At 35.9% G+C, this 112,559-nt stretch overlaps 5 protein-coding genes across 13 annotated transcripts in view; all 5 read left to right on the top strand.

The window, feature by feature from the left end:
- The first annotated feature begins 9,579 nt into the window (after positions 1-9,579).
- Positions 9,580-27,517, top strand: tulp1a (TUB like protein 1a). 6 transcript variants are annotated; one of them, XM_051095840.1, is made up of 13 exons: positions 9,580-9,700; positions 11,630-11,756; positions 12,173-12,277; positions 15,909-16,028; positions 17,194-17,304; positions 19,578-19,751; positions 21,270-21,352; positions 21,443-21,613; positions 21,720-21,832; positions 21,923-22,031; positions 22,117-22,215; positions 24,612-24,783; positions 26,545-27,517. In XM_051095840.1, the coding sequence occupies exons 1-13, from the start codon at positions 9,686-9,688 to the stop codon at positions 26,676-26,678; spliced, it is 1,533 nt and encodes a 510-aa protein (XP_050951797.1). In that variant the 5' UTR covers positions 9,580-9,685; the 3' UTR covers positions 26,679-27,517. The 6 variants fall into 6 exon arrangements, with proteins under 6 accessions (XP_050951797.1, XP_050951799.1, XP_050951801.1 ...); XM_051095842.1 differs by having other exon boundaries at positions 9,590-9,700; positions 11,633-11,756; XM_051095844.1 differs by having other exon boundaries at positions 9,601-9,700; positions 12,176-12,277; positions 19,590-19,751.
- Positions 27,518-30,624: 3,107 nt separating this feature from the next.
- Positions 30,625-72,181, top strand: tead3a (TEA domain family member 3 a). Of its 4 annotated transcripts, none has more exons than XM_051096945.1 (13): positions 30,625-30,809; positions 44,256-44,506; positions 57,684-57,748; positions 60,115-60,177; positions 62,931-62,942; positions 64,896-65,024; positions 65,113-65,156; positions 65,244-65,308; positions 65,390-65,526; positions 65,988-66,161; positions 66,347-66,490; positions 66,604-66,756; positions 68,655-72,181. In XM_051096945.1, exons 2-13 carry the CDS (start codon positions 44,368-44,370, stop codon positions 68,766-68,768), a joined length of 1,239 nt encoding a protein of 412 aa, XP_050952902.1. In that variant the 5' UTR covers positions 30,625-30,809; positions 44,256-44,367; the 3' UTR covers positions 68,769-72,181. The 4 variants fall into 4 exon arrangements, with proteins under 4 accessions (XP_050952902.1, XP_050952903.1, XP_050952904.1 ...); XM_051096948.1 differs by lacking the exon at positions 30,625-30,809 and adding an exon at positions 59,950-60,012 and having other exon boundaries at positions 44,260-44,506; XM_051096946.1 differs by lacking the exon at positions 62,931-62,942.
- A 3,878-nt stretch (positions 72,182-76,059) lies between these two features.
- smpd2a (sphingomyelin phosphodiesterase 2a) lies at positions 76,060-96,198 on the top strand. The gene is made up of 11 exons (XM_051097325.1): positions 76,060-76,250; positions 76,415-76,566; positions 78,270-78,366; positions 79,461-79,537; positions 82,752-82,845; positions 85,610-85,699; positions 85,830-85,912; positions 85,998-86,130; positions 91,449-91,553; positions 91,725-91,878; positions 95,373-96,198. The coding sequence occupies exons 2-11, from the start codon at positions 76,517-76,519 to the stop codon at positions 95,780-95,782; spliced, it is 1,293 nt and encodes a 430-aa protein (XP_050953282.1). The 5' UTR covers positions 76,060-76,250; positions 76,415-76,516; the 3' UTR covers positions 95,783-96,198.
- Positions 90,022-91,439, top strand: LOC127155232 (E3 SUMO-protein ligase ZBED1-like). The gene is made up of 2 exons (XM_051097326.1): positions 90,022-90,860; positions 91,261-91,439. Exons 1-2 carry the CDS (start codon positions 90,058-90,060, stop codon positions 91,271-91,273), a joined length of 816 nt encoding a protein of 271 aa, XP_050953283.1. The 5' UTR covers positions 90,022-90,057; the 3' UTR covers positions 91,274-91,439.
- A 3,159-nt stretch (positions 96,199-99,357) lies between the features above and the next one.
- LOC127155133 (plakophilin-1) overlaps positions 99,358-112,559 on the top strand; it is a 48,177-nt gene continuing 34,975 nt past the window's right edge. The window contains exons 1-2 of the mRNA XM_051097151.1: positions 99,358-99,624; positions 102,647-102,762. Coding sequence (XP_050953108.1) covers positions 99,447-99,624; positions 102,647-102,762 — 294 coding nt within the window. The 5' untranslated portion in view covers positions 99,358-99,446. The remainder of the gene's footprint in view (positions 99,625-102,646; positions 102,763-112,559) is intronic.

Below are 112,559 nucleotides of genomic sequence, written 5' to 3'. Positions count from 1 at the left end.
ATCAGACTGCGTCACTAATCGTCATGTATCAACAAGACCTGACTAAACTCCAGATTTCTCAGTTTGAATTTGATTAAAACAGAAACTTTACAGAAACCCCCTACTCTAACAAAAATGCTAATGTGCCCAGACTTTGAAGCTACATCAGTTATTCCATCAGCCACTGTCCAAAACTTAGGTATCATTTTTGACTCTTCACCGACCCTAGGTGCTTTTATTGATATACTCTCTAAAGCTGCATTTTTTTCAGTTTTGCTGTATTGCCTCTGTACCTACCTTAGCTAAAAAGATGCTGAATCATTAATACGCCTCAATTACTGTAACACTCTTTTTTGGCTTCAGTCATTGTGAAGCATCCTTGAGCTTGGGAAAGGTGCTATATAAATAAACCATATTATTATTGGGGCGTTTAATTGTATCGTTTTTTTACAGTCCCAATTGCGTGATTAAAATACAAGGTACTATTGTCTGCATTGATGCACACATGAAGTCAAAGAAATCAGAACGATTCGAAAACATTGCAGCGAACATGTGCGGACACGTTCAACTTTCTTAGCGCTCTAGTACAGTAGGTGACATTGCCACAAGCCTGGCAGGTTCAGCTAAGGACACTGGCTGTTCGGTCAAAGTAAAGGATAATAAAATGCCCTGTCGTTCAAGAGCAGGATAAATACATAGCTGAGTATGTGTTTGAGACAGGCTCAATAGTGTCTCTGTACAAACAACAGAGCAGCCGATTGTCCTGGTTATTGCCAGTTACTCATCAACAATGGCCCCGCCTGTAAAACCCCGGTCAAGTCAGGACACATGTCTCTCTAACCCAGATTCTCAAAGGGAGAGACAGGGCTTGGAGAAGTAGCTACATCACAACACGCCACCCCGATCCCTGAGGGTTTCATGTTGTTGCAACACAGTGTCATGAAATTGCTTCAAAACCTGCCAAACACACCCTAAAAACATGGAAAGGGTACAGGTTAAGATCTATAAAAGTAAAATATAGTGACATTTAGTGTTTTAATATGGCATCTTTATATGCTCTCTAGTGCTGGGCCAGTATAGACTGTCTGTGTTTACTGAAATGAGTAACTGTAGTTTGTTTGTGCATTCAGTGCAACTCGGGAAACTCACAAGCTGACGTTTTCCAAAATGCTTCAGCCACAGCACATGTAAATATGTAGAATATTCCATAAGATTTTGTTGGTTACATGAAATAAAAAGGTACTCACCCTCATTCCATCTAAGCCGTAGATGAGTTTGTTTCTTCATCAGAATAGATTTGGAGAAATGAAGCATTACATCACTTGCTCACCAATGGATGCTCTGCAGTGAATGGATGCCTTTAGAATGAGAGTCCAAACAGCTGATAAAAACATCACAGTAACACTTCCTCCAGTGATAAAAGTCAAAAGAAATATGCATAGATCAAGCCAACACGTTCTCACTCCCAACTCGTCACATATTGACACTTGGTCAGGACCCTTTGGCCTTTTTCGACGTTCAAGGTTCTTCATTGCTTTAAATAAGAAACCCTTGGCATCATAATGCTGATGCAAAAGCCACTGGGAATTTTATCGTCATGATTAAATTATATATTGGGTATTAATATTGCCATTATTGCATATATTTTAGGGTTTTATTTTTCAATGTAAACAGTCACAAGTTTTATTTACATTTCATTATTTACACATTTACGAGCATGTAAGCCAACCCCTACCCCTAAACCTACCATTTGTCAATAAAACACAGGATATAACTGGCAGATACAGCTACAGTCATAATTTATTCAAAAAGGCAAAACGATTGATTTGTGAGAGGAATAGATACGATCGCCGTCTCCGTCCACCATAAAGCTCAGTCTGTTTGTGCGTAAATACATTTTTTAAATGTTGGCCGGCAGAAGAAGCACTACATCAGCCTTGGTTGTGAAATGCCACTGGCTCTTGTGTGTCTCGTGATCGATTGCGTCATGCTAATGTTACCATTAAATTAAGGCAAACAACTGAAATCAATGGAGGCCCTGCACGTCCAAAAGTGACACTAAAGGGGTACCTTGAGCGTCAAAAAGCGACGCCAAAGGGTCCTGACCAAGCGTCAACATGTGATGAGTTGGGAGTGAGAACGTGTTGATCAAGCACATTTACAAGCAAAAACAGTCCTAGACAAATCTAGACAAATAAGAGATGGACGTTTTCACTGAAGGAAGTGTTATTATGGATTACAGACTTGTATTTTAGCTGAAGGCAATGGTTTAAAATGTTAAAAACATCTTAATGATGAATTTGTTTCATACAAACACACAGTTTTTCACTTTACAAGATGTAAATTGTTGGACTGGAGTGGTGTGAATTACTTGTGGATTATTGTGATGTTTTTTTAGCTGTTTGGACTCTCATACTGACGGCACCCATTCACTGCAGAGGATCCATTGGTGAGCAAGTGACGTAATGCTGATAATCCTAATGCATCTTCATTGTACCTTGTGAAGCTAATGCTTCATTTGAATAAAAAACAAAGAGTACAAGTACAAATATAAAGCTATATAGTTCATGTTGTCAAAGGAAGAAAACAATCAAGATATTGTCTAGCACTGTCTATATTGTCTTGTCCCAATATTTAGTGAGAATCATTTTCTTGTTCTACTAAACCTGCAGTTTCTTGATATCTCTCTGTTTACGATAGGCTTTGAATGAGCTAATAAAATTGTTTCCCAGCATGCCCCTACTCTTAAATAGTACCATCATGTTTGGTTAACAGACTGACATCATACACTCAGCATATGAACTGATAAGAGCAACATAAGGGCCTATTGTTATATTGTTTAACTAGGGAAACATTACAGAAATTACTTGCATATGCAGTTTATTTTTTACGTGGACATTTGCATTAGATAAACAGGTGTGTTTATTCAGTTAGGTTCAGAGCTGTACAGTGCAACCCAACTATAAATATCTTTAGTTAATAAGTAACCCGTGCTACATTACTGAACCGCAAAGGGCATCACAAATCTATCTACTCACAGACCTGCACTGTAAGATTGTTTCATAGAGACAGCTGACAAATGAAAAATAAATTTACACAACATGATCGCAAACACACCAATGGATCTCATTCATGAAACATGAATAGAAAAATGGTTACCGGTTTGAAATTAAATGTACAATGAACATAAGAATGGTTTTACTAAATGGGTTTACATACAAATGGGAAATGTCTTTGTCAGTTCCCCAGTCATAATTCTGTTTAGCAAATATCCATGAATCATGAGCAGAACAAATGTGTGTGTACATGTGTCAAATGAAACTGTTGAATAAAACCATAAAATTAGTAATTTAATTAAATAATTTACATTTAATTAAGAATTGCATTTTGTATTCAAACCAATCAACCCAAAATAGCCTTATGAATAATTTACAGAAATACTATTTTTCATAAATGAAGCCCAATAAATTTTAGCTGTATCTCACAATTGTAAGTGATAAATATGTTCTGCAAGTTTTTGAACAAGTTTTGGCCACAAGAAACGGAAATGTTTAAAGACCTATGTGATAAAAGTGTGCTTTAATGTGTACTTTTAGTGTAGATAAAAAAGTACTTGCAGATAATATAATATTGTTGAAATTAAAGGCCACTTAGGTTTACTCAAAGTTACTTAAAACTTTCAATTTCATAACTATGTTTCTTAACACACTAATATCATGAAATACATTGAAATGTTTTAGTATTTTTCATGCTTTAAAGAAATATATTTAGTTTTATGTGTTAACTAACATACTAAAACACAAGTACTTTGATTTTAATTTGAATTGTAGTGCTATTTCATATTATTTAAGGCTAATATATTAAAGGGATAGTTCACACAAAAATTACCCCATGATTTACTCATCCTCAAGCCATAGATGTATATGACTTTTTTTTCTTTCTTTTCTCTTTTTTCTTTTTTTTTTCTTTCAGACGAATACAATCGCAGTTACATTAAAAAATATCATGGCTCTTCTAAGCTTTATAATAGCAGTGAATGGGTGTTGAGATTTTGAAGCCCAATAAAGTGCAGCCATCCATCATAAAAAGTACTCCACATGACTCTGGGGGTTAATAAAGGCCTTCTGAAGCAAATCAATGCATTTGTGTAAGAAAAAAATGTCCTTATTTATAAACCATAATGTGTAGCTTCCATTAACTCACACAAGTCAAGGATTTGTAATTAAAAATGTCGGAGGATTTTGATATAAGCAAAAAGGAGACTGGTTTTCCTTTACTGTAAACAAAACTTGGTTCTCACGAGACTAGAATATTCGCACCAGAGTTTACACAATCCCTACATTCTACACAAAAACATCAATTTGCTTCAGAAGGCCTTTATTTACCCCACGGAGCCGTGTGGAGCAATTTTTATGATGGATGGATGCACTTTATTAGACTTCAAAATATCAACACCCATTCACTGCCATTAAAAAGCCTGGAAGAGCCAGGACATTTTGTAATATAACTCTGTTCATGTCTTCCTTTCTTCAGTTGTAAAGAAATTATGCTTTTTGAGGAAAACATTTCCAGATTTCTCTAATATAATGGACTTCTATGGTGCCCCCGAGTTTGAAACTTCCAAAATGCGGTTTTAATGCAGCTTCAAAGGGCTCTAAAGGAAGAAGGGTCTTATCTAGCAAAACAATCGATTATTTAAAAAAAAAGTACAATTTATATACTTTTAAGCTCAAACGCTCGTCTTGTCTAGCTCTGTGTGAACTCTGTGTATTCTGGGTTAATATAGTTAGGGTACGTCTAAAAACTCCCATCTCATTTTCCCCTCCAACTTCAAAATCATTCTACATCGCTGTAGAATCCGAAAATGTTTTCCTCAAAAACATCATTTCTTTACGACTGAAGAAAGAAAGATATGAACATCTTGGATGACAAGGGGGTGAGTCATCTGTAACTTTTTGTTCTGGAAGTGAACTACTCCTTTAAGTCCTACTTAAGTAGGTCAAAAATTAACTTAAAGTTCAACTAGTTGCATTTAATATACATTTAAACTATAATACTATCATTTACATTTATTTGTAAACAACATGCAATTCATGGAAGTCATTCAGTTTGCACTTAAGTATACTTAAGTACTCTTTTTAAAAGTATCCTAAAGTGTCTTTCTTTATCACAAGGGGAAATAAAAAGTGACTGAGTTCAGATGTTAGAAACAATAGCACCACAAAGTGACTGTATTTGTGGACACACAACACACGTGTGTGTGGATACAGTGAGAGGGCAGGAGCATTTGAGAACGCCCCGAGGGAGAAATGTGCACTTGTTCACACTGCCCTCCATCTGCTCTCTGTGAGGACGTCAGCGTGACAGAATATGCCATCTTTCAAGCACGAAGAGCCTGTTGTACTGTAGCTCATGACAAATCATCTGACAGCCTTTTATTAGAAAGGAGAACACCTCCCGTGTGCCTTTTGTTCCTTTTCATTATATTGCCTGCTCTCCTCTTTGTTTAACACCCTCCCTTTTGTGTATTTGTGTGTGTGTGTGTGTACAAAATAAAGCATATTCTGCCCTGTACTTCAGTCCCCTAAAGACGGTATCATGTTATCTGTAGTTTCTCATTTACTTTTGTTTGAGTTTCTTCAATGCAGAGCGTCCTGTACCCTGAAAATCTGGCAGGGTGTGCATTACCCTGGACACGACGTTCATGCCAACACTTTACACAGAGAAAGACATCAGTCTCGGGCTCTGCTCCAAAAGCCAACTACCTCATTTTGCTGTTAGCATGTTCCTAAGCAAAAAATGACACTTGTATGAGACAGCTCTATTAAATTCTCCAAAACAAAAACTATTGTGAATTTGTTTTCCTCTGGCCAGTTAAAATCTAAATCTAAACAGCAGGGGTGAATTCAGATAAACTGGGACATGACTGGGGAAAAAAAGTCCTGATTAACCTGAATTCACCCTATATTTTTTCCCTTCAAGAACACAAAAAGCACACAGGAACTTGGCCTCGTTCTGCAGCAGGTTGCGGCGTGACACTGTCCCTTTAAGGCCCGAGGAGCTTCGCCACAGTGGGTCAATTCACTAGCTTCTTTTGGGCGTCATGCCAGTTGTTGGGAAGGCTGTCAGAGAGAGCAGGCCAGCCAGGAGATCCATTAGTCTAGACTGCCATAATCAGGCAGGGGAGAGGGGTATAGAGGACAGAGCTGGACCCCTCGGGTCAGGAGATGTATGCCAGGCCACTGAACTCTAACACCCTACTTCAGGCGAATAATTAAAGCTACAGGTTAAAGATGCAGTCGCTGTTTTCAACACTTGGCAGCCAGCCCACATACTTGTGAGTATAGGGACAGGAAATAGAGAGGTTCAATTAGTCCACGCTTTAGATGGAGCTGTTGATGCACGAGAGGCCCTCAAAGGGCATGCATATATTTAAACATTACGTGTTATTCTAAAGTTGTGTTCATTTATTGTGTGGTCAATATAAAGTGAGAAAAAAGTTTTGCAGGGTAAATGGACTGTGTTAATTAACATACATAATTTCATAATGCATAAATTATGCTGGTCAGAGATAGAAAAGTGCTTCAGTTTGTGCTATAATCTTGTGTCATTTATGGTATAAATCAGAACTAGCTTGAATGAACTGACTTACTACAACAAATGCTGCAATACTTCTCCCTCTTGTGGCAAATGTTGGTAACTACAAACAGAAAAATAAATAAAATAAAATAAAATAAAATAAAATAAAATAAAATAAAATAAAATAAAATAAAATAAAATAAAATAAAATAAAATAAAATAAAATAATCATATGAAACCTATATTTAAAATCCTTACACTGTACACCATTTAAAAGTACATTTGTGTTTAATCCAGCAGAATTACAAGGAAGTTTAATCAAAGAAAAGTTAAATGAAAGAATAAAGTTAAATGAATAAAACTAAGATATATGATAAACTCCAAACTACAACTCACTCCCGATAAACTAATATAATTATTTTTTTTTTGTATTTATACATACTGTTTAAAATGACTTATATTTAATTATTTGTGATTCTATAGGCCTGCACAAAGGTGTAAAAACAATTTCACTCAGAAATTGATAGCAATATATCAAATTAAATGTAAAATATTGAAGTAGAAAAAAAAAAAAGAAATAATATTTTCTTGTACAACACACTCCAGTAATCTTTTTTAACAGTTTATAAGCAGCATTTCTTGATACTATTTCAATTATTTGGGATTTCTTATTTTACTATTACAAAGCTATTTTTTTTTCAATGCGCACACTGCTCTATTAATTTCATATCTGTACAACATATTGACTCCTAAAATATTATAAACAATAATAAATAATAAAATGATTAATAATTATTATTTAATAATTTAATTAATAATTATGAAATGATAAAAATAAATAACTGTCATGCTATAATGTGACAAAAATCACTGGCTTTTATGGCGTTAATATGTATTTTGCCACTGTATGTACCTGTTTATTTATTTATATATTTATTTTATTAATACACCATTATTTTAATGATTAGTACCTATGTGTGAACTTAATGTAGCAAATCCCCCAAAGAGACATGTGGCTCCCCTCTAATTCTGCTGGCAATCCTATTAAATCTTCCAGTGGGGCTTTGCAGGTGGATGGGTTAGCCCTTCAGTGACTGGTTTTGTAATGGTTTGTCTCCCATTGACAGATGGCGCACTAAAGCTAAATGCATGCTGGGAAAAAGCACTCTCATCTTATTGGCCTTTTAAGACGACCAGTAAAACCCAACCTGTATGTTTTCAAGTGCAAAAGACATTGGCAACGCATGGCCACATAAATGAGAGAAAGCAAGATCGGATGGAGAAAAAGAAATAGTTAGGCCCTAATGACTATCAGTTGTAATATTTTTGGTGCATGCTTTGATGAATACTGAGATTATTTTTTGGAGTCAACTTTGGAGATTTTATTTGAGACAAATTTTACAATCTTCACTGATCTTCACTTGATGCCTCTGCAAAAAGACATCTTGAAGGAGGTTTGGACAGAAGACAGGTGACTATGCTTCCTTTCTGCTTTACTATAAATACTGTCATAAATAGTCTGCTTTCTAATAATGCTGATTTATCTATTAGCCTTCCTAACAATGACTCCAAAAGGTCAGTACAGGTGAGTTATATCAATGTTATTGTGTGGTTGTGCAGGTTTGTGCATGTCTTGATCTGTCTCCATTCAAGTGCAAGTCTGTTTTAATATGGGTTTCAGTAACACACTGATTTTTTTTTTTTTTTCATTCAAACAATAACGTTTTTGTATACATAAAAGGTTATTAGAAATAAATATCTCAGACATAAACATTTCAGTTATCCCACTGAAGCTCAAGATGCTCTTTTTGCGTTTTGTTGTCACAACTTTTGATTAAATGTTGTATCAGTTTATTCAAGCAAGAGGATTATATAAACTTTCAAATTTAAGTTCACTACATATAGTTTGTTACAATAATTACCTAAAAAGTTGACTTGCCTTAAAATTCTAAGTTTAAAAACGTCTACACAAGTTAACCTAATCTACTGTAACCTACTGTAATATTTGAGATTTCAGAATGCTGCGAAACACTGGAAAACACGGGATTTAAACCATTTGTGCTCTTCTTAGACAATATACGTAATTTTACACGTATTCAAAGTAATGAATACAAATATTTACTTACCAAATCTGTTGGAGAAGGTTCATAGAGATAACTTCTGTCTGCAACGGTCTTCACGAGTTCTCGCGATAAGCGATGCTGAAAACTCGATAACTAGTGCTGTGCAACGATTAATCGCATCCAACATAAAAGTTTTTGTTTACATAAAATATGTTTGTGTACTGTGTATATTTATTATGTTTATAAAAATACACACACATACATGAATATATTTAACAAAATATGCTATTTTTATATATTAAATATATTTTATATAATATTAATTATATCAATAAAAATATATACATGTAAATATTTTCAAAATATACGGTATGTGTGTGTATCTATCTGTCTATCTATATATACCTGTATATATATATAATATACACAGTACACACAAATATATTATGTAAACAAAAACTTTTATTTTGGATACGATTAATCACGATTAATCATTGCACAGCACTAGATTCAACACATTTTTTAAGTTGAGGGGGCAAATACTCTAGTTCAGTCAAGCTTACAAACTAGTTCAGATGCTGAAAATGTAAAATTTTAAGTTGAATAAACAAATTCAGAAACCGCAAGTTGTGTCAACTTAAAAATCATTGAAACAGACTGTGAAATAACTTTTTAAAATGTATTGATATGTGCACTTTAGGTATATGTAAATACAGTATGAGGTACTAATATGCACCCTTTTTTGGTAAATAAGGTACAAAGGTGTACCTTTACCGCACCAGAAAAGCTTTTGTACCTTTAATCTTGGAGTGTAATGAAGGAAACTCATTCTGCAGTCATGTTTGTTGTGTTGGTGGATGGTACATTCCTCTTGTGTTGTTTTGGTTGCTCCTGAGGCAGATGGGCTTTACACTGAATCCTATTATCAAGTTCTCTGAACTAAACTAGCTTTCATAATCAGCCACACTGATGCCCTCAGCACACTCTCATATAAACACACATGACAGCTTCATCTGCTCTCTTGCCTGGACTTTTACTGTTGAACCGATGTCATCGCAATAACCATGTCTTCAGAGAAGGTACATCTTATAGCTGACAAGAACTTCTAGCTTCTAAATGCAGTTATAAATGTCTTAAATTCATATGATACTGGATGTTTTAGGCAGTAATGAAGCAAATATTGAGAAAATGTTTGAGGATTTTATACCAGATATAAAAAACTGTAGCTCTGTGAACTAGAAGGTCAAGATTTGTCATATGAACATATGAACAAGTGATTGATTAGAGTTTTGTGTCAACATACTTGCGTCAGTTTGTTCTTTTACAGGACATAACATGCACTAGGCTGTGATTTACGTAGTTTTCAAGCATTTGTACATTTTAAGATGTCAGGGAATAATCCACCTCAAAAACTGCTCTTGCCTTGATTCTGTTTAGATGTCAAGAATCTCATTCTTTAATCTATATTTTCTTAAAGGAAAGCCATTTTATCTGAATTCGTCAATATTTTATGCCAACTTTAGTGTATATATTACTGGATTCAACCTGTTTTGAAATATCCAAGGGAACATTTAGACTTTAAGATAGGTATAGTTCATAGACTGGGCATTGTGTAATATCTTGATTGACTGTGACTCTTTGATCATCAAATTGATTGTGTTTTCCTGTCAGCAGGATTTAGAAAGGCTTTAGGAAAGGAAAGCACTGCTTTCATAATATTGGCAGCAAATGGATTCAGTTGGCTCTTGTCGTTGTTCTAGATGGTTCCTGGTACCTGCTTGGTTAAAACGAAAGTAATAAATTGAATAAAAAAAAAAAAATGTAATATTTAATTGATAAAATAATGAATGCAATTATTTTTCAGTAATAAACATTTATTAAAATAATAAAATGATCAAAAATAAAAATTACAACTTTTTTCTAGAATATTTTTGTCATTAAAAATAACTAAGAACAGCCTTTCGAACAGGTCACCATGTTTAACATTTATATATGTTTGTTTTTCAAAACAGGAAATATTTTTTTTTTGCATCTGTTTCCTTTTCCCTGTATATCCTGTTGCCTTTTTAACCACAAAGGGAGGAGAAAAGGAGAAAGAAAATGTCATAGAGGGGTTGATCAAGGCCACTGGAGCATGGCACTGAAACTCATTGACCCAGAAGAGGAGACATGGCCGAAATTATATAAAAAAGTGCTTAAACATTAACTCTAATTAAAAACTAGCCAGTCAATATTTCTTAACCAACCAAGCAGATGCTTTTGGATGCTTCTGTCATACAGAATCTCACTTAAACTGAATCTAATGTGTCTAACAGTCTATGAAGGGGTTTTCCATTACACTAAGTAAGTAAAACCCCCATGGCGGCAGTAATCAAGGATCCCACTGTCTTTGCTCTTTGTTTAAGTGAGGTCTATAAATACTCATTTAAGATGTGAACTAATCAGATTATATGCTCCCCACTCCGTGCAGTACGGAAGCAGGCTGTGACGTCCGGCCTACATTGTGTAAGAATTAGACTTTCTCCATAGCCTTAAGCTAGTCTGGCTTCCCTCTGCGTTCTGTACATAAAAGGTCACGTCTTAAACCAATATGCCACAACCAGTCAAACAGATTTAACCTACTTTGTTTGAGCAATGTTTGAATGTAGAGAAAATTTTGACTGATTATTTGTCATTAAGAAAGGTGGACACATGATTGTTACATTGCAAGGATGCATTGTAAAATGCATATATATATATATATATATATATATATATATATATTTTTTTTTTTTTTTTAAAGTTGCTTAATTAACAGCTTAAATATTGTTCAGTAATAGACTCATGTATTAAGTCATGCACTTCTCTAACGTATTCTGTACATTATTTTGCTTGCTTTCATTTATGTGTGGCAATGGGTAAGTTTAAAACTTCTGCTTAAATTTATACAGCCATTCATAAAAATCTATAAGTATGCAAAGAAAACCTTGAAATGTAAATGCCACTCATTGTATTTATTTACAGTGTAGAAGACAAAAAAGAAGAAGCCGGAGGCAGATTCTGGAAAGGCCAACAAAGCTGAAGCCAAACCGAAAAAGAGCAAAGCTAAAAAGAGTGAAGAGTTGTCAGGCGAGGAGGACAGTACACCCTCAAAGAGTCAGTCTGACACAATACACGTCACACAATTACCAACTGTTGTGACTTCATCTTACAGGATTTGGGTTGTTTGGATGTTACTTAGCAAATGAAATGAACAATGGTTACATGAACACAATTTTCACATGTTCAAATTTGTGCTTTGAGAGACATACAACACATAAATGTATGAACATCATTGCAGTAGATCTAACCATTAAAAAAATCAGTTTTGAAATGACAGACTTTTTTGATATTGATTCACAGCAATGTGATAAACTAGATCTAGACCTAAGTGCATTGACACTAGGCCTAAGTGCACTGACATTCAGACATGTCTAAGTGAATAGAGTCAAAACACTTCTTAGGACCACTGTCATTTTGTACTGGAATGCTCAGTGGTTGCTAAAACAAATTTTTATTTTGTTACCTCTCAGCAGAGAGCAAAGCGGTAAAGAAGAAGAAAACTGAGAAGGACAAAGAACAGGCAGTGGAGAAGAACACAAAAAAGAAGCCAAAAAGTACTCCTATGAAGAAGAAAGGTAGGTAAACATGAAGTTCCATCCATCCATTTTCCAAACCACTGGTCCTATAGGGTTTGGGTATGTTGGAGCATATACCAGTGTCTCAGTTCATAAGCAGGGAATGAAGTGACATTTTTTTCCTTAATACTATATAAAATATTTTAAACCAGATATTTTATAGAAAATGTAGTGTCCCACACACCCAAATCATTTGTAGGTGTGTCAGATAAAAGTTTAATATAAACTCAAAAAACATAGAAATGCAGAATGCTGCTGTAACTCTAAATTGTATTAATTGAAGCACAATCAATCTTCTTAAGAAGCAGTGATTTGTTGGGAGCCCAAGTCTGCGAAGTAGTGATTAGTTCGGAGCCTGAGTCTGCAGAATATTTGGTAAGTTAGAGCCTAAGTCTGTGCAGTAGTGGTTCGTTTGGAGCCAGAGTCTTTGGGGTAGTGATTCGTTTGGAGCCTGAATCTGTGGAGAGGTTGTTCATTTGGAGCCTGAGTCTGCGGAGAAGTTGTTAACTTCGTGCCTTAGACTGCACATTAGTGATTCGTTTGAAGCCCGAGTCTGTGGAGTAGTGATTCATTTGGTGTCCGAGCATAAGCAGCAGTGATTCATTTTGGAGTCTGAGTCTGCACGGTAGTAATTAGTTTGGAGCCCAAGCCTTTGAAGTAGTGATTCGTTCGGAGCCTGAATCTGCAGAGTAGTTGTTCATTTGGAGCCTAAGTCTGCGGAGTAGTTGTTCATTTGGAGCCTAAGTCTGTGTAGTAGTTATTTGTTTGGAGCTCAAGTCTTCGGAGTAGTGGTTCATTTGGAGCCCAGATCTGTTGAGTATTTGTTCATTTGGTACCTTAGGCTGCGCAGTAGTGATTCGTTTGGAGTTCGAGTCTTTGGGGTAGTGGTTAATTTGGAGCCCGAGTCTGTGAAGTAGTGATTAATTTGGAGTCCGAGCATTAGCAGCAGTGATTCATTTGGAGTCTGTGTCTATAGAGTAGTGATTAGTTTGGAACCCGAGTCTTTGGGGTAGTGATTCGTTTGGAGCCTGAGTCTGCAGAGTAGTTGTTTATTTGGAGCCTGAGTCTGCACAGCAGTGATTCATTTGGAGCCTGAGACTTCGAGGTAGTGATTCGTTTGGAGCCTAAGTTTGTGGAGAAGTTGATCGTTTGGAGTCTGAGTCTGCGCAGCAGTGGAGCCTGAGTCTGCAGAATATTTGGTAAGTTAGAGCCTAAGTCTGTGCAGTAGTGGTTCGTTTGGAGCCAGAGTCTTTGGGGTAGTGATTCGTTTGGAGCCTGAATCTGTGGAGGGGTTGTTCGTTTGGAGCCTGAGTCTGCGGAGAAGTTGTTAACTTCGTGCCTTAGACTGCACATTAGTGATTCGTTTGAAGCCCGAGTCTGTGGAGTAGTGATTCATTTGGTGTCTGAGCATAAGCAGCAGTGATTCATTTTGGAGTCTGAGTCTGCACGGTAGTAATTAGTTTGGAGCCCAAGCCTTTGAAGTAGTGATTCGTTAGGAGCCTGAGTCTGCAGAGTAGTTGTTCATTTGGAGCCTAAGTCTGTGTAGTAGTTATTTGTTTGGAGCTCAAGTCTTCGGAGTAGTGGTTCATTTGGAGCCCAGATCTGCTGAGTATTTGTTCATTTGGTACCTTAGGCTGCGCAGTAGTGATTGGTTTGGAGTTCGAGTCTTTGGGGTAGTGGTTCATTTGGAGCCCGAGTCTGTGAAGTAGTGATTAATTTGGAGTCCGAGCATTAGCAGCAGTGATTCATTTGGAGTCTGTGTCTACAGAGTAGTGATTAGTTTGGAACCCGAGTCTTTGGGGTAGTGATTCGTTTGGAGCTTGAGTCTGCAGAGTAGTTGTTTATTTGGAGCCTGAGTCTGCACAGCAATGATTCATTTGGAGCCTGAGTCTTCGGGGTAGTGATTCGTTTGGAGCCTGAGTTTGTGGAGAAGTTGATCGTTTGGAGCCTGAGTCTGCGCAGCAGTGATTCATTTGGAGCCTGAGTCTTTGGGGTAGTGATTTGTTTGGAGCCTGGGTCTGTGGAGTAGTTGTTCATTTGGAGCCAGAGTCTGCGCAGCAGTGATTCATTTGAAGCCAGAGTCTTCGGGTAGTGATTCATTTGGAGCCTGAGCCTGTGGAGTAGCTGTTCGTTTGGAGCCCGAGTCTGAGCAGCAGTGATTCGTTTGGAAGCCAAGTCTGCACAGTAGTGATTCCTTTGGAGCCTGAGTCTGCGGAATAGTTGCCCATTTGGAGCCTGAGCCTGCGCAGCAGTGATGCATTTGGAGCCTGAGTTTGTGGAGAAGTTGATCGTTTGGAGCCTGAGTCTGCGCAGCAGTAATTCATTTGGAGCCTGAGTCTGTGGAATAGTTGTTTGTTTGGAGCCTGAGTCTGCGGAATAGTTGCCCATTTGGAGCCTGAGCCTGCACAGCAGTGATGCATTTGGAGCCAGAGTCTTCAGGGTAGTGATTCATTTGGAGCCAGAGTCTTCAGAGTAGTGATTCATTTGGAACCTGAGTGTGCAGAGTATTTGTTTATGTGGAGCCTGTGTCTGCGTAGCAGTGATTCATTCGGAGCCAGAGTCTTCAGGGTAGTGATTCGTTTGGAGCCTGAGTCTGCGGAGTAGTGATTCATGTGGAGCCAGAGTCTGTGGAGTAGATGTTTATTTGGAGCCTGTGTCTGCGTAGCAGTAATTCATTTGGAGCCAGAGTCTTCAGGGTAGTGATTCATTTGGAGCTTGAGTCTGTGGAGTAGTTGTTCATTTAGAGCCTGAGTCTGCTGAGTAGTTGTTTATTTGGAGCCTGAGTCTGTGCAGCAGTTATTCATTTGGTGCCAGAGTCTTCGGGCTAGTGATTCGTTTGGAGCCTGAGTTTGTGAAATAGTTGATAGTTTTGAGCCTGAGTCTGTGGAGTAGTTGTTCATTTGGAGCCTGAGTCTGTGAAGTAGTTGCTCATTTAGAGCCTGAGTCTGCTGAGTAGTTGTTTATTTGGAGCCTGAGTCTGCGCAGCAGTGATTCATTTGGTGCCAGAGTCTTCGGGGTAGTGATTCGTTTGGAGCCTGAGTCTGCGGAGTAGTTGTTTGTTTGGAGCCTGAGTATGCGTAGCAGTGATTCATTTGGAGCCAGAGTCTGCAGGGTAGTGATTCGTTTGGAGCCTGAGTCTGCGGAGTAGTTGTTCATTTGGAGCCTGAGTCTTCGGGGTATGACTTTTACTGCAGCCAGACACCAGATGGCACACTTGTCACAAACCTTTCAAGCCAACTAACATAGGCATATAGTACAAGGGAACATGATCAATTTCATGCTTTGAAGAGCGCTTCAGACAGAAAACATTTAACTTCTACAATCTACATCTACTATACTATAATGGCATATTACTAAAATATGTTTCTTGCAAAAAAAAACAAAACAAAAAAAACGTTATGACATCGACTAGCAGAGGCTATAACAACCGGCCAATGACTTCTGGTGACTTCAGCAAAAAAAGAAAAGTAATTTCAGAGAAAGAGCAATTTTTTAATGAAAGATTACAATTAGAAAATAATAGTAATAAATAACATGCACAGTCCAAGAACGTGTATTAAGTTTTAGGATGTATTTCATTGCCTTATCATTTAAATGATTTGTCCTTCAATACTGATGTCTTTTTGAACAGACTCTGATGATGACGATGATGACGATGATGAAGAGGAGACCTCACAGAAGAAAACCAAGAAGAAAATCACCAAAGAGAGCTCCCCTGCTGGCACCAAAGAAAAGAAATCAAAGGCTAAAGGTCAGCTAAGCGTATTCACAGTTGAATGCATGCTAATGAGTTTGGCCAAGGTTCATTTTGAGCTCTGCTCCATTAGTTTCAACAGTCAAGTAGCATTTATGTTATTATAAGAGTCACTTTGAACTGTGCTGGGGGGTTGGAAGTGTTTTCCAAAAGTATATATCGAGAGTATTTTTGGTCTCTGAAACCAGAAATCCTGAAGTTTTGGTTTTTCGTTTGTTTTCCCCCCTCAGAGCGAAAACACTTTAGGTATCGAGTCAGAGGAAACTGTTAGACAATGGCTTCAGTGTGTGTAACTCTTAATGTCGTTATGAACACATGCATGGGGGTTTGCTGCTCAGGAAGAGGATTAGCACTAGATCTCGTGAGCTAAGAAGATTAGCCAGAACAATACGAGAGAGCTGTCTTAAAGATCACCACTCTGGTTTATCTATGAGCTGAAGTGGGGGACTTTCAAGTGAATGTGACTTTTGTTTTTAGTTATACGCTTTTAGGGATTTATTTGCTCGTCTTGTAAAGGCTTGGCCTTGTTTTTCCTGTTGTTAAAAGACAGATGGTGAGCTCCTCAGGGGGTGTCTGATCAAGCCACTCCGATAAATGGAGAAACGACTTCAACAAATGGAAAACAAAGTCCAGCTGTTAACTAATACGTTTTACCAGACATTCGGCAATGACCTAGATGAATGAAAACCATCACAGACGACCTCCTCTGGGACTTGCATTCAGGTTTTATTAAACATTTGAGCAAGCTTAATGCATGATGAGCATGTTTCAAAAGTTTAACAATGATTGTGGGTGGAGGAAAGACACAGACATTAGTACTAATGGCTCTGTGAGACTGAGCTATCGCTGTTTTGACATTCAAACTGGAAACTCTTTGGTTGTCATCCATGTACTGAGCCATTAGCAGCATAATTTCCATATTGAAAGACAACGCTCTTCAGCTGGAAGCTGTGCTGATTATCTGGAACTGGCACACCTGAATAACCCCAGGGAGTTCTGGGAACCGGTCCTAACTTGACTATCACATAAGGACTCTCAGCTTAATACCCTGTGAACGAACTCTACATTAGCTTCAGTGACTCATAGGTTTTGTTGCAGGCCGCCCACCGTAGTGGAAAACACTGAGTTATCTCATTTTTAATCCAATATGTTATCTTTGCAGAGAGTAAAGGTGAATCAGAAAGCAAAGGAAAGACAGCCAAGACTAAAAAGGAGCCAGCTTCTATGTTTCAAATAAACAAAGATAAACCAGATTTTATCGCAAAAAAGAAAGGTAACTTCAAATTTCACAACACACATAAATTATATTGCTAAAAACAACTGGATGTCAAGAACATGCCTGGGTTATAGCCTATTTACTTCAAGATCAAAATACATTTTTTTTTTTTTAAATTGGATAAAATATTAAACATATTGTCATTTCTGTAAAGTGAAACAAATTTTATTTTTATTTTTATTATTTTATTATTATTATTATTTAAATTTCAAAGTATTTATACATCAAACCTGTATTTTAAATGGTCATTTAATAAACAAATTTTCTGTCTGGAAAAAAAAAAAAGTATTGAGAAGAAAATGAAAATGATTTGAAATTTTTTTTTAAAAATCATAAAAAAGTATTAATACTGTATATGTATATTTGAAAATGTATAGGTGCTAAATTTTACTTAATTTTCTATATGTCATATATAATTTAAATATAAATTAAAATTATAGGGTACAACGGGGCTAAATGCACACCCTAAGAAAAAATTTGCTTTCCACTGCACCCACAGTGTATGATTGCAGAAAAATATATACGTTGGTATTGAACATTTATGGAGCAACAGATTTTGTGTGAAAATAAAATAAGTCGTATAATTGTATGAGGTGGCAAGGGGGGCCTTTACCCCACACACGGGGTAAAAGGCTCACCAGCATGGGGTAAAAGGCACATAGTATTGATACTTTATCTAAAATAATGTTGGTGATAATGTTGTTGTCGTTGTTTTTAATAATGTCTAAGTTAATACTTGTTCAAAACAAGCACTTTAGCAAAGTTCGTACTATTTTCTGCTTATTTTGATAAAATAATTAATTTTTGTTCAATAAATATACTGTTATTAAAATATGTTAATATAAAAATATATATTTTAAAATACAGAAACAAAATCATTTTAAAAAGTAAAGATTCTGAAGAGATCCCATAGTAATTTAATATAGATTTACAGTACTAACAACAAATGATATTTTATTATATGATATGATTAATAGCATGTTTTTGAATATGACGGTTTCATTCTAAACATGGTGATTATCTCTAAGATGGACACCCAACATAATATATGATATTTACCATCTGAATCTAACAATGTCATGTCAGCAAATGGAAAAGTCAGCCTTCTATTAATTATCATGTTAATTATTGTGCCTTTTAGCCCCAACAGCAGGGGCGCTTTTTACCCCAAATACAATACTTTTACATATTCTTTCAATATTTAAAAACTGTTGCTTTAATTATCTTAAACAAAACTGAAAATCATTAAGATGACCCTTGTCTCAAGATATATTCAAGAATTTTAGCATTTCTCATTTGCTACTGAAATCTACATTTTTAAAAACATCAACTATTCGATCAAGGATCAGCCAAATTTGCATGTGTATATTGAAAAGCGGATGTTTTTGGAAAGTGCTACGCCACATTTTTCTGTCATCTAGTGGTTTAGAGGAATATAATATCAAACGCGCCTTTTACCCCAGGGCACCTTTAGCCCCGTTGTACCCTATATTTAAGGGAACCTTGGGTATTAAGACATGCATGGCTTAATTTAATGTAAATGATGTCTTTTACTGAAATATGCAGTAGAAAACCTGTGAAAGATTTCCGTTATTTAAAAAATATCCACATTGCTTTATACATATTTTGGACTATGAGTGCGCCATTATGACGTGAAATGGTTGCACTGTGAACTACTGGTGCCATCTGTTGACATATGTTGACATTTTTACCACAACACAACTCACAACCCAAATGTCGTACCATCGATTTTCCCCACAAGGAGTCTAAACAGCCTTGGATATCAAGTGAAATCCACACTGAGAAAGCACTTCAGTGGTTGCGGCGTCATGGCAAGCGTTGAAAGTTTTATTGGAAGCAGTGAAGACTTACGTCGCTTCTCTTGTTCCCCTTGAACTGAAAACTACAACCAACGTCGAGTTGTGTTGCAGAAAAAATAGCAGCAGGCAGCACCAGTAGCTCACAGAGTGCAGCTGTTTCACATCAACGAAATAATGGCACCTCCCATAAAATATGTATAAAACAATGTGGATTTTTTAAATAGCACAAGTCTTTCATGGGTTTTCTACTACATATTTCAATTATAAGAGACATCATTTAGTACCCTGGATTTCTCTTTAAAATTTAACCTGGACATTTTTGGAGCATGTCATTAAATAATTAGTAAAATAATAAGTAAAATAGTGTAATATGCATGCTTGTATATAATGTTTTGAAGGTTATTTATTACTAAATTGTAGTTGTGAAATTTGTTGACTGAATCTTGTAAGCGTCTACTCCAGCCACCAAGTCGGACAGCGATGAGAGTGAGCCAGAGACTAAACCCAACAAGAGCAAAAAGAAATCTACTGCCAACTCCACCTCCATGTTTCAGGCTGGAGGAGACAAAGACAAGAAAAAAGACAAGAGTAATAAGGACAAAGAGAAAAACAACAAGAAAAAGAGTAAGTGAACAACTTCTATGTAAACACCCTCTTCGCACGGAAAACTTCAACTGTTTGTTTATAACACTTGGATAAAAGCTCAAGAATTGTAAGCACATGTGCTTCCTCACAGCCAGAAACAGCAAACTCTTGCAGCACTTACTTCATATTTTATGCTTATTGTTATATATTGTTTCTTTGTAATTATGAAATTTACTAGCAATTTCTGAGTGAAAATTGCTTCTACAGCATTTTTCAGCTCTAGTACATAATACATCAAGCACTTTTATTTAAAAGTCTAAAAGAAACCTCATGATCCCTATTATCACATTGTACTACAAACAAAAGACAAAAACTTTCATTTGGTCAAGCTGCTCAAATACGGTTGAGGTCAAAAGTTTACACCTTGCAGAATCTGCACAACGTTAATTATTTTACCAAAATAAGAGGGATCATACAAAATACATGTTATTTTTTATTTAGTACTGACCTGATATGTATATTTTACATAAAAGATGTTTAGTCCACAAGAGAAAATAATAGTTGAATTTATAAAAATGATCCCGTTCAAAAGTTTACATACACTTGATTTTGAACAGTTAAACTGTCTGCTGTTCTTCAGAAAAAATCTTTAAGTTCCACAAGTTTATCAATTTGAACCCTTTCCGACAATGACTGTATGATATTGAGATCCATCTTTTCATGCTGAGGACAACTGAGGGACTCATATGAAACTATTAGAGAAGGTTCAAACGCTCACTGATGCTCCAGAAGGAAAAACAATGCATTAAGATCCCGGGGGAAAACTTTTGAACAGAATGAAGATGTGTACATTTTTCTTATTTTGCCTAAATATCTTTTTTTTTTTTCATTTAGTACTGCCCTTCAAAAGCTACAGAAGATACTTACATGTTTCCCAGAAGACAAAATAAGTTACATTTATCGATATTCAATTTCCAAAAGTTTGAATGAGCCCCCTCCACGTCTCTTTATATAGCGTGTTTCCTTCTGAAGCATCAGTGAGTGTTTGAACCTTCTGTAATATTTGCATATGAGTCCCTCATTTTTCCTTAGTGTGAAAAGATGGATCTTAAAATCATAGAATCATTGTTGGAAAGGGTTCAAATACACAAAAAAAGCTGAAAAACCAAATAATTTGTGGGACCTGAAGAATTTTTCTTGAGAACAATGGGCAGTTTAACTGTTCAGGACAAACAAGTGACTCATGAACAACTAACAAACAGAACTAAACAAAAAGCACAGCTGTGGATCATTCAGGTAACAACACAGTATTAAGAATCGAGTGTATGTAAACTTTTGACCGGGGTCATTTTTATAAATTCAACTATTATTTTCTCTTGTGGACTATATGTAAATGTCTTTTATGTGAAATATCTGATTCAGGTCAGCATTAAATAAAAAAATATGCATTTTGTGCATATTTTTGTATGATCCCTCTTATTTTTGGTCAAATAATTAACATAAGTAAACTTTTGACCTCAGCTGTAACAATATAATGTCTTCTCGTTTAACATGTAGATGCTGCTAAATCTGACGACAGTGATGATGAGGAGACAGAAGTGCCCAGGAAGAAGAAAGGCAAAGGAAGGAAAAGTAAAAAGGTAAACCTCCTGTAAACCAAGGCAATGTCATCCTAAAGGAAAGAATGTATAATCTGTAAAATCTGAACACTATTATCTCTCATGTGACAGGAGGAGGAGCGGCCTCCATCACCAGAGATTGAGTTCGACGACCTTGAGGAGTTCGTTCTTCAGCCTGCACCTCAGGGAATCACCATCAAGTGTAAAGTGACGCGAGACAAGCGCGGCATGGACAGAGGCTTCTACCCCACCTATTACCTCCATTTAGACAATGACAAGAAGGTGACTTGCTCTTACTTTTGAGTCAAATTCATGCAGAACTTCTGACAATTTTGCAACGGCACAAATTAATGACTAACCTGAGATCCTCTCCCACCCCATCCTGCAGGTTTTCTTATTGGCTGGTCGAAAAAGAAAAAAGAGTGCAACGTCAAATTATTTGATATCCATAGATGCCACTGACCTGTCACGGGGTGGAGAAAATTTTATAGGAAAATTGAGGTAACTTGCATGATATAAAATGTCTCAAAATAAGTATGCATAATTGCTGAGCTGTTACATTTTCTTCTTTGTTTTGTGGTTTCTGTTTAGGTCCAATCTTATGGGTACCAAGTTCACAGTGTTTGACAATGGTCTCAACCCTGACCGTGCCCTCAGAGACATGTCTAACGCCCGACAAGAGCTAGCAGCTATCATTTACGTATGTGCTTACTTCATTTTCACAACATATGGAGGTTGGAAAATCTGTCAGAAGTTTTAAAATAGATATTGGTGTTTCTGTCCAGGAGACAAATGTGTTGGGGTTTAAAGGGCCCAGAAAAATGTCTGTCATCATTCCAGGCATGGATGACGACAACGAGCGAGTGCCGATACGTCCGCGAACAGTGAGTTCAGTTACTAACGCACTGCTATATCTGTATATATATAGCAAGTAAATTCTCAACATATGCTTACGGGGAAAATGTGCTCCAAAATCCCCAAAAATACTTACAATTCACTGTAGTTCCTTGCATAATGAAGACTTATGTTTGCACAGTTCTTAACATAATGCTGCTATGACCTCCCATTACTTTGCGAATAATTTGTAAATCAGGGCTGCTCAACCCTGTTCATGGAGATCTACCTTCCTGCAGAGTTCAGCTCCAACCCCGATCAAACACACCTGAATCAGCTAATTAGGATCTGAAGGAGCACTTGATAATTAAAGACAGGTATGTTTGATCAGAATTGGAACTAAACTCTGCAGGAAGGTAGATCTCCAGGAACAGGGTTGGACAGCCCTGTTGTAAATGAATACATTTTGACATTTTCATCACATAATTCGCTCCATACATATGGCTTTCCTGACATAGTAAACTTGCTTGGTAGCGCACTTGGTACAGGCACTACCAAGCATTGCACTTGCAAGTCATATGAAACGAGTCACAGTAAAAGAGCTCAAAAACTTAGTGGCAGTAAAACACCAACAACTTTTGCATATGAAGACTTATTTTCACATTCCTCCTAGCAAAATACTCTTATGACCTCAAATCACTTTGCATTTGTAAACAAATACATTTAGACGTTTTCATCACATAATCCGCTCCATGTGTATGGCCTTTCTGACATAGTAAACTTGCTCATTAGCACATCTGGTACAGCATTGCACTTGCAAGTCCCATGAAATAAGTCACAATAAAAAAACTCAAAAACTTAGAGGCAGTACAACGCCAACAACTTTTATTCATTTTCAGACATTATGAATACAAGAGCAGATTATTGATTAATAAAGACTCATTTTTTACACACTTCCTAGCACAATGCTGTTATGACCTCAAATTTGCAAATAAACTAATAATGTAAACTAATACATTTTGACATTTTCATCATATAATCCACTCCATGTGTATGGCTTTCTGACATAGTAAACTTGCTTGGCAGCACACCTGCAACAGCATTGCACTTGCAAATCCCATGAAACACCAACAACTTTTACTCCTTTTCACACATTATGATTTCAGGGGCAAATTATTGATTAATAAATACTCATTTTCATGTGGTTCCTTGCATAATTAAGACTTATTTTCACACAGTTCCTAGCACAATGCTGTTATGACCTCATATTACTTTGTGAATAATTTGTAAATGAATATATTTTGACATTTTCATCACATATCCACTACATGTGTATGGCCTTTCTGACATCGTAAACTTGCTCGGTAGCACACCTGGTACAGTATTTCACTTGCAAGTCCCATGAAACGAGAGCTCAAAAACTTAAAAATGTAAGTTAAAATGGCATGGTGGCTTCAGCAAATGCATTTTTACTTCACATTTGCTTTTGTTAATGCTATCAGTTAGGCTTATGGTAGTTGGTACACAATTTTCAATCTAAAACATTAACATTTTATCAACACTGGGCATTTTAAATGTGTCGTGAAACATGCTAGAAGCAGTGTAATTGTATTTTGCAGAAATGTGCCACAGGCACTTTTATTCCAATTAGCCTTGACTGTAAGTTTACAGTGGTAAATATGATTTTATTTAGCATATTTTAGTTTGGATAGGATTTGATGTTTATTTGATTGTGATTAATTTATTTTCAACAGGAATACAGTTGTGTCTCAAAACCTAGCACACTAATTTGATGTTAGCAACCTACATAGACAAAAATAGCATTTTAACTGAAATGGAATTTCATGAAAAACATTCTTAAAACATAGTATGAACCAAACATCTGACTTCTGACACTAACACCCGTGCAGTCAAAACTGTAATAATGAATTAGTAAATTTTAATAATTAAAACGTTATAATTCAGAAAAGTATATTTATTTATATATAAGTTATTTACTATTTTTTTCGTACCATTTCTGCCCTGAATAAAACTAAAATTCACAAAGCTAGTCAAACATTCTGGGATTGTTTTATGCATGAAGCATACTAGCTGGTTTAATTTTTCTTACGCATTTTAGAATGTAGCATAATTTTGCTGCCTACAGTTTTTGACAGCCTTAGGAGCCATTTACACACATTTTTGCATTTGAAAAATGTGACACACAGGACAGTGGAATGAAAAAAAAAAATGCAAGGTCTAAAGACACATTTTTTAAAATTTAACTTCTTTTAACCTTAGCGCTACATTTTTAGAGCGACATGTCATTTGCAATGTGTCATTCACGTGTGAATTTGCAGCTCCTTACCATCACCTCTGATGAATTCAAGTAACAGAATCTCAGTTACAGCACTCACTACCATGACCAGTTCATTCATTCACAACAATTCTTTTATCTTACCTTTAGGACAATGAAAGTATACTTATGCGCTGCCAAAACAGGCAGATGGACAACCTGATTGAACTCCACAACAAAACTCCAGTTTGGAATGATGACACCGCTTCCTATGTCCTCAACTTCTCTGGTCGGGTCACACAGGCCTCTGTCAAGAACTTCCAGATCGTCCACAGCAAAGACAGTGAGTGATACTGGTGATATTGACAATTTTTACCTCTTCAAGTGGGATTGCAAAAAAAGATTACAACTTTATAATCTGACAAAATGTTACAAGTATGAAATTGGAACTTTGTAGCAAATGTTGTCTTGATAATTGTGCTCAGTTGTTACTATAACCTGAATATACAGGTGCATCTCAGTAAATTACAATGTCGTGGAAAAGTTCATTTATTTCAGTAATTCAACTCAAACTGTGAAACTCATGTATTAAATAAATTCAATGCACACAGACTGAAGTAGTTTAAGTCTTTGGTCCTTTTAATTGTGATGATTTTGGCTCACATTTAACAAAAACCCACCAATTCACTATCTCAACAAATTAGAATATGGTGACATGCAAATCAGCTAATCAACTCAAAACGTCTACAAAAGTTTCCTGAGCCTTCAAAATGGTCTATCAGTTTGGTTCACTAAGCTACACAATCATGGGGAAGATCTGACAGTTGTCCAGAAGACAATCATTGACACCCTTCACAAGGAGGGTAAGCCGCGAACATTCATTGCCAAAGAAGCTGGCTGTTCACAGAGTGCTGTATCCAAGCATGTTAACAGAAAGCTGAGTGGAAGAAAAAGATGCACGACCAACAGAGAGAACCGCAGCCTTGAGAGGCTTGTCAAGCAAAATCGATTCAAGAATATGGGTGAACCTCACAAGGAATGGACTGAGGCTGGGGTCAAGGCATCAAGAGCCACCACCCACAGACAGAAGGAATTTGGCTCAAGTTGTCGTATTCCTCTTGTTAAGCCACTCCTGAACCACAGACAACGTCAGAGGCGTCTTACCTGGGCTAAAGAGAAGAAGACATGGTCTGTTGCCCAGTGGTCCAAAGTCCTCTTTTCAGATAAGAGCAAGTTTTGTATTTCATTTGGAAACCAAGGTCCTAGAGTCTGGAGGAAGGGTGGAGAAGCTCATAGCCCAATTTGCTTGAAGTTCGATGTTAAGTTTCCACAGTCTGTGATGATTTGGGGTGCAATGTCATCTGCTGGTGTTGGTCCGCTGTGTTTTTTGAAAACCAAAGTCACTGCACCCGTTTACCAAGAAATTTTAGAGCACTTGATGCTTCCTTCTGCTGACCAGCTTTTTTAAAGATGCTGATTTCATTTCCCAGCAGGATTTGACACCTGCCCACACTGCCAGAAGCATCAAAAGTTGGTTAAATGACCATGGTGTTGGTGTGCTTGACTGGCCAGCAAACTCACCAGACCTGAACCCCATAGAGAATCTATGGCGTATTGTCAAGAGGAAAATGAGAAACAAGAGACCAAAATATGCAGATGAGCTGAAGACCACTGTCAAAGAAACCTGGGCTTCCATACCACCTTAGCAGTGCCACAGACTGATCACCTCCATGCCACGCCGAATTGAGGCACTAATTAAAGCAAAAGGAGACCCTACCAAGTATTGAGTACATATACAGTAAATGAACATACTTTCCAAAAGGCCAACAATTCACTAAAAATGTTTTTTTGATTGGTCTTATGATGTATTCTAATTTGCTGAGATAGTGAATTGGTGGGTTTTTGTTAAATGTGAGCCAAAGTCATCACAATTAAAAGCACCAAAGACTTAAACTACTTCAGTCTGTGTGCACTGAATTTATTTAATACACGAGTTTCACAATATGAGTTGAATTACTGAAATAAATGAACTTTTACACAACATTCTAATTTATTGAGATGCACCTATAAAAGCTAGCCCGACTGTAAACACACTCTTTTCCAGGTAGCTACATTGTGATGCAGTTTGGAAGGGTTGCAGACGACATTTTCACTCTGGACTATAATTACCCCATGTGTGCAGTGCAAGCTTTTGCTATCGCTCTGTCCAGCTTTGATGGCAAACTGGCCTGCGAATGAACTGCGAAGGCACAAAATTCTTCAAGAGTCAAATATTTGCAATCAACACACGATTGCTTCATCATCAGGAAGGAAGATGAAGGAAGATGTGTTATTTGATAATGTGGGACATTTTTATGATTTCCACAGTGCCTGAATGTGATTGAGACACACTTATCCTGGATACAGAACAGAAACTGACATCAGAGCTAACGTTGTGCATACAGTAAGTGTCTTTACGTGATGAATGCAGGCTACATAAAATGACTGAAAGTGACCAATGCAATGTATGTTTTTCTCTCAAATATCTAAGATGCAAAACATATAAAAATATACATGTGTGTGCATTTAAAATGATGTGTCTGAAATTATGATACCATATTGTGTTTTATTTATTTATTTAGTTTTGTTGTTGTTTTACTATTTCTGTCAAAATGTGCATGCCTTTATATATCCTTCTACTGAAACAGTGTTTTGTTTTGTTCATTCGTGTTTTTTTTTTCCTGTCCATGCATTAAGGAAATCAAGGATATGTGCTTCTCTATAAACTCTGAAAAAAAAAGTGTTTATTTAATTTTTTCCTGCACATGCATTAAGGAAATCACGGATATATGCTTCTCTATAAACTCTGTTTTTTGTTTTGTCTTTATTTTGCATGTTCCATTTTTATGCATGAAATATGCTTTTAAAAATGCATGAAAGATTCTATAACAGTTCATGACGCATCTGTCCAACATATATTTTGCCCACTTTTGGAGAATTATAAGAGATCTCTGAAATAATTAATCAAAATTAAATACTGAATGTACTATTGTTTCATTTTATTTTATTTTTTTGTTTATTTATTGAGACTGAGACAAGCTGGAGGGGAAATATGGAGTCATAAACTACAACAAAAATTTCCAGACAAACATGACTTTTGATTTATTACTACGAGTGCTTTATGACCAACTACATAAGTTGTCCTTAGGGTGGTGCTGTTTCAACAAGGCTTCATGGATTCAATACAAAGGACTGCTGCGTGAATTCACAAACTTATATTTGCCTTCTCACCTGTCTGAATGTGTTCAGTCCCCAACATGTCCTCTCCAGTATTCATTTAGTAATTTAAAGAGAAAATGCACACTTTTCTACACGTGTATTCTTCAACTGTGGCCACAATAAGCGAATCTGACACTCTAAATTCCTTCTTTTTGAGCATTATGAACTTCAAAACTGCTCTATTAAAAAAACCTGTCAGATATCATTACATGTCTTGAGATTTGACACTCCTCACTGTGGCAGTCGTCGGCAGTGTTGGGGGTAACGCATTACAAGTAACGCGAGTTACGTAATAATATTACTTTTTTCAAGTAACTAGTAAAGTAATGCATTATTTTTGAAATATTTCTTAAAAAATATCTGACTTTTTCAAATAAGTAACGCCAGTTACTGTTTACCCCATTTATTAATTGACAAGTCTCCTGTCTGGAAACTGGGAGTAAACATGATGTTACTGTATTCTAGACTAAATGTGAACATGTGTTAATTCATCTCACTCACAAAAAACAGAATCAGTATTCTTAAAAATAAATAAAAACAGTGAAAAGCAGAATATGATGCATCCCTGCAATAATTAAATATGTTAAATAAAACACACTTGCTTTATGTATTTAATCCCATTTTATTAACTGTTGACCTTCGATGATCCAATTCAACCATACTAATAAGCAAAAATTACTTTAGATAAACTAACATTTGTGCTTCATTTGTTTTACATATAGCTGAAGAGTGATCTCCTGCATAAACTTTTCTTTCAGCCTGAGGTGAATTCATTTAACTTTTGGTGTAAAAGGGCTTTTACATTAGAATTGTTTTATATTAAAAACAAAGAAGCAAGCCCTTTCCATAAAAAAAACAAACAAACAAACAAAAAAAAAAAACTAAATACCGTAATTAGTTACTTTTTTCAGGGAGTAATGCAAAGTTGTAATGCATTACTTTTAAAAGTAACTTTCCCCACCACTGGTTGTAGGTTTGTAAACACAACACCATGAATTTTATCGGGTTTAAGGCTAGAAGGGATACAGCTGTGGCTACTGGGCTACTGCACACATAAATATAGTGTAAATTGTGTCACACTATACCACAATAATTACTGTTTTTGCATTACTTTTACACGTGAAAACGCCTTATCGACATCAACCAATTGCGTGAGCCTGGGGCGGGGCTACCTGTTTGATCGACCAATAGCAGATGAGGGAGTGTCTGGAAAACATGTTTGGAAACAGCTATCCACCTTATTCCTCAACGTGGAAGTAAGCCTATAGGCGACGAGAAGAAGAAAAAAGGTGCAGTAAACGGTAAAACTTTTTGCGTTACAAACCAGTGTGCTCATAATTAAGATAATGCATTAAAATAATATGGGAAAAACACACCAATTTGCCATATCAAGCACCAAAATTAGCTGTTTTGTACAGCTAAAAATAGCTGGACACAGATTAGACCGATACCAGATACATAAAATTACAAATGTCCCCAACCACTCTTAAGGGAAAAAATAAGGTGGACTAATACAAATCCTTTTTGGTGAATCCGCTAGGGAATTCGCAGAATTTGTACAGCAGCTTAGATTTGGTTTAATTTGGATTGGATATGATTTATTTTGGTTTTGATACACATTTAAGTTTTGAAGGATGGCAAATAAGTATAGGTAACACTTGACAGTAAGGTTCCATTTGTTAACGATAGATAACATGAACAATGAAAAGTTAATCTGAAGGATTGTTCATTCCAGCATTTACTAATACATACTTAAAACAAAAAGCTGTATCTGTTATTATTATTATTTAATGGACCTGAGCTAACATGAACTAACAATGAACAGTTGTATTTTATTAACTATGTTAACAAGTTTTATTTTATTTTTATTTATTTATTTATTTTCCATTAATTACTTAATTAATTTATCTTTTTTTTTTTTTCCTTGTAGTTTTTGTGGGGTAATTTGGGTTGGGTAGAGATAAAGAAGATGTTCTGGTTATTTACATAACTTTATTCATTATTATGGATGTTTAAAAAATAACAGGTTGTGTTGTGTTTCACATATGCCATGTATATCTTGTTTTTCAAGAACCTGCACAATAAAAAAAAAAAAAAAAAAAAAAGATTACCAATGACTTTTATCGTATGAACAAAAATTACTGAAATTATCAAATTATCTTTTTATGTTCCATAGTTTACGTTAGGCCTTTGCAGCCTAAATGTTTATGTGTAGTAAATTCTATGTTGAATCAAATAAAATATTTCTTCTCTAAAAAAAAAAAAAAAAAAAAAAAAAAAAAAACAAACTATGTTAACAAGGATTAATACATAGCATACTGTAACTGATAGTCTATGTAAGTTAATTCATTAACTAACCTAACATTAACTGATGGGAATTTATTGTAAAATTTGTAAATATGAAATGTAGGTCTAACATTCCTGTGTTTTCATAATTTTATAAATTTGCCCGTCTGAAAGCCCAAACACGCAGTATAAAATAGAATAAATAAAAACGAAATATTGTGCTTATCAAGTTAGTTGGATAATGAGTTAATCAACTAATTACCTTAAGGCTAAAATAAATTAGGCCAAATAAAAGCTGTTATTTGTTTGTTTGTTTTAATAGCACTTTTGTGATGGCCAAAAAAACTATGAATGCGCATAATGCCCCAAATAATTATTACCAGTACAGTACACAAGAATAAAACAGCATGAATTAAAACAAAAAGTGCATCTTTTATTTATTTATTTATTTATTTATTTATTTTCTAGTTAGCTGAGTCAGTTAGGAAAGTACCAGTCATGCCCAAAAATGCAGTATAGATTTTCAGACACATACACACAGCCAATGAGCGCATCTCAACGGATCCCCCACGCCTGAGATTTGCTCGTGAAGTTTGAGCGGGGAGGAGAATTGACTCCCTCCTCCTTCAGGACTCCTCCTCCAGCGCTCCGCTCGGGTTCGCCGTGATTTCATACCGAAGTCATACTTCACATTCCAGCTTTACTGTCAAATCAGGAGAAATATTTCTTCAAAAACACCAGCGTGGTTTGCATTTGTAAATGAGCTCATGCGATAAAGCCTGAAATCCATTTTTGCCCACAGCAGAGCAGAGGTTTGCGTTTAAGGTAAGTGCAAAACTCTTATTGCGCTTCTTTGTTTCATGCGTTCATTGCGCTCGCTCTGCAGTTTTTACATCATTCTCATTTTTGGCATTTTTTCGGAGCTGCTTCAGTGATGTTGCATCGCACACGCTCACACACCTGGCTTTACAGATGTAAACTTATTACTGATATATCAATACACACGTGCATGGTATGAACACTGTATGAGTATGAGAAAGTTTGTATCCTACTACTAATTCAGTAAATAATTTTAATCACATTTAATTATGGTTTCATTGCTTGCTGTATGTTTTAATATATACAATTGATATATAATATATTACAGAATTATCAAAAGTAAAAATGCACCTAGATCTTTGTAAATACATTTTTTGTCTTAAATTACATAATTTTGTTTCGTTTAGTTAATAAAAACAAGCCAGCTGTGTGACCTGTAATCATAAACACATTTACAACCATTGTTTGTGATTGTAGAATAAACTTCAAGAAGCTCTAAAAAGTTGAAAATGTGTATCAAGAAAAATGGTTAAGAATTCATGTAATATTGGCAGCGTCTTTGTGTTTTATGTAGGTTAATTAGCTTTAAGCCTGTAAGAACAACTCATAAAACCCAGCCTATTCATGACAAAATTAGACTGCTTAGTGTTTTTTCTCTGTCTGCCCGGCGTTGTGAGTATAAAACGATCTTGGTCTCTAGTATGATTCAGTTACAGCTGTTAGAGGGAGTGTAATAATCCCATTCATCAGAAATAGTCTTTTAAGTCACTTAAGATCTCTTGCATCTTGGTTCAGTCATCACACGTGTCAGATCAACGCGCCCCCTCAGTTTCGCCGTGCAGAGATTGAACAGGTTTTTCAGGTTGTGTGAGGTTACGGTGAGCAATCGGAGGAGAATTTCTTGTAACAAATGTGACAGACTGTAACAGCGGTGCCAAGAAAAAAAAGAACTCCAGAAGTTTCCTTCAGAATACTTGTTGAAGTATGAACTATTCTCTCACATAAATGCTCCCCGGTAGACTTTATCCCAACAGAATATTCAGTGATCGAGCACTAAATTCGTCAAAATGCCTTGAAGTGCATCCAATTTAAGCAAGAACGCTTAACAGTTCCAAATTAGAATATTGCACAATTTTCCCTCTATTTTTATTTATACAGTCATTCATTCCCACAAATGTTTAGAATCTAGAATGTGTGTATTTTTATGTCTCTGAGTGGGAATTTTCTTAACACTGGCTGTGAAGCTTCAAGAGGCCTGCAAAACATGACAAGTGTGTTTGGTGAGCTCACTGCTTTAAATAGCACTGCAGTGTGTTTTGTGCTTCACATCGGTACACTGTGTGAGAAGAGATATACCTTACTGATCTAAACAAGTAATTCTGTCTTCCTAAGGGCTAGATTTTAGGGTCAACCCGTTTTTGTGCTTCTCTGCACCTGGGGTGTGGAGGTCAGGTGTGGTGTTGTCTGTAAATCCAGACTTCGAAATTGTCACTCGTTGTACAATTTCCTGTTGATCATCTGGCGTTAGTCGTCTTTGTTTGGATTTGGACATGTGTGTCGGATTCTTTCCACATGCGGTTTGCAACTACATTGTTTTCTTAGCCGTATAGAAGAATTCAAGTACAGTTTTCTCGCTAAAGGTCTATTCGGAGGGCATTTTTTAGAGGTGCCCACAGGCAGATATGAAGACTGATGCTTTCTAATATCTAGATGGCATTTTAAAGGGATAGCTCACACAAAAATGAAAAAAAGGCTGTCATCATTTACTCACCGTCTTGCCATTCCAAACCCGTATGACTTTATCTTCAAAACACAAATAAATGTATTTTTAGCTGTTCCTTCAACAGTTTATCTACTGAAAGTCCAAGCAATCAAAAGTTCAAGCATTAAAAGACCTCCTAAAAGTAGGCTGATCCATACAAATTGAGTTGTTAAAGGCATAGTTCACCCATATGTGAAAATTATGTCATTAATTACTCACCCTCATGTCATTCCAAACCCATAAGACCTTCGTTTATCTTCAGAACACAAATGTATTTTTGTTTTCTTTGCACACAAAAAGTATTCTCATAGCTTCATTACATTGAACCACTGATGTCACATGGACTATTTTAATGATGTCATTACTACCTTTCTGGGCCTTGAACGTGTCAGTTACTTTGCAGGGTCAGAATGCTCTCGTATTTAATCAAAAATATCCTAATTTGTGTTCTGAAGATAAACAAGGGTCTTATGGGTTTGGAATTACATGAGGGTGAGTAATTTGCATTTTTGGGTGAACTATCCCTTTAAATACAAGTCTTCTGAAGAGAAAAGATAAGTTTGTATGAAGAACAGATTTAATTTAGGCTTTTATTTTTATATAACAACTGATTTGCGCACGTAGAGCTTATCAAATATGGTAAACAGAAGCTCAACCGTACTTGCATGACATGTCAAAACCTCATTCGTTGTCTTGCATGAAGCAAGTTCGACTGAGCTTCCGCGTTAATCATATTTGATATCTTTATGTATGTGCATTTAAAAATATTGTTATTTGTGTTCCAGAGATGAAGTCTTTGAGGTTTGGAATGACATGAAGGCAAGAAAACGATGTCTGAATTTAAATCTATATATAAAAATGTTCAAGATCGCTATTTTCTGATAAATGCTGGTTATAAACATTCAGAATTCACTCAATACTGAAAAGTATTTATAAATTATTTAGTGCAATTCATCAATGGTTATTGTACAAATGACGCCTTTAGCTTAGCGGTGTTAACATTGAATGCTAATGAAATAAGGTGAATTGATTTTCCTGCTGTATGTTTATGTAAAATGTTCCAAATCAGTGATTTATGAAATCTGTGAGTGGTGATTTCACTGTTTTCATTGGCTTTTGATGACTAGGTGAACTGATATGATGTGGAATGGCTACATATGTTTCAGGCCACATGTTAGCAACCTCAAGCATGCTGGTCAGAATATAGGGTGTATGAATGTCTAGAGAGGAAATTGGGTGATGGACAGTGAGCGTCTGGGCCTCTAAGAGAAAGCCCCATTGGAGATCATTACAAATCAAATGTAAACATACACTGTGAGACTAAGCCTGTTGATGGTTTTGGGGCAGCTGTATGCTAGGGATTACATCAGAGAGCACTACAGAAGAGCAAGAATTTGTGAAAATGATGCTCTGTCATGCATTCAACAGTTCAGTAAATAGTGACTTTTAATGTCCCATACTTTAGGAATCCACACAGGTTCAGTTGTGATTTTAGAAATTAAATTCACTGTAGTCTCTTTGCTTTTTACACACCATTCTAAATGGATTCTGTCAGAGCTTTCTATAGTGTTTTAACATCGTTAGCGCCTGGTAGTAATTTCAACAACATATTGAGCCTTGGTGCTCGTGTGAGAAATGCGAGCTCAAATCCAGCTTGCAACATTCCTATATAATTACTATAAAATTTAGACCCCTTCCTTTTCTTGGCAGAGAAACTGATCTTATGAGAAAATAAAGTCTCAGTTTTTAATAAATTCATATGGATTTCATGTCAATCATACAAGGTGGCAAAACTGCACAAATTCATACCAATTCTTAAAGGGATAGTTCACCCAAAAATGAAAATTACCTCATGATTTACTCACCCTCAAGCCATCCTAGTTGTATATGACTTTCTTTTTTCAGACGGATACAGTTGGAGTTATATAAAAAAAATGTCCTGGCTCTTCCAGGCTTTATAATGGCAGTGAATGTCTGCAGAGATCTTGAAGTTCAATAAAGTGCATCCAACTTTATAAACCGTAATCTCGAGCTTCTGCTAACTGTTGTATGCACATTCACAAGAGAGTGACCTATCAGCGGATGACGTAGGACATAGGTGTAGCATAAGCTGTAGTTTTTAAGATTTAAGACTTAAGACTTATTCTACGCCTACGTTCTATGTCATCCGCTGGAACGCAGGTGTTTGACAGTTTGCAGATTTTAAAGATTATGGTTTATTAAGTTTTAAATCTAGATATTTTTCTTACACAAACACATCGATTCGCTTCAGAAGGCCTTTTTAACCCCTGGATTCATGTGGAGTACTTTTTATGATGAATGGATGCACTTCATTGGACTTCAAAATCTCAACACCCATTCACTGCCATTATAAAGCTTGAAAGAGCCAGGACTTTTCTAACTCCAATTGTATTCGTCTGAAAGAAGAAAGTCACATACACCTAGGATGGCTTGAGGGTGAATAAATCATGGGGTAATTTTCATTTTTGGGTGAACTATCCCTTTAAGAAATTGTATGAATTTGTATAGAATTTTGATGTGACACATATTTTTTTCCCCGTCATGATCATGACAGTTTCCATCTTTATTTAACATTTTTAATGGTCATCTCAGACAACAATTCTAAAATTCTTTTAGCTCTTTGAATTCAACCCACATAATTTGTATTTTACTTTTGATATTATTAATGTCTAGCAAAAGTACAGCACCCCTAATAAGCTGAGGTATAACTGAATTAGTGCTGTTGTTACAAAACTAGTCGGGTTTATGTCAAGAAAACAACTTTTTTTTATGCTAACATCATGAAAAACAAGAAAGAAAGAAAATAAAACTTGGCCCCCGGCTTCTGTAAGTAAGAGGAAAAAATGCAGTAAATTTAAATGATGCTCCTTGAAGAAGGGGGGTTGGGATTCTCTTAAACTGCAGTAGCAGGTTGTACAGGTTTGACATGGGTTGGGTGCACGGAAGGAAGAGAGACACTTCAGTCTCGCCTCCTTTTAACATGTCTTTGTCTCTTTTGTATGTCTAATGTAGTCTTTCACCTAGCACATGTAATGTGCTTTATAGTGTTTAAGACCACAGTGTGTAGCTGCCAGTGTCAGTGTGTAGCTGTCCTCCTCACTCTGCTATCCTGGAAGATTTGATGAATATATTTGAATAAATGTGTTCCTGAACGATTATAGGAGATGTTTTTAAGGTATTTCTTCGAGCCTCGATGTTTTGGTTTAGACATTTTTAAAGATCATAGTCTAAAACAGGCAAAGCACTTCTCCATGTAGGGCAGTGTTAGCAGGATCTTGTCAAGTTGCCTGCTGAAATAAACCACACTTAAACTGACGTCGAAACAGCATTTAGATTCATTAAACCATCAGTGAGTTGAGCATAACTTGCCCATGCCTTAAAATGCTGTCCTTATCTGTAATCCGATCTAGGGCAGCAGCTGCTCGTCTACTTGTTGCCCTGTTGTTCTTTGTGAAAGGGTGTGTGTGTGTGTGTTGGTGAGGAGTGTGCAAGAGGAGAGTTGTTGATGAGCAAAGGCCCTTTCCCTGTTGACAAGCATTGCAGCTGTTTTTCCAAGTCTCCGAAGAGAACTGCCCTCTTGGCTGTGCTGCTTAGCCCCTGTCAGATAAACTCAGACTGAATTTGTGAATCACTGTAAATGTGTGGTTATTTATCCTCCTTGCATCACAAGATGCAATATTAGCACAGAATGTAGCAGAATGTCTTGTCACTGTCAAGTGTTGCTCTCTGAACTCTCAAAAGATTTTAGCATGTTAATGTATTTGGTTTTGGTGGAATAGATCTGTTACACTGCTGAATTGCTGCTGCTGCAAGCAAGTACAGGAACTTGCTACTGTCTATATGCAGATACGCCATTGTGAGTATTTAAGACATACTGCTGCTGCACGAATAGCATACAAAATAACCCATAGCAGATCTATACAGGTGGAGCTGGGGAGGTGGAGGGTTTCAGAGAAACTCTGAAAGCACACTGCAAAATGCTCAAGTGAATGCTAACAAGCCATTTGAATGTAAAGAAGCAAGCATACTGGCTGCGTATGCGAAATGAACCAATCAGCTTGCACCAATTCATTTAACGCTGTGAATATCATCAGTTTATTGTAAGGACCCATCAGCCTGCGCCGTCTAGTTTCATGACAGAACTTGCCATTTCTGGCTCTACTCAACTGAAAATATAAATAAGTAAATAAATGCAATTAATTACATCACCTTGGTAATTCTTTAGAAAAAGGTCATATGTTTTTCAAATAATTGAAATTCAACAATAAGTTTTGTTTAATAAGTCTAAGGTTTTTTTTTCTCTTATGCTCACCAAAGCTATATTTGTTTGAAAAATACAGTAAAAACAATGATATTGTAAAAATTATTACAAATTAGTATCAGAATTTTATTGCATTTTTAAATTGCAGTTTACAATAACCATTTTCCTTGTGAATATTTTGTAAAATTAATTTATTTCTGTGATCAAAGCTGAATTTTTCAGCATCATTACTACACATGATCCTTCCATGATCATGATTTGCTGCTCAAGAAACATTTATTATTATTATTATTATTATCATCATCAATGTTGAAAACAGTTGTGCTGCTTAATATTTTTGTGGAAACTGTGATAAATTTATTATAGGATTTTTTGACGAATAGTAGGTTCAAAAGAAGAGCATTTATATGAAATAAGTCTTTTTTAAAATTATAAAAGTAAAAAAAAAAAAAAAAAAAAAAAAAAAAGAAAATTTCTTAAAAAAAAAAATCTTACAGACTCCAAACTTTTGAACAGTAGTGTATACCTAAAATGTTAAATTCTTTATTAAAATTACACTCTAAAAAATTTTGGGTTGAAAAATTGGACGGAACACATGCTGGGTTATTTTGACCCAGCTGGCTGGGTTAAATGTTTTTACCAAACATGCTGGGTTATTTTATTTAAGTCAACTATTGTTTAAAAATGATTATATTGCTGGCTTAAAATGGACTAGAACTTATAAAAACACACACAGAATTACCAGAGGCAACAGCAATAATCAAAAGATGAACATTTATTATTAAGCAAGAACACATAGACAAAACACAAAACAAACTGAATTTATTTGGTTGTAGTTTACAATATTACATACATTTAAACTCATTTAACAAGTATTTTAGACATAAAAAATTTAACATTTAAAAGTAGCATTTTAATTTTAATGTATTCAACCGTTCTCTGTAATCGTTTTTTACCAAAATAGCGCTAATTCCTGTGCCAGTGTGTCACCGAAATGAGCCGGTGAAGGGCTGCTGTTCATTAGGGTAACTGTGAACTTCAGACTGTGGCCTTGCGTTTCACTCGTAGCTAAAAGATGGCGTGACTGGATCCAAAACCTGCCCATAAACGAAGAGTACTGACATTAGAGAACATATTTTAACATCAAATTAAATTAAACTCAGTACTATAACGAACAAAATCCATTTATATTATGCAAGGCAAAAGGCGTTTCCATTGTTTGAAGTGACTGCTGCTGACGCAGCTGACTGACATCTCGTCCTTATGTTGTGTTGTGTGGAATAATGCAATTTACAGCACAGTAAAAATGATATAAATGAAATTAAATGTATACAAACCTTTATTTAACTAAAGAAGTGTGCCAAATCGGCAGCGCTGAGAACCACTCTCTGTAAAGGACTCAAAAAGCCTGTGCTCTGACTGACTATAACTCAGCAGCTGGGTTGTTTCACAAGAGACAGGCTCAACTCAGCGGTTGGGTAGAAAAAAATAACCCAGTGTTAAAAATGACTCAGCAACTTAGTTACAGAAAAACAACCCAGCACCTGGGTAAAAAATATTAAAAATAACCCAATAAAATGACCCAACAAGTTGAACCCAGCATTTGGGTTAAAAAAATAACCCAGCATTTTTCAAAAGAAGAGCGTTTATATGAAATAAATCTTTTGTAACATAAAAAGTCTGTCAGTTTTGATTAATTGAATGCATCTTTGATGAAAAAAGTATTAATTTCTTTAAAAAAAAAATGTAACAGGCTCCAAACCTTTGATCAGTAATGTATATTTACAATCTAAAATAATTTAGAAAAATTATATTTACTTCATTACAATAATGCAAATGATTTATAGGAATCAATTGTTGTGAAGATTATTTCAACGTTATTCTTTTGTTTTTGTTTTTTAATTGATTTTGGAGTAAAGCCAACATTTGTTTCCTGAGGTTTCTTGAAGCTCATTCAGCAAAAACAAGTCTCTTCATATTCGATCAATAAAACTGCTCAAAGTGTTTATAATAGTACAATGTGAAGTTAAAGGTTTAGACAAGATGCTTCTTTAATGAACACTGGTTATCCATCAAGAGTGTTGGATGCTTTTGGTTTGTCACTTGATTCTGTAACCCGATGTCTGTTCAGAGGCCAAGCGCTGCTGGTGTCGGCGGGTGACCTTTTCATGATGTCTGCCCACAGATAAGGCAACATGCTTAAAACCAAGGTCAACATTTACTCATCAGCACTACACACAAACACCCAAACATAAATGCGCAACAATTCATAAGCCTTGACCGAAAGTCTAATCACTGAAATACTAATATTCCAGGTTCAGTTGGGTATGTGAAAGTTTCAACTCAAGTAAACAAATATTTAACAACGTTGTCGGGTGGTGCATTCATGCCGGTGTTTTTTGGCTCTCTATACTAGTATGTTATCCAGGTCTTGGTGTTTATTTCCAGATAGCATTGGCTAGCAGGAGTGTTGTGTTATGAACCCAGCACACCTAAAACAGCAGTATTGTCCTTGGGGAGAGCTCTGTGTGTTTCCTGAGCCTTAGTGGATGCCTAAATTGGTCAGGCAACCCACACTCCCACTCCCACCCCCTATGATTTCCCTGTTCTTCAGGCCTTTTTTGGACTGGGGTGCTCGTAAGCGAGAGGGAAGGAGAGAAGAGGACGGGAGGGGAAGGACTGAGGTGCGGGTGACACAACGGACCTCCTGAAGTGAGAGAGAGAGAGAGAGAGAGTGTGTTAGCGACACTGTAGCTTTCTTAATAAGGGCATGTCTGGAATGTCAGTCCTTCTCTCTCAGTAGGTCCATACCAGTGGTCTTCTAGTACCTCCTTATGATAACCGCTTTTGCTCCGCTCGTGTTGTTTATGAAGTCCAGTGTTTTTGTTTTGGTTGCTTTCCTTGCATATTTGCCATATTATGGTTATTATAGTCACTCGTTGGGATGGACCCTTAAATTCCTCAGCTTAAAATTCTGTAAATATTTCAGACTCGGCAGATCTTTCGTTTAATGCCGACACGGTTTTGGGCTAGAAAAATGTAACACAGGAAACTTCATTGATGTATTTTACTATTTATTAACCCCAAATGTAGTTAAATATAGCTTAGCAGTGATAAATCTATTGGAAAACATTCATGTCTTGGAGAAAGTTGCAGTATCTGTGAATGCCGAGGAGAGAGCGTTCACCAAATCCATAGCCACAAAAATGCTCTGTGGGCAGCTCTTATTAGTTTGCTCTTGTTTTTCAGATTCATTTTGCATATGGCCTCAGTGACTTCTTGTAAGAATTGAAGGCACAAATTGTAATTTCCTGAAGATGAATGCCTGTATGTTTGTTTTTAGATAAATTAACTCCAACTTTAATTAGAGGCAGTTATGATAGATCACAAATTCTATATACATTACCTTTCAAAAGTTTTTTTTTTTTTTAACTTTTATTCAGGAAAGACACATTAAATTAATCAAAAGTGACAGTAAAGGCATGTATAATGTTATAAAAGATTTACATTTAAAGGGTCATATGATGCTCAAAGATCATTATTTTGTGTATTGGGTGTAATAGAAAATGTTAGCTTTATTGTTAAAAAAATGCATTCTTTTTCACGTGCCCAGTTTTTCTGAAATGTGTTTTGTGATGTGATGTGATTGGCTGAACATCTCAAGCGTGTGTCATAAATGTAAAAATTTATACCATAATTGCCAGCTTAAAGGGATAGTTCACTCAAAAAATGTAAATTCTGTCATTAATTACTCACCCTCACATCATTCCAAACCTGTAAAACCTTCGTTCATTTTTGGAACACATATTAAGATATTTTTAATGACACCCGAGAGCTTTCTGCAACTACCATGTTCAAGGCTTAGAAAGGTAGTAAGGACATCATTAAAATAGTCTATGTGACATCAGTGGTTCAACCATAATTTTATGAAGCTACAAGAATACTTTTTATGCACAAAGAAAAAAAATAACGACATTTTCAGCTACTTGAAATTTTGCCGTCAGCCACCATTCACGAAAGGACCACACTGCATGAATTGTCCATGAATTGAATAATACAAGCTTTTTAATATGATTTTGTTAGAAGAGTGTTTCCCACAGGGTTTTGTGAGACTGAGGTGGGTGAACCTCAAGTCAGTCTAGAGGGGTGTGGGGGCTACTACAACAACTAAACATATTTAATTAAAACAACAACAAAAACAGCTATTTGAAATTAGAACCAACCAATCACAATACAAACACAGATGCTACATATATAACATAAACATTTTTATTTAAATTTGATTGTATCATTTCAACATTTAAAGCAAAATCAGAATGGTCTGAATGGTCTGAAATTTCCCCTGAAAATGGGGAAATTTCAGCCTTTAGTGAAAACACGTTTACTGACGCGGCTCATTACAATCTAGTGAAATACTGTAAATATTCGCCCATCAAAATGTTGAAAATCATGCTGTTGTGAATACAAAGCGTAAATGGTGCCTGTTGCGTTCCGAAAAGCGCACTTAACCCACAGCACGTTTAAAAATGTTTACCGCATTCATTGTCAACCAAAGGAGCCGGACGCGGGAAATAGCAGATCACAAGCTGATCGCCTGAATGAACTGTGCGCTTCACTTTGAAACAGCCAAGAAGCGCAAACGGACTTGATGAAAGGATAAAGCCATTTTACGCTTTCGGTTTTAGTTCGTTTGACGGATACTACGCCAAAGCAATGACACGAAACACAACGTTAACATATAATTTTAAGAAACATAAAGGAAAAAATATATATATTGCATTGATTTTATAGTACATATTGCTGTTTATTGCTGTGCTATACTTTTTTGTCTAGAAAAAAAGGCTTAATAAACAATATGTTGGTATGTCATTATTAGTGCTTGCATTGATTGATTTGTGAATAGCCGACTGCCACTATCTGCTTTTGCCATGACATTGGCCAGTCTTGCTCAGCTTGTCTTGTTGACACCAAGGAAATTTATCAGTGCCTTCGCTATCTTGATTTTCAATACCGCTGCTATTAATACCCTCCAGCTCACGAAAGCTGTAAAGCACAGCCTTGAAAATCTGATATCTCGTCACCTGAACTTCACTTGACATCAGGAGTCTAAAAAATCTGGCGCCTTGCTCGGCAGCTCAGTGTGTCCTCCGCTCCGACAGCCATTTTGTCTTTGCTTTCCAATTCTCCTCTTTCCGCCGTCGCATAATGGGATAAACTGATTGACAGGGCTTATGCAAATGATTATATGATCCCACAAGATTCTTTATTTAAAGCTGGCTTGGGAAAAGCTCCAGCTCCAAAGGGAGATTCATGGTCACACCATCTGGAATGATAGTTACTGTCAACCCTCCTATTGGTCTTGAGCTGTCTCAATTAACCAATTATTGTAAGACCTCCTCTGAAGTTTTTTGAGACCTTGTGTCTTTCCAAACCTGTATTGTTTCCTCCACAGAACTCAAAGTTAGATATTTGGAAGAATCTCCATGTAGCTGTTTAATGGTTCATGATTATGACGATTTCTTATATTTTTCAAATCTTCAGACGCCGCTCAATAGTTTTGCATGACGAACAGACCCAAACTAAGTATTTACTTTCTAAAGATTTTCTGCTCCAGTTACTTCAAGGACTATTCACTCTTAAAAAAGGTTCCAAAAGTGTGTTTTTGCTGTGATGCCATAGAAGAACCATTTTTGGTTCCCCAAAGAACCTTTTAGTGTACAGTTCCTAAAAGAACCATTTTAAAGAACATTTAAAAAAAAATTAAAGAACCTTTTTCACTACAAAGAACCTTTTCTGCATTTGAAAGGTTCCATGGATGTTTGAGATTCTTTATAGAACCATTGATGCCAATAAAGAACCTTTATTTTTAAGAGTATATTGTGAAAGGTTCACTGAGTCCAGGTTCAGATTTGTGACACAGACAAACTGATTCATTGAACAGAACCAACTCGAACCAAAAAATGATTCATTGGCTGATAGAGTTCAATTTAGTGGCTTAACATCTAATACGCTCTAAGTGAAAAAAAGACAAGTTTCAGTCTATTTATATGACTTGAAAAATAGCAAACTGTATTGGCAAGTTGGGATAAAATAGAAATAGCAACAGATATTTTCTTCCATATTTTCTTCCATATACCAGTGAAACAGACCATCAAAAAAGGAAAAAATGTAGAATGAGTACTTAGTTTTATGTGTCAAGTTTTTAATTGGATGGAAGCAGAACTGAATGCAAGCTTGCAGCCAATTGTAAGAAAGGGGCGGAGTTTAAGTGGCTCTTGTTTGGTGCGCTTTGCTCACTGCTACTCTCTGATTGGTGGAATTTTTGGTACAGAATCATGGGTAATGTAGTTTTTCAACTGAAATACACCATTAAACATGTTTATATTAACAGTAAGTTGAATTAATGTGAACAAATGGGTTGAACAATCAGTTAACAACCTTAAAGAGCTCATAAAAGGTCTATCTTTAACCCTCTGGGGTTGAAGACCGCACCGGTGCAGTCTGTCTCGCTTTTTCTTAATGACCGAGAAAAGAACTAAAAAGACTCTTTTTAGAACAAGGTATAATTTGAAACTGCAAAGAGTATACTTTTATTTGTGTATAGTTAAAACAGGTGGGAATCTGAAAACTAAATATTCATGGTCATTGTTACTCCCTCACATACGGCCTTTCTAACACAAATCATGTCTTACAAAAGTTAAATCAATATATTGTTTTCTGTGAATGAGTGAGCAGGATGATTTTGTTGAAGCAAAAACTCTAGGCTACAAGATCCAGTTCTCAAAAAGTCTTGTGAACAAATGTTCTGTATGTTATATATTTATTTCAGTGACTTAAAAATTTTAGATTTTCACTAACTACACATAAACGTTGTTTTCTCAAAAACACAAGCATGTACATTCATAATGCTCACATATTATTGTAGCCCAGTTAGTCAGAATTTAGCCATTAATATTTTTAAGATACTGAAAAAAGCACAAATGTCAGGGCATGTCAAAACTTTTCCATGTCCCCAAAACCCCCTCAGACCCTGGAGGGTTAAAGGTTTATCAGTTATGGTTAAAAATCAATTTCCCTACGGAGAAAATGAATGGAAGTTTACTTACGGAACCTGATAGTTGCACTCTACGTTTTGATTAAAAATTACTAGGTCAAATAAATGTTAATAAATAGATTAATCTTTCACAGTAAAATCAATAACTTACATTTAAAAAAAATGGAAACTGTGAATTTCCTTTTTATGCCAGTAGACATGGCAAAAACCTGTGAGAAGATTCTTCAAAAAAATCTTATTTTGTGATTCACAGAAAAATAACACCACACTGGTTTTCTGGCAAATGACAGAATTTTGGATGAAAAAATCCTTTAATTGTGACCTCCGGTTGTTTTCTTTCTGTCTCTCTCCTAGTCCTGGGTGTGAGGGCTCGCGTAGGGGCCCAGGTGGAGCCGCCACCATTGCAGCCAACGAGTGGAGCACCAGCGAGAGCCCGGAGGAGGGGCAGGAGGATGGAGTGGACGGGATGGACAAGGCCGGAATGGACGGCGATGCGGAGGGCGTCTGGAGCCCTGACATCGAACAGAGTTTCCAGGAGGCTCTGGCCATTTATCCCCCATGTGGCCGCAGGAAGATCATCCTCTCAGACGAAGGCAAGATGTATGGTGAGTCTAAATGAGAATCGCTTGATGGATTAACTGCTCAGATCAGACTTTCCTGGCAACGCAATAGAAACTAGAATAGAAAGAGTTGAAGTCATAAGAGAGATTTCTTGAAGCTGTTTTCTAAATGTCGCTATAAAAATCACAGCTCAGCTATTAATTGCAGCAGTGCTGATGCTGGAAAAAATGTAGTGAAACGAGGTAAGGACAATCAGGGCCAAGTCATGCTGTGGGAGTTTTGTTGAAGTGAATCAGAGGGTGAACTTATGACACTACCCACCTCCAGATTTTCCCGTTCCCACATGGGATCCACTGACAGGAATGCTGTGTCTCCCATCTGAGTCAGCATTCGCAATAAAGCGTGAGTCAGCCATCTGTCTTATATCACGTGTGACATTTCTCTCTTTATCATAGCCAATACTGGGTGGATGATTGAGATATGACTCATTAGTTATTTAAAACACCTGATACTGTAAAGGAGTGGATTCATGTTTGTTTGGGTTTCATAGTGTATACATTACTACAAATTTACAGAGATGTGTCTGGCTGGCTGCTACCAAGCACATATTTTCTAAAAGAAGGTCAGTGTATGATTGTTGACAGGCCATCAAGATTTATAGATACCAAACTTTGAGTTTTTTTTTATTTGAATGTATGAATTGCAAATGAACTGAAAGGGATAGTTCACCCCAAAATGAAAATTCTGTCATTAACTGCTTATGTCTTATGTCTCGCATGTCAGTACAAACCTGTAAGACATTTGTTCATCTTCGGAACACAAATTAAGATATTTCTGATGAAATCCAAGAGCTTTCTGACCCTGCATAGACAGTAACGCAACTGACACGTTTAAGACCCAGAAAGGTAGTAAGGACATTGTTAAAATAGTCCATGTGACATCAGTGGTTCATGCTAAGACTATACTTTTTGTGTGCAAAGAAAACAAAAATAATGGCTTTATTCAACGATTTCTTCTCTTCCGCTTCAGTTTTTGTCGCACATTCACAAGAGTACCACGACACATGTGTGTAATGCACCTTTCTGGGTCTTGAAGGTGTCAGTTGCGTACTGTCTATGCAGAGTCAGAAAGCTCTCGGATTTTATCATAAATATCTTAATCTGTGTTTCAAAAATGAACACATGAAGGTCTTACAGGTTTGGAACGACATAAGGGTGAGTAATTAATGACAGAATTTAATTTTTGAGTGAATTATCCCTTTAAAGAAAATGTAGCCTATAAAACATACATTTTTGTCCCAAATATGCAACCTTTATTTTGAGTAAAAAATAATAATAATATGATTTTTTTTTACAATTTTATATAGAAGCCTGTTTCTGTCACTGAATTTTTTTGAAAAAAAAAGTTATTGCTATTTTTTTTTTTTTTTTTTTTTCCACACACTTTCTTTCTCACAATTGTGTGACACAAACTTGCATTTCTGACTTTTGTTCTCAGAATAGTTAGAAAGTCAGAATTATGAGAAATAAAAGACATAAATATAAACTCAAAATTCTAACTTTTTTTCTCAGAATTGCGCAGTTTATATCTCACAATTGTATACTCGCAACTACAAGAAAAAAAACATTTGTGAGTTTATATCATGCAATTCTGAGAAAAAATTCAGAATTGTGAGTTTATATCATGCAATTTTGAGAAAAAAAATCAGAATTGTGAGTTTATATCATGCAATTCTGAGAAAAAAAGTCAGAATTGTGAGTTTATATCATGCATTTCTGAGAAAAAGTCAGAAATGTGAATTTATATCTTGCAATTCTGAAAAAAAAAAGTCAGAATTGTGAGTTTATATCATGCAATTCTGAGAAAAAAACAGAATTGTGAATTTATATCATGCAATTCTGAGAAAAAAAGTCAGAATTGTGAGTTTATATCATGCAATTCTGAGGAAAAAAATCAGAATTTTGAATTTATATCATGCATTTCTGACTTTTTTCTCAGAATTGCACATTATTTAAAAATTCTGACTTTATTTTTTGCAATTGTGAGTTTATATCATGCAATTCTGAGAGAAATTGTGTGATAAGAAGTCACAATAAAGTTTTTTTTTTTTTTTGTTTGTTTAGTGGCGGAAACTGGCTTTTATAGAAATGGCTAGATTTTAGGTGCAAAAATTTTTTGAAAAACAATAAATGTGAGCACACTTTAAGGTAATTCTTCAGCACATTTGTAATGTCACAAATCATTAGCATAAAAACTCACTAATTAGTAAGGAGTGGGCCAGGATTAGACTATGTAACACTGATAAACGCGACTTCATGACCGACCCTTAATCCTTTTGTTAACCGATTGTGGTATGCATCAGGATTTAATATACGATTTCTCACACAAATGAGCTCATTTGGCTTTGGGGTATTTTGACCTTTGACCCTCTCTGTAGAAAAGGCCTATAGAGACTGGCCTGCATTCTTTTGTTTTTCCCCTTGGCTTGAAGGGGACACGCATTCCACAACTCTGTGGCCTTGTCCTCCGCCGTAATACTCCACCCACGGCTGTCACACGAACTCTAATCCCCCTCACAACAGATGAAGAAGGTTTGTTTCAACAGCCAGGCATTTTGTCCTTTTGTGGTAGCGTGATCCGTCGACTGCGTGCGTCCGCTTGCGTTACCCCACAGAGGCCCTTGGACCCTGTCTTTTCCCTTTGCATGACAAGATCATCCCCTTTCCACTCTCTTTACAAACAGCCCCATCCCGGACCAGTTACGATACTCCTGCCAAGACCCTGATGTCAATCTCCGAAAGCGAACGCGAGTCTCCTGATATGCCCCCTCTCTCTCTCTTTCACCCCCAGCGCACACAAGTTCATTGGCCGCAATGTATACTTTGACTAGACAGCACTAAAATAGTCTGGCTATCTGAGAAGGAGAGAACTGCCCTAGTGACTTTGTGGATTGTTTTTGCACGCTCAGAGTTTGCTATAGGCAATTTAGTAAAGTTGCAGGGAGGAGTTGTTAACAGATGTCTAAAATGTGTTAAGTAAGTCTAAACCTAAAAAAACCTACTCTAAACCTAGGATGAGAGAAATACTATGCTATTCAATGTCACTGTTTAACTAGAGCCCTAATTTTTTCTTAAATTCCATTTTATTTTTTTTTCCAAATTCAGTTTATCAATTAAATTTTTGGTTTTCACATTTAAATTTCTACAAACAACCCAGCTCGGTGAAATATGGACAAAATCATTGACTGGGTTGTTTTGACCCAGCAGTTGTGTTAAATGTTTAACCCAACCTTCAGAGTAGTTTTATTTAACTCAACTATTGTTAAAAAATTACTGTATGGCTGGCTTAAAAATAACCCAAAAATTTGTTGTAAATTAAACACATAATTACTAGAGGCATCAGCAATAATCAAAAGGTGAACATTTATTAATAATTAATAATAAAAAAAAGTTTTAATTAATTATTATTTATTCAACTTATTAATAAATGTTCATTTATTACATGTTAATAAATTTTAATTTATATAAATTTATTTTAATTTTATTTAAATATATTCATTTTTTAAGCAATAAAACTACCCAGAAGGCTGGGTTAAACATTTAACTCAACTGTTGGGTCAAAACAACCCAATGTTTTTAACCTAGCATTTTTAGAGTGACTCTGTCTAGAAAAAAAAGCATGTATAATTAATTTAAATCATAAAACTAACACAATTTAACAGCAATTTATTAAAAGTGTAACAAAAAATACATTTTAAGGCCCTATGAAATGCATATGAAATGCAAATGTTTTTTTCTCAAATTTAGTTCTTTGTTTCTTTTTTTCACTCTAATTAAAAAATTATTTATTATTTAATTAATAATTTATTTATTTATTTTATTTTTTAAGAAATATTGTGTTGTGTATTTACTTTTTTTCTGGTAAATATTTTTTTTTTTTGGTAAATAATGTTTTAATAATAATTTTATTAGTAGTAGTGATGCTATCATTACATTAAGTAATATATTTCTGTCACAATTTCTTCAAGTTAAACCGAACTCGTAATTTGACGGGTTGCTGTGAAGACCTTTAGGTTTCTGTTTGTACATGATATGATGATAGTTTATTTCTCATGAAACAGTAAAATGATAATTAAGTGGCTAGAGATTATGTTCATATGTCAGGAGGCAGAGGCTGAAAACACTGTGAGCATCGCACGTGCTTTAGTATGTGTAGTAAACGAAACCATGCATCTGCACCATTCATTTACACAGAGACATGCAGAAAATGAGATAAGTTGTGGCTTTATAAATTGTTTAAAAACATAAAAACATTGCTTTTGCTTCTTTGTAGTTGATTAAAATAATATGTTTTTCATTTGGGAGCATTTGATTGGTGCAGCACAAGTCATCAGTATTTTAGGTCCATTTTTCCTAAATGGAAAGAGTCTAAGTATTAAAAGTGTATTGATTTGTTAAATTATGTATTAAGTATGCAGCAAATTAATAATGTCATAGATGGGCTCAAAGTTAAAATGATAAAGTCTTTTATGCCAGCAACACACTTAATGATGCTTAAAATGCTATCTCTGTAGGTATAGGCAGCTCACTATGTTTTGCAATTGGAATATTTTTTCTCAGGTATGCTGTGGAAACTGAAGTTTCAAGATTTATTGTGTCCTGATCATAGCATTTAGCAGCCGTTAATGTTCCTCAGAGCTTCATTACTCACTCCAAAACTCCTGCTGTCTTCTAACAGAAAGCAGCTTTTCTAATAAAGTTCACTCTGGTTGCACCGTGGGAAGGCTGGTTAAACAATCCGATGTTCCCATCCAGTGTCTGGCTGCTATAATGAGCTTGATTTGTCATCCTGCACCTGTGATGTCTTGCCAAGTTTCTTGTTTAAAGTCTCGACCTGCAATCATTTTAGTTTATCGCCAGTGTGTCAAAGCTGTTTGAGAAATAATATATCAACGCTAACGCTTAGCAAATGATCTCAAGGTCTTTTCTGAATTAGGCCAATTTGCGGCTCTGTTCATCATTACGCATCCTTTTATGTTAGTAGTAGCTATTTATCGAGCTTGTTGATAGTTACGGTTGTCTGTTTTCACATGAAGGTTTGAATTAGGACCATCTCGCAGTGGGCACATGACATCATCTCAGTTGCACAAGCTTCCCAGATGTGATGGATCTTCTGAGGAGATGTCATAGAGAACTTCTGCTTCCACATCTGTGAGATGAATGACAAAGCGCAGCTCGATTGCAAGAGATGGGTGAAAGTGTTCTCTAGGAAATGTCTGGACTGTGGCACAGTGGTTAAAGGGATAGTTCACCCAAAAATTAAATATTTGTCATTTATTACCTACCCTCATGCGTTCCAAACCCGTAACAACTTCGTTCATCTTCAGGAAACAAATTTAGATATTTTTGATGTAATCTGAGCGCTTTCTGAACCTGCATAGACAGCAATGCAACTGACACTTTCAAGGCGCAAAAAGGTAGTAAGGACATAGTTAAAATAGTCCATGTGACATCAGTGGGTCAACCTTAATTTTATGAAGCTATGAGAATACTTTTATTTATTTTTGGGTGAACTATCCCTTTAATGAACATTGTGCTGTGGTGCTCATGTGGATGATGGAGGTTTGGGTCTTTTTTTACCCTCTATACATTATACATGTTTTATAAGTGTTCAAAATTATCCTTTGAAGTAAATGGGTTCCGTCAGAATGAGAGTCCAAACAGCTGGTAAAAACATCACAATAATCCACAAGTAATCCACATGATCTTGATGGATTTGTTTCTTACAAACACAGCGTTTTGCCTTACAAAATCTTAATTGATGGACTGGAGTCATGTGGATTACTTGTAGACTATTGTGAAGTTATCAGCTGTTTTGGATTCTGACGGCACCCATTCACTGCAGAAGATCCACTGGCGAGCAAGTGATTTAATTATAAATCGCTACAAATCTGTTCTGAAGAAACTCATCTACATCATGGACAGTGTTGCCGTGGAATCTGGCTACTTTAACACAGTTGCTAAGGGTTGTTTTTCATGTCTGCAGGTTAAAGCAACCCCAATAACGTAATATTTAGCCCCTGGAATGCTAATTTTACCAGGGGAACCCTGCCAAAAAATGGGTATTTACCCCCCAGAATGCATTTTTTTACTGAGGAACGCCCCCTCGAAATGCGATTGGGCTACTTTTGTGCTAGTTTTGAGTAGCAATTGGGCGGGTTTTGTTATTAAAACCTGGCAACCCTAATCATGGATAGCCAAAGAGAATTTTCATTTTGGGGTGAACTATTGCTTTAAATTAGGGGAAGTACTGAGAACAGCAACAAAGATTAAGACTACAGTGATCTGGGGAGGAATCAACGTTGAGAGATTAAGGGTCAGTAGGTGGAGGTTTGCTCTTCAGGGGTTGTCAAAGGTCAGGGTGTGGACTCTGCCCTTCCGTGTTTTAAAGAGTTAAAAGGGTTTCATTTCAGTGAGAGAGACGTAAATGCTTCAGGAACTGTGTTCTTTAGATGTTCTCCACTTCAGATAAGTGCTAGCCTGAAGTGGTGTTGTGAGATGGTATCATTTGAAAATGTTTTTGACCTTTTGATCTCTCTCAGTGGAGATGGACCAACTGTCCAGTTGTCCCAGGCTCGAGCTCAGATGTTTTGACAATTTAGGTGTGTGCTCGTATCTGCTTCAGAACAAGTCATAACACGTTCTGCAGGATTGCCAGTAGTTCAGACAGGATCTTCCGGAAATGTTTGAGCTCGCACACATATTTACGCATACTGTTCGCAATTATTGCCTTTGCCTATCTACGTCATGCTTCATAGTTTATGTATTTATTGTTAGTGACTAATACTCTTCTGTTACTGAGTGAGCTTATACAGTAATTGCATGCCTTTACCTTAATCTCAAGAAATCATCTAAAGTAGTTAAATAGTTTCTTAAGTTGGTAATTCAAGTTTCAGTTCTGTATTGTCTTCCACAGCATACAGTTCTAGAAACAGTGTAAAATATGTGGCAAGTTTATTGTTCCAAAGGTATGTCGTAACAAAAATGCATATTTTAACATGGTTCTAAGATTTTCTTTTTGTCAGACAATTTCATGTCTTTTTAAACGATAAGTATTTTTTACAGTTCAGTAAAAGGTGTATCTCCGTCATGTGCACTGACTAATATATATGTTCTATTAGTAGTATGTACGTTCACATGAGATGAACTATCCAAGATATTTTATAATACATTAGGTAGGTCACCCGTCAAGATGCTATGTTAAGATTATATGGGCAGCTGAAGACTACTTGAGCTTGCTCACACCCTATTATCATTTTATCATCCTTCAGTCATGGAATAAATTATTTAATGATGAAAAATATGTCTGTCTAGGGTTGTTTTGTAATGGTATAACTGATAATGCGTCAGTTTTAAATGATCAGTTTAATTAGTTTTTAAAGATGCTTCATCCATGTCACCAGGTGTCAGTATAAAGCCCAGGAATACCGTTGTATCAACCAGTGAAATATTAAGAAAATTTTCTTTGTGCACTTTAAAATAGGGTAACATTCAAAGACAAACTGGTCACGGTTTGGTAAAGGGTCTCCACCTAATTTTTCATGTAAGAACAGGTGTGGCCATGTAAATTTTACAATTTTACGTCTGTGTCCACTGTTGAAAAAAAAACGCATATGCTGGTAGGTAGGTTTGATGCTTGTTTAAGCTGGTCTTTAGCTTGTTTATGCTGGTCCTTGATCAGCAACATGACCAGCAGAGGACCAGCATAAACCAACATCCCAGCATCAAAACATACCTACCAGCATATGCTGTTTTTTTCACCAGGGTCCAGCTATTTTTAGCTGTACAAAACAGCTCATTTTGCTGCTTGATATTGCAGATTGGTGTGTCTCACCATATTATTTTAATGTATCATCTTAATTATGGACACATTAGTTTGTAGTGCAAACAGTTTTACTGCATGTTGTTATTCTTCTTCTAATTTCCCTATAGTAGCCAATAAACAAGAAGTCTCACCCATAGCCTTACTTCCGCAATAAAGAATAAGGTGAATGGGACTTTGGGAAAACTTGAGTAACTACCGGTACAAAAATTTGGGAGTCTTTATTCAGGTGATGTTTGTCTTCAGAGAATTTTTCTATTCTAGTGTCTCCAGTGAAAACATCAAGAATTACAACATACGGAGATTTGAAATGTAATATGAGAATCATGATATGAAAAATAACAATATAAGATGCCAATGGATTGGTAAAGGTTCTGTGTGAATCTAATTTGAATGGCATGGCACCTGTTTTTGATTAGCCATTTGTTTGGTCTTTCCTTCGATTGGCAGTTTCCGATCTTTTACTGTGGGCCAAAGTTAACAGGTGGGCTGTAGGAAAGTTGTTGTAAAGCAGGTGGTTTTGGTCAGTGAACATATCTGGTGGGGTGGAGGGTTAACCAGGGTGAATTTTTGGGAGGAAACTGTCAATGTGAAAAATGATCTATGAAAGAGAGGAAAACTAGTCCTCACTGACTTCTTTCTACAGACTTCTTGCCAAGTGACCAACGGGGCCGAAAGGTCCGAAAGGTCTTGCAATCTTGTGATTAGTTTAGCACTTCCAACAGGACTGACATAATTGAAAACGAGAGCTCAATCCATGGTTTACCTTCACATACTTTTCAATACGGCCCAAAAACATATGCAAGCACGGTTCACTTGCCGTGGCTATCTGTCTCACATACTTATCCCAGCTGGAGCACAAGTTGCCCATTCTGTTTTTAGGAAAGGAGGATAGGCCAAAGCCATTAAGGGGAGCTTTTTAAGGGGGATAAATGTGTGCAAAGCAGGTTTCATTTCACTCCCGCTTTTCCTGGACGTACTTTAGAGGAATCTGGGAGCAAATCAGCACTTTCCTCTGGCACAGCCTCAGTCAGATCTGCAGGAGTATTTATGCAGACATTGATATGAAGTGGATGTTTAACTGGGCCTTTTTATACTCAGCACTTTGTCAGTGGAATGGTCAGCCTTTCATTTTCCTAACAAAAAAACAGGTAGACAATTTTAGCTCTTAATGAGACGAAAAGAGTTGTTCTTTTGTACTCTGAGGTAGTTATTGTAAAGAGCCCTTGTTGGAGGTTTGAGTTTGCTCCTGGTACTTGGACTTCATTTGGAAACATTTTGTTTTATTTTCATGCAGGAAGTTAAGTGGGAAAGGCATAGAGACACAATGCAGACTGGATTCATAACTAAATCTTCCATGTGACCATGAAGCCTCAACATGTCTGGATTACTTTGAAGTATGTTAACCCCTAGGCTACCTCTTCAGCAGTAGGAAACAACTTGATTAAATTCTTCCCTATATTCTACAATGATTTGAAAGAGTGGTATGGCATAAGGGGCTTTCACACCGGAGGAACTACCAGTGATGTAAGTGTATGACTGGCCAAACACATACGAAACACCGGCTACCCCGGCATTTTTAAAAAAACACGCAAAAATATTTACTCCACGTACACGGAAAACAGCGATAACGGCATTTAGCTACCTGTTGTCTGCAGCGTTGTGTTATTTTCTCATCAATGATATGTAACACTGCAATTTGTCATGGAAGATTTAGATCTTCATGCTCTTTTAATCGCATAAACTGTGCATTTACATTCCATCTCTGTCACTACGAAACCCACAACACATAACAAAAACAGCTCTGATCATGGCGTCATCCATTCACCAGTTGTTGACGTTTGTAAATGCTGCGAATAAAGGCTTCACTGTCAGCTGCTTCAGAGTTCCTGCTGCCGGTGTGAATGCAACCTGGAAAACGTCCCTAGGGGGAAATTGGTTCTCTAGGAACCACCCTGCAGGTTAGTTCCTAGAACCAAGTTCCTAAAAATGGGGGCTTAGGCACTGGAGGAACCTTTTCATAGTTCCTTGAACTATTGGCGGAAGTACCTGCTTTTTGGTGAATTCGCACCGCAGGAGCTAGGAACATATTATGTTTTTGTAACTCCATTTTGGGGAACTAAATTAGCTCCTACTTCAGAATAAGGTCTAAACCAGTTCTATAGGAACTACCAGAGACGTAAGTGTGTGCCGATTGGCCAAACGCATATGAAACACCAGCTACCCGGCATTTTTAAAAAGCCATGTAAAAATATTTACATCACGACGTCCTCCATTCACTGGTTGTTTATGTTTGTAAATGCCGTGACTAAAAACTTCACTATTAGCTGCTTCAGGGTTCCTGCTACTGGTGCGGATGCAACCAGGAAAACAGCCCGAGGGGGAAATTGGTTCTCTAAGAACCATCTTGCTGGCTAGTTCCTAGAACTGAGTTCCTAGAACTACGCCGTGCAAAAGCCCCTATAGACCCTATCCCAGATGATACTCTCAGACCATACAGTCCTCCTCCTATTCCATACTATGGCGTAATATTTCTGCATGGACTGTTGTGCAGTGGGGGAAATTGGTTCTCTAGGAAACACACTGCTGATTAGTTCCTAGAACCAAGTTCCAACAGCTAGGGGCTTAGGCACTGGAGGAACCTTTTCATAGTTCCTAGAACTATTGGTGGAAGTACTTGTTATTTGGCGCGTTCACACTGCAGGAACTTGGAACGTATTAAGTTCTAGAAACTCCTCCCACTTCATAGTAGTGTTTAAAATCAGTGACATAAGTGTACACTGATTGGCCAAACTCATATGAAACACCGGCTACCCAGCATTTTAAAAAAGCCATGTAAAAATATTTACATCACGGCGTCCTCCATTCACCAGTTGTTGACGTTTGTAAATGCCATGCATAAAGCCTTCGCTGTTGACCGCTTCAGGGCATTTATAAGCACTCTTCACAATAAAATGACAAATGACAACCTATGGCAGAGGGTTCCAGCCTGCTCCTGCAGGGTCACTGTCCTCATGATTTCTCCAAACTTCAAGGCAGTTGTGTAGGAGATCCGCAGGACACTGGCCTTTCAAGAGCAGGATTGGACAACCCTGCCCCCTAGAACTGAGCTAATAATCATAAGGTTGACACCTGCAGGAAGGAGCCTCTAGTTCAGGGTTTCTCAAATCCGATCCTATAGGGCCACTGCCTTGCAGTGTTTAGCTCAAACCCTAATCAAACTCACTTGCCTCTGATTTTCTAGGGATCCTGAAGACCTTGATGAGCTTGCTCAGGTGCCAAACTCTGCAAGGCATTGGCCCTCCAGGACAAGATTTGAGAAACCCTGCTCTAGTTACTCCTGTGGGATTGTCCTTGCATTAAACTCCTTGTACTGGAACTTGCAAAGATGAATGAACCCATGACGTGACCTTCATAGATGAATATACGTGTTGTACATCTGAAGCCAGAAGTTTCCGATGTACATCTAAGACCTCTTTCCACTTCTCCCTTGTCATGTCCTCTGTCATTCTCTATCTGCTGACTTCTTCTACACTCCCTGCTACACTCTCCCAGTCTTATCTTTCTTTCTTCCTCTCCAAGCCTCCCGGGAAGCGCAGCCTTTCGTTTAGGGTCGTAAACACTCTATTTGTGGGCAGGTAGCCTGCAGGCGGGCTAGGGGGGTACGTGCCCTCTGAAAGCTTTTGGCTGGGGCTCAGGAGTTCAAGGCTGCTGAAAACAAGCCAGTCTCTCTCTCTCTGAGTCTCCTCTGCACGTCTGGAACAGAAGATGTTTGCCTTCTCTTTTACACGTGTTCTGTCTGGATGTTTCTCTCTCACTAAGGCTGTCGGAATGGCTAATCCTCTTTGACATTCGCCTGTGTTGTCCTTTCATCAGTAATAGATAATTAAATTAAATTGAAGAGGCTCTAATTTGTTCTAGTTGGTGTGACAAAACACTGGACATCTCTTGTATCATCTTGGTATTAAGTGCTCACGCCATCTAAACTCTCAAACCAGGTCAACGGCAAACTAGTTATTATGCGCCCCCTCCTCTCCCTGTTGAATGTGAGCGAATTCGAAAGTTAAAAGCACGCATTTAGCATTTTTGCATTGCAAGCGCAACCAGTGTCATGAGTTTGGGGTGGGACTATCAGTTACTATTTCCTTGTGTTTAGTGCCACTAGTGGTAAAAATTGGTTTATTAATCACCTGGCTAATATATATCAACCTATAACCACAAAGAATCTTTCATGACAGGAAGTGGATCTTCTGCACCATATAGAGGAACATGGTGCTTTGTTTATATTTGGGTTGTCTTATCACAAATCTTTTCATTTGTTTGCACAATGTCCAAACATGTTGTTTGCTGGCGACATGCCTGTGTATGAGTCCCTGGTGTTATATGGCTTGCGGTTTGGGAGCAGGGTTTCCTGTGTTGGGTTCAGGTGGCCCGGCTGTCAGTGAGTGGGATGCCAGTGGGAGGGTGGGGGTGTCAAGAAAGATTCACAGTTGAAACTTTGCACAGCTGTTCACAAGGTCAACCCTTTATAAACTGTGATGAAATCCTCTTTATCTCTCTACCTTAATTTATCTCCTCCCACTCCCATCCCTTTTTCCAATATCATCATACTAATGCCATTACACAAATTGATATATAACTGTACTCATTTAATAAATTGCTCTTTTTTTGAAAACATTTGTCCACTCAGGGCAGCTTGATTGGTCAATGCCCTGACACATGGTGGCATTTTTTTTTTTTTTTTTTTTTTTTTTTTTTTTTGCCAAGTCACCACCCATATCACCTGACTCATCTGTCACAAGCCTTGTCTTTCAATGGTCTATTAATAATCTAATGGTCTCATAGGAGGCTTTACACCCTACTGTGATATTGCTGGTAGAGGGATTACAGCATTCCGTGTGCTTTTCTGTATATATGAGTCTTCGTTCCCAACAGCTTTGTTTTAAGTGTTAAATTACGTGTGAAAAGAAAAACATTAATATTTATTCATTTGGGAGTCACTTTTATCCATTAATGAAACTTTGTAGCAGTTAATGTTTTCTCTGGAAATCGAACCCATGACCTTGTGGTGTGAGTGCAATGCACTACCAATTGAGCTACTGCAGCAGAAAAGTCATTTATCAACATGGTGTTTGTTATAAATGGCAGTTTATTTTAAGATATGAAGTAGTGTTATGAATGGTAACACAATTTTCATATTTCATATCTATTTTCAGTTTCATCGTTATTAATATTACTGACACTCCACTCTGTCCTTTATTTATCAGCTATGTGTGTAAGTCAGCACTGCGTATTTTTGCATATTTACTAATCTTCAGTTTCTAATTTATGTCTTTCCAGGTCGTAATGAGCTGATAGCAAGATACATAAAATTGCGGACTGGAAAAACCCGCACACGAAAACAGGTAATGTGACAGTTTCTATTACCACATTTGAATGAGTAAAACAGAAGTCATAGGTTAGCACTATATTCCGGTTAATTAGATTGGCGTTTTTTTTTTTTTTTTTTTTTTTTTTTGTCAGGTAAAATGTTATAAGTATTTTTGTTTTGCTAGTTGAATTAATGAGCTTTATACTGACACTTATTGGTGTTGATACTGTAATGTGCAAAAGCAAACAGTTACTGATCATGAGATTATCCCACTCACAGGTGCATTTATCACACATGATTAATTAGGGGTACAAGCGTGTAGCACTGAAACCGTATTGTAATTGTTAGAATGGCCAAGGATCATCAATCTTTATGTAAAACTGATCGTGAAGACAAAACCGTAAGTCGTAGAGACTTGAAACTTGGAGGGATGGTAGTACTCACACCGTCTACCACATCACCAAAGCTCATCCCAGTCGGCCAGACGGGGACGCTACAGCGATCAAAAGTACAAAATCATTCATAACTCCTAAACCATAATTTTCGAAAAAAAATTGAAAAACCTAATAGTCCCTGATCAGAACCAAACCAGTGCTAAAAGATTCTCTGGAGAGTGAATATAGGTAAGAAATGCCAAAGAAATGCCATAACGTTGGAAAGAGAACTGCTTTTACTAAAACGGCTATAACTTTTGAACGGAATGAGATATCTTTGCCAAACTTAGAACACTTATGTAACAGCTCAATTTGAGGTCTCATGAAAATAATTGCAGAGCTTGTCTACTTGGTTGCGCTATAAGAGGGAAAAGAAAAACATAAAAATGGCTAGAACTACGCAATCATTTGTCCTATCAACATGAAAATTGGCATGCATGATGTCAAAAGGGTCTATAAGGACATTTGCGTATCTCAAAAAACATGGCCGCCATTGGCCAAAAAGTTTGAGCAGTGGGCATTGTTTGACTCATGGCCCTGAAGGCCTGTCAGAAATTTTAGAAAAATTAGCCACTGGGGGGGCAATATTGCATTTTTCAATGGCGTAAATTATTGTATGTTGAGCAGTTTTTCACACATACACACAATGTTAATATCATATGATAAACCTCTTCATTCTGAACAACAATTGCCTTTAAAACCACTGCTGTCAGTCAAATTGTTTGTCAAATGACTGAGGAGACTGAGAGGGGAACTAGTCCTAGGCTTTTCGCTCGGTCTGGAAAAAAAACGCAGTACAATTGTCTGGACTCAGAAGTCAGGGGTGCCCAACCCTGTTCCTGGAGATCGACTTTCCTGCAGAGTTTAGTTCCAACCCTAATCAAACACACCTGTCTGTAATTATCAAGTGCTCCTTCAGATCCTAATTAGTTGGTTCAGGTGTGTTTGGTCAGGGTTGGAGCTGAACTCTGCAGGAAAGTCGATCTCCAGGACCAGGGTGGAGTCAATAATTATCAAAAAAAAAAAAAGTTGAGATTTATCCTTTGAGAAGCTATAACAGGGTCATTTAGAAAAGGGGCCAGTCTAAATATGCCTAGAAGCCTATAAAGCCTAAACGAAAACTCAAAACTTCACAAAACTAGTTGAGCACATGCGAAAGGTGATTCTGAACAAGCATGGAGATCAGACCACAGCTAGTGCTATAACAGTGACAGGCTTCAAAAACACTGTATTTCTCTGGTTAATGACCTCACGCATACACCATCGTACCAAAAAAACCTACTTTTCCGAACTCCTCCAATCTGACCACGGGTGGCGCTACAACGGTCATAAATGTTAAAAATCATCAAATTTCTATGGTAAAGTACCTGGATTTGCCAAAAATGCATTTTCAAATCATTGATTTAGGTGGTTATAGGCTTGCTAGATAATATGTAATGTCCTTTTTCATATATTCTGAAATGCCTAAAAGCGCTTGAACCCTGATAATCGCTGCTTACAGCTATATTTTTTTTGTAATTATCATTGTTATTAGTATTTCTGTGATTAATATTTATATTTCCCGAAGAGAAACTACCCTTATATACACTGAAACTAGTCAACTGATATGATTCATAAGTTAAATATAAACATATCTGGCAAAACACTGTTCAGTTTCCTTGTAATCACTGAAACTGCAGTGCTATAGTTAGTAAGTCAGTACTCTGAGGTTTATTGGTGACTTGGTCATTTTGACAGATTTGTTGTTATGATATTTATATGTTGGATGAAATCAAATGTTTGTGGCCCTGTTTTGCCTCAGGTGTCTAGTCACATACAGGTGTTAGCCAGGAAGAAAATGCGGGAATATCAAGCAGGCATTAAGGTATGGCTGTGCTGCCACCTAGTGGCTTCTTTTCAATGTCTCTTTTCTCTTTTCTTTTTTCCCCTTCCTTCCTTTCTCCCTCCTCTGACTTCCTTCCTGCAGGTGTCTAGCCATCTGCAGGTTCTTGCACGGAGAAAGTCTCGCGAGATTCAGTCTAAGCTGAAGGTATGCGCCTCACTGCACTCTGCTCTGACCTGGGCTTTTCCTAAACTCACCAACCCTTCCTCTCTGTAGCACGCTCTGAATGTTATAATGACATGTGATGTTTAGCTTACATGTAGCGTAATGTAACTGTGTACAGGCATTCATTACAACACATACATTGTGTTGAAATTGAGCAGCATGCTTACAAAGTAATGGTGCCCTCTAGTGGTTGACTGAATATTGCATTGCATTCTAGTTGTGTTGCTCCATGACAGCTGTGTATGTCTGGCTGAACCAAGATTTTTTTTTTTTTTTGCTCCCACTCTAAGTTATCTTGAACTCCATAACCCAAACCTATACTCATCTTAACATTCTCTGTGATTTATATGTTAACTTTATTGAAACATTGAACTATCCAAGTTGACTTTTTTGTTTTGTTTTCTTTTGCCTTTATTTTCTCCCATTAACCATTCATTCATTCATTCATTCATTCATTCAGATGTAACCTGTATAATTGTAATTTGTGTTCTAGTTCTAATTTTAACCACTTTTATAGTGTCCAAAAATATTTGTAGTAAATATATTGTCTAATTGCTTTGTTTTTCCTCAATATTTATTTATTTTTTTAAATTGTTTGTTTAAATAGATTTTGCCTGTATAATTTAGGGCTGTCAAACTATTAATTGCGATTAATCGCATACAAAATAAAAGTCTGCCTAACATATGTGTGTGTACTGTGTTTAATTATTATGTATATATAAATACACACAAATTAATGTATATATTTAAGAGAAATATGTAATTTATGTGCAAAATATTTTTATTCATATATAATATAAATTCTATAAAAATGATAATAAATAAATATACTTGTAAATATATACATGAATGTGCGTGTATTTATATATACATAATAATGACACACAGTACACACACATATATTAAGCAAACTCAAACTTTTATTTTGTAGGCGATTAATCGTGATTAATCGTTTGCCAGCCCTATTATAATTGTAATTTGTGTTCTAATTCTAATTTTAATCACTTTATTATGTCCAAAAATATGTAAATGTAATGTTCAGTTGCTTTGGTTTTTCCTCGCTATTTATTTATTTATTAATTTATTTACTCACCAACTCGTTCACTTAGTAATGTCCACAATATTTATATTTAAATAAATGTAAAAAAATATTTATTTATTTATTTATTTATTAATTAATTCATTCATTATAATTGTAATTTGTTTTCTAATTATGATGTCCAAAAATATTTGTAGAAATTATAATGTCCATTTATTTATTTATTTACTCACTCACTCACTTACTCAGTAATGTCCACAATATTTATATTGAAATAAATGTAACAATCATTTTATTCATTAATTCATTAATTCATTCAGATGATGCCTGTATAATTGTAATTTGTTTCTAATTCTAATTTTAACCACTTTATAATGTCTGAATTTTTTTTTTTTTTATAAAATATAATGTTCAGTTGCTTTGGTTTTTCCTCACTATTAATTAATTAATTAATTAATTCACCCACTCGTTCACTTAGTAATGTCCACAATATTTATATTTAAATAAATGTAAAAAAGCAATTATTCATTCATTCATTCATTCATTCATTATGATAGTAAATTCTGTCCTAATTCTAATTTTAACCACTTTATAATGTCCAAAATATTTTTTATAAAATATAATGTCCAGTTGCTTTGGTTTTTCCTCACTATTTATTTATTTATTTATTTATTTATTCACCCACTCATTTACTTAGTAATGTCCACAATATTTATATTTAAATACATGTAAAAAAGCAATTATTCATTCATTCATTCATTATTATAGTAATTTGTGTCCTAATTTTAACCACTTTATGATGTCCAAAAATATTTTGTAGTGAATATGTCCATTTATTTATTTACTCACTCACAGTAATGTCCAAAATATTTATATTGAAATAAATGTAAAAATCATTTTATTCATTCATTCATTTATGATGATGATGCCTGTATAATTGTAATTTGTGTTCTAATTCTTTTTAGATTTTCTTTTTATAATTTTAACCACTTTATAATGTCCAAAATATTTTTAGTAAATATAATGTCCAGTTGCCTTGGCTTTTCCTCTATTTATTTATTTATTCATTTATTCACCCACTCACTCACTCACTCATGTACACAATATTTATATTTAAATAAATGTAAAAAAGCAATTATTCATTCATTCATTCATTTATCCACTCTATAATGTCCAAAATATTTTCCAGCAGAAATGCTCTGTGTTGACACATTACATAATGAATAAAGTAATAAAAACACATTGTATTATTAAACATTGTTTTATAAACATCCATTTGATGTGTCCATCCATGTATAATGTATCCATTTGATACATATATAATGCACACAAGTATATCTTTTTTATGTTTATGTTGCATGAATAATGATTCGGCTTCGTGAGCTGAGATTGGTGAGGGAGGAAGTAAATGCATGACTTCCTTAACGTAAAATGGAGAACCATCATTGTTCTTATAAGGAGGTCATTGCTTTACTTCTTTCCAGCAGTCAATGAAATAAGCAGCAATTAGGAGTTATTTTTCAGTAGAGAAGCTGAAGAGAACACTATTGTGTGAAATCTGAACATACAGCGTCAGAAGAGAGAAAGCACTGGGCTCTCGTTCCAACTGTGCTGCTCAGAGTCATTTGATCAGTGTGTCATCTGATCTATTTGTCTCATCAGCGTTTTTAACAGTTTCTCTTCCTTTCAATTTTAGGCCATGAACTTGGTAAGTGAAATGTTTTGCCATCTGCTTTGCTCGCAGAGCTTTATTCGCACAGACGCCTGCAGACGCTCAGCTTTAGCTGATTTGTGCTTCAGTTTTGCGCAGTTCAGTGCTTTGGCTGCCAGTGTCACCCGTCTCACAGTTTGGATGAATTTAGCAACCACTACTGCTGTTCTCCATTTTAGTTTTGGCTTAAATATTTGTTTGTTATAGCTGCAAACTCGGAACGCTGCAAAGTCAGAACAAAGTATTTTGAAAGTGTTTTATTCAGTGCCATTAATTGTGAGATTTTACTATCAATGTTCTTACGTTAGTCTGCGCTCTAAATTCAGATGTGGACTTAACTCTGAAAGATGGTTTCAATTGCATTAATGAAACAGTTTATCTGTCACAATTTTCTTGGTTGGGACACTTTCAGATTTCTGTCTCTTTCATTCTTTGTCTTTTTTGTCTGTCAACTGAATGGCACTGCCTTTACTTGCAGTGAATGTTTATGCTGTTTGAGTTTTCTGTATAATATTGTATTTTGTTTGAGTGGCTGGATTCAAATGCAAGCACAATATCATGCAATGCGTGCACTTTGAAGCATGATTTTTGCATGTTTGTCTAAACCATTTAGTTTAGCATGCAGATCTTGTACTAAAATTACATTATTGTTCAAAAGTTTGGGATCAGTAAGATTTTTTATGTTTTTGAAAGAAAGCTCCCTAGGGTTGCATTTATTTGATCAAATATACAGTAAAAACAGTGATATTTTGAAATTTTGTTACAAATACCTGTTTTCCATTGTACTATATTTTAAAATTTATTTCTGTGATGCAAAGCAGGATTTTCAGCATCATTACTCCAGTCTTCAGTGTTACATAATCCTTTAGAAATCATTCTAATATGTTTTTATTGTTATAGTTTTATTATTTATTTATTTATTTATTATTATCAGTGTTAAAAACACTTGTGCTGCTTAATGTGGAAACCATGATACATTTTTTCTGAATTCTTAGAAAGTTAAAAAGAACAGGATTTAAAAAAAATAATATTTTTTTTCGTATGAATGTCAAAGTCTTTACTGTTATTACTAAAAGTATTGATTCCTAAAAAAACAACAACAACAAAAAAAAACTGATCCTCAAACTTTTGAGTGGTAATGTATGTATCTCTAAAGTCTGCTTTTCATAAATATTGCATATTTATTATTATGTATAAAAGTATGCTAAAAATAAAGTATATTATTTATAATAAATAATAATAATAATAAATACATTTAACCTTTATTTGGAACCTAATATTACTGTAATACAATGTAGGTTATTAATTAAAAATGAGTAAAAATGTAATATAATATAATATAATATAAACATTTGTGACCCTGCACCACAAAACCTGTTATAATGTCAATTTTTTAAAATTGAGATTTATACATCATATAATAAATAATATGATCATATAATGAATAAATACCTTTCCATTGATGCGTGGTTTGTTAGGACAGGACGATATTTGTCCGAGATACAACTATTTGAAAATCTGTAATCTGAGGGTGCAAAAAAATCTAAATATTGAGAAAATCACCTTTAAAGTTGTTCAAATGAAGTTCTTAGCAATGCATATTACTAATCAAAAGTTAGGTTTTGATATATTTACAGTAAAAAATTCACAAAATATTTTCTTGGAACATGATCTTTACTTAATATCCGAATTATTTTTGGCATAAAAGAAAAATCAATAATTTTGACTCATACAATGTATTGGCTATTGCTACAAATATACCCACGCTACCCAAGACTGATTTTGTGGTCCAGAGTCACATTTATAATTTAATAATATGTTAGTATTATTTAAAAATGAATCTTAGATGTGGTATTAGGAAAGTTTCTTTCAATCCAGGTTTTATTCCAAATAGTTCACTTTTCCCTCCAGTGAAAGTGGTTTGAAACAAGTTTGTTGTGTCTTTCTCAGGATCAGGCTTCCAAAGACAAAGCCCTGCAGAACATGGCCGCTCTTTCCTCGGCTCAGATCGTTTCTGCCAGTGTGATGAAGAGTCAGCTGCCTCCTCTTCCTCAGCACCCCTACCCGCCTCCAGCCCGGGTCAGTTCAGAAATAAAATCACACTCTTTTGATCAGTTCTCCAATGTAAAACTTCAAACTCACATTGTAGATTTGTTTTGTTGTCTAGTTTTGGCCTGGCCCCATCCCAGGACAGCCTGGACCTTCTCAGGAGTGAGTATTTCTGATCTCAGTATTGTCTGATCTAATCTCAGTGTTCTTGTGAGAGCCTGCTGTTGATCTTTCTCTTTATTTTTCTAGCATCAAACCCTTTGCACCGAGTGCGTACTCCACCCTTCAGCCTCCACTGCCTGCACCCATATCAAGTAAGAGCAGTACTGGGATTACATCGACCCTAGTGAACTCACACTGACCGCCTGACCTAAACCAGCATGTTTTCTCCACAGGTTATGAGCAGTTACCCACCCCGCACCCCCCGAGCGCCACTGCCGTGCCTGTGTGGCAGGACCGGACCATTGCCTCCTCTAAACTCCGCATGCTAGAGTACTCGGCCTTCATGGAGGTCCAAAGAGACCCTGACACTGTGAGTCACACTGCTGCAGAGAATATCAGATGCTAATGCTAACATGTTAGGGTGCTCACTACACATAAACCTACCCGATAATATGAACAAAAGTGACGTTAATGACGTTTTAGCTCGTTTTTCAATCTCATCTTTCAAGAACATGTTTTTCACGGGATTCGTACCCAAGGATTCTGCATCGTAAGTCCAATTCTGTGACGGCTGAGCTACTGAGCAAGCTTGTTATGTCCAAAAAGTGAAACATATGGAGCTGTAATCATAACTGTGCATGAAAACGATTACAAAATCTCGCTATTTTACCACCTCTAGTGTTTATTTCTGTTGGAAACCGCAGTGATATGTACTTATTGTACATATCGTCACAATGTCAGAGACAAAAACATACGTTTCAGGAATTGTAACATTCCATCCATTTGTTTGGAAGTGCAATAAAGGTTACCTCTTCCACTGTTAATCCACAGTACAGCAAGCACCTGTTTGTCCACATCGCCCAGACAAACCCCTCATACACAGATCCTCTCCTGGAGGCCGTGGACATCCGTCAGATCTACGACAAGTTTCCAGAGAAGAAGGGAGGACTGAAGGAGCTGTATGAGAAAGGCCCTCAGAACGCTTTCTTTCTGGTCAAATTCTGGGTGGGTTTTTACAAACGTTGATCTGTGCTGTCATAATTGACAATGTTGTGCCACTGGAAAACCAGAAAAAATGGTGTGTTTGAAAAGTACTATCAATTAACAAAGACCCCATTATAACAAAAGTTGGTTAGTCAGGTGTTGGTCTATGTGAGATATTTTCAAGCAGATTTTTTCTTGTGTTTCAGGCTGATCTGAACAGTAGTAATGTTCAGGATGGCGCAGGCTCGTTCTATGGGGTGAGCAGTCAGTACAGCAGCGCTGAAAACATGACCATCACTGTCTCCACTAAAGTCTGTTCTTTTGGAAAGCAGGTGGTAGAAAAAGTTGAGGTGAGTCACCATTTATTCATAGCTATTCATAACTGTGTCTTCTACTGTAGGTGTCAGAACTGACAATAGTGGTTTTAAAGCATCGTCTATGCTTTGCTTTTTTTAACCTCTAGACGGAGTATGCGCGTGTGGAGGGCGGGAGGTACGTTTACCGGATCCATCGCTCACCCATGTGCGAATACATGATCAACTTCATCCATAAACTCAAACACCTGCCAGAGAAATACATGATGAACAGCGTCCTGGAGAACTTCACTATACTGCAGGTAAGAGAAAATGAGAAAACAGAGCAAAATTTCAGTTCATAAGTGTAAATTGGGCAAACGCCACAAATGATGTTGAATCAGAATGACAGGAAAGGGAATTTACCTACAACACAGGAGTTTCAACAGAGGAATTTCATTAGTTAAATACTGAGTAATGGATTTTGTTAGTGCTGTCAAACAAATCACAATTAAATGCATTCAAAATAAAAGTTTTTGTTTACATAATATATGTATGTGTACTGTGTATTTTTATTATGTATATATACATGCAAACACATACAGTATATATTTTTAAATGTTTATGTGTATTTATATGTATACATATATATTCAGATTATTTATATTGTATATAAATATATTTAATATATAAAGGTAACATTTTTCTTAAATATATAAATGCATGTGTGTGTATTTATATATACATAACAAATATACACAGTACACTCACATATATTATGTAAACAAAACGTTTTATTTTGGATGTGATTGACAGCACTACCTTTTATGATATACGGAAATTTCATTATCATTCAAAAGTTTAGGATGCATAATGCATTCAAAATCTGGATACAATATTTACATTCACAGACCCGAAGAATCATTTTTAGAATTTTATAGAATAGTCATAACTTAATATGTTTCAACTAAAACCATAATTTATCTGATGCAACTTCTCATTAATTAATAAGTGTGGAAAAAAAAATGCATGCCATGTTATTACCATGTTATTACTGCATTAACCCTTTTTTTATTAATTAAAAATTTAGAACCACATAAAAAAGAGATATTTCAATAATGATTTGGAATCTTATTTAAATATATAATTGAATGAAATTTATAAGAACATAATCTGATTAATAACAGTATTTACCCTTTTGCAATTAATAGAATTTAATTAAATTCATTTGAATTTATGACAAATGATTGCTAAAAAAAAAAAAAAAAAAAAGTCCAAATGCATGAAACCTACATATTTATTTCTAGAAAACAACATACATATTACTATAAAAAGTTTTAAAAACAAGTAAATTAATTTTGCTTGCTAAACTTTCACTGTCAGATGAAAAAAGTGACAAATTTTTGATGCTGCAGTGTTTCATTAATAGGCAAACATAAATGTTTATTAACAAAAATCAGTCCCAAAAGATAAGATTTTTGGACACGTAATATAACTTCATAGATAATTTTACAAAATTTGTATTTTTGGCAGCTAATAGTATACATACCCGAGTCCCATTTATTTTTAGTATTACCATATATTTTTTATATCTTTAACTATATCTTTACACAAAAAGGCATTAATTAATTAATTTAAATAAATAAAAAAATCTGAAAAAAAATGTATTTTGAGGATCTTAAAGCACTTGCAATTAAAGCACTCCCATTCCCTTATTTAACTGCAGGTTTTTTTTTATACATTTTTATGCATTCTGGTTAAGAAATTAATACTTTATTCAACAAGGATGCATTAAATTGATAAAAAAGAAAATAAATATGATAATTAAAATAATCATATTTAATCATTAAAAATAATTTAAAATATTTATATATTGATGTTTGTCTCATTTTAAAGAATTCTAAAGAAAGAATGTATAATAAATTTAAGCATTTTTAAAAAAAGGTGTTTTTCTAGCAAAAAACAATCTGTGAGATGACAGAAGGCATGTAGTAGATTGTATACAACAGGTTTTCAGCAAAGTTTTGATCATGTTGATCATTTAGAGGCCTTGGAAATTTGTGAAAGATATCCGTGTATGTAATATAGTCAAGATAAGGATGTGTTTCCAAGCTTTTTCATTGAGCTCATCCAAAATAAATGTTTACTGTGCTGTGCTATGCTTCATTTGTTAGCATTATTCTGCTATTTTCCCTCATGTGTGTTTTTTTTCCCTCCTCAGGTTGTCACGAATAGAGACACACAAGAGACTTTGCTTTGCATTGCGTTCGTGTTTGAGGTGTCCACAAGCGACCACGGAGCACAGTATCACGTTTACAGACTCGTCAAGGACTGAATGGCCACTGTGCCGAAAACACCTCCGGACGCCGTTCATCCAATGCGTACGAACAAAGTGAGGAAAAGAAAATTAGACAAACCTGAAGCTCGTAAACACAATCATGGACAAAACACAAACCGGGATCCTCTGCACTAGGTTGTGTTGTATATTTAGTCGTGTTCCTTAAAAGCAAAGGAAATGTACTTTCAGGGATAATTCTGTTTCTTACTGTTTTGTGGAGGAGAGGTCTTGAATGTCTGTGGTGGGTGAACTCTTGTCACGTTTATGGTACTAGACTCTGAAGGCACAAAGGTCTTTTTAAAAGCGAATAGGAAAGGAATTCTGGTCGGTACAAGTCTTTCTCTAATCAGGAACGTTGCGATAGCATATGTTTGTCTTTCATTTAGAGACAGCAGCTTGCTACCTCTGACCTTTGACAGATCGCAGGCTCAGAATGCGCTTTGAAGAATGCTTGAAAATAAAAACGGTTTGTGTAGCAAAGAAACACTGAATGTTTGTTATGATGGGAAGCGCAAGTTGCAAGAAGTTCAGGGCTCATGTTCCATGAATGTCGCACACTTTTGCAAGTTTTACTCTCGATTTCGCTTGATTTTGGAAAGTGCAAATGTGTGAGCTATTTCTACCTCCTGGTGTTACATGCGTATGTGTGGAAGCCTGTTTCCACCTCAGAATCAAAAAGGTAATTGTGGGGTTTTATCTCATGATTTCTCACAAATTTTTCTCACAATTTGGACTTATTTATTGCCGTTCTGAGAAAAAAGGGAGAATTGTACGAAGCTCAGAATTCCGATGTTAACTTGCAAATTCTAGTTTATAACTAGATATAAGAAAAAGTCAGAACTGCGAGATATCTAATCAGAATTGCAAGAGTCAGAATTCGGAGTTTATATCTCAAAATTGTGTTTATTTCTCAGAATTTCTGGAAACAAACAAAAAAATGGGGAAAAAAAGTCAGAACTGTGAAATAAAAAGTTGCAATTACCTTTTTTCTTTTAGTAGCAGGAACAAAAAAAATGAATTGCGAGATGTCAACTCAGAATTTTGAGAGGAAAGGTCAGAATTGCGAGATCACAATTCTGAAGAAAAAAAGGCAGAATTTTGAGTTTATATCTCGCTATTATGTGTTTATGTCTAAGAAATCTGGCTTTTTTTCTCTGAATTTCTAGAAACCAAAAAAGAAAAAACAGCATTTTTTTTTGCTATTATACGTTTATGTCACAGAATTCTGGCAATTTTCTCAAAATTTCTAGAAAAAAAAAACAGAATTGTGAGATATGAACAGACTACTGAGATACAGAATCAGAATTGTAAGAAAAAAGTCTGAGTTCATATCTCTAAATTATGGCTTTTTTCTCAAATTTTCTAGGGAAAAAAAAAAAAACTGAATTGCAAGAAGCAAAATCCCCCCCTAAAAAATAGACCAAAAAAGTCAGATTTGTAAAATATAAACTAAGAATTGAGAGATATAATTTAGAATTGTGAGATGTAAATTCAGAATTCTGAAAGAAGTCAGTATTGCGAGATAAAAACAGAATTGTGAGATATATAATCAGATGTGCTTCAAAAAAGTCAGAATTCTGAGTTTATATCTCGTTAAGTGTTTATGTCTCAGAATTCTTTTTTTCTCCAAATTGTGAGATGTAAACTCAGAATTCCGACCAGTATAAATATAAACAGAACTGTGAGATATATAATCAGATTTGCGAGAAAAAAGCTTATATCTCGTTATTATGTTTATTAAAAATTATTTTTTCTCAGAATTTCTAAAAAAAAAAAAAAAAAAAATAGAATTGCTAGATTTAAACTCAGAATTCTGACCAAAAAGTCAGAATTGTAAATTGTAAACTTAGAATTGAGAGACAAATTATTTAGAATTGTGAGATATAAACTCAAAATTCCGAAAGAAGTCAGAATTGCATCTTATAAACAGAATTGTGAGGAAAAGTCAGAAATGTGAGTTTACATCTCTTTAGTATGTTTATGTTTAGAATTCTGGCTTTTTTTTTTTCAGAATTTCTTTAAAAAAAAAAAAACAGAACTGCGAGATGTAAACTAAGAATTGTAAAATACTGTAGAACTGTAAGAATTGTGAGATATACATATAGAACTGAGATGTAAATTTGGAATTGTAAGAAAAAAGTAAAAACTGCGAGATAAAAAGTCACAAATATAGCTTTTATTTATCTATTTTTTAATTCTGTGGTGGAAACAGGCTTCCATAGATATGCAAAGTGCGTTTTTAAAGCAGAGTTTTGATTTAAAACCATTTTGCCATAATGATTATTGTGAATATGCATGGATTTTACTCGATTGCCCTCATTTTGAGTGCCTTATCACTTTTGTGTCTACCTTCGCCATACTGGCGAGTGAGCAGGAAAATTCAGTAGATCAGGTAACACAAAGAGGGCAAATCTGCTATTGAATAATGGGGTTACAGCGGGACAAAACAAATCTCGGCATGTAACACTTGGTTTTGATTTCTCAGTGTTTTTAATCTACGAATTACATGCTAATTACATCATCACCAAAGCCAATTAAACTTAACTGGGTGCTTGAGTATTTTTTCCTAATAAAAAAACATTGTGTTTTAAAAGAAAAAAAAATGTATTTTAATATAAAGTTTAAATATGTCAGTTGTTTTCTCAATTTTAGGAGTGTGGTAAGGCGTGCCATTAGTCAACAGAAGATTTTGAACAGCACAAAGTGAAATCAACCGTTAATTCCATATCAAAATGTGCAATAAGATCCGGGCTATTCCGATCCACATTTTCTCAGGTTCTTTCAGTAATGTAGAAACATTTACAGTATGTCGATCATCAATTCATTACTCTTTTTTATGTTTATGCTTCCACACATGGCATCCATCTTGGTGTTGATTGTTTTTTTTTTTAACCCACAATCACCTGCAATGGTTAGTACATATGATTTTAAACATCAGACATAATCAGCGACATTTAACTGCAGCCATCTGATTATTTATAGCATCGTATATACATTTGTCCAATGAATTATGGAAAGCAATGTTGCATAAACAATTGAGGACTGTTTATTTAGTCGTACATTCTCCTTTTGGAACTCCGGATGCAAAACTTTTTTTTTTCTGTAATATCTTAACCAAAGAATCGAATGTGAACATCATCCCAGTCTTGCCTTATTGTGTGCTTCAGGTCTTCTGTGACATTTTAAAAGAAAAACCATGCTTCTGTGTGAGTGTGTGTGTTTGTGTGTATTTGTGCACCTGTGTGTGTGAGAGAGATAAATAGAAGTTTTGAAATTGTTTTGTGTATATTTTAAGAATGTTACAGGAAAAAGGTTTTTATGTCTATTCTTTTTTCATTTTGATTTTTTTTGCTTTGTTTGTTCCAGTATCATTCTTGTTCTGGTTAATATTAAATAAGGGTTGTAACATCTGCAATGTTTCATGTTTTTGCCTATTAAAGTGACATTGGAGCCATGGAAGCTAAAATATCCAAATTGCTATTGTTGTTGTTATACAGTAGATCCAGCAACAAAAAAAAAAAAAAATTATAACTTACACTATAATGTAATGTGCATATGACTTTTGCATACCATGCAAAAGTTGTTAATATATATAATTACTCTAATATTAAAGGGATAGTTCACCCAAAAATGAAAATTCTGTCATTAATTACTCACTTTCATGTCGTTCCAAAACCCTTAAGAACACAAAATAAGATATTTTTGATAAAATCAGAGAGTTTTCTGTTTTCTTTGCACACAAGAAGTATTCTTATAGCTTCATAACATTACGGTTGAACCACTGATGTCACATGGACTATTATACGATGTCCTTACTACCTTTCTGGGTCTTGAACATGTCAGTTGCATTGCTGTCTGGGTCAGAAAACCTTTGGATTTAATCAAAAATATCTTAATTTTTGTTCTGAAAATGAATAAAGGTCTAACGGGTTTGGAACGAGGTCATAAGGGTGAGTATTATTGACAGATTTTCATTTTTGGGTGAACTATCCCTTTAATGGGGTCACATTTAACTGCAGGTATTAAAATATAAAAATAGATTAATTAAGGTAAAAACAATTGCAGGTTACCGCTTTTACGGTGTATTTACTGTGGCATATAATGTATCGTATGTGGGCCATTTTACAGAATTGGTCCAAACTCCTGTCTCACAACCAAAAAACACATTTAAAAAGCATTTACGTATTCAAATCATTTTATTATCTATTGAAACAATAATATTTGAAATTTTTGTAAGCTTAATATATATAAAATCATCAGTTAGTGGGTACTTGCATTTGGGAGGTGACTGTCCCGAACCCTAACCCCTAAATTTCAACTTATACAAATTATGTTGAAATAATTTTTGCATTTTAGTTCAAAAAATACTTTTCTTTGTAAATTATGAAAATCTATGTAAAAATTGTGTCCTGCGTTTTCCTGTCACTACCGAAACAGTGTTTGTTTTAGACCATTGAGAGTGATTTTAACTACACCTCTACATTTATGATCAGGAAATATTTATGTGTCTCTGTTTCTAATAGTTACATGGTGAGTAGACAGGCCCATCATTTTGAGGTAAACGTATTCAAAAGTCTGAAAAATCTGTGTAACTTTAAGGAACATCACTAAACACTATTTTTCTATATTAAACACACTTTTTGGGGAGTTATTCCATAATATTTATTAACAAAATTGTCACTACCGAAGCAGTAACAACCAAAACATTTGGTGAAGTTTTTTTGGGTGTTATCAAATAAAATTCTCATTATCGTAACACGGCCAAAACATGTCATCATTGTTTTGGTAGTGACAAAAAGGAACAAATAATCCTTTATTTGGGGGAAATAAACAAAATGTTAGTATGCAATCATTTAGTATTTTAGAATATTTTAGTATAGTTTCAGTATGTGGGTTAAAATTCTGTGAACATCCTGAAATATGGGATGTTTCGTCAAAAATAAAGTATACTGAATTATCAACTAAGATATTATGATAGTTTTTGGTTTAATGAATATTCAAACTAATGAATCCTTAAGTCTGAAATCAGTATGATCAACTTTCTGTGTTTTACAAAGACAAATTGGATTCAAAATACAACCAATTTCATAAATCACACTTGAAATATAAAAATTGTAATAGGTATTGATTTACCTCTGAAAACTTTTTATTTATATATATATATATTATATATATATATATATATATATATATATATATATATATATATATTTACAAGGAAGATGTAAGCAAAATTAATTAATAGGCCAATATAACCCTTCTTATTAAATTATATATTACTGTATTTCGGTAGTGACAATTTCGGGGAGAGGACAAATATCCATAACTTTATGAAATTACAATATGATAATTATCTGCACAATTAGTAGAAATGTGTACCTTGGATAGTATACAATTTGCATGCAAAATTTGTGGCAAAAGAAAAATTTTTTTCAAGACGATTCCAACTCTGACTTTGAACAAATTCTGTAGAATGGCCCATATACTGCATTGTATATAAATAAATTACATTAGTTGCAATATCACAATTATACTGTAAAAAAAAAATAAAAAAAAATTAAAATTAAAAAGGTAAAATGACTGGCAGCTACGGCTGCCAAACAAAAACCGTAAAGTTACAGTATTTTTTATTTATTTATTTTTTTTTATTTATGTATATACCGCCTTTAACAATACAGAATTGTGACAAGGCGGCTGTACAGTATTAAATAGGAAACAGTACATCAACAATGCAAAAGGCAACAGTAAACACTCAATTTTCAGGTAAAGGTAGTTAATCAAATACACCAAAATAAAATACAATATTGTGTGAAGATAAAGTGAAGATAAAGTGTCCCCAACTAAGCAAGCCAGAGGCGACAGCGGCAAGGAACCAAAACTCCATCGGTGACAAATGGAGAAAAAAACCTTGGGAGAAACCAGGCTCAGTCGGGGGCCAGTTCTCCTCTGGCCAGACACAGAGGACTCACCAGGTCCCCTGGTCCTGTGCCGATAGCCGTCTAGGTGACGAGGTCTTCACTGGGGATCCGTCTCTGGGGCTCATCTAGTCGATGTGGTCTCCGCTGACATTCAGTGCTGTAGAGGTCGTCTCTAGGAGCTGATCCACCGTCTGGGCTAAAATATCTTATTTGAAATAAAGTGCAAAAACAATTTTACAGAAATTTTCATTAAAGGTTTTACAGGAAAAAAATGCTATTTTACAGATTTTTTCTTGTTTCAATTACAATATTTTACTTTAATTTTGCAGTTTTTGTTTGGCAGCCGTAGCTGCCAGTCATTTGACTGGTTTTTTTACAGGACTTTTTTTTTTACAGTGTAAAACCTTAATTTTACAGATTTTTCTTGTTTCAGTTACGATGTTTTACTTTCATTTTACAGTTTTTGTTTGGCAGCCATAGCTGCCAGTCATTTGACCATTTTTTACAGGCCTTTTTTACAGTGTATGCACTTTTTTTTTTTTTTTTTAAGTTTGAGTTTAAAGGAGATTATTGATTCAGTTGGTGATCACTTAATGGGTTTTTCCTCTGTCATGAAAAAAACAGTTTCTTAATGATGTCATTTTCAAGAAACTAAAGTCATTGTTTTCTGATAAAAAAATAAACAGTACAAATGTCAATAAGCATTATCAATGGAGTCGATGAGTTAGTCCAGTCAGTCCTCACTGAGTAATGACTAACTTTATCTCTTTGTTTCCATCCCTTTAATCGACATAAAGCTGTGTAAATAATTAACTTAAACAATGTTTTAATTATGTTAAAGTGTCTGTTCTTGATCAGAACATATTTATGAAAATCTGCTTCTTATATCCACCTTATTTTTCCCATAAGAACAGGCATGTCCATTTGTAAATTTAATGTGTCTGGCTTCCGGTCTCATCCGTGCCCAGCTATTTTTAGCCGTACAAAAGAGCTCATTTCATATTGCAAACTGGTGTCTTACCATATTATTAAAGTATTATCTTAATTATGAACACAATGGTTTGTAATGCAAACAGTTTTACCATTTACAGCACTGTTATCCTCACACATTAACAGAAAGCAGCTTACTCCTGCATTGAAAAAGGTGGATGAGCCTTGAATGTAAGGATATTCAGAAAGGAAAACTCTTTAAATAACGCCTTAAATGAATTATTAACAAAATGTATACCTAATAATATAACTAATTATATGATTCATAATTATAGCTATTTACTGAATTTGCTGCAGATACCGATCCCTTACCTGGGGATTACAGGAGTTGACTACATTACCCACAATGCACGCCGGTGTTTCTATACAGTACGTCATGCGCATGAGCTACATTGTGCTGTGTAATGTTAGGTGATACAGTGGATACAGTGGAGGTCATTTGACGGGACGATGATGATTATCGATCGGTCAGTGAGAGAATCCTGTCACGCGTTCAGAACGGGAGCTCTTATCGAGCGCTCGGTGACCGTAACGCACACGGAGCATCGATTTGAGCGGCAGTCCCATGCAGGTATTTACATAACTAAAGAGTATAAAGTACGCCTGAACCTTTTTAGCCAAGTTACTAGTTGATATAGATCCAAATAAATCTTACTTGTCAACGTAAATCGTTTGAATGAATGAATAAACAGTAGGGTTTCAAATGTCACTGAGTTTGGCTGCTTTGTGGATTAGTTTGAAGCTCCGCCTCCAGATCCAGCGGGCTTTAAAGCGTCTCCTCCAACGAGCTCCACTGACTCACTGAGTGACTGACTGAAGCCTGAGCTGCGCGGCACCATGGCAACAGAGCGGCCCGACAAACTGCGCGTCTTCTCTCTCAACTGCTGGTGAGCTCGAATGATGCTTCCGCGTCAAAATGACGCACGAAAAACGCGTCTCATTTTCACTGCTTTAAATGGGGTAGAAATGTAACTTTCTGTGTTTATTTATGGAGTTAATAATGCATGGATTTATTTATGAATATTTTATGAGTTTGCTGCACACGTCTAAGGGTAAAATACAGGTTTTTAAGTAAATAATATAGTGGTTTTTTTTAGATACATTAGTTTTTCCATCAAATTTTGAGCTTTAGCAAAATAAAGCAATATTTAGTTTTTGTCTAATTAAAGCATATTTCATTATTCTGCATTAATGTATCTTTGATGATGTACGGTAAAGTTGAACTAGAATAGTATATATATATATATATATATATATATATAATTCATATTTTTTAGTTTGTATTTAATGATAGAATAATTATATATATATATATATATATATATATATATATATATGTGTGTGTATATATATAATTTTTTAATATTTTCCTTTTTTTTTAATTTATTTGTTTTTTTGGCCTTTTTTATTCAAGAGAGAGAGAGAGAGAGAATAGTTAATTGTAATATATATATATATATATATATATATATATATATATATATATATATATATATATATATATATATATTAATAATATTTAACATTTATTTTAATATTTTCCAATTTCATTTTTTTTTATTTATTTGTTTTTTTGGCATTTTTTATTCGAGAGAGAGTGAGAGAATAGTTAATTGTAATATATATATATATATATATATATTGTATATTTATGTATTTAAAGTATATATTTTATTAATATTTTGTAATTTGTTTGTATTTATATAGTTTTTATTCTTTTTTTTCCATTTTTGTTTTAGTTCTTTTATTACATCAAGCTCCAGTACATGGAAGTGAAAATGGTAGCTCAGCGAATAGTTTTTTTTTTTTTTTTAATGTTATTTCAGCTAACAAAAAATGTTTTTCTATTTCTTCTCTATTTTTACTTAACAGTAATAATATGAAATATTTAATTTTAAAGAAGTGGTTTCCAGTCCTTGAAATGTCACTCAGATTAATCAAATCTTAAAAAATAATAGACACTTTTTGAATGGAACATACTTTTTTGTTCTAGCATGGCTCAGCTCCACTATTTTGTATTGCTAGAAATTGCTCTCAATTATATCATCTTTAAAAATTCTTACTCTTAATACATTCAGAGTATTAAGAGTTCAGAGACCAGCAAACCTTTGCTCCTTGCATTGAATGCAGCTTTTAGAAATCTAGTCTAGACATACACATCAGACTCTTCAGATATCTTTGACAGAAATATATTGAAAAGTTATTTAAAAAATGGTATAGCTGTTATAGGTTGTTGGTTAAGTATGAAGGTGAAAGCACATGAGCAGACAGGGCTGCAGCGGTCACATGACATGCGGTGTGGGCCTCCTGCTCTGCTGATGCCAGCACTGTCAGCACCATGTTCCAGAATAAGACGTAATAATGCAGACTCTGATTGTAGCTGAGACAGAAAATGTGGTTTTTAATACTTCCCCTGATTTAGCTGACACAGCAGTTTATTAAAAGCATGCATGTGATGGAGCTGTGAAATAATGAAGTCAGCTGTGTTTATATGTGGAGTATAATGACTGCATATGTGTATACAATTAATGTGACTGGGGTTTTGTATGTGACCGCAAGACAGTAGTAAGTATGGTTTTGTGTCCTTCAGGGGAATTCGATTCTTCAGTCAACTCTGTACACAGCGGTATGAGATGATCGGAGAATTACTGGACCGAGAGCAGCACGACATCGCCCTTTTACAGGAAGTGGGTTGCACTGTACACTTAACACTCTTATCCATTGACTGTCTTTAGGGATTAATTCAGTGCCCTTGTGGCTTTAGCACTTCATTTTGCTTCATTTCCCTGATGGCCCTAAACAGATATGTGGTTGTGGCTGGCTAAAACGTTTGGGGTCGGTAAAAGTGTTTCATATTTTTTAAAGTCTCTAATGCTTAGCCAGACAGCATTTATTTGATTATACAGTAAATATTGCAAAATATGATTACCATTTACATTAACTGTTAATGCGTATGTTTTGAAATATAATTTATTTCAGAAATCATTCTAATATGCTGATTTGGTTTTTGCCACTTAATTTTTTTTATGGAAACAGTGATAAACTACCATTAAAGGTTCTGGGCTAAGTAAAAAAAATAATATTAATAATTATAATAATAATGAATACAATTATTCAGTGCAATAAATTGATACAAAAAGACAGCAAATACATTTATAATGTTATGAAATATTATATTTCAAATAAATCCTAGTCAGTTAATTTTCTATTCATCAAAGAATCCTGAATAAAATGTATAACAATTTCCAGAAAAATATTAAGCTGCACTGTTCTCAACATTGATAATAATAATAATAATAATAATAATAATAATAATAATAATAATAATAAATGTTTTTTGAACAGCAAATCAGCATATTAGAATGATTTCTGAAGGATCATGTGACACTGAAGACTGAAAATTCAGCTTTGCATCACAGGAATAAATTTTATTTTAAAATATATTCAAATAGAAAACTGTTTTTTGAAATTGCAATAATATTTCAGAATACAGTTTTTACTGTATTTATTAACAAATAAATGCAGCTTTTATAAGCAATAAAAATTACTCTGAGTGTAAGTAATTGAATGTTTTTATTTTAATGTAATTTTTCCCTCCAAAATATAGTATTACTCTTTGTGATTTCTAACAAATAATAATAAAAAAATATCCCTATAGAAAACCTTTGTATTGTATCCACATATGAAATACTTTTTATTAAATGTCTTTATAAACGTACCATGCTAGCTAGACATATAAGAATTATTTTTACTAATATAAGTATCTTTGACATTATTCTAGGTATGGAGTGAAAGAGATTTCCTGTTCCTGAAGAAAAAGCTGTCCTCCTCTTATCCTCATACTCACTATTTTAAGAGGTCAGTTCAACTCGCCATGACGTGAGGGACTTTGAATGTTGCTTTGTACTTCAAAGCCACTGGGATTTTGAAAGAGAGACTTTGAAACCTTCTGATCAGCGATCAAGCGGCTAGACAGTCTCACAAATTCCAGAGAGGAAAAAGGCGGGAAATAAAATCCCCACTTAAAGTAAAGGTCACAGAAAACTAAAATAATCCAGTCATCATTTACTCACCCTCACGTTGTTCCGAACCTGAATGACTTTTTTCTTCTGTGGAAAGACAAAAGAAGAAATTTTGAAACGCATGATAGCATTCTGTCAGGAAAATATTACTAAAAACAAACAAATTTGGCGTGTCATGTTTCAAGTTTAAAATTACAAGACGCCAAAGAACTAAAGACGTTTGGTGTCATTGCATCACTGTATGCTTTCAATATATGGAAAAGAGCAGCTTGCACATTCATTAAAAGTTCTCCTTTTGTGTTTCGTGTATAAAAGCATGTGGTTTTGGAACAACTTGAGTAAGTGAATATATTAGGTTATATTAGTTTTTTCATTATTTTTGGGTGAACTATCCCTTTAAGAAACTTAAAATCTTCTGTTGGGACATTTTATTGAATATTCCGTCATATATTGAGTTTTCAGTGACCTTTGTATCTTAACCTTATCATTATGAGGCAAGAAAATAAGCATTGATCTTAAAGAATGCAATCAATAAAGCTGATTTGGCAGAATTTGTAATCATCTCACTTCAAAGAAGCAGTACTATCAGTTAATGCTGCATCACTCTCTTCAAAACATGAAGTGAATTAGAAGCTTTCAGCTTTTCACATTATTGGTGGTGTCTGTGATCTCTGACATTTGCGTACCATTGCCAAATTTTGTCCTGTAGTGGCAGACGTGCAGAACTTTCAAATTAGTTTTGAAGCAGCTGTTACTCTCTGCATTTTCACCCTGACAAAAGGAATAGATTAGGGATGTTTAAAAGGAATGTTTCACCCAAAAATTAAAATTGACCAAAAATGTACTCAGTCCATCAGTCCATCCAAGATGTAGATGAGTTTGTTTCTAACTCAGATCTGGAAAACTGTTGCAGAATTTGCTGAAAATGTAGCATTACATCATCTGCTCACCCACGGATCCTCTGCAGTGAATGGGTGCCGTCAAAATGAGAGTCCAAACAGCTGATAAAAACATCACAATAATCCGCAAGTAATCCACACCACTCCAGTCCATCTTGTAAAGCGAAAAGCTGTGTGATTCAGTAAACAAGTGATTCAGTGGTCAGCAAGTGATGTAATGCTAAGTCTGTTTAGATGAAGAAACAAACTCACCTACATCTTGGATGGCCTGAGGGTGAGTACATTTTCATTTTTGGGTGAACTGATCCCAGTGTTGGGAGTAACGCGAGTTACGTATTAAAGGAGAAGTCCACTTCCAGAACAACAATTTACAAATAATTTACTCAACCCTTTGTCATCCAAGATGTTCATGTGTTTCTGTCTTCAGTCGTAAAGAAATTATGTTTTTTTGAGGAAAACATTTCAGCATTTTTCCCCATATAATGGACTGATATGGTGCCCCCGAATTTGAACTTCCAAAATGTAGTTTAAATGCAGCTTCAAATGATCCCAAATGTGGTAGTAAACAATCCCAGCAGAGAAAGAAGGGTCTTATCTAGTGAAACGATCGTTATTTTCATTTAAAAATATACAGTTTATATACTTTTTAATGTCAAATGCTCATCTTGTCTTACTCTGCTTGGACTGTTTTTGTTTCCAGTTCATGACAATTAGTGTTTGTCGAAAAACTCCCATCTCATGTTCTCCCTCAACTTCAAAATCGTCCTATATCGCTGTTTCACCTTTTTTGTTAAGGGTGTTTGATCTTCTTTGCTTGTTCACTTTGCAAAGACTGTGTCGGTACTTCTGCAGCGATGTAGGATGATTTTGAAATGATTTTTGAAGTTGAGGGAGAAAATACGATTGGAGTTTTTCGACATACCCTAACTGTCTTGAGCCAGAATACACAGAGTTCAGGGAGAGAAAGGCAAGACGAGCATTTGAGATTAAAAAGTATTTAAATTGTATTTTTTAATAAAAATAAACCAATCGTTTCACTAGATATGACTCTTCTTCCTTGGCTGGGATCGTTTACAACTGCATTTAGGATCGTTTGAAGCTGCATTTAAACTGCATTTTGGAAGTTCAAAATTGGGGCACCATATCAGTCCATTATATGGAGAAAAATGCTGAAATGTTTTCCTCAAAAAACATAATTTCTTTACGACTTAAGAAAGAAAGACATGAACATCTTGGATGACAAGGGGGTGAGTACATTATATGTGAGTCTTTGTTTTGGAAGTGGACTTCTCCTTTCATATTACTTTTTTCAAGTAACTAGTACAGTAACGCATTACTTTTGAATTTCTACGAAAATATCTGAGTTACTTTTTCAAATAAGTAAGGCCAGTTACTGTTTTCCCCATTTATTGATTGACAAGTCTGTTGTCTGGAAATTGGAAGTAAACATGATGTTACTGTATTCTAGACTAAATGTGAACATGCATTAATTCATCTCACTCACAAAAAACAGATTTAGTATTCCTCAAAATGAATAAAAACAGTGAAATGCAAACTCAGAATATGATGCAATAATTAAATATGTTAAATAAATTTCCTTTATGTATTTAATCCCATTTTATTAACCAGTGTCTTTGCTGCTGACCTTCAATGGTGCAATTCAACCATTTTCGCTTCATTTTCTTAAAGCTGAAGAGGGATCTCCTGCATAAATGTACTTTTATTTCAGCCTGAGTTGAATTCATTTCACTTTTGGTGTAAAAGGGCTTTTACATTAGAATTGTCTTATATTAAAAACAAAGAAGCAAGCCCTGCCCAGATTCAAAAAGTAACACAAAAGGAACATAACGCATTACTTTCCATAAAAAGTAACTGTAAACAAAATTGTAATGCATTGCTTTTAAAATTAACTTTCCCCAAAACTGACTATTCCTTTATTATATCTGCACAAAACAAATGACTGCCAGTATGTTCAAAAGAAAAGGATGAGAGCCAAAACAAAGCTTTTGTCGTCAGTCTCTCTGTAATAATACTCAAAAAACGAGTGCAGCTGTGTGATAGTTGGCGTATATACAGCAAGAGATACCTAAAGACAAATGTTATTTTGTAGCTAAAGGTTGTGGTATCTGATACTGTGTGGTGTTTTTACAGTGGGGTCATTGGCAGTGGGCTTGCTGTGTTCTCCAGACACAGGATCCAGGACGCTCTTCTCTATCAGTACTCTCTCAACGGCTACCCATATATGGTAAGTTAATAGGATACCTAATTCTGATTGGTCAGTCTGCCCTCAAATATTTTGTATGATGACACTAAACTGAATTGATTTTGCCCCAGGTACTGATCTAGCTGTGCTAGTTTCATAATTCATTCTTTAATACTATTTCTCTCATATCACTACAGTCTCTTTCTTCTCAGATGATATAAACTCAAATTTATATTTCATGCCAATTTATGTATTTATCTACTAGTCTCCGTGTAATATGTCTTTAGTAATGTCTTGTAATAGCCTGTCATTTTTATGATAGTGACTGGCTGACTATACATTATTGCTTGCTTATCACTGTTTGTTTAAGTGTGGCCTTTATACATCACTAGAAGAGAGTCTTTAAGAAACATCTTGGCCAAACATTGCATCAGAATTTAGTATTTATTCATAACATACTTTATATCTGTCAGATATACAGGCGCATCTCAAAAAATTAGAATATTGTGAAAAAGGTCATTTTATGTTTGTAACTTATTTCAAAAACTGGAACTTCCATATGTTCTAGATTCATTACATGTAAAGTAAAACATTTTAATTTTTTTTTTGTTTGTTTGTTTTAATTTGGATGATTAAAGCGCACAGCTTGAGTCATGAGTAGTTTCAGTTTTTGAAATAAGTTACAAACAAAACTTTTTCACAATATTCTATTTTTTTCTAAAGTAGTTTAATTTTATAATTTTATCTGTAGTGTGTTATTCAGTATTACATTTAAAGTTAATATATTTTAAATTTACTAAATTGGAGCTTCATCATTACAAATGTGTTTACAAATATGTTTAAATATATGACACACATTTTTTAATAGAAATGACATTTAAGTACATTTTAGTTTACCATAAATGCTTGTCAATACATTTGTCAGTACACTTTAACCATATTTCAACAGACAATAGAAGTAATTATGAAATTACATATAAATATATATGCATAAGTCCACTTCCAAAACAAAGATTCACATATAGTGTACTCACCCCCTTGTCATCCAAGATGTTTATGTCTTTCTTTCTTGAGGCATAAAGATATTGTTTTTTCTCCATATAATGGACTGATATGGTGCCCCGATTTTGAAATTCCAAAATACAGTTTAAATGCAGCTTCAAACGATCCTCAAATGCTCGTCTTGTCTTGCTCTCCCTGAACTCTGTGTATTCTGGTTCAAGACAGTTAGGGTATGTCGAAAAACTCCAATCGTATTTTCTCCCTCAACTTCAAAAATAATTTCAGAATCATCCTACGTCACTACAGAAGTACTGACCCAGTCTTTACAAAGTGAACATGCAAAGAAGATCAAACACCCTTAACAAAAAATGTAAAACAGCGATATAGGACGATTTTGAAGTTGAGGGAGAACATGAGATGGGAGTTTTTTGACATACACTAACTGTCATGAACTGGAAACAAAAACAGTCCAAGCAGAGTAAGACCAGACGAGCATTTGGCATTAAAAAGTATATAAATTGTATTTTTAAAAATGAAAATAACCGATCGTTACGCTAGATAAGACCCTTCTTCCTCAGCTGGGATTGTTTACAACCGCATTTAGGATCGTTTGAAGCCGCATTTAAACTGCATTTTGGAAGTTCAAAATCGGGGCACCATATCAGACCATTATATGGAGAAAAATGATTAAATGTTTTCCTCAAAAAACATAATTTCTTTACGACTGAAGAAAGAAAGACATGAACATCTTGGATGACGGGGGGTGAGTAAATTATTTGTAAACTGTTGTTCTGGAAGTGGACTTCTCCTTTAAAGTTGTAATTGCATTTAATATCAATTTAAAGGGATAGTTTACTCAAAAATAAAAAGTACCCTATGATTTACTCACCCTCAAGCCATCATAGGCGTATATGACTTTCTTCTTTCAGACAAGTACAATCAAAGTTATATTAAAAAATGTCCTGGCTCTTCTAAGCTTTATAAAGACAGTGAACTGTTGAGATTTTGAAGTCCAATAAAGTGCATCCATCCGTCATAAAAAGTACTTCACATGACTTCTGGGGGTTAATAAAGGCCTTCTGAAGCAAATCGATGCATTTGTGTAAGAATAATATCCATATTAACTCGTATGCATGTTCATGAGAGAGTGGCTCCGGTGAGCATATGCTAGTCTCACGATAGTTTTGTTTACAGCAAAGGAAAGTCTCCTTTTGGCTTATATCAAAACCCTACAACCCTACAACGTTTAACGTTAACAGAAGCTAGAGATCATGTTTGTGAAGTTTTAAATACAGATATTTTTCTTACACAAATGCATATATTCACTTTAGAAAGTCTTTATTAACCCCCGGATCTGTGTGGAGCACTTTTTATGGTGGATTGATGCACTTTTTTAGACTTCAAAATCTCAACAAACATTCACTGGCATTATAAAGCTTGGAAGAGCCAGGACATTTTTTAATATAGGTCTGATTGTATATGTCTGAAAGAAGAAAGTCATATACACCAAGAATGGCTTGAGGCTGAGCATTTTTTGTGTGACTATCCTTTTAAACTCTAAATACATTTTCATTTAATTAAAATTAACATGTTTGCATTTAATTTATTTTAAAATATGTTATTTCTGTAAAAAGCGCTCTGTTTAAAAGTATTTTTAAAGTCTACTTTTTCCACGAGCAGAGGAATCTGATAGGTTTTGTTTCTTTATACTGATGGTAAAGTGATTAATGATTCACAACTTTTTAGCACAGCAAGAATTACATTACCTTTAATATGTGTGTGTGTGTGTGTGTGTTCATCTCAGCTGCGACATGGTGACTGGTTTGGAGGCAAAGCAGTTGGGTTGGTCATTGTAGACATTCTTGGATTAAAGGCGCACGTCTATGTTACTCATGTAAGTCACTCTCTCTAACGTCTAATCTGGCTTTAATAGGTCTCGAGGTGTGTTCTTCATGTTCACCCGGGTTTATTTATGAGTAACTGGAGACGATGCACCCTCAGTAATGATACTGTTTTCCTCTCAGTTACATGCAGAGTACTCCAGGGCTCAAGATGAATACCTGCCCCACAGAATAGTGCAGTCGTGGGAACTGCTGCAGTTCGTGCGGTAAGAGAAAGTGTGTTTCATAAGTGTATTCTAAAGAAAAGAGGTCATGTACTTTTAGTAAACTCATACCGTATGGCCTCTTTAGCCACACGTCCTGTGGAGCAGACGTGGTGGTTCTGGGAGGAGATCTGAACATGCACCCTCAGGACCTGGGAAACCGTCTCCTCAGATCCCACACCGGGCTCAGAGACTGCTATACTGAAACAGACACGTTTGATGTGAGCGCACTTGCTTTTACATGCTTATTCAGTTTGTTTGTGTGTCCTGTTTTTAAAAATGTACAGATAATTTCCTCACCTTCTTGTCATCCAAGATGTTTGTGTCTTTCTTTCTTCAGTCAATAAGAATTTGTTTCTTGTAGTGTTTTCACGATAGCAAAATTTTGACTTTGATATGATACCTGACTAAAATATCTCGATACTACTACTGAACCAATACTACAAAAAAAAAAAAAAACAGAACAATATGAAAAGTAATTGAATAATAGATGATCCAAATAGAGATCATAATTATTTTATCTATTAAAACAAAGCATTTCATCCCCCCTTTAAAAAAAATAAATAAAATAAATAATAATAATAATAATAATAATAATCACATGCCAGTGCCACTACACAGGATTATGGTGAACAACTACTGAGCCTACAGGAATGTAGAGATCTTTGCTATATTGGTAAGTTAACTTAAAGGATAAAGCCAAATCTTACTTAATGATATAGTCATTTTATTTCATGACAGTCATTTTTTGTTATTTTATCTTTGTTATTAATAATAAGAACCTATATGCAAGTAACAAACTACAAACAAAGACACAAATGAAATAAAGAGGGCCCTATGAAATCTGTTTAATTTTTTCCTAAATTCCATTTAATTTTTCTGGACTCTATTTTAATGGTTACATTAAAAAAATATTCATCAAAAAGCATGTCTAATTAATCGAAATTCTGAAACTTGCAGAATTTAACAGCAATTTATTAATAGTTGAACAAAAATTATGTTTTTAAGGCCCTATGAAATACGTTTTATTATTTTTCTCAAATTCAGTTGTGTTTGTGAATCTCTGTTTTCTATTAATTTTCTGGATTCTATTTGAATCGTTTCATTACAATTTAATAATCAAAAGCATGTCTAATGAATTTATAAAGGATAATTAGATTTGATAAAGAATTTAATATAGGCTATTTATTTCTTTTTTTTTTCAGAAGTACTGTGTTGTGTATTTACAGTTTTTCTGGTAAATATTCCTTAAACATTGTTTTAATAATATTTTTATTAGTAGTAGTAGTACTGTCTTTACATTCAGTAACATATTTCTGACTGTCAAGTTAAACCGAACTTTTATTTTGACGGGTTGCTGTGAAGACCTTTAGGGTCTTCATTATATGATGATAGTTTTTCGCAAAAGAAATGGTAAAATGTTCATGAAGTGACTCTCGGAGCAGTTCTAGAGATTATGTTCATGTGTTCACATACTTGTATATTGAGGCGGCAGAGGCTGAAAACACCACGAGCATCACACGTATGCATGTAGTAAACAAAATTGCGGGTCTGCGCCATTCACTAACACAGACACGCAGAAATACAGCTCTTATTAAAATGCATTCTTAAAGTACTGGTGCTAGTAAAATGCGGAATCATACCGTTTTTAAAACCAGGGTATCGCAATACTTTTTAAGTACTGGTATATCGTGCAACGCTAGTTTCTTGAGGAAAAAATTCACGAATTATCTCCATATAATGGACTTCAGTGGTGCCCTCAAGTTTGAACTTCCAAAATGCAGTTTAAATCTGCCTTCAAAGGGCTCTAAACAATACCAGCTGAGGAAGTTTTTATTCCGGTTCAATACGGTCAATACAGTTAGGATTTGTCGAAAAATCTTGTTTTCTTCCCCAACTTTAAAATCGTCTTACATCGCTGCAGAAGTACCAACCCAGTGTTTACAAAGAGAACATGCAAAGAAGATCAAGTGCCCTTTACAAAAAAAAAAGATAAAACGGCGATGTAGGATGTTTTTGACGTTGAAGAAGTAAACGAGACGGGAGTTTTTCGACATACCCTAACTGTATTGACCCAGATTTCACAGACTATACATGCTCATCACAGAGACCAAACAAGACGAGCATTTGAGGTTAAAAAGTACATAAGTTCCGAAAATGACCGATCGTTTTTCTATATAAGACCCTTCTTCCTCGGCTGGGATCGTTTAGAGCCATTTGAAGCTGCAATTAAACTGCATTTTGGAAGTTTAAATTTGGAGGCACTAGGGGTGGGCGGTACACCGGTGTCATAGTCATCACCGGTGTGACATTGCGCCACGACATGGATTTTCTAATACCGTCAATACCGTAATAAATCAATTATGTTCCTTGAACGGCTGCATTTACATCAATAATATCTAATTCTAAATAATAAGGCATTAAATTTTCTTCAAACGTTCAGTTGTGGTCTGAATACCTGTCCTTATACTATATATCTTGTTGTAAATAAAAAAGTAAAACACATTCGTATCAGCCTTGCACGTGGTAGGTAAGCGGAGTGGCCATTAAACGACTGGTGAAACATCGTGAAGAAAGGTCGGGCCTGTAGCCTATATACTATCTGAAAAGAGATGAGTGAAGTGTCAGAACCAGACGGAGAGACCGAGGCCGCTGTAGAGGTAACTCTCGTTCCAAAAAGAGGAGGAACCTCCGTTATTTGGAACTGGTTCGGTTTTAAATCATCCGACACGGAGCAAACTTCAGTAATATGCAAGGTTTGCCGCCGTGTTGTGACAGCAAGAGGTGGAAACACAAGCAACCTGTTTCATCATTTAAAAACACGCACGCCCGTGAATATGAAGAGGCAACCCGGGCCAAAACGAGCGCAAGTGGGACCAGCAGCACCAGCGGAGCGCGTCCCAAGACTACACAGCTTTCACTGCAGGCATCGTTTACTGCTGCTACACCTTACGACAAGAGTAGTAAGAAATGGAAAGATATTACCAGGGCAATTGCGCTATATATCGCAAAGGACATGGTGCCCATTCAAACCATAGAGAGAGATGGCTTCAGACATGTGGTTCACACTCTGGACTCAAGATACGAGCTGCCTGGTCGGAAATTTTTTAGCCAGAAGTGTCTGCCAGAGCTGTACACGGAGGTACGGGACAGAGTCATGAACGAAATTCGCCACCTTGAAGCCTACTCGGCCACTACTGATTTATGGTCCAGCCGAACTACTGAGCCATACATTAGCCTCACCATCCACTTCATTGACGATGACTGGAAGTTGCGCAGCAGATGCCTACAGACCGCCTTCTTCCCCGAAGACCACACCGGAGCAATAATTGCGTTAGGACTGAAGGATGCACTTTCCGCCTGGGGCTTGGATGAAGCGCGTCTGGTGTGCATGACGACTGACAGCGGTGCAAACATGGTGCGCGCTCTGGAAATCAATAAATGGACGAGACTCGCATGTTTTGGACACAGACTGCACAACGCTATTGGTAAGTTACACTTTCTAAACCTAACATTTTATATTCAGAAAATTTGTCAAGTCCTTTTCTGTTTGTATTAAAAAAAGAAAACAAAAACAAATTTAAGGCCACCACATTAGTATTGTATTTTTCATTGTTAGTATTGTTTAGCCGTGATTTCTCTGGGGACCGGATCAGAAGTAAAAAAAAAAAAACATAAATATAAAATTCAATTATCATCAGATTATATGAAAAATATTATTAAAAATATGTACAATATAAATGTATTTAAAATGAAAAAGCTGTACTATTTGTGCAGGAATGTGCAAACTATTGACCAACATACATACAACATGGCCTATTAGATTTGTAATAGCCTAATGTTCAGTGTGTCCATACAATAAATACTTATGCTGCTCTACAGTTAATGGTTTATTACGTTTTTCAACTATGATAACCTACTTTTCCCACTTATGCTAATATTTTTATCCGTTCTTTTTACTTCCCAGAGAGGAGTGTCCAACATGATGCTCGAGTTGCACGGGCCACAGGTATGTGCAAAAAAGTGGTCAGCACATTCTCCTACAGCTGAAAAAGAAGAATGCCCTGACCAGTGCACAGAGAGAGCTGAACCTGCCCCCCCACAAGCTGATCACAGAATCCCCAACAAGGTGGGGGTCCCGTGTCAAAATGATGGAAAGGGTGTTGGAGCAGGAGAAGGCCATCACTCAAGTCCTGGCAGCAGACCAAAAGTCACGCCACCTTCTACCCACCTGGCAAGACATTGATGTGTTGGAGGCCATAACCAAAGCACTGAAGCCTCTGCAAGATTTTACAGATGCCCTGTCAGGAGAGGAGTATGTTAGTGTCTCCTATGTTAAGCCAGTCCTCCATCTACTCAATACAAACATTTTGAAGCCTGAAGAAGACAAAGCAGGACTGTGCGAGGACATCAAGAAGAGGGTCTTGGATTATTTGAATGAAAAATACAAAGATCCTGCCACTGATGAGCTGCTCACCATGGCAACATTCCTGGACCCACGGTTCAAGACCACCTACATGTCACCTGAAAAGTTGGAGGAAGTGAGGAGCAGAGTAGCTACAGAAACCAAAGCACTGGAGGAGAAGACAGCCACAGGTGCCTCTTCCACAGAGGACCAAAGCGAGAGGGAAACTAGCACTGCTCCTGTACAACTGAAAAAGCCCAAACACAGCCTGGGCAGTTTCTTCAAAAAGTGTAGCAGTGCACCACCAAAGCAGCAGGGCATTGACATGGAGCTAGATGGCTACCTGCTGATGGTGACGGCTGACAGTGACTCTGATCCACTGGAGTGGTGGCGTCTCCAATGTTCCCACTTCCCGCGCATTAGCCGTCTGGCAAAAAAATACTTATGCATCCCAGCCACAAGCTCACCCTCCGAGCGTGCATTCAGCACAGGGGGCAATATTGTAACAAGCTCCAGGGCATCACTGAAGCCAGAAAATGTTGACAGGTTGGTGTTCCTGGCAAAGAACTTGAATGTCTAGTTTCATCAGAGTTCAGATGAAGAGAGAGTTAGTTTTTGAGAAAAGTACACATTATTACACTGTTCTTGTGTTATTACACTGCTAATTTTTGTTTTGTTGTACACTGTTAAGTAAGATCTTTAGGTTTTTTGCAAAATAAATGTTGAGAATGCATAATACTCTCCCATGTCTCTTTTTGATAAGGATACCTACCATTTACTTATTATATTATAAAAATATTAACTTTATTCACATACTAAAGAGACAGGACAGGCTACTCCTCCAAAAATGTACCAAAAAAAAGTTATACCGTGATATTATACCGTCACCGTTCAAAAGATGAAAAATACCGTGATATTAATTTTAGGTCATATCGCCCACCCCTAGGAGGCACCATTGAAGTCCACAATATGGAGAACATTGCAGAAATGTTTTCTTCAAAAAACATAATGTCTTATCGACTGAAGAAAGAAAGACATGAACATCTTGAATGACAACAGGCTGAGTAAATTATCTTTTGATCTGGAAGTGAAGTTCTCCTTTAATCAAATCATCACTTGTGTTGCTCTCGGCAGGGATGTGAAGACGGTCACACGCTAATAGCAAACAATCACTTTACAAAGAAGCAAGATCTTATTCCTTTTGAGAAGGGCATCAGGATTGACTACATTCTTATGAAGGTACAATAAACTCAAAAGAAACAGCTCAAAAGCAGAACTCTTTTCAACATTCTTGAAACAGTTGTTTTAAATTATAATAATATTTCACAATATTACTGTTTTTTTTTTTTTTTATACATTCATGTGACATAATTAACATTAGTGTTAATGTTTCTTCTTTTTCTTGAACAGGGCTCTCAAAGAGTGAACATGAAATGTGAGTCTCTGTCCACCACCAAGGGTTCAGTGGCTGATAAACCCTTTCCATATTCTGATCACGAGGCTCTGACTGCTGAGCTGGCCCTGCTGCGCTCAGAGGACAGCAAACAGCATGGATCAGGGAACAGTAAGTATTTAGATACTATTTCTGATACTATTATTTAGATACTGGTGTGGCCACAGTGTTCTCAGAACTGCACAAACAAACATTTCACATTTATATAACAAATGAAACCCTGCTCTAATCCAGTTCATATGCACACCACCAACACACTCTCATGACAGCTCTTAAAGGTATAGTTCACCCAAAAATAAAAATTCTGTCATTAATTACTCACCCTCAGTGAGACCTTCGTTCAACTTCAGAGCACAGATGAAGATATTTTTGATGAAATCTTAGAGCTTTCTGACTCTGCATAGACAGCAATGCAACTGACACGTTAAAGGCCCAGAAAGGTAGTAAGGACATTGTTAAAATAGTCCATGTGACATCAGTGATTCAACCTTAATTTTATGAAGCTACGAGAATAACTTTTTGTGTGCAAAGAAAATAAAAATAATGACTTTATTTAACTATTTTTTCTCTTCTATGTCAGGTACCATCGTTCTGATGTAGATTGTCCATCTCTCTTAGATTATTGTCTGTATATTCTGGTTCAAAAAAGTAAGGCTGGGCAAAAAAATTGCAAGTCAGTCTCTCTGTCGAAATCTTTAGACATGTTTACGAAGTTTTATGTACAGCGTGTGTTGTCTTCTGCTTGTGGGAAGATGCAGCGCATCCTTGTTCTTAAGCTTATTCCTACGCCGCCTATTTTTGTTTTCTTTGCACACAAAAAGTATTATTGTAGCTTCATAAAATAAAGGTTGAACCACTGATGTCACATGGACTATTTTAACGATGTCCTCTTCAGTGTTCATTTCATTGACAAATAATTTTCGTCAACAACATTTTTTTTCTCACAACAAAAACGAAAAATAACTCATTTTGAATGACAAAAAACTATGACAAATCTATTGACATTTTCATCAATGAATACAAAACAAGACGAAAATGTTAGGGAGGGATGATTTGGCAACAGTTTCATTCAGAATGAATCCGCTGTGTGGTTAAGAGGTTAGATGCATATATTTGAGCTGTATCATAGTCTATTGATCTATCTGGCGGGACATAAGCTAGCATACACTTGCTGCACCTCTCATAAAACATCCAAAAATCCCAATATCTGGGAGTAAGAGAAGAGCAGACATATGGATAAATTTGATGATGCAACTCAGTTTGTTCTGGTTTTCTGAGCACACAGCGCATCTCATGAACGGAGAAAAAAATCACACAAAATGTTGAATTGTCCAATCTGATGAGTATTCATGTAAACACACTCTTTGACAGCATTGATAAAGCACAACTCCCTTACACCTTCAGCACTCATACATCCCTATAGCAGAGCTTTACTATCACTGAACATCACTGTGGGAACCAGGCACTTCTCACTGTACTCCTCCTCTAGCAACACCAGAACATTTTCTATGCTTTTGGATCTGAAATGAATGACTTAATCTCTTGAGATTAGAGTATGGATTCTCAGAATTCTGTATTTTGTAAATATGGGCCTTGGAAGAGGTTAAACGAGTTTAGTGTGCTTTGGCTACAGTAGGTAATTCTTGTGGTGACAACAACCGTGCAGGCTGCGTTGTATTCTATGAGATAAAGTGTCACTTCTTTTATAGCTTTTGCCAGCTCTGAGACACTTGCATGGTATTTCTCCTGCTCTTTTTCTAGCAAAAACTTACTCATCACTAAATGAAAACTTAAAGTGAAGACCTAAATAGTTCCGAAGCTTTGTCACAAGTCAATTGTTTTGGAATGTCTGAGTTACGTCTGCGATATTTCCACACTTAAAATAATGATTTGGTATTCCTCTTATACCATTGTCCTCTAAAGAAATAAATCTTCAGACAGTTCTCTTCCAAGTGGTTCCATTGTTGACAGCATTAAGTCTGAGTATGATTCAGTAGGCTATAAAACGCTTTTAATTGTCTTTAAAAGTTTTAGATCAATACACATACCCCTCGATCAAAAATTGCCTTAAACCTACACTCATTTTCTTTTCTTTTTTTTTTTTTTTTTTTTTAGTTTTATTTAGTAAGTTTCAGGAGGGTGTACTCATTTTTGCAACACAATTTTATCACTTTGATAAGAAAATCTTACTTTCGGAATATTTCTTAGAGGGGGTGTATTTACTTATGCTGTGCACTGTATTTTGCTTCAGCTGGCAAAAAGAATGTGGGAAAACTGGAATACAGGACTACCTACAGAATACCAGATATGTGATTGTTATGAGAGTTATGGTATGTACAGTAGGTTTCACTGGTTTGGGTAGTGTTTGTGATAGATCAGAGCGACCCATTCTTCCTTCAAAGAATACTAAGAAAGTACTGTCTGTATCATGGTTTTCACAAAAATATGAAACAGTACAACAGTTTTCAACATTGACAAAAATAATAAATGTTTCTTGAGCAGCATATCCGAATGATATGTGAAGAATCATGTGACACTGAAGATTGGAGTAATGATGCTGAAAATTCAGCTTTAATCACTGGAATAAATTACATTTTAAAGGGGTCATCGGATACTAAGTTCACTTTTTCATGTTGTTTGAACATTAATGTGTGTTGGCAGTGTATGTACAAATCTACCCTATAATGATAAAAATCCATGCAGTGGTGTTTAATTAATCTGTAAAAATAATATTCCCTTTTTCAAATCGAGTCATTCTCAGATGCCTGTCATTGTTGCGTCACACCAACAGAGGCCGCTCCCACGATAGTTGATTGACTTGAGCGTCTTACCTCAGATCAGCTGTAACAGTCCTCCCTCTTTGTTTCGTTGCCGGCGCAGGGATGTAAGTTAGACAAGAATATCTCCGATTGAGCGATTGAGGTGTTGTGTTGCTGGGTGTAATAATAAACGTAGTGGTCGTCATTTACTCTCAACATCTGAGCTGCTGAAGATGCAGTAGATTACGTTTGTTTGTGAAGGGAATGCGACTCCCAATCTACATATATCTGTTTATGTTCGCGCAAATCATTCGTGATCCAGCTTTACTTACAGCAGAAGTGAGAATAAGGTTTTTTTTTATGAATCTTTGTGATCACCTTTCCTAATAATGTGCTAGTTAGCAAGTTTAGTGGCTAAACGCGGCTAAAGTAAACAGGCTCATCACTCCACAGAGAGAAGAGAGGGGCGGGGCGAGCAGAGCTCATTTGCATTTAAAGCAGCCTCGACCAGAATAAGATGATTTTTGCAGAGCTGATTCTGGCAAGGTAAAAAGGGTGTTGTTTTACACAACCATTGAGAATCTTTAACCAAAGTATATTAGAGACTTTTCATTAAGACCCTAAAGAATCATATCAATTTGTGGAAAATGGGCATCCGATGACCCTTTTAACATATATTGCAATTAACAATAAACATAAGAGACTAAATTAAAAAATCTCACCAACCTCAACTTTTGAATGGTAGTCTATGACGTCACACCCATAAATATGATGTTCAAGAAAGATCAAAACACATTTTTTAAGCAAACCAAAGGTAGAATTAATCTTTATTCTGTCTTTCTCCAGCACCTGCTGTATCAGAGCAGATGGACGTGGTCACCGAAGCATGTGCGGTGGTAAAGGAAGGTCTGTGTCAGACGGAGGCCCTGCGGGACAAAGCCATGCGTCTGACGTTCAGCGGTCTGTTATTACTGCTGCTGCCGCTGGTTATGGCCTTCCTACCCTGCTCCTGTTCCTGCTCCTTCAGCACCGTGGGGCTTCTGGGAGCTGTGTGCATAAGCCTGCTCCTCTCTGGAGCTCTGCTCTACCTACTCTTCACCTCACACATCAAAGTCCTCAAAGAGACTGAAGACCAGATGATGCTGACCTCGAATGACCTCCAGACTAAACTGACAGGATGTCGGCTGTCTGGATCCTCATCCTCCAACGGCTCTCCAGAGCTCCAGCCACGGAGTCCTTTTAAACGGGAGGAGTAAGAGCTGGTCCTGGATAAGGTTACTGTACCTCAGTGTTACATAATAGCTGTTAGGATATAACTTGAAGACTGATCCGAGATCAGTGCTCTGAGGCTATTCCTACCTCAAGACACAATAATAATCACGGAGCTGCTGCTCTTTCGCAGTTCAATGAACTGAAAATCTTGAAGGCTTGAATGGAAAATCCTGTTTGTTTCCATGAGGGCGGGTTATTTAATTCTGTGCTTGTCTATGCCTGTAAAGACACTCCAAACTGTGTGCTTACTGATATTTTAATGTGACTCGGAGAAGACTTGAGTCCGTTTTTTTAACGGTTTGTTGTTGAAGTATTACTAGACCACATTTTAGGCATTATAAACACTGTTTGAATGTCATTTCATCATAATCATGAATAAATAAATCACTATTCTAAAGCATTTTCATAATCACTGTAGGGTGTTTTGAATAATTCACTCACTTTCCACAAGGTGGGGCTCTTGATCTTGAATGTAAGAGCATTAATGCTAGTGAAAGGGTCAGATGATGTTCTGTATAAATGTTAGATTTGGCAAACAGTAGCTTCATAAATATATACAAAAAATAAAAGAAGAAAGAAAAGTTTAAGATATTTTTTATTACATGGAATATTTACTACGGATGTAACATTTTTCAAAAAAAAAAAAAAAAAACATTTCTGTGCTAAAACATAAATATTCAGCCACTGTTGTGAAATGAAATTTGTGTGATGAATTAATATCTAGTTTGTGGAACTGAAGAGAGTGAACAATAATAGTTTCGCTGGCATTCTGTGGTTAGCAAGTTATTTTTATGTTTGCTTTCGTTTTGTTCCAAAGAAATTCTAAACTGATTCCAGTGAAGAGATAAATGGCAGCAAAGACAACTAATACTTTTATTACATTTGAAGACAGTATATAAAAAAGTTTACTATAGGGTCATAAATCCACGCATGCATAATAATTCTACAAAAATTAGAAAAAAAATATTGTTATAGTTTTTGACCTATTTTAGCATATCATACTGCAGGAAGCATTGATATTTTATGCCAAGCCTTATAATGCTACATCAGACTTCAATAGCAATTAACGCAAGTAAAACTTGTGGCTTCTAGTAGGTTTTTATACTTGCTGAGTGGTTTAGGAAGTGATTACCATAACAATAATATTTAAAACTAAATAATTAACATCTTAACCCTTTTGTTACATAACAAAACATGAGAAAAGAGTATTTCCGGGTGTGGTTGTGAAAGAAGGGCCAATTATAATATGGAGTTGCAACACATCAGAGTGAGTCATGGACAGTAATGCACTGTTATACGCTGCTTTGCAAACCTTAAGCGTGTACAGTTATACTGTGCTGTTCTTGTGAGTGGGTGTTCATAGACATTTTAGGATTGTGGGCGCTTGCAAGATCTGTCACTGAAGTGTGATGCCGGAGACTGAGCAATAAAGATGTCCCTTCATCCACACTGGAGCACACTATCCAATAACTGCATGTCACACACCAATGAATATAACAAACGTGTTTCTATAAATAGACAGAAATAGTTCAACCACAATTCTGGAACTCACAGACAATTATCACACAAGGGTGCAAGCAGACACTGATGCAGCTCATGATCAGCTATAATCAAGGGCATTTAAACTTTGGAACATTAAAATCAATGTAATTTCAAGGTGTTTTTTTTTTTAATGTTCATGTATGTATGTATATAAATGTATGTTATGTGAAGCTTCAGTATGGGATATGGTGATGGCTATAGAGAGAGAAATTTATATTTTAAAATTATATTTTAGTGTATTTTTATATACTTTCGCAAAAGTATTGCGTTGCATACTGGAATTACAAAGAGAACGCAAAAGTGTTTATTTGGAGCGCAAGACTTGTGAGGAAGTTTCTCTCATTTTTGAGGCAACGCATATTATCTCTTGGGAACGCAAGACTTTTGCGAGGGAACGCAAACTATCTCTTTTGAACACAAGCACATCTTCGTCTGCAAGATGTCTGTTAAAGATCACTTGATCTGAAAAGCATCTGCTGCGTACAAACATCTGACAGACGTCTGTAAGATGTCAGTTTTACATACGTTCTAAATCATAAACAACTTAAAGACATCTAATATACGTCTATTTGACATCTGATAGGAAACATCCAATATACCAGGTTCAGGTGTGTTTGATTAGAGTTGGAACTAAACTCTGCGGGTAATCGGCACTCCAGGACCGACGTTGCCGATCCCTGCTATAGACATAGAGCAAACACTAAAAATACGTCTTTCAGATGTAAATGCAGACTTGAAATAGACGTCTATGGGATATGCGTGCTATCAGGGCTACTTATTATTCAGTAATAGATAGATAGAATGCAGTTTTTTTCTTTTAAACGCAAGACTTTTGCGAGAGAATGAAAAGTATCTCTTTGGAGCGCAAAGAGGGAACGCATATTATCTCTTTGGAACACAAGACTTTTGCGAGAAAACGCAAAGTATCTCTTTTGAATGCGAGACTTAGAAGGAGAAGGCAAAGAATCTCATTTAGACGCAAGACTTTTGCGAGGGAACGCTATATCTCATTTTAGAACGCGAGAGAACGCATCTGTTTTGAACGCAAATGAGAGAGGTCAAAGTTTCTCTTTGGGACGCAAGACTTTTGCGACAGAACGTTATATCTCTTTTTAGAACGCAAGACTTTTGCGAGAGAACGCATCTGTTTTGAACGCAAATGAGAGAAGTCAAAGTTTCTCTTTGGGACTCAAGACTTTTGCGACAGAACGCTCTTTTGAACGCAATACTTTTGTGCGGTAACTCAAAGTATCTGTTTTTGAACGCAAATGAGTGAAGTCAAAGTTTCTCTTTGGGACGCAAGACTTTTGCAAGAGAACGTTATAACTCTTTTTGGAACGCAAGACTTTTGCGAGAGAACGCAATATCTCATTTTAGAACGCAAGACTTTTGCGAGGGAACGGATCTGTTTTGAACGCAAATGAGAGAAGTCAAGGTTTCTCTTTGGGACTCAAGACTTTTGCAAGAGAACGCTATATCTCTTTTTGGAATGCAAGACCTTTGCGATAGAACGCTATATGTCTTTTTAGAACGCAAGACTTTTGCGAGAGAACGCATCTGTTTTGAACGCAAACGAGAGAAGTCAAAGTTTCTCGTTGGGACTCAAGACTTTTGCGACAGAACGCTCTTTTGAACGCAATACTTTTGTGCGGTAACGCAAAGTATCTGTTTTGAACGCAAGTGAGGGAACACAGAGTTGTTGTTTTTTTCTTTTTTTTTTCCTTGAATGCCATACTATACATCCCATGCAGCTGGGAAACACAAAGGGTTTGCTAACTATATAATATACTGTAAAATCTTAAGGCAATTTCAATAAGCACTTTTTAATCACTATGTACCAAACAATAACAAAATCCAATTTTTATTACCCTAATTATAATTCAATAATAGAAACGCCAGGTAAATGGTATTTGACAGGTTTAAAAATGTGAGCCTGTGATTGGCCTGTGGAGCGCGGCACATCCAGTGGGCGTGATCTTAGGTGTGGTTCCCCACTTAAGCGCACACATACTGTCACTCTATCCACTGCTGAACTGGGGTTTCGTGTTGTCGAAGGACAACCTGTGGATTTAGCCGAAGGTGCGAGCAGAACCACTGAGTGCAGCTATGACTGCCGAACCGATTCGCTCGGCTCTGGGCAGCGTCTCCACGGACGACACCTCTCTCGTCCTGCCGTCCGACAAAAAACAGCGCACGGGACAGCAGCGCGTCCTGGAGCAGGTAAACACCGTAAAGAGAAGACAGTCGAAGATGGTCAAGAGTGACTCCATTCCGTCGCCAACAAGTAAGTGCGCTGCATTAATTATAATACCAATAAAGCAACATGAAAGTAATCTTACAACTAAACTGCATACTTTTTTGTCAGTATCTGAAAACATTTTTTCATTAGCAAGTTCAAGCAGGTCTTTGAGGCAAAGCTGCATTCATATGTAATCAATATCTCAAACACAAGTGTTTTTGACAGGGGTGTGTCTCAACACCTTGTGAACTAGAAGCCTAAACTGCATTTTGGGGGCTGACATACTCACATTTTGTCCCAAAATGCTGCAAGCATTCTAAATACCATACAGTATTTTTCAGTGAAACACTTAATCTTACAAATCAACAATGTTTCCTTTGACATCAATAAATTCCAGGTCACTGTTTCATAACTAATTAATGTAAAAAGTAAACATATCACACATTGTGGGATTAGTTTAGTTGTGTTTTGAAATCATCATGATTTATTAATGTTACATTTGGCTGGAAGCAAGTATAATAAGTTGCTGTCTACTATGTGGCAATATTGCACATTGTAGCGTTGAATAATAATATTAGTTTTCAGTAAACAACTGGGACTTGTCTAGTAATTATTTATTAAAACATTGTTAGTTTTTTATCTCTTTGGGCATGCAACATTTTTATCCCTGATGAACATTTAGTTTTACATGGTGGACTGTCAAGAAACAGTTATTGATTTAAAAAAAAAAAAAAAAAAACTGTAATCAAAAAACATAGTACTGTAAATTCACATGAAAGCAAAAACTACAACACAATAGACTCTCCCTTGTCAAAAGAAGGCAACTTTAGCATGCTTATACAAAAAGTACGAAAATTATGTTCTTTGAAGTAATATACTGATGATGTTTTCAAACACTTAATTGCATGTTATTTACTGAGCAGTTCAGTAAAAATGTATCATAGTTGAAATTTATATTAAGTGCAATTATCTGAACCTTAGAAAGCTTTTTGACTCACCTAAGTAGAGCTTTATATTTAATTCCATAATTACCTCTGTTGTCTTTGAAATATGGTTACTACCGAATGTACTGAAAAGCAATTATGATAAACTAAAATATACTTAAATGCTGTTCCACTGAAAATTATGTCATATAGTTAAATATATTTGTAAATACACATGTGTAGAGATGAAGTTGCATCGTAGTTCAGTTAAAATATATTTTCTTTAAATGAAGTGTGTATTAACACACAAATAATTCAATACTTTACACGTGCTTTAGTATGTTAGTCAACACAACAAGTGTACTTTTTATAGCATGGTATGATTTAAAATGTACTTTAAAGTAAAATCTTTCCTTATTTTCTTTACATTTAAACACTTCTTTGTTATACAGACACCATTTAGTTGGAGTAAATCGTAGAACTGCTACTCTAAAATTGCAACAGCTATTATCCAGGAATATACTGTAAATTCACATCATTTTTGTGAGCTTATGCAGGCCAAAATGCTGTCTAGGTACGCAAGCTTTGAGACACAGACGTAGTATAACGACCCACCCAGTGTTTAGAAGTGACGCGCTGTCTAGTTCAGAACTTTGCTGATTTGAATTCAGTTTAATTGCATTTAAAGAGATTTTTGCCAAGAGAGTAATTATAGAATAATGTTTCTTGTTTAACACAGTTGAAGGTTGTATTTTATTGTACTTTTGGTATTAACATTATAATAACAGATTTATAATTCTTAACGTCAATATTTTGTGTGCAAGTATATATGAAGTTCAAAGATGCTTCAGTCTTCTAAAACTATAAAAATTAACATTTCTGCACCCAATTTTTGGATAAAATTTGATTCGTTTTAATGCCTGACGAAGGTCACGGGACCGAAACATTGTGAGTGAATACATTTATATTTTGATACATTTGCAAGTGCGGATAGCGTGCAAGATTTATTCTTTTTTGTATTAATATTTTAGAGAAAGGGTGTATTTTTTAAACACTGTATTTTTAAAAAATAATCTTTCAAGAATATATATGACCCTGGACCACAAAACCAGTCATAAGGGTCCAAGTTGTGAAACTGAGATTTATACATCATCTGAAAGCTGAATAAAGAAGCTTTCCATTGATGTATGGTTTGTTAGGATAAGACAATATACAAGAAACAACTATTTGACAATCTCGAATCTGAGGTTGGCAAAAAAATCTAAATACTGAGAAAATCGCCTTTAAAGTTTGATTAAAGTTTGATATATTTATATATTTGTCTATTTAGATACATTTTGAAAATTAAAGTTGTATAAGTGAAACATTTGGATAATGCTGCATGATTAATCAAAACCAAAATCTTGATATGACTTAATTCGATTGTTACGTGCTTAATAAATGTCTAGTATTTAGTATAGTGTTTTAATGTTTAAAATGAATAAATTAGGACAGCCATAGACATTAGCATTATAAATTTACAGTTGCACTGTAAAATAAAATTAAATGATTATATAAGTTTTCTTAAATGCTTGATTTATTTACTATAATAATATTTCTTTCTTTCTTTTTTTTTGTTAACACCTTACAATAAGCTTCCATTAGTTAATGTTATTGTACTAACTACTGAATTCAAACAATGATTTTTTTTATTGATCTTTGTTAATGTTAGTTAAAGAAAATACAGTCATTCATTGTTAGTTCATGTTAGTTCACAGTGCATTACTTATGTAAACAAACATTTGTGATTTTAATAATGCGTTAGTAAATGCTGAAGTTACCATTAACTAAAATTAATAAATGCTGTAGACGTATTGTTCATTCTTAGTTCATGTTAACTACTGTAGTTAACTAATGGTAACTAATAAACCTTATTGTAAAGTGTTGTAATTATTTTTTATTTAATAATAATAAGAATAAAAGATAATAGTCATATTTATATATAATTACAAAACTTTGGGGGACATTTTGCAGCCCTACGAACAAACAAAGCCAAAAAATGTGTGCTAGACATTTACTAATAGTACCATGTTTAATTATCTAGTCTAGTCAGTAGTGAATTAGGACAATTATGTAATTTGCAAATTTGTTTGCATCTTTTGTAGCTCCGGGATCGATGACAGAATACAGTGAGCCTAAATTCCAGTTCTCACCTATGAAACCGAACAACTCACTCTTCAAATTCAGCGGCTCCAGCATGACAGCCAGCCACAGCAGAATGGTAAAGTCTCACACACACTGTGCTCAGCAGCATGATTTATATATATACAGTACTGTTTGTCAACACTGATTTATGATTGTTGCCTATTTAGAGTTCATTGTCACGGCAGACGCGTGTTAGAGAGGTCGTGAACATTTTCACAACAGACAACTCCCCGCGTAACCCTAGATATTTTAGAAATATTTTGACATTCAGCTCTAAATTGGACTAAAATCCTTTTGTCAGATGGATGGATTTCGTAGTTGATGAAGTAATATTGTTGGCAGTTTTTGGTAAATTTGATATAGTCATGGCAGTTTTTCCTAACACGTGTGCTTCTGATTTGAAAAAATCTTAAAAATCTTTAGGGGTGCAATGAAAATGCATAAAATAATATGTTTTTTAAAAAAAGGGATATAAGGAGATTTTTTTTTTTTTTTTAATTCAGAAAGTACATTAGGTTTTTAAATGTTTCTGCTTCAAACTTCATATTTATTTAACAAAATCATACCTTTTAGAAATTTAATGAAAAAATTAGACTTCATGATTCCTATTTTTCACCCCCAAATTTAAGATTTCTTAAAATTATAATTAAGACATTTTATTATTAAATTTAAGGTACCTAAAATTTCATAAAAATCATTTGTGCACAAGCTCCTAAATATGTTTTACAGTTCACACACATTTTTAGTTGCAAATGCAGGTGAAATGCTTATACTGTTGAGCCATGATTAGTATATAAAATATGGTAGATTATCAGCTTTGCATTTTTTTAAATTCATATTAATAAAATATAAGTAAACGATTTATACAGAGTGTATGGGAACTTTTTAGCTTAAATAAAAAACAAAATGACAAATTGTTTGTTGTCAATCTTGAGTGAATCTCACAAAATCTGATACTGCACATATCTAGGTCACATTTATGTTTAAAGAATTTTGCATTACAGTAATGATCATTTGTTTAATTGGGTGCTTAATTGTCATGACTAATTAGTAAATCTTATTAACAGACTTATTTTATCATATTTTCAGACTATCATATTTTATTCAGGGATATGTGATGTATATTTTTGTTTTTTCTTTTAGTGTATAGTACGACCCGATCATGGCTGTGATATTCAGCCTTTTAGCATCATATTTCATTTTCGGTAGATATTTAGCGCCCTTCGTTTGTGAATTAGCACTCTCAGAACTCAGCAGGCTCCTGTATTGTGATTATGCAAAAACATCACAGCGTAATACAGTACCTAAGATTGTGCTCTGAGTCTGACATTTGTTCTGTAGATGTTGTCCAAGAAAAGGAGGGCGGTTACTTTGTTTTATTACGCTTTACTGAACAACAGCTTCTAAACAGATATGATATGGTTAATATTGCAAGATACTAGATAAAATCTACTACAGGGCCATTTATTATGAGATCACATTGTTTTGTAGTTTAACTTTGTTCAGACAAGCTTTTGTTTCTTTCCAGATAAGAGTGGCAGTAATGGTGTCCGATTTTATTAATAAATTTCTACTGAAACATGAAAGGATAAGGTTTCGTGTTTCAAAGCATCACAGTGTAATTGCTGTGAAATGGTTTTGTTGATTTACGATAAATGTGCCATACCTCTTAACTTAAACTTTCTTTGACATAGAAAACTTGCCTGCATACTACTTTTTTTGAAAAAGAATTTGCATTACTGATTGCTAAATTACCAAAAAGAAAATTATAACTAATTGTTTAATCGTTTATTAGTTCAACAAAAATAAATAAATAAATAAATTAATAAGCTAAAAATTTACCCTCAGGCCAACCAAGGTGTAGATGAGTTTGTTTCTTCATCAGAACAGATTTGTATAAATGTAGCATTACATCACTTGCTCACGAATGGATCCGTTGCAGTGAATGGGTGCCGTCAGAATGAGAGTCCAAACAGCTGATAAAAACATCACAATAATCCACAAATAATCCACACCCTCCAGTCCATCAGTAAACATCTTGTGAAGTGAAAAGCTGCATGTTTGTGAGAAACAAATCCATCATTACAATGTTTTCCTATCCTGTATCTATAATATTGCATTCTATTTCAAAGTAATCTCGGATGAATCAGGAGAGAAATATGCACAGATCAAGCAACATTTACAAACCAAAACAGATCTAAATACATATGTCGGTGGATTTTGATCGACTTTTCCTCACTGGAGCAAACAATATTATCGACTTGTTTTTTGTCCAGAAGTGATGGTTTAAAATTAAAACTTGTTAATGATGGATGTGTTTCTTACAAGCACGCAGCTTTTTACAAGGCATTAACTGATGGACTGGAGTGGTGTGGATTACTTGTGGATTATTGTGATGTTTTTATCAGCTGTTTGGACTCTCATTCTGACGGCACCCATTCACTGCAGAGGATGAGCAAGTGATGTAATGCTACATTTATACAAATCTGTTTCCATGAACAAACAAATTCATCTACATCTTAGATAGTCTCGCATAGCCAAAAATTCAGATTACTGCAGAAGCAGGGTTGCCAGGTTTTTTACAACAAAACCCCCCAATTACTACTCAAAACTAACCCAAAACCAGTCCAATCGTGTTTCAAGGGGGTTAACCTGGTAAATTCGTATTTCAGGCACTAAATATGACATTATTGGGGTCGCTTTAACTTGCGGACATCAAAAACAACCTGCGGCAACAGTGTAAAATAGCCCAATTACGCAGGAAAACCGCAGACTTGGCAACACTGGGCAGAAGGTCTGGAAACCTTGGCAGCTTTGAATGGCCAAAGCCCATCCAAGAAGCCATATGACTGACAGGTAAAGCAACCAATCATGTTTTGTTTTGTGCCGCATCATGTTTAGGGGGCGTGGATATGTCACCACAATAACAGATCGGTGTGTAAAACTCTCTAACATATTTAAAAGATTCTATACCATAAACTTTACATTTTTCACATACTTTGAAAATCCAGCGTTTAGTTGATCATAAGCGCTCATCGTCTCAGTTGTAAACATGAGGGCGTTTTTTTATTTTGTGAGGGGGTTTGGCGCCACAACATTTTTGTTTCCAAGCGGAATGTTTGGAACACGTCAGACACGTCTTCCAGAAATCCTGTATATTCTAACCAATCCGATGACGACTTCCGAAACTCCTTAAGTGTTTCCAGTTAAGTGTGCCATATGCATCAGATGTTCAGCCAGCAGTCCGTGAGCGTGACATCTGAGGCTGACACTACATCTTGGATGGCCTGTGGGAAAAATCCTGTTCGTGTAAACAAGGTCATTGCAAAGCGACTTTATTGTGCCCTGCATGCGTCATCTATATCATCTCAGGAAGATGATACACAGTTCCAGTGTAATGCTTAAATCTTAAGGTTAAAGTTAATGATTTACAGTACATAAGTTTTTCATTACAAGAGGGGTGTTAATGGCCAGTTGTCAGAGAAACACACCCCATCACAATATGAAAGGGATATAATAGATTGTGTGCATGGTCATATGATCAGTAAATCATGATTGTTGTATGACTTAAATCAAACGGCTGTGTGATTCCAGGGAAGGAGTTTAGTACTGTCAGTGTCAAATAAATTGAGGTATTGGCATCAGATTCTTAATTACAAGTTAAGGGCATCAGGGTTATTGTAGTTATAAAAAATAAAACCATAAAACATTTTTTGTTACTTGAAACAAAACGCTTACATAAGCATATTTTATTTCAGCTAGTTCCCAAGGCAGCATTTTCATTTTTAGTGAACATTTCCTTATTTACTCACCCCCATGTCATCCAAGATGGTCATGTCTTTCTTTCTTCAGTTTAAAGAAATGAAGGTTTTTGAGGAAAACATTCCAGGATTTCTCTCCATATAGTGGACTTCAGTGGGGTGGAAGGTGCAAGTTTCAATGCTTAAAAGGGCTCTACACAATCCCAGCAGAGGAATAAGAGTCTTATCTAGTGAAACAATCAGTCATTTTCTAAAAAGAGGAGCATTTGTGATTAAAAAGTATATAAATGTTTATTTATTTTTAGAAAATGACCAATCGTTTCACTAGATAAGACTCTTATTCCTAGGCTGGGATCGTGTGGAGCCCTTTGCAGCATTGCAGCTGCAATTTTGAATTTAGTTTTGTTCCCTGTGTGCTCATATTCTTAAACCAAAAGTATTTTGAAACAAACCGATTGCCTTCTAGCAATGTACTCATTCACATACAAGTCTTTTCCTGTGCCTCAGATTTTCTTTCTTTTTCTGCATCTTAAAGGATTAGTTCACTTCCAGAACAAAAATTACAGATAATGTACTGTAACGAGGACGCTGAGGCGGCGTTAGAATCCATATGCGGAAGTTTATTGCAAAGCACAGAAAACATACACGTGTAACCAGGCAGTGGTCGGTAACCAGAAAGCAGTCCAATCTTTCGACAGTCCAGGGGTAATCTGATAAACGTAGTGAGAAACCAGGCAATAATGTCAAACCGTGATATCAGTCCACACAGGCAAACAATCCAATAGGGGAATCCAAGAAAATGGTAGTCAGAAAACAAAGCAGAATCATACACGTGTAAACAAATCAGGATAATCAGAAAACGCTCAGTAAGGCAGGTAAACTGGCAATACTTCGCGAAGGTGTGAGCACATGGTGAGTCCTTAAGTACTGCCAAACAGGAAGTGGCAGTAGAAGCAGCAGAGGGAGCGTGCAGTCAGTATTCGGGTGATGGCTCCCTCTGCTGGCTTGGCATTACAGTACCCCTCCCTCTAGGAGCGACTCCTGGAGCTCGGCGAGGTCGTCCCCGTGGTCGTGGTGCTGGACGATCGGGTCTGGCTTGGTGGAACTAGAGGCAAAGGGTAACGGAATTTTACCGTGACGTTGTTGAGTCCTCAATAGTCAATGCAAGGCTGTAGTCCACCATCCTTCTTGTTTACGAAGAAGAAGCCAGCTGCTGCAGGGGATGTAGATACACGGATGAAACCTGATTCAAGTGCCTCCTCGATGTAGTCCTCCATAGCCTGGTCCTCCATTCGTGATAATGGGTAAACTTTACTTCTGGGTGGCATGGCATTGGGTAGTAAAATCAATTGCACAGTCCCAGGGACGATGTGGAGGAAGTTGTGTAGCTTTAATCTTACTGAAAACTTCTGACAAATCTTGATAGTGACTGGGAATGGTAATCTTTACCTTGGTGTCAGGGCTCTCAATGCTTGTGGTGAGACATGGCTGTGGTTGAACAAGGAGACAGTTCTTCTTGCAGAATGGGGACCAGTGAGTCAACTCCCCTTGGAACCAGGAGATGTCAGGATCATGGATGGAGAGCCAGGGGAATCCAAGGATGACCTCGTACTTGGGTGAATCGACCACATACAAGGTAACACTTTCCTGGTGAAGCAGACCAATCTGTAGAGTTATGGTTTTGGTTTGATGGTGGATGCCGTGGTCGATGAGGGTGTCGTTAATGGCCTTGATCTGAATGGGTGGTATGCATGGTTGAGTGGGGATGTTATATTTCTTGACGATATCCTTGTTAATGAGATTCAGTGCAGCCCCAGAGTCAATCATCGCTGTGAGATCGAGAGAGAGAGTATCAGTTTTTATGGTAACCGGTAATGTCAGAGATTTGTACTGTAGTATGGAAAGGTTTTGGATATTTACCCCTGAGGAAGTCTTGGATTTGAGTGGGCATCCGCTGCTACGGTGGCCTGGTCCACCGCAGTAGAAGCACAAACGGTTAACACGACGTCTAACCCGTTCCTCTTCTGTCATTCTTGAGGCGTTGAGTTGCATGGGTTCGGACAGTGTTTGTTCCGTTGTGGAATCAGAGCCTGTGGGAACGTGACGGTTGCCCTGGTTTGTGCGTTGCTTGGGTGACTGTCTCATGAGATTGTCGATCTTGATTGCGAGGTTGATGAGTTCTGAAAATGATGCATTCTCTCGCCGGCAGGCAAGCTCGGTTTGAAGATCGATGTTCAAACTGTTGTAGAATATAGCTTTAAGAGAAACATCATTCCATCCACTCTGGGCTGCCAGAGTACGAAACTCAATCGCATATTCTGCTGCTGTACGGTTACCTTGTTTTGCATGAATGATTTGTGTCGAAATATCCCTGCCCCCAGCGGGATATTCGAACACTTCACGAATTTGCAACAGGAAATATTCAACAGATTTTTTGAGTTGGGGATCGGCGTCCCACACCGCCGAAGCCCAATTGAGAGCTTTTCCAGTGAGCAGAGTCATGAGAAACGCACATCTCTTCTCCTCGGACTCAAATCGGTCTTGTTGGTAATCAAAATACAGCTTTACCTGACGAACAAATCCTTTACATTGCTCAGCCGTACCATCAAACTTGTTAGGAAGGGCAAAGCTTACCGTTGACGGCATGGGAGGAGGAAGAGATCGAACGTAGTGCGTCAGGTGTTCGTTGACCGATTGAAGTTTCGTGAGCTGTTCCTGATAACTCTTTAACAGTTCGCTTTGGTAAGCGAACGCCGCTTGCAAGTTGGAAACCTCCCCTGGATTCAAGGGCGGCGAAGTATTCTGTAACGAGGACGCTGAGGCGGCGTTAGAATCCATATGCAGAAGTTTATTGCAAAGCACAGAAAACATACACGTGTAACCAGGCAGTGGTCGGTAACCAGAAAGCAGTCCAATCTTTCGACAGTCCAGGGGTAATCCGATAAACGTAGTGAGAAACCAGGCAATAATGTCAAACCGTGATATCAGTCCACACAGGCAAACAATCCAATAGGGGAATCCAAGAAAACGGTAGTCAGAAAACAAAGCAGAATCATACACGTGTAAACAAATCAGGATAATCAGAAAACGCTTGGTAAGGCAGGTAAACTGGCAATACTTCGCAAAGGTGTGAGCACATGGTGAGTCCTTAAGTACTGCCAAACAGGAAGTGGCAGTAGAAGCAGCAGAGGGAGCGTGCAGTCAGTATTCGGGTGATGGCTCCCTCTGCTGGCTTGGCATTACATGTACTCACCCCCTTGTCATCCAAGATGTTCATGTCTTTCTTTCCTTAGTCGTAAAGAAATTGTTTTTTGAGGAAAACATTTCATCATTTTTCTCCATATAATGGACTGATATGGTGCCCAAATTTTGAACTTCCAAAATGCAGTTTATGCGGCTTCAAACAATCCCAAATGCAGTTGTAAATGATCCTAGCAGAGGAAGAAGGGTCTTATCTAGTGAAATGATCGGTTATTTTCATAAAAATAGTAAAATTTATATACGTTTTTACGTCAAATGCTCGTCTTGTCTTACTCTGCCTGAACTCTGTGTATTTTGGCTCATGACAGTTAAGGTATGTCGAAAAACTCCCATCTCGTGTTTTCCCTCAACTTCAAAATCGTCCTATATCGCTGTTTTACCTTTTTTGTTAAAGGTGTTTGATCTCCTTTGCATGTTCACTTTGCAAAGACTGGGTTGGTACTTCTGCAGTGATGTAGGATGATTTTGAAATGATTTTCGAAGTCGAGGGAGAAAATACGATTGGAGTTTTTCGAAACATACACTAACTGTCTTGAGGCAGAATACACAGAGTTCAGGGAGAGAAAGGCAAGACGAGCGTTTGAGATTAAAAAGTATTTAAATTGTACTTTTTTTTAACAAAATTAACTGATCGTTTCGCTAGATAAGACCCTTCTTGCTCGGCTGGGATTGTTTACAACTGCATTTGGGATCGTTTGAAGCTGCATTTAAACTGCATTTTGGAAGTTCAAACTCGGGGCACCATATCAGTCCATTATATGGAGAAAAATGCTGAAATGTTCCTCGAAAAACATGATTTCTTTATGACTGAAGAAAGAAAAACATGAATATCTTGAATGACAAGGGATTATCTGTAAATTTTTGTAATGGAAGTCCATGAGCTTAGTGTCCCACGTGATCAGAGTGAAGGAGTTACTGCACCATTATGCCCTTGAGCAAGACAGTTACTCACTATCCCTGAGAAACAGCATCTGCTCATTAGACCAGCGCCTCGCCCCCCTCTTCCAAAGCACTGCATATTTTGCATGTCTCTCTTAGTTAACACACCTGATTCTAGGCATGGGCCGGTATAAGATTCTGACGGTATGATAACCTTGGATAAAAATATCACGGCTTCACGGTATCACGGTTTTCACTTCATCTTTTATCAGTGTACTTTTAAAAATAGATGTGATGTGGTAATTTAGTTATATACTAGATTTAACAAAAACAACTAATTACATTATTTAATTTTTTGTGTGTGTAAAAACAAATAGTACTGCTAAAAATATCAAAATAATGCTCTAAAATCAATTTTAATTTCAGTGTTGATGCAGAGTGTACTGCGCGCGCGGGCACACACATGTTTGTTTTTGTGAATTGTGGGGACTTTCCATAGACTTCTATAGATTTTGTACTGACCAAACGATATTGTCTATCCCCTAACCCAACCCTAACCCTAAACCTAGCCCTCACAGAAAACATGTTTGCATCGTTACACTTTCAGATAAACATCATTTACTATTTTTAATCATTTTTTAACATTGTGGGGACCGCAGGCCGGTCCCCACAATGTCAAAAATTTCAGGTTTTACTATCATTGTGGGGACATTTGGTCCCCACTATGTAGCAAAAACAAGTACACACACACACACACACACACACAGTCTCATCAGTTCACGAACACTCAAAGACACATGAGAGCCAGCGAGTTGTTGTTTTTTTTTTTTTAATGGCGTGATTTTGAAAAGATGTTAACGTGGCAGAAGGCTTAAAAGCAAAGACGTGATTTCACCTTAGTTGTTGTACTAATGTTCAATCACAGAAACGTAGCGTTAGTACATATAGTCTGCTATTCCCCACTCTGTAAAGTAACGTGCAAGAGGAAATTAGTTGATGTTAGCTAATGTTTATTAATTAGCCGTGTTATCTGACTTGGTAACTTAGATGTTTACAAAAGTTCATTTCATTTTAAGTTAACAACTCACCTTGTATTTAGCGAAGAGTGCTGGATGGTGCAACAAGTAGCTATAGTACAAGGAGTTTTTGGTTCATTTTTGTGCTGCGCGAAAGGAAGACGGCTAAAAAGCGTCATCCTATTTTTTCTTTATTTTGCAAAAGCACAAAGTTTTGTTTTAATTGTAAATTTACACAAACACAAACTGTTTACAGTTTCGATTGTCTGTATGACTAGAAGGAGTCATTACCACTGTTAGAAGGAAAAAGCCTTTCCATTATCATAATAAAATACAGTCAGCCAAACATATGGAAAAAATCACACTGCTTAATCGTTATCAACACACTTAAGTAATATTATGCCAAACCATTTGTTTTATGTGGATACTGGAATGCAAGTGAAGTACAAAACGTCTAGGTTACGTACGTAACCCTCGTTCCCTGAAGGAGGGAACGGAGACGTTACATATGGGAACTCGCTTGAGAGTCCAATCATCTCCAAGCCTTATTCAAAAGGCCAATGAACATTGGCGAGTGGTATTTGCATGCCGAGCCACTCCCCCGTATACACGGGTATATAAGGCGGCGGCGTGCTACCACTCATTCAGGCTTTTGCTGAGGAGCCGAGCTGCAGCCCGGCGTCAGCACGACGTCAGGTCGTGGCAGGGGATGTAACGTCTCCGTTCCCTCCTTCAGGGAACGAGGGTTACGTACGTAACCCAGACATTCCCCTTCAGTCGTTTCACTATGACGTTACATATGGGAACAGACCCATGGAACAGGCCACGAACCAGACGTCGCGTTACGCAACACACCGCGTGCCGACAGGCGGACGTGTCAGCAGACGGATATGAGCGTAACCTTCCCAACGCCCTGGGGGCCAATAGGGGGCCCCACAGGGATGCCAGTTGTACTG

Source organism: Labeo rohita, chromosome 23, assembly GCF_022985175.1.
Source record: "Labeo rohita strain BAU-BD-2019 chromosome 23, IGBB_LRoh.1.0, whole genome shotgun sequence".
NCBI lineage: Eukaryota > Metazoa > Chordata > Actinopteri > Cypriniformes > Cyprinidae > Labeo > Labeo rohita.
Note: the sequence above shows the minus strand (reverse complement) of the source record. Positions and strands in the feature narration are given on the sequence as shown.

Bases quoted from the DNA above. Each gene is read 5' to 3' on its own strand.
- smpd2a (XM_051097325.1), top strand. From the start codon at position 76,517: ATGGCAACAGAGCGGCCCGACAAACTGCGCGTCTTCTCTCTCAACTGC. The intron at 79,538-82,751 runs GTCAGTTCAACT...GTGTTTTTACAG, and splicing joins CATACTCACTATTTTAAGAG to TGGGGTCATTGGCAGTGGGC. The intron at 91,554-91,724 runs GTACAATAAACT...TTTCTTGAACAG, and splicing joins TTGACTACATTCTTATGAAG to GGCTCTCAAAGAGTGAACAT.
- LOC127155232 (XM_051097326.1), top strand. From the start codon at position 90,058: ATGATGGAAAGGGTGTTGGAGCAGGAGAAGGCCATCACTCAAGTCCTG.
- tulp1a (XM_051095840.1), top strand. The intron at 17,305-19,577 runs GTAACTTCAAAT...GAATCTTGTAAG, and splicing joins TTTTATCGCAAAAAAGAAAG to CGTCTACTCCAGCCACCAAG. The intron at 21,614-21,719 runs GTGACTTGCTCT...CCCATCCTGCAG, and splicing joins ATTTAGACAATGACAAGAAG to GTTTTCTTATTGGCTGGTCG.
- tead3a (XM_051096948.1), top strand. From the start codon at position 44,368: ATGGACAAGGCCGGAATGGACGGCGATGCGGAGGGCGTCTGGAGCCCT. The intron at 57,749-59,949 runs GTAATGTGACAG...GTTTTGCCTCAG, and splicing joins AAACCCGCACACGAAAACAG to GTGTCTAGTCACATACAGGT. The intron at 65,157-65,243 runs GTGAGTATTTCT...TTATTTTTCTAG, and splicing joins CAGCCTGGACCTTCTCAGGA to CATCAAACCCTTTGCACCGA.